The 138,460-nt window shown below is 43.8% G+C and overlaps 18 protein-coding genes and 1 pseudogene across 24 annotated transcripts; 9 read left to right on the forward strand and 10 right to left on the reverse strand.

Annotated features, from left to right (window-relative positions):
- The first annotated feature begins 2,074 nt into the window (after nucleotides 1-2,074).
- On the forward strand, nucleotides 2,075-3,529 carry LOC133910264 (uncharacterized). Its single transcript, XM_062352778.1, has 2 exons — nucleotides 2,075-2,370; nucleotides 2,462-3,529. Exons 1-2 carry the CDS (start codon nucleotides 2,151-2,153, stop codon nucleotides 3,202-3,204), a joined length of 963 nt encoding a protein of 320 aa, XP_062208762.1. The 5' UTR covers nucleotides 2,075-2,150; the 3' UTR covers nucleotides 3,205-3,529.
- Nucleotides 3,530-4,220: 691 nt separating this feature from the next.
- Nucleotides 4,221-15,521, forward strand: LOC133908343 (BTB/POZ domain-containing protein FBL11-like). Its single transcript, XM_062350327.1, has 29 exons — nucleotides 4,221-4,478; nucleotides 4,563-4,613; nucleotides 4,699-4,825; nucleotides 5,210-5,345; nucleotides 5,442-5,491; nucleotides 5,737-5,825; nucleotides 5,914-6,016; nucleotides 6,159-6,195; nucleotides 6,325-6,470; nucleotides 6,887-7,430; nucleotides 7,540-7,806; nucleotides 7,984-8,129; nucleotides 9,976-10,314; nucleotides 10,395-10,635; nucleotides 10,711-10,766; nucleotides 11,117-11,197; nucleotides 11,675-11,719; nucleotides 11,804-11,872; nucleotides 11,952-12,119; nucleotides 12,720-13,050; nucleotides 13,182-13,261; nucleotides 13,376-13,444; nucleotides 13,548-13,629; nucleotides 13,719-13,813; nucleotides 13,913-13,987; nucleotides 14,267-14,629; nucleotides 14,732-14,807; nucleotides 14,906-15,069; nucleotides 15,192-15,521. Exons 1-29 carry the CDS (start codon nucleotides 4,282-4,284, stop codon nucleotides 15,300-15,302), a joined length of 4,338 nt encoding a protein of 1,445 aa, XP_062206311.1. The 5' UTR covers nucleotides 4,221-4,281; the 3' UTR covers nucleotides 15,303-15,521.
- Nucleotides 15,522-24,620: 9,099 nt separating this feature from the next.
- On the reverse strand, nucleotides 24,621-28,196 carry LOC133909682 (UDP-D-apiose/UDP-D-xylose synthase). The gene is made up of 9 exons (XM_062352218.1): nucleotides 27,704-28,196; nucleotides 27,356-27,448; nucleotides 27,127-27,234; nucleotides 26,005-26,119; nucleotides 25,777-25,910; nucleotides 25,582-25,683; nucleotides 25,390-25,482; nucleotides 25,178-25,313; nucleotides 24,621-25,095 (listed from the first exon to the last, which is right to left on the reverse strand). Exons 1-9 carry the CDS (start codon nucleotides 27,989-27,991, stop codon nucleotides 24,980-24,982), a joined length of 1,185 nt encoding a protein of 394 aa, XP_062208202.1. The 5' UTR covers nucleotides 27,992-28,196; the 3' UTR covers nucleotides 24,621-24,979.
- An 8,692-nt stretch (nucleotides 28,197-36,888) lies between these two features.
- LOC133909683 (eukaryotic translation initiation factor 4E-1) lies at nucleotides 36,889-40,692 on the forward strand. Its single transcript, XM_062352219.1, has 5 exons — nucleotides 36,889-37,186; nucleotides 38,856-39,021; nucleotides 39,117-39,242; nucleotides 40,303-40,368; nucleotides 40,450-40,692. Exons 1-5 carry the CDS (start codon nucleotides 36,960-36,962, stop codon nucleotides 40,498-40,500), a joined length of 636 nt encoding a protein of 211 aa, XP_062208203.1. The 5' UTR covers nucleotides 36,889-36,959; the 3' UTR covers nucleotides 40,501-40,692.
- A 2,519-nt stretch (nucleotides 40,693-43,211) lies between these two features.
- Nucleotides 43,212-46,125, forward strand: LOC133909687 (transcription initiation factor IIA subunit 2-like). Its single transcript, XM_062352225.1, has 4 exons — nucleotides 43,212-43,446; nucleotides 43,764-43,895; nucleotides 43,973-44,023; nucleotides 45,756-46,125. The coding sequence occupies exons 2-4, from the start codon at nucleotides 43,767-43,769 to the stop codon at nucleotides 45,900-45,902; spliced, it is 327 nt and encodes a 108-aa protein (XP_062208209.1). The 5' UTR covers nucleotides 43,212-43,446; nucleotides 43,764-43,766; the 3' UTR covers nucleotides 45,903-46,125.
- Nucleotides 46,126-46,280: 155 nt separating this feature from the next.
- Nucleotides 46,281-50,074, reverse strand: LOC133909686 (DEAD-box ATP-dependent RNA helicase 58, chloroplastic). 2 transcript variants are annotated; one of them, XM_062352223.1, is made up of 10 exons: nucleotides 49,703-50,074; nucleotides 49,498-49,591; nucleotides 49,285-49,398; nucleotides 49,093-49,188; nucleotides 48,688-48,792; nucleotides 48,500-48,529; nucleotides 48,152-48,220; nucleotides 47,679-47,768; nucleotides 46,790-46,930; nucleotides 46,281-46,674 (listed from the first exon to the last, which is right to left on the reverse strand). In XM_062352223.1, exons 1-10 carry the CDS (start codon nucleotides 49,942-49,944, stop codon nucleotides 46,390-46,392), a joined length of 1,266 nt encoding a protein of 421 aa, XP_062208207.1. In that variant the 5' UTR covers nucleotides 49,945-50,074; the 3' UTR covers nucleotides 46,281-46,389. The 2 variants fall into 2 exon arrangements, with proteins under 2 accessions (XP_062208207.1, XP_062208206.1); XM_062352222.1 differs by having other exon boundaries at nucleotides 48,371-48,529; nucleotides 49,703-50,069.
- Nucleotides 50,075-50,444: 370 nt separating this feature from the next.
- On the reverse strand, nucleotides 50,445-54,946 carry LOC133909685 (pentatricopeptide repeat-containing protein At3g48250, chloroplastic-like). 2 transcript variants are annotated; one of them, XM_062352221.1, is made up of 2 exons: nucleotides 53,104-54,946; nucleotides 50,445-50,982 (listed from the first exon to the last, which is right to left on the reverse strand). In XM_062352221.1, the coding sequence occupies exon 1, from the start codon at nucleotides 54,875-54,877 to the stop codon at nucleotides 53,129-53,131; it is 1,749 nt and encodes a 582-aa protein (XP_062208205.1). In that variant the 5' UTR covers nucleotides 54,878-54,946; the 3' UTR covers nucleotides 50,445-50,982; nucleotides 53,104-53,128. The 2 variants fall into 2 exon arrangements, with proteins under 2 accessions (XP_062208205.1, XP_062208204.1); XM_062352220.1 differs by having other exon boundaries at nucleotides 53,093-54,946.
- A 152-nt stretch (nucleotides 54,947-55,098) lies between these two features.
- Nucleotides 55,099-56,328, forward strand: LOC133908345 (uncharacterized). Its single transcript, XM_062350330.1, has 2 exons — nucleotides 55,099-55,514; nucleotides 55,587-56,328. The coding sequence occupies exons 1-2, from the start codon at nucleotides 55,270-55,272 to the stop codon at nucleotides 56,326-56,328; spliced, it is 987 nt and encodes a 328-aa protein (XP_062206314.1). The 5' UTR covers nucleotides 55,099-55,269.
- A 571-nt stretch (nucleotides 56,329-56,899) lies between these two features.
- On the reverse strand, nucleotides 56,900-57,910 carry LOC133908346 (glutathione S-transferase T3-like). Its single transcript, XM_062350331.1, has 2 exons — nucleotides 57,500-57,910; nucleotides 56,900-57,427 (listed from the first exon to the last, which is right to left on the reverse strand). Exons 1-2 carry the CDS (start codon nucleotides 57,908-57,910, stop codon nucleotides 56,900-56,902), a joined length of 939 nt encoding a protein of 312 aa, XP_062206315.1.
- A 5,947-nt stretch (nucleotides 57,911-63,857) lies between these two features.
- On the forward strand, nucleotides 63,858-65,897 carry LOC133909689 (protein DEHYDRATION-INDUCED 19 homolog 5-like). 2 transcript variants are annotated; one of them, XM_062352228.1, is made up of 5 exons: nucleotides 63,858-64,096; nucleotides 64,600-64,709; nucleotides 65,173-65,250; nucleotides 65,335-65,600; nucleotides 65,678-65,897. In XM_062352228.1, the coding sequence occupies exons 1-5, from the start codon at nucleotides 63,997-63,999 to the stop codon at nucleotides 65,769-65,771; spliced, it is 648 nt and encodes a 215-aa protein (XP_062208212.1). In that variant the 5' UTR covers nucleotides 63,858-63,996; the 3' UTR covers nucleotides 65,772-65,897. The 2 variants fall into 2 exon arrangements, with proteins under 2 accessions (XP_062208212.1, XP_062208211.1); XM_062352227.1 differs by having other exon boundaries at nucleotides 63,860-64,096; nucleotides 64,597-64,709.
- A 247-nt stretch (nucleotides 65,898-66,144) lies between these two features.
- On the reverse strand, nucleotides 66,145-70,853 carry LOC133909688 (uncharacterized). Its single transcript, XM_062352226.1, has 15 exons — nucleotides 70,598-70,853; nucleotides 69,643-69,771; nucleotides 69,454-69,553; nucleotides 69,227-69,370; nucleotides 68,845-68,949; nucleotides 68,098-68,181; nucleotides 67,797-67,912; nucleotides 67,612-67,713; nucleotides 67,421-67,534; nucleotides 67,114-67,170; nucleotides 66,960-67,026; nucleotides 66,828-66,881; nucleotides 66,630-66,704; nucleotides 66,497-66,532; nucleotides 66,145-66,386 (listed from the first exon to the last, which is right to left on the reverse strand). The coding sequence occupies exons 2-15, from the start codon at nucleotides 69,669-69,671 to the stop codon at nucleotides 66,270-66,272; spliced, it is 1,200 nt and encodes a 399-aa protein (XP_062208210.1). The 5' UTR covers nucleotides 69,672-69,771; nucleotides 70,598-70,853; the 3' UTR covers nucleotides 66,145-66,269.
- A 1,448-nt stretch (nucleotides 70,854-72,301) lies between these two features.
- On the forward strand, nucleotides 72,302-73,556 carry LOC133908347 (cysteine protease XCP2-like; annotated as a pseudogene).
- Nucleotides 73,557-73,978: 422 nt separating this feature from the next.
- Nucleotides 73,979-76,384, forward strand: LOC133909690 (cytochrome b5-like). Its single transcript, XM_062352229.1, has 3 exons — nucleotides 73,979-74,231; nucleotides 75,803-75,869; nucleotides 75,961-76,384. The coding sequence occupies exons 1-3, from the start codon at nucleotides 74,151-74,153 to the stop codon at nucleotides 76,215-76,217; spliced, it is 405 nt and encodes a 134-aa protein (XP_062208213.1). The 5' UTR covers nucleotides 73,979-74,150; the 3' UTR covers nucleotides 76,218-76,384.
- A 4,496-nt stretch (nucleotides 76,385-80,880) lies between these two features.
- LOC133909691 (glycerol-3-phosphate dehydrogenase [NAD(+)]-like) lies at nucleotides 80,881-87,631 on the reverse strand. Of its 4 annotated transcripts, XM_062352230.1 has the most exons (12): nucleotides 84,720-84,883; nucleotides 83,616-84,609; nucleotides 83,187-83,263; nucleotides 83,019-83,091; nucleotides 82,514-82,731; nucleotides 82,324-82,431; nucleotides 81,984-82,047; nucleotides 81,860-81,897; nucleotides 81,654-81,774; nucleotides 81,529-81,583; nucleotides 81,310-81,358; nucleotides 80,881-81,244 (listed from the first exon to the last, which is right to left on the reverse strand). In XM_062352230.1, exons 2-12 carry the CDS (start codon nucleotides 83,725-83,727, stop codon nucleotides 81,062-81,064), a joined length of 1,098 nt encoding a protein of 365 aa, XP_062208214.1. In that variant the 5' UTR covers nucleotides 83,728-84,609; nucleotides 84,720-84,883; the 3' UTR covers nucleotides 80,881-81,061. The 4 variants fall into 4 exon arrangements, 1 of the variants encoding a protein (XP_062208214.1); XR_009908421.1 differs by lacking the exons at nucleotides 80,881-81,244; nucleotides 81,310-81,358; nucleotides 81,529-81,583; ... (5 more) ...; nucleotides 83,019-83,091; nucleotides 83,187-83,263 and adding an exon at nucleotides 87,490-87,631 and having other exon boundaries at nucleotides 83,724-84,609; nucleotides 84,720-87,414; XR_009908420.1 differs by lacking the exons at nucleotides 80,881-81,244; nucleotides 81,310-81,358; nucleotides 81,529-81,583; ... (5 more) ...; nucleotides 83,019-83,091; nucleotides 83,187-83,263 and having other exon boundaries at nucleotides 83,724-84,229; nucleotides 84,323-84,609; nucleotides 84,720-87,332.
- On the reverse strand, nucleotides 87,469-88,739 carry LOC133909693 (transcription factor PCL1-like). The gene has a single exon (XM_062352232.1). The coding sequence runs from the start codon at nucleotides 88,501-88,503 to the stop codon at nucleotides 87,706-87,708; it is 798 nt and encodes a 265-aa protein (XP_062208216.1). The 5' UTR covers nucleotides 88,504-88,739; the 3' UTR covers nucleotides 87,469-87,705.
- Nucleotides 88,740-90,093: 1,354 nt separating this feature from the next.
- Nucleotides 90,094-98,191, reverse strand: LOC133908348 (pumilio homolog 2-like). Its single transcript, XM_062350332.1, is given in 8 exon segments — nucleotides 90,094-90,284; nucleotides 90,389-90,563; nucleotides 90,737-90,943; nucleotides 91,641-91,751; nucleotides 91,843-92,052; nucleotides 97,738-97,845; nucleotides 97,924-97,983; nucleotides 98,099-98,191. Coding segments are annotated over 8 exon segments (1,002 nt in total). The 3' UTR covers nucleotides 90,094-90,246.
- Nucleotides 98,192-102,459: 4,268 nt separating this feature from the next.
- LOC133910265 (zinc transporter 1-like) lies at nucleotides 102,460-104,653 on the reverse strand. Its single transcript, XM_062352779.1, has 2 exons — nucleotides 103,941-104,653; nucleotides 102,460-103,078 (listed from the first exon to the last, which is right to left on the reverse strand). Exons 1-2 carry the CDS (start codon nucleotides 104,578-104,580, stop codon nucleotides 102,687-102,689), a joined length of 1,032 nt encoding a protein of 343 aa, XP_062208763.1. The 5' UTR covers nucleotides 104,581-104,653; the 3' UTR covers nucleotides 102,460-102,686.
- Nucleotides 104,654-110,003: 5,350 nt separating this feature from the next.
- LOC133910266 (small polypeptide ROTUNDIFOLIA LIKE 3-like) lies at nucleotides 110,004-110,947 on the reverse strand. The gene has a single exon (XM_062352780.1). It carries the CDS (start codon nucleotides 110,654-110,656, stop codon nucleotides 110,327-110,329), a length of 330 nt encoding a protein of 109 aa, XP_062208764.1. The 5' UTR covers nucleotides 110,657-110,947; the 3' UTR covers nucleotides 110,004-110,326.
- A 22,595-nt stretch (nucleotides 110,948-133,542) lies between these two features.
- LOC133908351 (proline-rich receptor-like protein kinase PERK2) lies at nucleotides 133,543-134,061 on the forward strand. The gene has a single exon (XM_062350335.1). It carries the CDS (start codon nucleotides 133,543-133,545, stop codon nucleotides 134,059-134,061), a length of 519 nt encoding a protein of 172 aa, XP_062206319.1.
- Nucleotides 134,062-138,460: the final 4,399 nt, after the last annotated feature.

Consider the following 138,460-nt stretch of genomic DNA (forward strand, 5'->3'; position numbering starts at 1 on the left):
TTGCACCATAGGACACATTTATGCTGATTAAGATTCTGTTGCGAATTTATATTTAGATATAAAATACTCTACCACAAACATTTCGGTATGGGGTCAAACTTGAGACAGATCCCCATCCCGAAGAGTTCACGGTAGAGTATTTTTTACATATGTGGATGGATTATTACTACCACTTCAAAACATGAACCGGTAATGATAGTTACTATTACTACCGATTTTGAAGCCGACAATGATAATCCATGATAATCACTATCGCTTATTCACTGCCGGTTCTAAAACCGGCAGTGATAGCATGTTCTGTAGTAGTGTAGCTCGGCAGATATAGGCTGTTGTATCTACTCATGCAAGTAGGTCCACTTATCAGTGTTACAAAATCATCTTCATACGAGTAAACAATCACAATCCTAACTCTTGTATTCACTCATGCGACCTCAGATTTGGTCAATCAATAGAAACTCTTACTTAGTCTGTTTAGATAGATACAACCAATCAAACACTTTTATTTTTAACAAATATAATTTCTCTCAGTCCACTTTCACTTAACCAAACTATATGATGCAGTTGTATGAAAACCTATCCAAAGAACAAACACACCCATAATGGCCGACAGTTAGGATGATGTCGACCAACCATTCTGATGTAGAGACCTTTTGCAATGCGCTCATGCAGATGGACCCACTTGTCAGTGTCACAAAATCATTTACATACGAGCAACCAATCACAATCTCAGCTATTGCATTCGCTCATATGACCTCAGATTTAGTCAACCAAATAGAAACTCAGCTCAACCTGTCCAAACAGATACAACCAACTAAAAACTCTCATTTTCAATACTCTTGCATACACTCAATCTACTTGCTCTCAGTCTACGTATATGGTTCATACGAACAACAAGACATATGAGCAAACCAATTGCAACCTATCGAAGTCCCTTCGTTCATGGACGAAATTGCGATAGGTTTACTTGCTAGAGTGTCATGCATGCATGCTGTTATGGTACTAGCATTCTTTCTTCACATCCTTCTTGTATCTCTTCTCAACAGGTTGAGATCGCGAATCATGCAACAGGCATCTAGGGGAAATGCTCTTCTCACCTAGGGATAGTAATGGGCTCCGCTTCCATGGTAAGCTATGGAAAATTCCCTTATTAGAAGATAGTACGAGAAAATTTGATCTCTGCGAATTTATATGAGTACGGAGAAGGAAAGGCGCTCCCGCTCCCCGCTATATATAAATGTACAAACATTACATTATGTATATCCTCGATATCACATATATATATATATATATATATATATATATATATAGTATTTATAAATGTACAAACATTACATTACGTATATCCCCGATATCACATATATACATATTTTTTTAGTATTTATAAATGTACAAATATAATATTACGTAGGAGAAATAATAAATTACTTTTTTTCCTAACCTACGATATTTAACTCATCTTGTATTAATTATCCTCGTATGCATCAATAAATTACTTATTTATACTAAAACACATCGTTAATATATAGAAATAATCAATCATGATTTAATTTTACATTTTTATATTCACAGAGATGAAGATAAAAAAACTTCTCTCAATAGTTAATTAGGGATAAGGATGGGGAAGCATTCCCCCGCGGGGACTCTCACCCGAAGGTGTGTGCATATGCACCGTTAGAAACGCCCTTCTCACCCGAAGGTTAATTGGTTAAACAACAGGCATGCATGCACTTCAAACTTCTTTTCTTACCACGTTTGCTAGCCTACTAGCCGGCCAGTTCTTCAGTGCACGCCACGCCAGGTCAACGAGTTGGGCATCTCGGCCGTCATCGCAAGCGCTCGTTGTTTATTAGGATAGATATATGTTAATTGCTTGTGCCATCTATTCACTCTACTGCATTATCAAGGGAAAGACATGCATTTGCTGAGCCGGGACTCAAGCTAGGCATCTGCAATGTCAATGTCAACGGCTCTCGATCGCTAGCATGCAGCCACACCTTCACCGGTGAGGGCCAACCCAGATGCCACATCCACATGCATGCATGCTGCATGCGTTATTATATAAGAAGATGCAGAGGTGAGTGTGAGCTCCACCACAGAACCCAGCAATTTTAAGGTAGGCCAGTCTGTTCCGAACAGAGATCAAGCAAGAGATGGCGACGATGTTGGGTTTGAGCTTGGTCATGGTGTGCTTGGCGGCGTTCGCCGTCGTGCAGTCCAGCTCGCAACCGGTGGTCGTGAGCTCGGCAAGCCGCAACACGGTCCAGAAGTGCACCAACACCAAGACGAATAGGACCACTTGCACGGCCACCTGCCCCAACCGATGCCCTCGCAAGTGCGTCGTCCAGTGCCCGGTCTGCAAGACGTTCTGTCGTGAGTACATGCATGCAAATTACTGCTACATGCACAGTTTTAGTACCTGCTACTCACTGCCCTATATATATATATATATGCATGCATGCAGTTTGTGACTTCTACCCCGGTGTGTCGTGCGGCGACCCGCGCTTCACCGGCGCTGACGGCAACAACTTCTACTTCCACGGCAAGAAGGACCAGGACTTCTGCATCGTCTCCGACGCCAACCTGCACATCAACGCCCACTTCATCGGCAAGCGCAATCCCGCCATGAACCGTGACTTCACCTGGATCCAGGCTCTCGGCATCCTCTTTGCCCACCACCGCCTCTCCGTCGGCGCCGTCAAGACAGCCAAGTGGAACGCGGCCGCCGACCATCTCAGCATCGCGTTCGACGACGAGGACGTTACCCTGCCCGCCTTTGTCGGTGCCAGGTGGGTGCCGGCCACCGTGCCGGCGCTGTCCATCACGAGGACGGCGCAGGTGAACACCGTCGTGGTTGAGCTCAAGGGCGCCTTCCGCATCATGGCCAATGTGGTGCCCATCACGGCGGAGGACTCGCGGATCCACAACTACGGCGTCACGGAGGATGACAGCCTCGCACACCTCGACCTCGGCTTCAAGTTCTACGACCTCACCGACGACGTGCACGGCGTCCTCGGCCAGACGTACCGCGCCGACTACGTCAACAAACTCGACGTCAGCTCCAAAATGCCGGTCATGGGCGGCGCGCCCAACTACCTGTCCTCCGACTTGTTCTCGACGGACTGTGCCGTCGCACGGTTTGGTGGCCGCGGCGGCGGCGCAGGCGTTGGAGGACCCGGCATTGCGATGGTCACCAACACGGAATAAGTCTAGATCGATCGATCATGCGGCTGGCATTTACGCAGGAATAATCCCCTATTACATACCATCAACATACTATACACTTGCATGTGTTGAATATTCATCGATGACGGTTTGATGAAACGAGAAATAAGGCGTACGTAAACCGATTGAGTTTATGATTGCGCACGTTCACTCCTTATGTATAAATGGTGTTGTTGTATTAACAGTGCACAAATTTACAAGCCCGGCCGAATGCACTCCAAATTGATTTAATTTGCACGAATGGTTTGGTATTATTTCTCACCTTCTGAATTTAAATAAGATCCAATTGTATTCGATCAGGGTTTTAAATTTTAAATAAGAATTTTATTTTTGAGATACCAACTTTGGTTCCAATCCATACCATCGAAATAGTTCTGTTCGATTAGAGTTGTGTTTGCTTGGATCCACTGTTGCTTTGGTTCAAGATTATTTCCTATCTTTGTTCATAGTTAGTCATTCTTGTCCATGACGATTAAACATATCGTTATGACCCAATGATCACATCCAATGGTCATTAATTATGTTTTGTTTACGATTAGGGGCCACCAAAAGTTGACTCGTTTTTTTTTTAATGAAAACTACCTGCTGTGCCCGCGCCCTGCTACGTGTAATACCGTGTGTTTTGCCTCTTTTTGGTGGAAGTAGAAGTCACTAAAATTTTAAACTTTTTAAATAGAACTAGATTGCAATAGGGTTAAGATTAAATTGAGTTGTGTGATTTGAATTCACTTCGATTAAAAACCTTCCGTAATATAGACTATGCATAAATACGTTCATGTTGTTTTCTGTTTTGTTTGAGTTTGCGTAAATAGATTCAAATTTAAATCTAGTTTCCCCTCTAATTCCTAAATCAATCTCTATTGAAATCCTGAATCCTAAAAGCACCTTGGGCCGAATCTCCCCGTCTGGGTCTAGCCCATCTCCTTCCCAGCGGCCCAAGTCAATCAGGCCGGCCTGCTTTCTCCTCTCTCTCTTCTCTCACCGACGGGTGGCCCCAGGGTCTCCCCTACCTCTCTCTCTCGCTCGTCCGCCTCACCAAGAGTTCGCCATGCGCTGCTGATGGACATGGCGTTCGCCGCCGACGGAGAAGATGCCGCCGCCGCCTACGAGGTGGTTCTGGAGATCACCGATACATCCTTTTCCGCCGCTGAGGGCGCTCCCTCCTCGCCTCGGCCGTCGCCGGTCTCCGTCTCCGACCTCGTCAGCCTCGACCCCCTCCCGTCCCCAACCGTAGCGGTTCGAGCCGACCGGCACAGGCAAGCGCGCGCGTTACCGCTCGATCTAATCCCTCGCTGATTCGTGCCTTTGGTCTAATCCCGTGGTGTGTAAATCGTAACCAGGTTAATCGAGAGCTCCTCCTACTTCCGCGCCCTCCTCGGCGGCAGCTTCAGGTCAGCAAAATCCCGTGCCCCCGAGCTCTTAAGCTACGAGTTAGCCGCAAGAGGGCAAAATTTCTCACGGACGCTGTGGGTGCAGTGAATCGGGTAGAGAGCATGTGCAGGTCGGCTGCAATTTGGAGGTTGCCATACAAGTCCTGCGCTATCTGTTTGAGCCTCCCGAGAGTTTCACCATCACACACGATAATTTTCTCCCGCTGTTGGAGGTATACATTCTTGAATACAGTACATGTGGTACAATGTACAGTCCTTTTTTTTTGTTCTTATCGGCATGCATACAATTGTTTATAGTTGAGTGATACTTTGAAGTTGTGGTTGATTACACAAGATAATCGCCTGGTCAAATAACTTACTTTTGATACATGTACCATGTTTTGGAAGTTTCGTGTGATGCGAATAGAAATTCCATGCATTACTGTCTATGCTGTCACCTCCATGAGCTTTTAACAGTAAACTTGTGCCGAGCAGAAAGCTGCTGGAGGTAGATGATCATTTAGATCATGCACATTGCTTAATTAAAGGCTTGTGCTATTGCCTTTGTTGTATGGACTGAGATGGTGGGTACTACCGTGACTTCATTTATTCTTCAGGGTGCTTTGTTTCTTGCTGTTGAGAACCTCCTACTGGAGTGTGAAAGTTGGTTCAGCACCATGAGCTCTCCAACGTCCTCCCCGTTAGCCCCATTGGATTTCATAATTGAAGTCTGGTACTTTGCTCAAGAGCATGGTGAGTGTCTTTGGTAATGGCATTCTCGCAGCTTCCTTTTGAACCAAATCTGGCTGACTCTTGAAACATGTTTGCTGGCTTTGGACATGATTGCAGGTGTCACTTTTCTTCAAGACAAATGCCAAGAATATCTAGCTCAGAATTTTGTAGGTACAATACACTGCATTACAATACTATGATACATTTGTCCATGCTATTTGAATAATTTATTTCCTTGCATGTATATGTTTTTTTCAGTTTGATATGCTCACGCATTATGAATTTCACAACATTTTAAAAAAAAAACTTTAGCAATTTGTGTACATTGTGTATAGTACTTCAATGAGCATCTCTGTGACATGAAATGTACTCAGAGTATCGTTACCGAATTACTGTTGTGTGAACCATGCAGGTACAGTTTATCTCCAGGAGGTCATTTAATAAGATACCTTATGATTTGTTATATTCAACCATTGAATGTCCACATCTGACGGTGGATAGGTTTGTCTTATCATTTTTCAGTGTTATTCCATAACTTGATTGCTATGATTCCCTCTAGGAAGGAAAATGATTTGCGGTCCTTGTCCAGTGAAAAACAATTGTGTGAAGCAATTTTATATTGGGTTTCAGAAAATACGAAACCCTGTGAAGACCCAAACCCTAACTCAGTAGAACTCTGCCTTCTTAACAAGGTATGCCATTTTATAACATATCCAGGTAATTATTAGCGTAAAATCCATGCTGCCTCCTTCCATATCTGCATTTGTATTAGTTTTTTTTAAGTATCTGGCTGCGTTGACTTATGTATCTCTTTTGTTTGAACTATATCTGCAGGTGAAGCTATGCCTTTTACCATTGGGATTTGTGACAGGTATAACTCCTTGATCAGTAATTTTAAGTGATAACACAAAGTTCTTATGTTTGTTCTTTGTCTAAGCTACACATCTTCCACACTTTTATTTTCTTGTATCAGTAATATGATGGAGAATCATATTTTTAGGTACAAAAAGACATTGGTTTGACTTTGGAAACAACGCTGTATGTGCGATTCTTAATTTGCTCAAGGACAGTTTGAAAACTCTATTGGATGCAATTGCCGATGGTAACTTGGGGACATATCGCATTCGAATTACAGAATATTCTAAGGTTTTCATTTGGTGACACTTCCTTGTCCTAATAGTCTAATATTGTCGTGATACATTTAAGCTGGCTAGAATTCATGACATTCGTGATTTTTCTTTTTGCTCTTGTTGCTTTGCGAAAACTATGCTATTTTTTAGTGAACAAAACCTAATGCAACCTCTTCGTGTATTTCTGTGCTTGAAATTTGAATGACTATCTCCTTATATAATTTGACCAAATGCTGGGAAAATAGTTAAGGTATATTATGAAAAGCTTTTGGTTGACTAGATCTTTATACAAGCTTCATGTGCCCCGAGATACTTTTGCTATGACAATTGGCTTGCTTATCTTGCTTCGCAAAATTAGCTTCTGGACTTTCATTTTCCAGAGCTGATCAAGCGCTTTGCATATTTTTCACGGATGAGGATTTTATTTTGCAGAAAATAGTGCTTTCAGGATGTCCCCAAATAACTACAGCATTCTTGTACATATCTGTGCTCCCTTCTGATCTGGATGCTGCATTTAAGAGAAGGATAGTAAGTTCATACACGCAGGTTGACCATCAAAGCTTTCTTCTTTATGGTGAACTAGAGAAAGCTGTTAAAACCTTGTCATTTAGGAACGTACACATGGTGGATCTTTCAAAATGTCCAAATGTTCATTTTGGTGCAACAATTGACTGGTTGAAGTTGGCATTTCCAGAATTAAGGATATTCAGGGCTTCATATTGTTTGTCATTTCGATTTGATGATTTGCTATATCTGTTACTGAGATGTCCATGGATTGATGAAATTGATCTGACTGTTGATACAAGCACTGTAACACCCAAACATTCAGTTATATCTTCTAGTTCTGAAGTCCTATGCAAAGTGAAACCAAATCCGAGAAGATATTGCATACAATGCTCATCATATGACAGCCAACTGAATTCAGTTTTCTCAAATATATCAAGATTGACATTGGAAGGCAGAAATGATATTAGTGGTAATAAAAGAATCTTGTGCTTATCATCTGTTGCTTCGCAGTTGTGCATATGGTTTTTGCCTTAACGGCAAGCTACTAACTTTGTTTTTTTTTTTGTGTGTGCATGCAGATGTGGACTTGTTGAAGATATCTGTGCTAAAAAGTTCTCTCTGCTATATAAACATTGGAAATTGCACCATGTTGACAGATGATGGTATTTCTACCCTACTGCTGAAGTGTAGAAAGGTCCATTCAATGGTTCTTTCTTGTACTTCTTTTGGAAATCAATCGATTCAAACGCTATGCACTTCCTGTCCTGACAGTACTGACCATGACTATGAGCATGCTCGTGTTATGGCATTTAATATGCAAGAATTACATCTGGATGGATGCAAAGGTAAAAATAATATCTTTTGTTTCATGTCTGAGCTTCGTGCACAACTGAGTAGATGATAACTTATTTAGGACAGCAGATGTACGATGATATACTTGTTTTATTCACTTTGGTTATAGTCGGCCTCCACTACAGCTGAATGGGTGTGATGGCTAATATAAATTTTATATCTATGTGTAGGTATTGACTGTGCTGCTTTGTCTCAGCTAATGAGCAGTCTAAATGCCACAAAGTTTCTGTGCTTAAGGGAGACATCACTTACAGATGGCGCTCTCCGCCAGTTTGCTGGCTCTTGTCTTGAGTATCTTGACATTTCGGAGACCGTGGTACGTTTTTCTGAATCATGGTTTTGTTCAATGCACCTGGTCACCTTCTTTGTCTGTTAGGTACTTTTCCTTTTCTTTTTGAGAAAATATTTATTATTCTAATTATGTAATCTTCTGTTTTGAGCTTCTAATGAATCAAACACTACATTGATTGACTGATGAAATGCTCAGATTGGAACTTTCACTGAGCTAAGAGATTATTGATTAATGAGGTTTTTATCACTGGTTTACCATAGAGTAATAAATACTGAACTGTGGAACATGTGTTGCTATCTATTAAGCTGATATCTCATTCTTCCAAAAGCTTGATATAAGTATATGCTTCTTAATTCTTTTTTTTTAACTAAAGGTAGGAGCACTGCCATTTCATGTAAAAACTAAAAAGTTGCCTCATATTAAGGGAAACAAGGCCAAACCATACATCGCTCAGTTAATTAGGAAAAACCGGGCTAAAACCACAAGCACATCAGGTAAACAACCTACCTAAACTAGACTCGGAGCACCGACAAATGCCCTAAACTGCAACATCTACCCAACCACCTGGCTATACTAGGCTTGGTGTGGGCAACGTTACCACCGGACTAACCAACGTAGGACCCCAACCGACGGCCACCAAACGTTGGGAAACCTCCAAGGCAATGCCTCCAAAGAGGACACGACGTCGAAAGGCTGCACCGTCGCCTGTCCGGAGAGCCGGAACTAGGTTTTCACCCAAAGAATCCCCATGGTCGGGGGGAAGCACCATGACAATGCCTCCAAGGGAGGAGAGTAGCACTTGAGGGCGTCGCCATCGCTGGCACCGGCTAAAAGCCGGGCAAGGCTTTCGCCCGGAGCCCCTCACTCCACTGGCCGCACATACAAAGCGCTCGCCGACTCCTCACAAACACAACGTCCTCGGAGCCACACGAAGCTACAAAGCTCTCCACGGGCCAGATCTGGGGAAGAGAGACAAATCTGGCAAGGGGAGGAGCCGATGCAGCGTCGAGAGGGACGGGGTGAGCACCGCGAGAAGATATCCGCCGCGTAGGCCACAACCACTAGGCACGCCAGCCAAGCCCTCATCCACGCCTCCACAGACCAAATCTGAGCCGCAGAAGGCTGGATCAGAAGGCTAGATCCAGCCGGGAGGGGACAGGAACATCGGAACCTGAAGTAGCGGCATGTTTGCGCAGGAAAGCCCCCGTGGGACATGGAGGTCCTCGTCGACGAAGAATAGGGAGACCGTGTCTGGAAAAAGATTGCCCGCGCCCATGACCCACAAGACGGGTATCTACTCGTCTTCTGCCATGACGAAAGAGCCGCCGTGGACATCGTCGCGGACTTCGACCGGAGCCGGGAGGGGCCTGTATCGTGTACCCTAGTTGCCATTGCGCAAATCCTACAGATCGATGGCAAGGCGCGCAGATCCGACCGCCACTGCAAGGATCCGGTTGCCCGCGCGCCAAACTTGCCGTCACCGCGCTCAGCGCACAGATGCCATCATCACCACGAGAGCCACCAGATCTAGGAGGGGAGAGGGAGAGGAGAAGGAGGGGAAGGATGCCGCGACGGGTGCCACTTGGCGCCACCAGCGATGGTAGCGGTTGCTGTGCCGAGCAAGCTGTCGAGATGTGGAGGCGGAGGTCAGGATCACCCCCGACTCGCCTCAGCGAGATGACTCGAGGGCCAGCATGTGACTCTCTTCGACCGTCACTGCTGCCTTTGATTAATTCTTAATTCTCTTGATGAACTTTTCTGCTGCTTTATTTGAATGCAAGAACCATCACCTCTGTACCTTGCTGCCACTATATAACCATCACCATGTTCCATTATGATGTATAGTGTTTTTTTGGCCATAAACTTGCAGGTTTCTATGGTATCATTAGCGCCAGTTGTACGAATAAATTCTAATTTGAAATGTCTGAAAACAGCTGGATGTCGTAATCTTCTGTTTGAACATGATGAGTTAGAACCCATGAGTGGTAACAAGTATGGGGATTTTCTTCAGGAGATAGCAAGTACTAGCAGTTTGGAGGATGTCGAAATGGGCTGGGGATTTTGCCCTATTCGTATTGAAGACATTATTCTTTCATTTAGTAAAGTAAGGAAGATGACAGTTGGCCTCGGCACAACGTTAGCAGAGAACATCCTATATGCTCTTCCTGAGATTTGCCCATTCCTCGAGTCTTTGGTTCTTAGGTTTCAGGTCTGCACCAATACTCATCTGTATGTTAAACCAAAATTTGTGCCTGTCACTCCTTTAATGAATTGGCAATCTACATCCAGGTGATATCTGATGGAGTTTTAAGAAATTTATTGGAATCAGCTATAAATCTTCAGGTGCTTTGCCTGAAGTATTGTCTTGGCCGTTTAACCTCATTTAGCTTTCAAACAAAGGCACCAGCATTAAGAGTATTGCGGCTCGAGTGGGTTACTCCCTGGATCACGAATAATGACTTGACAATCCTTACACAGAATTGTAATTTAGTTGAACTTTCGCTGTCAGGTTGCAAACTCCTTGACTCCAGTAAGTTTCATTTTCAAGTTCAATATATGGCTCCAACTTGTGAATTTGTCAATTTGAGCTTTTTTTTATCCACAGGCTCTCAAAAGATAATTTCGTCTGGGTGGCCAAACTTGACACTTTTACACCTTGAGGTATGCCCAAGGAAACTTTTATCTCAGGCATTTGAATTCTTGTTTATGTTTTAGTGCTTCATATTTAACTGGGATGTGCTCGGTGGGAGGGTAATAGGACTAACAAGATAGCCACTCCATTTTTTGTGCGTTGACATGTACATTTTTGTGTATTGACATATATTCTACAGTTGTATTTCATTTACTGCTGGATGATTCATATTGGTTGAAACTTGGTTTTGAGGTGTATTGGACTTTGAATGATATAATAGTATACTGTGCAAACTTTTGAAATTCTAATCTACAGCTGAAATAATTGGCATCCTGTCAACGCATATCATACGTATGTCCTGTTTCTTTATAATATGCAGGAATGTGGTCAGATAACACTTGATGGGGTTTCTTCTATTTTAAATTGTAAAGCTTTGGAAGATGTCCTACTACGGCACACAGTGAGTATGAAACACGTTGTAGCCAGGTTCTTTAGATAGATGATATGATCTAGTAACTCTTAAAGCATAAATGTTTGATATTATGTACATGTAAACAAATATTTTGAAGAACAAAGAATTTTGAAGTCAGAATCATATTAAAGGATGCAAGCGACTTAATACCTGTTACCCCAAGAGGGAATGGTGCCTGACTCGGCCACTGCCAAAACAAACATTTCACTGTGATATGCGAACTTGCAACTGTTTTCTGAGATGCACGCTACTGTGATTTTAAGCTCGCATTAAGCCCTGCTTCATGCTCCATTCACAACACTGCAAAATCTAACATACGCCGTGGATTCAAAATAGTGGTGATTGCCACCTTACTATGATGAATGTTGAGTGACTTGACAGTGTTTTTTTTCCTGCCAACAACTATCTCTGTTAAGAAGTTCAATGGTTATTGGTTAAGTAGCTTCTGAGACTTGAAAACTGCAGGGCAGAGGCATTGGAAGAGCCATCATAAATGATGCTATCAGAGAGGTATCTTCTCTTCTCTATTAGTATTCCTCTAGCCCTATCGGTTTTGAAAGCTTTAACTTTAACTAACTTTGATCTTTATTACAGTTACCTCTACTACGGAAGCTGGCTCTGGATCTTTGTGATGCCTCTGAAGAGGGTTATGATAACCCAAATGTGAGTACCGACAAGATTTCTAGAGAAGATTAACTTAATAAGATAGATGCTAACTAGAGTCTATACCGTTATTTTGTAGAATCCGGAGGGGAAGATGATGAGAACGGTAAGGATGAGTAGATGCAAGTCGTTGAGGTCTTGTTTCGAGCTCCCTAGAGAAGGGTCCTCAAAAGTGGTTCACAAAGACACTGTAGTGCTGGAATGGAGCAGCAGAAGGCTGACCACCACCATCGTGAAAGAAAGAGTGTGATAAACTTGGAGCGACCGCACTTGTTTTGTGTTCCAGTTCCTGAAGTGAAAGCAACTCCGACCGAGCAAGTCAAGCTCTTGAGAGAAATGAAATGGTGTAGGTCCCCCCAAGAGTAGGCCGTGTGGCTTATATGAATTCAGTATTATCTGGTTTTGGATGTGTGTCTGTGTGAAGCTATGATCGACTGACAAGTACGATGCACATGTCTAGTTCTGAATGCGTTGTCTGTGAAACGGTGGTCTATGATTTGTCGAAAAAGAAGGAAACGATGGTCTATTCACAGGTTTGGGACCAAACTGTGACACTTGCAGTTTTGTTGTAGCATTGTCAAGCTATGATCTACGGGCAAGTTCTGGTGTACTAATTATTTTCGGTTTCATTTAAAAAAGATTGTGAGGTCATATGAGCATATTTTGTTTTCCTTACATGAGGCCGATATTTTAGAATCAAAACAATTTTTTTAAGAGCCTGTAATGTAAAACAGCAGAGACAAATCCACGTCATCAATTAGGAAATACTACTATAACTAGCAGTAATAGTAATATAGACCAAGAACTGATGCCTCAATTAATTTTGAGCACTTTCTTCATGTGCTAGCTACTTAATTCAGCTAAGAACCGGAGTAGATCCGCCGCCTGTCTGTCGGAGATGGCCCACCTCGCCGCCTCCCCCTCTTCCGCCCCGCCGCTGCCTCCAAACCCTATCCCTGACGCCGGAGAGGAAGGCGCCACCCGCTCTCCGCCGCCGTCTGAGAGGGGGCGGGGGAAGGTGGTGGTGGTGATGGGCGCCACGGGCGCCGGCAAGTCGCGCCTCGCCGTCGACCTCGCGGGCCACTTCGCGGGAATCGAGGTGCTCAGCGCCGACTCCATGCAGGTCTACCGCGGCCTCGACGTCCTCACCAACAAGGTCCCCCTCCACGAGCAGAACGGTCTCTCCCGCTCCAACTCCCCAACCCCACCTCAAGTGTCCCGTCTCTCTCTCTCAATCTCTCATCCGTTTTTTGCCTGTCAAATTCTCACATCCGTTTGAGTTCAACAGCGTCGCTTTGCGTGTTTCCAGGTGTTCTTCATCATCTCCTTAGTGTAATTGATCCCTCCGTGGAGTTCACTTGCCGTGATTTCCGCGACCATGCCGTGCCAGTACGCCAATCCTGCCGCTGCTTCAAGTTTCAGTGTTCTCGCTGGTCATGTTCAGTGACTACCTGGTCAGACGACCTGTGAATTAATAGCTTGCGTGTTCCTGTTTTGCCACAGATTATACAAGATATATTGGATCGTGGTGGCCTCCCTGTTATTGTCGGCGGTACAAACTTCTATATCCAGGTTCATATATGATGCATGTTGATTTCAATACTTTTAAGGTTATCTTCTTTTAAATGTTTGCTGTACCTGATTCCCTGTCTTTTTGACCCATACAATATCTTAGGCTCTTGTTAGCCCATTCCTCTTTGATGACATGCCAGAAGATATGCAGGACTGCACTTTAAGTGATCACCTAGATGACACAGGTGAATAATCGAATCATATTAAATGTTTCTCATGTTTAGCGTGTGTAGCTCAGTGTTCAAACAGCATTTCACCCATCTACGCTAATCAGGCCTCGCCAATGATGATGGAGGCAGCGGGTATGAGCGTTTGAAGGGAATTGACCCTGTCGCGGCGCAAAGGATCCATCCAAACAACCATAGAAAAGTACTAATTTTCCTGACATCATACAAGTCGACCATCTTAGGTTTCTTTTGTACAGGTGTTCATTCACTTGTTTTGTGTTATTCTTATTCCATTCTGCAGATAAAACGCTACCTTGAGTTGTATGCGACCACAGGTGCCCTACCAAGCAATCTGTTCCAAGGAGAGGTCACAAAGGTGAGGATATTTTGCTATTTCTTTCATAGGTTCTTCATGTTTTCTGGCCAATGCTTTTATCAAATCTGTAGAAGTCCTTGTGAAATGTGTAATGCTTGTATTTCACATCGTCTTGCTCTCAGGTATACACATGTTCATTGTCCATTTTACGATATGAATGTGAAGTTGTGAACCATTACCTGCACTGACAACACACCTTTTTTTCTGTATGAGTATAGACTTCCTATGAATTCTATTTGTCCTAAGTCCTAACTGAGATCATTTGTTATGTCAGGACAGAATTGGGGTCGACCTACTCGCTCCAGATTTGACTGTTGTTTCTTGTGGGTAGATGCTGATCTTCAAGTTCTGGATAGTTATGTCAACCAAAGGGTCGATTGCATGATGGATGCTGGCTTGCTGGATGAAGTATGCAATATATATGATCCAGATGCTGTTTATACCCAAGGACTGCGGCAGGCCATTGGGGTTCGTGAATTTGATGAGTTTTTCAGATTATATTTAACAAGAAAAGAATCTGATGACAAAAGGTTGGCTTCTTCTACATCTATGTTAAATATGCATGACGATCAACTTAAGAGCTTGTTGGATGAAGCTGTTTCCCAACTAAAGGCAAACACACGCAGACTTGTTCGACGTCAAGTGAGCACTTTACATCCAGTGTATTTTTATGTCATTTTCTTTGATTAGAAGATTGTCTGAGCAGAAGTTGATACTTGACTCACGGTAAATATTTTTCCTTAGAGGAGGAGACTGCATCGGCTGAGTAAAGACTTTGGGTGGGATTTGCATCACATTGATGCAACAGAAGCATTTCATTGTAAGGCCATCTTTACTTATTGTTGCATAGTCAAATTCACAAGCCTTGTGTAGAGTTCTGGGTCGCATAATCTCTGATACTAGTACGCATTTTGCTAGGTACCACTGGCGACTCATGGCACAAGAAAGTTGTTGAACCTTGTGTGGATATTGTAAAAAGATTTTTATCTGACGGTGCAACTTGGACAAACAAAAATGCTTCAAATGGTACTGGAAATCCCGTCATCTCTTCAAGGGAGTTATGGACTCAATATGTTTGCGAGGTAATTGTGATTCTTTGGTTCTTTTCATAAAAAAACAAATACTGATACTCGGAGTATTTTTTTATTTTCCCGCCATGTGTTATTGACGAAGCATGAATCTGAATCTGAATCTTGTGTTGCAGGCATGCAACAACCGGGTACTTCGAGGGGCGCACGAGTGGGAGCAACACAAGCAGGGGCGAGGGCACCGGAAACGTGTACAGCGGTTGAAACAGAAGGGTCTAAGATGTTAATCTTGAAAGCCACAATTATTTATCATTGCAGTGCTCACAGTGGCCTTTTCTTCATTCTGTAACCAGTATTTGTTGTAATTGAGTAGGCGTTTTCTTCACTGTGGACGCCTAAACAACCAGTTTTGGAGTCGTTTTATCTGGTGGTTAGTCCCTTGAAGCAAACATATGCATGGCATTGGTATTAATATGAGCCTATGAGGATTTTCATCTTTTGAGATCGCCAATGAGGATTGATAGCTGAAATTTGATAAGGTATTTGTGTTTTACATTTACCTAGATTTTTTTTGTGTGTCGCCCGGTAGGGGGGAAAGAATCTCTCTATAACACGCTATGAAGTGAAGTTCCAATAAACCAGTACTAATAGTTTATCATTATGCAATTTGATTTTCCTAATGGGATATGTAATTTTCCTAATGGCAATGTGCGTTGGATTTGTGCTGATGACACGGATGAAGCATAGGCACCGACCTGACAATTGACGCCGGTAATTAAGGTAATAAGCCAGCAGCAATAATCTCCTCTCCATCAAATGCGTCTGTTAATTTCCGCGCAAGCACGCACGTTTTTCATTCGGAATTCCCCACGTGAGGAAAGGGCGCCGTAAGATTCGCGGGTCCTCTCCCTGTCTCCGGTTCACACCCACAACCCGAAGGAATCAGAATCCGTCTCGCGGCTGAATGGCGAAATTGATGCGTCCCGACCAAACCCGACAAGCTCCACACCTGACCTATCTATATCTATACCTTTATAAAAAACACGAGTTATAACATAACCAAATAATTTACACCATACATTACACACAATCTAATGATATATAGTTAAAAGATTCTCCTCATCGCCTGCCCTCGTTTTCCTTTCACGCGATTAAAAACTGATCACCGCTTCTCACGGTACCCCACCACGTGCTTGCGCCGCTCTCCTCCCCGTCCCCGCGCTGACGCCGCCTCCGCGATCCTTCTCGTGTCCACGCTGCTACCACCTCCGCCTCCGCATGCTGCATAACCGCTCGCCCGGCTTCATCCAACACCTCCTCTCCCTCCTTCCATCTCCTCACGCTACACGGTCTGGGGAGACCCGCCTTCGCGATCCCCGCGATCTTCCCCATCCCCATGCTGCCGCTGCCACAGCCACGCTCCTGCCTGTCCCCACGCCGCCGCCGTCGCGCTCCTGCCCATCCTCGCATTGTCGCCGCCGCCGCACTCCTGCCTGTCCCTGTGCTATCGTCGCCGCCTCCGCCTCCGCACGCCGCACGGCTGCTCACCCGACTTCGCCTAACACCTCCTCTCCCTCCTTCCATCTCCTCACACTGCACGGTCTAGGGAGGACCGCCGCTCGGCCACCCGACTGCACGCCTAACGGCCCACCAGTTCCAGGCCACCAACATGAGCAATGTGGTGAGAGTCGCCGTCATCTCTACTATGGTTTGTGCTTCTCCGTTTCTACTCCCTGAGTTCTTGTATGAATGTTTTTTCTTGTGCAACATTTGTTCATGGCAATTTGCTCCATGTCTCCATCCCAGACTGCAATTTACTTGATACGGAGCTGATGTGTCACACCCTTGATTTCTCAGAGAAAAAGAAATCCCTTCCTCTCTCCCTCTCCCTCTCTCTCCTCCCCCCCCCCCCACCATGACCAGACATCGCACTGCGCCGCGCCGCGCCGTGCCATTGAGTCGCCGTGCAAGCAGTCCTTGCGCCCTGCGCCTCCTCGCGCCCTGCGCTGCCCACCCCTCGCGCCCGTGCAACCGCCGTCGCCTATTTAAGGGGTGAACAGTGCGCTCATTTCACCCCTATCCGCACCACACCACCCTCTCCCTCACCTCTGTCGTCTCCCTCTCCACCTCTCCGGGTGTCGCCGCCACCGCCAGTGAGCTCCCCGCCGTTCTTCTCTCTCTCTTCCTCTTTTCTTCCCCCCAGTGGAGCGTACCTGGGCCTCCTTCGTCATCACTGGCCACCGCTTTTCGTCGACGGCCGCCGCTTTTCGTCGCGACTGAAGCCCTCGCTTCCTCACCGCCGGCCAGATCTGCCCATCGACCGGATCCTGCCGGCACCACCTCGGTCCGTCTGCCGGCAAGGCCCGTCGCCGACCTCTGCCATCGCGCTGTCGATGTGCCTGCCACTGCCCCATCGCCCCTCGCTCTCTCCCTCTCGTCGTCTCGCTCTCCCTGACGGAACTAGGCCGGCTCCCCCTCTCCCTCCTTTATTCCTCTCTCGCGGTCTCTAGCAGGTGGGCCCCACCTAGCCGAGCTGCTGAGCCGATTAAAAAAACCAGAATATTCTAGGAACATTCCTCCCTTTTCTTTTTTTCTGATTTTATCTCCCGGTAAAATTTTCGAAGCCCGTTTCTCCTTCGTCTTAACTTCGTTTTCAACGATTCTTCCACCGATATTCATCTAAATTCGAGATCTACCAAATCATATCAATTTCATAATTTTTGTAATTTATTTAGTTTTTATTTTAATCATTTGATTGATTGTGTGCGTTTTTATCGTTGTTGCGATTGTTAGAGGAAAGCGTGTTCGAGGAAGACCCCGAGGATCCGGAGTTTGAAGAAGGAACGACGAGGACTTCAACAAAGTCAAGTCCTACATGTTGGAATGCGGCCCATTTAAAGCCCATTCATGAGAATGCAAAGCAAGAAGGTTTAGTCCCGTATTGCCAGGTAAGGGGATGTAGACCAACTTAAATACTTGAGTTCTCTGGCCTCTTTGAAATAGAGAAAATAAGAAAGAGAGAGTATACTTTGCTATATTCACACGCACGCGCGCGCGCGTATTCGCGTATTTTTCGCGTGAATATCCGCGTGACTTGTGACTTGCGACGCGCGGCCGTGGCGTGGCGTGGCAGCACAAAATTGCAAGCCCTTTTGCTGCTCTCCCTTTTTAATTGTGATCAATGCCATAATCAACTGTTTTAATCACGATCAATGCCTTAACTCTGAGGGTTATTGGTCAGTTATGGAGGCTGCAATTGTGAAAACTTTATGAGAGAAAACGGCTCCAAGAGAGCAGCCATTTCCCTATAAATCCTGGAGACGTCCGGGCTTTTGGGACAGATCTCTCCGCTCCACATTTTCTTCTCCACCCATCCAGATCATTGTCCTGTGTGCTGTGCTGCCGGATCTTGCCGGCCCTTCTCCTTGCCGTGCACAAGGTTGAACGGTGAGCGGTATCTCCGAGCCTCTGCCGTCGTGAAGCCCGCACGAGGGACGGCAATAAGGTTTCTGGGCAGCGCACCTGCGCGACCGCTCGGCACTGCTTCATCTTCGATCTGCACGGCAGCAAATCGACACATCGTCAACTTCATCTCTTCATCAACCCGACTGTGAGTTCTTGATGAAACTGATGGATTTTTGGTACTGTTGCTTGCTGCTAGGATTAGAAGTATGTTCAAATTTTTTAGATCGTGAAATATGCCTTTGTATAAAATCTGGAATTAGATTTTTGCGCATATTACCAACACTACACCGTTGATTATATTGATCCTATGTTTTCAAATACAACTCGTAGAGCCATTGTTTCAAACAATAGGGATATGCATGATTAAGTTAATAGCTATGATTTTAAAGAATATGCTAGAATAGTTATGACCTAGCTTGTTTATGCCATGCCTTGATATTATTACCTTTATTCCATTGAAACCCTATAAGGTCCTTAACATTAACTATAATGATTGTTTGGATAAATGCTTGTTTACTAGTATGCTTAGGATTGCTTTGCTCAAAAGAAAGAACCCGATTATTTACATATGTTAATCATGTCTTTTCAAAAATGTGAAGTGTCGTGTGCTTAGTGTGTGTGCGTGTAAGACTTGTGTTCCTGGAAAACTCTAGAGTATTGTTAACGAGGGTGAGTAAGGTACCACACAAAGGTGGAAACTACCTTGGAGCAAGATTCACCTTTCTGGTGTTCTTGTTGTGAGACACTTGCCTCGGTCGTATAAGGACCGGTTCGCTGTGATATCCTACCTAGTATTCATTCGTACAACCACATGACCTTAATGGGCAGGACTTGACCTAACCCCTCCAACTTAGTTCGGTACCCACCCGGAGGCTGATAGTGGCAATGGGGACCATGAGAAGACTTGAGTGGTGCATAGCGTAAGGTCCGGCTGGTGATATTGTTAAGGCTATATCAGAGCTTTGGATTGTTAAGTGGTCCTTCTCGTGAATCTTCTAAGGCTCCTGGTATCTTAGTGTCGTATGGGTGGATATTGTGACTGCATTGTGAGGTTGTTGCTCCTCGTTATGACAGCTCCACCAGTTGCTAGGGTGGGAGCTTGTGCATATCTTGTGAGTAAAATATACAACATCTGCAGAGTGTTAAACCTATCTGGATAGCCGTGTTCTCGGTCAAGAACATGCTATGGTTCAATCACAACGATTAGCTTTTCGACGTGAGTACCTCTTGGTGTGTGTTTGGGCCAATGGTCTGCTCTGCTGCTTAAATCCTATGTGTTGTGTGTTTTGACCATTGTTATGCACTTTGCCTCTTCTATGCTTTGCTCTGCACTAAATGTCGAATCTTTCTACGCTTCCATATCTGGTGCTATAGATCTTTTCCAGATGCGACTTGTGTGTGAGGCAACGTAGTTCATCTTGAACTCTCTGGATCTCATTTAGCATGGCATCTTGGATCCTAACTGAATTTGCTAGATCTGAATACAATTGTTCAACGTCCAGTTCCGGATGCTTTTCTTTTGACATTATTGTTGTTCTTCTAAAGGGTGCTCCGAGGTGAGGCAATTTGATTTCAATTACAATTCATGTCCTATATTGCAAACAGTGTGAATAACAGCCATTTCTGAGAAGGGTGACGATAAATCAACATGAAACTTTTAGGTCATTTGAATTTTATAAATTTTGAGCGCCAGAGGTGGCCACTGTTTTCCCTTTATATAGAAAATCAGCTACCAATTGTGAATGTTGAAATTTGTGCAGTCAGGCCTTGCCCTTCTGTTGTTCCCTAAAACAAATGTGTGTATGCAACTTGAGAGTGTCCACTAAAAGCATTATGTTTTCCTTTTTTAGATGAAGGCTTTGATTAGTCTGCTGGGGAATTTTGCACTATGGGTGTCAATTTTCTTCCAAATATTCCTAACATTATCTTATACTTGACTTGTGCAAACTTATATTCGATATCGTTGAAAATGAAAGGTATCGTGCCCATTACACATAAAGGAATTCTCATACTGATTCCAAAAAGGAAAAGAATAGAACCAGAACCAGTAATATTTGCTCATTTGCCAATACAAAACTGACTACAGAAAAAGACAACCACAATTGTTCAATGTTCACAGTAGAGTGGTCTTCTCATATCACTCAGAAACTCATCAATAATAGATAATTTGATTGCAGAAGCAGAAAACTAGAAGTCTTCCTTTCCCTGCCCTAACAGGACACACAATCCATGCTCCAGAAATACTTACTATAGTCTGTGGCAAAGATATGATAAGCTTCAGTACCTTAATCTATAGTTCTGATCTCAACTTGAACTGACTGTTCAACAAAATGAGAACGCCTCAAGACACAATGGGTCACAAAATTTAAATGTACTTACAAACTTGCCAAGTCTGCAAATGTTGAGTTGTAGTTGACCTTTCTGACTTATTGAGACATGTATAGAAACACTAAGTTTTCAGCAGGAAGTTCAGAGAACCTGCAAAATTTTCAGAAGGAAGTTTTCTTACGGCTGTAAATAATCTGCACTTTATGGTGCTAATTAGCAAAGTACCAAGTCCCACAGTACATGCAGCACTTTATGGGTTCTAATTCGATTGTAGAATTTGCAGCATCGACGACTAGACGAGCCATTTTTTTTTCTTAAAGTAGAATCTCAAAATTGTTGTTGGTACTTTTTTCCCTTTCAGAGTTGCCGTTTCTTGTTGCCTTACTGCCGTGCAGCTCCCACTCCTAACAGACGGTAGGTAATGCCCTTACTTCTCTTTTTCAACCCTGCTGTTTTTAATCCCTATAGTACCTGAACCTGCACTCCTGGTGTTCTTTCTCGGGTGAATGCTCTGTAATGAGTTGTTGGTCCTCAGTGCTCTATCCTCTTTGCTGTTAATTATAAAGTTTAACTGGAGGTCTTCCTCGCATATTGCATCTTCGAAGCGAATTAGGGGGCGCACTCCATTCCAAGACCTCACCAACACATCCAGTGGTAATGTTTATCAACTTGTGTCAGTAAATGTCTCTTCTGATAGTTCCCAACTACATGTCTTTTTTATTTTTTAGATGGCATCAACGGATCAATTACATCCGGAGCGCAACAACAAATTGTAGATCTCAAAGAAAAAAAGAGGCAAAGGGAAAGGGAGCGGTATGCCCAAATGTCTACCGAGCAGAAAGAAATGTTACTAAAAAAGCGTCGTGAAGCCTGGCATTGAAAGAAGACTGTAGCTGTCCTTGCCAATGTCGAACAACAAGTAGATACTTTACATATAGGTATCACACAACTCATCGTTGTATGCAAGGTTAGACTTTACAGGTTCTATATCAGGGTATCAATTTTGGTCCACTATGTATGTAGGCACCCCGAACGTCCTCGAGCAGTTCTGCTCTCCTAATTGTATGGCAAAGTCATCGCTATTAGAGGGAGTCATCGGATGCAACAAGGAAAAAAAGTCACCTGAAGAAAGTACCGATTGGCTTCGTCGAAATGATAGCATCGAGAGGCAACATGTTCCTATTCTGAATCAAGACCAAGAAGATGTCGTGAACAATATTGAAGAAACCAATTCCCCTTGTCAATTACTAGGTACCTTATACAATTATTTATTTTACTTCCAAAAACCACATACTTCAGATATGATTAGTATTTCTACTACTTAATAATTAAATTTCAATATTTATTGTTTTCGATGAGTAGACTATGAAAAATCTCTCGGAGATATTACCAATGTATGCACCGATATGACAGATTTCACAACACTACCTAGCGTTGGTAAAAAAGGTAAAGGCATCAATTATCAATATTGGTTTTGTCTTTCTTCTTAATTAATGCCATATTTAATCAATGCTGCTCTACTTGCATTACTCAAATGACATCATTTATAAACAGGTCGTTTGTCAAGAAGTTTGCTTCCCATCACATTTGATATTGCGATTAGATCCTCACAGGAAAATGTCAATTTGTCGACACCAAATATTCACGAACAAGGAACACACGTACGCTATAAATCTTGCAAAAGCTCATGCTTCATACATGTTAATAGTATTGTTTTTTTTTAAATGAAGGACTAAAGGTATCACCTACCTCACAAATACACGATAATTCAACCCCTCGGGATCATCACTGATCAAGGGGAAGTGATCATGAGCGATACTCGTAGATGAGCAGTGAAAAGAAAGATGCCTACTTGAAAAAGAAACGTGAGTACTATCAGATGTTATGTTCTGGTCGTAATTTAACGTCAATACCTCGTCCTGCCAATACAATCTGCAATCAGTTTCCTATTAGCAATTCAACATCCATTGGTTATGACATCAAAACTCAAACATCTCCGGTGCCTATACAGAAAAAACACATAATTCCAATGCCTGAGCTATTGACTCACGAATATCGGGGGATCGAAGGAATCCGTAAGTGCAACTTCTCTACGAGACCAATGTTGACAGACGTCTGGATGAACAAAGAAGATGGCGTACTTATTGTCGCGGGGAGGCGCGAGAGGCCCCGGATGCATCTGAACGTGATGTTAGCATGCATGCATTTAGATTGTAGAAATGAACAGAGCAGTGGTCAGTAGGTCGGTCACCAAACTGGTGGAAGCTAGCTGCATCTGCATGCATGTATTTCGTGACCGAATACTACTATTCCTACCGCCCTTACTTTGAAGACGACATCGATCATCAAACAAAATAAAAACTGGGCACCTCTCTTCTCGATCGATCAGCTTGACTGCAGCATGTATATATATATATATATATATATATATGTGTGTAGGTCGATCGGATATGATGATGCAGGAGAAGAATGTTGGAAAGGGACGTCACGTACGCATCAGTGGATCGATCGATCGGTGTCAAAAATCTACCCCGCATGCAATTGCACGGGAATCCACACGTACTCCCACCACAGCAGAGAGCAGACCATCTCAGCGTGCATTGCGCTCCATCCCTTTCTCCCTACCGACGACAACCGTGACTTGTTCTTCCCTTTTAAGCATTTCTTTTTCTTGGTTAAAATTTCTTCGCTTTAGGTCGTTTTGCAGACCTTTCTTCTTCTGCCTCTGTAAACTAGCAGGTTCCTCTCCAAATTTAAACATCCCAGTTGCATATATATCTTTGCAAATGTTCCTAAACCCTTATGTTTTACAGTTAATAACTTTTACAATTTTGGCATGCATTGGTCGAAGAATATAATACACATCCGTGCTCAACACAAGAGAAGATATAAATTAGCTAAGGTAGATAAACATTTTCATCCTGTTATCGATTAAGGTTGCAACTTACAAGCAAGCCACCTCCTTTAATCTTCTCCTTTTCTTTTTCTCTTTTTTTTTCCTTTTCTATTTCTCTACTTTGTTTTTTTTTCAATTTTATCGTCTTATATATTTTCCCAGAAGTTGTTAACAAAACCAAAAGTAATCTTAGCTAAAATGATTAGTGAAAGAAATCATCATGATACGTCAAATGATACCATTTCTTTTCCCCTTAACCTTATCGTTTCCATTTTGATTTTGCCTCGTGGTTTTTTCTTCTTCTTCCCTACCATTGATTTGTTCATCCTTGTGTTGTGCTCTGTCTTCTGGGGCCAAAGAGGAACAAACTGATGTGCCAAAACCTGTACCGATGAAAACACTTTTAGTAGAGATTCTTCTTCTTCTTGTTCTTGCCAAACTTGCTAACTCTAGATTGCTTTTGGTTCTGATCGCTAGGCATTCATCGTCGGATTGGAGATGCGTTTTCCCCTTTTAGTAGAGTTGCTGTTAGATCATCTAGGTCCCGGTGTGGAGAGGTTGATTCATCTTCTTTGTTCCAACTGCTACCGATGACAATAAGTACGCCATCCAGGACCTATCTGGCTGATGCTTTTCAACAAGTATATATAGATGAAAACGATAAACTTTTCCATTCTGATCAGGAAACTTGCCTGCGAAATTAACACCCTCTCGCTCTCAGAAACTTCTGTCATGAAAAATGATAAGCCTCACCCAGCTCAGATCAAATTGGCAGGTGTACATAAAATCCTGACAAAAGGATATCAACTTACCAAAATCTTTAAATTTGGCAATGTCTCCCAGTGAAACCACCAGAGCTTACAGCTTCCACATCAGTCATACCGGTACCCTACTATGAATAAACTAAGCAGAGGAATTAAATTTACAAACCAAACTCACCCAGATTGAGCTCACAATCAATATAACTTCCAATATGTAATTTCATTGCGCAATCATCTACACTGAACAACAGCTCTCACCAATGAGACAATTCCGAAGAATGACACAGGAGGAGCAACCAAAGTACAATGGAATACATCAACTCTGCCACAGATATGGATAATCCCTTGCAGGGTTTCACAGAATGGAATCTAACAAGATCGAGATCTAGGGAGTAACTAGAGCCTCAAAATGATTAGTAGCGTATATGTATTACTCGACTTCCAAAAGATTATAACAGCTGTGACTGCACTCTGAACCAGCGTCGTCACCACCTTTGAATATGGAACATGTTATCTAACTCAACGCTGAAGCCTGTGACATTTGCCTTTTGATAGCTTCTTTGTATGTCTTGTGCTGATATGTCAACGTTGTCTCCAGCAAATCCTTAAGAGGGGTCTTTGGGTTCCAACCTACAGTTAATCAGCATTTGAACATTAGCCTGTACTTTGAAAAAACGACATAGCCAGAGCACATCATTGAACAAAGTAATACCTAGCTGTCTGTTGATTATAGTCATGTCAGGGATTCTCTTATCACTATCATCGTATCCTTCACCATAGAACTGATTCGAGCTCACGTCAATCATGGGTTCAGCCAATGGTGGCTCTCCTGAGACATTTGCATAGACCTGTACAAGAGGCCAATGGATGGCTTAGAACACAAACAAGTAATACAGATTATACTTGCCCCCATCAATGACATACCTCTGTCATCATTTGGGCCAATTCCCTAACAGTAACTTCATTGTTTGGATTCCCAACATTGAAGATGTGACCATTGGCTCGAGCAGGGTTTTCCTGTGATGATTGATAACAGAAAAACAGGAGTTCAGTCTCACTGAATCAGTAAATGCTAATGTACGAACAAGTACCCAAATATAAAAAGCAGTAACATACAATCATCAAATGAACAGCTTCGATGGCATCCTTAATGTAAACAAATGTTCTCTGAGACTGGCCTCCATCAACAAGCTTCAAGGGCTCTCGGCGGAGCAGATTCTGCAATACCATTGGTAGCATACATCTTCTGAGAAGAATGAACATGATGCAAAATTAAGGTAATCATCCTCAGCAAGGGACAAGTGCACATACGTTACTGAAGCAAGCCAAAACCCGAGGTACACCCTCACTAGGACCATCGACACCAGGAATAAAGTCCATTCTTGGTCCAATCCAATTGAAAGGTCTAACAATTGTGAACTCAAGGCCATTTTCTGCACCTTCAGCTGGTGGAAACTCAAAATGGCAATGGTTAGAATGAGAAGAAGTTAAGAGCATCAGCTCCCCAGTGACAAAAATGATACAAGCTACTGTACTAACCAAAAATAAGCCTCTCAATAAGTTGCTTTGCGCATGCATAGGACCATCGCTGTTTCACAATTGGACCAAAAATGCAGGGTGACTCATCTTCTTTCAGAACGTAAAATTCAGGTTCCTGTTTAAAAGATAGAGGGCACACAGACATCAGAAATGGACGAATATGACCAAAGGGAATACACATACAGAACATAGAATTCTGACACGCCTACAATTATAACTGGTATGTTGCCATTTTTTTAATGTTAGGTTGTTCTAATGCACTTAACTCACCACACAAAGATGGAAACTTCACAGTCCATCCTTTTATCCAACATTGTCGATGTATTACAACACTAATTAACAAGCACATGGCAAACAAATGAACACAGTAGCACCAACTAAAGCATCTTCCTAGAGTTAACCTGAGCGCAGTACCAAACAATGACAGAACTGAAGATAAAAATAACACACTAATATCCTGATAACCGCAAATAAGACCAAACTTTATTAGGAAAGTTATCAGAACCAAAACAAAATTGCCATTTAAGTAAACACTGACTCTTGAGGGATGCTGGTAGTTGACAATCCTTACATGCTGAAGCATCATTGACTAACTTATCGCATAGAAAATGCAATTGGAAAAGGATAGGTCCTTATCATGGTATGCTTTCTTAATCACTACACCAACTTGCAAAGCAATGTGCAGTGACAGTCATAGCTTGAAGCCTTGAACAATACTAATTTCCCAAAGGCAAAAGGAACCGTAAAACGTTGCAGGACAATCTACAAACATCAAGGGAAGAGCAACGTAAGAAAGACCCACACTGAGATATGCAGTCAAACCCTAATATTGCTCAAAAGTCAACACATTCTATAATCTTCACAAGAATTCAGCATGACAAGAGCATGCCCCAGCGCCAACCAACAACCTTTTTTCTAGCCCAACCTTAATACAAGGACCGTACTACAGGTACAGAATAATTATAGTTAAACATCTCAATTTAGCAACCTGCACCAGATAAGTTCCGCCCAATCTCCACCAACCAAAAAGGAAGTAATTCAACTTGAGGTATCACATTATCCACAACAATGGCATGCGCAGACAGACACTTGATACATGATGGAGAAGATATAATCAGTCACCTTGCGGAGAGGGTGGTCTTTGGGGAGGAAGCTGCCGATGGTCTTGCCGTAGACCTCGCACGTGGAGAAGTGGATCAGGCGCTTGTTGTTCTCCGAGCAGTACTTCACCTGCGCAACACGAAAGGCGTGAGACATTCGGTGATAGGAAATGTCTAAATCAAGGCGCGAAAAAAGGAAAAGCAAACTAGTGGAAAACAAGAGAGAGGGGGAGAGAGAGTTGGTATTGGACCACTGGGAGGGCGTCGATGAAGTTGCTGTAGATGGTGTCGAGAGGCCGCGTGTTGTAGTCCGCCGGCGTGCAGATCGCCGCCAAGTTTATCGTCTTCGCAGATCCGAACCCCAGCCGTACAGGAAAGCAAAGTAAAATTCGTCGTCAATAAGTTGCCAAAATTTCCAGAGGGAGTGCGATTTTTTTTCCTTTTGAAATGACAAATGCATAATTGACAGCGAAACGAACCCGACAAAATCTTCACAGATTCGAAATATGCACCCGGAAAAGGATGTAAACAACGGAAGCTAACTGAAAATCGGCGGCCAGAAGAAGAAGAGGGAAGAATGGGGGAGAGTGCGAGCGAACCAGATCCGCCATCTTGATGAGCCCCTCGAGCCTGGAGTCATTCTTGATGTTGAGGCGGTGGAATGAGATGCGTCCGGCGAGGTGCGGCGGCGCGGGGTCGACGAGGTGGCGGATCTTGTCGCAGTAGACGTCGACGGCGAGGACGACGTGGTGCGTCTCGGCCATGAGCTTCTCGCAGAGGTGGGAGCCGATGAAGCCGCCAGCGCCGATCATGCAGATGGTGAGAGGCGCGACGGGATTGCCGTCCAGATCCAGGCGGGACGGCGACGAAGACGAAGAGGACGACATGGTACCTCCTCCGGTGGAGCCGCGTCGCGTGGGTGGCTCTCCGGCGTGGGCTTGGGGTTACGAGGCGATGTCGGTGGCGGTGAGTGATGCGGCAGGCTATCTTTCTCTCTCCCTTTTTTTTTTTGAGAGGCTATTTATCAGTATTTATTGTAGGGAGGAGGAGGAGGAGGAGGAGGGAGGGAGCGTCTCGCCGGACCGGCGTACGAGACAACACGGGAGGGAAGGAAAGAAGGGTTTCTATTTTTATATTTTCTAATACTAATATTTAAAATAGTAGTTTGCTGTAGCTCTAAAAATATTGTTCACATTTTTTTTCATCTTATATTCTCTGTATAAAATAGTAGTTTTCTGTAGCGCTAAAAATCCTATAATTTTGTGCGTGTTATATAATCCATATGCAACCTATTTTAATTGGATTCATTAAAAAACTTGTGTAAAATTTAAATTAAAATTATAAAAAAGACTACTTCTATAATTTTGGATAATTGTTAGGGCCTCAAATAAATTTACAAAAATTTGAAAAATTCATTAATATTCTTGTTATGTGATGGACTAATTTCTAAAATTATTTGCAACACTAGATTATATGATCAAAAAGTGAGTTTTCTTATAATGCTCTATTTATATGCATTTTCATCATTTCATGTGATATTTTTCTTTTAATTCAATTTGAATTTATACATATACACCCCTTGTTTTTTATTAATAATTTGAGAAATATCATGTATTTAATGAGACATAGTCAAAACTCAGTGTACATCCTATAGAAGAAGTCACACTCTTTCAAAAATATCAACTACGGCTATACGGAGGCTGAGGCAATGAGACGCGCGGATGTTTAACAACCGAAAATGTTTATTGTGCAAATAGTTATCCAAACAGCATAACAAAGTGCTTCAATTATCGTATAGCCGAAAATGTTTATTGCGCAAATACTAATTTTGCGAACAATAATAGTTGTAAAGCACAATTATCATATAATCTGACACGGAGGTTACATACACCGATAAACATTTGTGAGGACCCATCCAAACAGTATTCAAATTAATCATCAGGCGGATTATTATTCATAATCCAACCTCGACGATTAACCCGAATACCATTCCGGCAGTCCCGGCAAGTGTTTTGTGCCCAATGATCGGAACACATGCCTCCAACATAGGGCATCACAACACAGCTTAATAAAGAGCAAGTAATAAACATTTATATTACAAAAATTAAGCATGCAACTGATTTCAACAGTTTACAACAAAAGCGAGCTAGGAGGAGACAAAACCCCTCAACTCCTAACCAACAAAAAAATCTACGCAGCGGAAGAAAATAAATTATACAACAAAAAGATATGGAACCACATGCCCTTAGGCTCCATATCAAGAACACCGAGTTCGGAGTAGAATGTGCTACTCCTGCCCGCCACCCTGATCGGCAGGCACAAAGTAGCCAAACACCGCATCTTCCTCGCCGACCTGTAAACCTGCATCAACTTAAGGGCAGCACCCTAAGTACAAAGGTACTCGCAAGTCTTACACAATATGGGTATATAATATCCCGACTCCAAGGATTATGCATTGAGCTGTTAGCAAGAGTAGACCACAAGGTTAAGTAAAACATACGTGGTGAGCAACCTAGACATATGTGTGAGCAACTAACTTAACCAACATATATGAAACTACTCTGCAACTACCAACTGATCATATGAAACTGAAACCACATTAGTATCAATGTATAACAAGTACCATCTCGACCACCTCCCACATATTCGAACCACAACCACATCTCCGAACCATACAACCGAATCAACCACGAGAACTCTACGACCGGGTCCAACTGAAACAATAGCATGCTCATGACCGAGAGCGCGGCATTTCGAAATATTTATACACCCTGCAGGGGGATACTCCTGGACCCACACGACTCAGGGACCATACGGCTTGTGCCACCCGCTAAAGTGCACACAAGGGGGTACCCGTGTCAACCTTTCCCAACCAGCCCCAACCGTGTGCGACATGCAACGCTCGGCGTGGCGGTACCAGAACTACTCTCGGAGCAAACTAGTACCGCTTACAAGCCCGCCCGCTAACACAGTCGTTGTTCAGGCCCCACAAAGCCACAGCTGCGAAGGTATTCGGCTCGCCTTACCATTAGATCGGCATGTGGTGAGTAAGGTAAGTGCTAAAGCCAACTACCCCGACGATCAGCCTTAAATGATGCAAGCGGCCTACGGTGTCCGGGTTCCCTTCCCGAACTACCCCCGGACTTTCCTTGAGGGCAGATGACACCCCTAACACCGCCCACATCTCGTCTCATACTCACCACTCGATCAACCAACATCATCGACCCAACATTGTAATCATTGTGAAGGTAATTAACCTACAGCTCGCGAACGATGGGACGTTCCACCGCTCGACTTCTACCGAGGACCTATGCATTGCTAAGCACCTCGTATTACTTTTAAGTTAGACCTTAATATGATTAAACCCAGGCTACAAGGATATGGATCAACAATACATCAAGGTAGAGACAATGCAATTCAACATAGGATCTACCCAACATTGACTTCCTATACATGCAAACCTATACATAAGCATAATTTATCAATATTTAGACTCCATTCAATACAACCGACAGGGTTCAATATGATATATGCTTGCCTTGATGCACTGGTTCATAAAGGTGCGGCGCGTCGGGATCGACCTCGGCCTCCGGGATCGATGGATCGACGTTCTCTAAAATGGATCAACGTGTGCAATGCAATGAGTATGAATGTAGTGCAAATACATGCCACAATATGCATATAATGGATGAAAATATTTTTTCTAGATAGAACAAGTCATAAGGAAACTAGCAAAATTGGATTCATCAATTTTGGACTTATGATGAATTAACGGTGAATTAATGAAGCTTTAACCCAATTAATTAATCTCAGAAATTTAATTCATTATTTCATGGCTGGAGATATTTTTAATAGGTAGAGTAGGTTATTATGAAACCAACAAAATTTGTTTCATAATTTTTTGGAGCTACAGAGAATTTATTATGAATTTTACAAGTTTCAGCAAGCAGCAAATGTGTTGTCTGGGTGTACAGCGGTCAGACCGAGGGTCACTGGCGGTCAGACCGCCAAGACTCACGGTTAGACCGCCGGAAACGCGGTCAGACCGCCCCAGTAAAGAGAGTTTTGGCCCCTGGCGATCTGACCGGCCTGGGGTGGCGGTCAGACCGCTGGGAGTCGCCGGGGGCACTTGGGGAGCTCACCGGCGACGATTCCGGCAACAGTTGGAGTGTGGACTTGGACCTAGAGCATCACATTGACTCCCTCTACCGCATAGGACAACATGCATATGCCGAAATCTACAAAAACTCGGCTATTGCTTCTAATTCATCAAGAACTCATGAACTTCACAATCCTAGCTCAAAATGCGAAATCCAACCATCCAAAAGGCGGATTCTTGCCATGGGAGTTTAGGGAACTCACCCAAATTCCTTTACCAAGGTTGTAGACTGTCGATTGAAGGAGGAAACGGAGGGAAAAGCTCGGGAGACGAAGAAATCCGGTGTTCTTCACATTTCAACCCTAACACCAAAAGACACCAAATCCGGCTCAAATCCTTCGGAAATGAGCAAACAAATTGGAGGAATGGAATGCTTGTGAGCTTGTGATCGCAATGGTACCACATGCATACCTTGATTCGGCTCCTAAAGTGCGGATTTGAGGGAGAAAGGAGAGAGGAAGTGAGAGGGTGAGAGAGGGAGGGAGCTCCCTGTGCTGCACGGTGAGAGGGAGCACGGGAGAGAGAGTGAGGGGAGAGAGAGAGCAGGTGGGCTGCTGCCCACATGAGAGAGAGGGTGGGTGAGGAGTGGGTCCACATGTGGGGCCCACAGGTAAGTGAAAAGGGTTTATTTTTGCTGCGAAATCAATCATTTTCTCTACCGAATTTCTTTCTCTCATCCAAATGATTTCAAACGAATTGCATTAGTATCACAAAATGAATTACACAAAATTAAACATAATACTTAAGAAGTATAATTATGCTTAATTATGTGATTATGGAATTTGGGACGTGACAACATTGCATGGGATATAGGGTTTATTGTCGCTATGCGAATGGACCCTAACCATAAAGAGATGACGACAACAAACTTTGGCATGTACGGTACGTCTAAAGACTAACCTAATAGTTTGTCGCTACTAAACGTAACATGCATTAGGGAATGAAAATAGGTCGGGTTAAAATGGATGTTCTCTACTAATTACACCTAGATATCTGTAGAGATTCCTTGTGAAAGTTGTTGCTTGATGTGGTCATTTCATTATGCAAAAGTTCAACAAGGAGTTTTAGAATTTTAGAGCAACATAAGATCATTGTTTCGTATAGAGAAGATAGTAAGGAAAAATAGAGCTATAAACAGTACTTTTGGCACAATCAAGGTGTGTATATGTTTGAATTCAAATTGAATTAACAAGAGTATCACATGAAATGATAAAAATACATATAAATATAGTATTACAAAGGAACTCATTTTTTTCACTATATAACCTAGGGCTGCAAATAATTTTAGAAATTAGTCCATCATATAAGAAGAATATTAGTGAATTTTTCCAAATTTTTGGAATGTATTTGAGGGCCTAATAATTGTTTGAATTTATAAAAATAGTCTTTTTAGAGAAATTTATTTAAATTCTACATAGTTTTTTTGGGTAAATCCAATTAAAACGGGTTGCACACGGAATATGAAACACGTACAAAAATTCTAAAATTTTTGGAGCAACAGAATATTACTATTTTGTACAGAGAATATGGGACATGAAAACTGAGAGGTGAGAAGTACTCGACGCGGGGTACTGTTCATCTAAGCAGTAATCGCCCTCTGAGGAGGCGGTAAGACTACCAGCCTCATCATAGGGTAGTTAGCACCCAAACTACCATGGAACGATATGCGGATTGTTTACCACCCTTTGAGGAGGCGGTAAGGGTCTAAAAACGCCCTTTCAGAGGGCGGTAGGGTACTATTTATGTAAATATTTTCATTAGTGATCTATTTATTTAAATATTAATGTTAAAAATATATATAAAAACTCAAAGGAAGGCATAATCGACCCACCGACTCGGTCCCAATTTGGCCCAACCGCCCAACTCACATGTTTCCTTCCTCTTCTCTCTCTATGTGCCAGCTCGTTGGCAGCGACCTAACGGAGAACAATAAGCTCAAACAAGCAGAAACGGTACAGAGTGAGTAAGCTGGAGTATATAACCGGTCTTGTAATACATCAGACAAGTAAGAAATGAAAAAGTAAAAATTACCTACCTCTGTTTCCCCTTTCGTAAGTTCTTCTTCCTCTATCTGCTGAGAGATGGACCTCGCGCCCTGGTGATCAAAACCGGTGACAACGAGTGTGACACTCTCCTCTTTACAGAGCAGAGCAGAGACCCGACCTAAGGCTAACTCTAGCAGTGTCCTCAAAATGCTATGCCGTCGCTCCCCAAATCACTATGCTGCTCGATGTCGCCCCCGTAAGCGGCTCCAGCGAAGGCGGTTTCTACCGCTACAGTGAAGCGGACAGAAGGTGGAGGCTGCAACACTGTTCACAAAGAGTGTATGTGGATCCGAAGAGAGGAGGAAAGTAATGAAAGGTAGAAAATAGAGTAGCTGTTGGAAATGAAAAAAATAGAAGATGTTATAATAGTATTAGGAGATGCTATAATGTGTTATAGGGACCGAATTTTTAGAGTATCTGCTGGAGATGGCTTAAACCCCAAAACCTCACCGCATTCGCCATGGTCGACCACAAACGACACTTCCCAATAGTCAACCTACTTCCCCTTGAAGACGTGCACCGGCCACGGGCAACCCTTATTCGCGCACTTTACATTATATTCCTTCTTACTTGACTTGACAACATAAAACTGTCGTTGAAGCGAGGTCGCCCATTGAGCCACATCATCCTTCATGGTCTGACTGGTAGGATACCTTGCACCTTAGGTCACCTCATTCTGCATATACTCCGAGGGCACCTGATTCCTCTTATTCACCATAAGGTTATTGAAGTTTGGATTATTCCAGTCCGTGGGAACCGGAGCATCATGCTCATCAGAGAGATGTCATACTCAGGAATTTCATCAGCCTGAAAATCATCCTACTTCATCTGTTCAATTAGAGAAGGGATTCATTCCCCCTCGTCTGCCTCACCGGTCGGTTCAGTCAGATAATCCAATGAATAAGCACCATCCGGATCAACATCTTTATCATACTCTTTCTCATCACCCTCCTCCTCTATCTGCCCTCTACCATGCATCTTCTCAGCTGCCTTCTTATTCTTCTATTGCACAAGCAATATAGGAGGCCAACCTTTGTGCACAACATCCTACTCTGAAACGGTTGCCCATAATGCTAATGGTTACCTCTTGAACCTCGAGGTCTATTTTGAAACCCAGCATCAACCAAACATACAAGTGTTCGACACTTTTAGGCATTGGTCTAGATATACCCTTGTCCATTGACTTAAATACGGACAGTACTACCCCTTCTTTACTATATAAGATTTCATTGTCCTCGTAAAAAATCTTAAACTGCCACATATCCGATATACCTGACAAACATCGACAAAAACTATGACATTATTGCGATATAATAGAAAGAATCATGTTAAACTACATCTACAATGCAAAATTCATTACAAACGTAACTTAACATGTAATCTATACTGGAATAACATATTCCTGATTCACTACATCAAACACATCTAAATTCTATATCTATCATATCAATTATGACTACACTATGTCTAAATTCTATATCTAATATCTAATATATGTCTAAATATTACATCTAATTACTAAAACATACGTATAAACATAATCTAATTGCTGAACTATACCTAACTCTAATTCTAAAACTAGATCTACATTTTAACCTACTTTTAGTGACTATCCTACCATATTTGTAAAATAAAACCTAAATCTAACATCTAACCTATGTTAAAACCTAGCAATAGTTACTATACTACTGTGTTTGTTAAAAAAAAGGGAAAAATTACCTCTTTTTTTTTCAATAAGCCTTCATCGCACAAATCTCCCCCCCCCCCTTCTCCTCTTCTCTCGGCTGAATGAGAATGAGATGATATACTAACGTCGGCAGGACCGACAACGCCAGTTTAAATACTAAAAGATCTCATCCGCTAAATGGACGAGACCTTTTGGGTAGGCTTGCGTGGAGTCGCATCCAAGAAAGTCTCACCTATTCAACAGGTGAGATCAAGTTTTTGCCCGCTGAACGGACGAGACCTTCCTCTATTTGGTTATTAAATTCGCTGACAGCTGTCGGTGACATGGCAACCAGGGGTCCCCGAGTCCCGAGGCCAGGACAGCAGAGTGTCACGTGGCACCCTCCCTTAGGGATTATCTCCCCGAGGTCCGAGAAGACCAAGTTCCGGGAGAGGGTGCTCAGGGTCATGAACAATGGTCCTCGAGTACCCGAGTCCCCCGATGACCCGAGAAGGCCGAGTTCCGGGAGAGGGTACTCGGGGTCATGAACAGTGGTCCCCGAGCACCCGAGTTCCCCGATGACAAGAGAAGTCAGTTCCGGAATAGAGTGCTTGGAGCTGTGAACAGTGGCCCCCGAGCACCCAAGTTCCCCGAGGACCCGAGCAGTCAAGTTTCGGAGAGAGAGTGCTCGGGGCCGTGAACAGTGATCCTCGAGCACCCGAGTTCCCTGAGGACCAAGAGAGGGTATATCCGGGAGAGAGTGCTCGGGGCTGTGAACAGTAGTCCCCGAGCACTCATAGTTCCCCAAGGGTCTGAGAAGTCCTTCGCCTATGGTCCTCATAGGGGCTTAGCGGTGAGGTATCAACTGGTGAGAGGCCCGATGCTGCATTTAAGAGGGTGTGCGGCCTGTCACTTCCAACCACTCCCCCTATGCTTGCTGTCAGTCCCTGCCACGGTCTGGTAAGGAGGCGTGAGGACATTTAATGCGCGGGTCCTATCGCGCGTCATCCGGCGCGCCTCGGGATAACGTCGCAGGGCTCGAGGCGCGATGCCTGCCACCTTGCTGTGTCAGACTCGCTCTGACCGGGCGGGCACGCGGGGCTGCTCGGTGGCTGTCCGGCGGGCCCTCCCCGCTGCCCCCGCTGAAAAGCGGAATGATGACGATGAAGACCAGACGGAGGCGCATTTTCAACCCTTCCTGTCACCTCAAGAAGCAGCCCATGATGGTTGCTTTCCATTTATAGCACCTTGAAACTTACGCCAATATTTGCTGGGCACGCCACCCGCCCCGTCGGGTATAAAAGAGGGGCGGGCTCCTCGGAGAAAAGAGGACGAAGACAGAGTGACAGAGCCTGAAGAACACATCGGACGGAGATCGGTCAGGGCACATCCGATGAACTCCGGACGACGACGACGAAAGAAGCACGAAGCTTTAGACTTAGACAAATATTCTTGTAACACAGTTGATCCTCAGAGAGACATTCTCAGAGCATTTATAGCATACACACAGGAGTAGGGTGTTACGCTCAGTGCGGTCCGAACCTGTCTAAAAATCCCCTGAGTATTTACTTCTTCCTGCATCCGATCATTCTACTCCACATGCATCTCATTTACTCCTATTTTCACCTACGAAGCGGGTTCAGAATCATCTCCCCAGCCGAATCTCAAAGGGGTCCCTCCGGATCCCCGCTTGAGAAGTTCACCCTCCGACAACAGCCGAGACCCATAAAGTCTTATCCGTTCAATGGCGAGACTTTATTCTTGCTCGTTGAACGCGCGACGATAAGATAGGGCTAATTATTTTTCAAACGGACATATAATCTTGAAATATTTGAAAAAATATAAAAAATTCTCAATTAGACCAACCTGTAGTAGCCCAGCAGCTATAAAGCCCAGTCTTCGAGCCCAGCCCGTTTCCTTCCTCTCCTCTTTCCGGAGCAGAGCAGAGACCCGGCTTTAACCCCCAAAACCTCGCCGCATCCGCCATGGCCGAGGACACCGAGACGAGGCCGCCGTCCGCGGGCTCGCGGGGCCGCGCGCCGGAGGACCACGACAGGGAGGAGGGCGAGATCGCTGACTCCTCCTCCTCCCACGCGCTTGACCACGCCTGGACCTTCTGGTTCGACAACCCCCAGGCCAAGGCCAAGCAGGCCGCCTGGGGGAGCTCCATTCGACCCATCCACACCTTCTCCACCGTAGAGGACTTTTGGGGGTTCGTTCCTTTGCCTTCCCCTCCCTCCCTCCCTTTATTACCCGCCCGATTGCCGATCCGATTGGATCGCTTGTTACGCTTTTCGCCATAGTCCTGCTATATAATAGGAGCCATGTTTAGTGTAAAGGTTCGTGGATCTCGGGTGTCTAAACTTATATGTGCTACTTTCTGTTTGTATTGAATGGATATTAAGACATTGGGGGTTACGATCTTGGCAATTGTCTTGGTATATTATATTAGCCGCGCGCAGCTAGAATGAGTTTATAACTAGGTTTCACGTGGGTGGGTGACTTATTGATAGCTATCGTTGCAAGTAAAATGCAAGGCATCTTTGGTTTCGTTTGCATCAATCTTGATCAAGTGTCAAATCAACTGAAGATGGTGGTCCAAATAATTGATTTCATATTTTTTAAATTACTTTCTGCTTATGGTTACTTAGTTAGTTTCAGGGATGGACCCAGGATGAAATATGAGTAGGGGCACACTATTACAGTAGGAGAGTTTAGCCTAAATTTTTTGCTTAGTATGTGCATTTTAGTTGACCTCAGTGGGGGCATCAATGGTGAGGATTTGTAAACTACCATTGCATGTTAGATTTTGGGTGAGGACCTATGTCCCTGCTCGTGTCCAATTGGATTCGCCGCTGCTTAGTTTGTTTAAACCGCCAGCATTAGTTTCTATAATCGGGAAAATTTTCTGGTTACTGCCTAACTGTTCTTCTTGAGTTGATTATTTACTTATGAGGAGATGAATTGATTAATTCCTTGATGAGATAAATGGTGTATTAACTTTATAGCTTTCGGTGCCTTGCGAGACATATGTTTGAACCGTTTTCAAGAATAATATTTCATCTGTACTGGTTGATTATTTACATAGATTTTTTTGAGGAGATAAATGCTGTCTTTTTTTGTAAGTCATGAGTCCTTGTTGAAAGTGTTAGTAGTTGCTCTAGGAAATTAGGCATTTAGAGATGATTCAACAAGCACAAAAGGGCTCTTCTGTTAGGATATTGCCTGTCGTCCCTTTACAATTTCTTGCTATTTGTATCTCTATGACATTACTCTTTACTTTTACATGTTTTTCCTACTATATTGGAGATATTATCCTTCTCTCTTGTCATATTAGATGCAGTTGTTGATTGATTATGTAGTTTTTAACTTTCATTGACGTGCATGAGCTGTTTGTTGGGTAGCATGGTATGGTACCCCATTCTTAACAGCCTGTTCCCCAGTTCTAGCTGTTTGTCTTTGTTCACCAGGGTTGATTGTTGGTATGCAAATGCAAGCCGTATAAAGTCTAAAGCTGATATTAAGTGAAAGTGAGACCACTTCATGGCTCTAGTTTTATTATTAATCTGAGCCTCATGCAAAACTTCAACGTATATCTCTTCAGACTTCAGAGGTTTGATTTGATCCACTGAGCTGAGCTTGGTAGGGCATCGACTCTTGTGGTTGAGTAGCAGATGTCAAAAATTGTGTTTTAACTTGACACCCCTCCCCCCCCCCCTTTTCTTGATAAGTGCTCCTGGTCTATTTTCCTGATGGAGTGATGGGTTGAGGAATCTGCTGATCTTCTGTCTGATGCTTGCTTCATTCCTTTATATCCTCTTCCAACTTTATTTATTTATATATTCCACAAGAGTAAAGTAACGAATTCTGTGTTTTTTCAGCCTTTACAATAATATTCATCACCCTAGCAAGTTGGTTACTGGAGCTGACTTCCATTGCTTCAAGAACAAGATTGAGCCAAAATGGGAGGACCCTATTTGTGCTAATGGCGGTAAATGGACCATCAGCTGTGGCAGAGGAAAATCTGACACAATGTGGCTCCACACTGTAAGCATTTTTGCATTGGAGAAGATAAATTTGTTTTGCACATTTATCCTTCTTATAGCCCCCACCTTATTTCCCCCCCTATGTTTTTCGTTTAGCTGTTGGCAATGATTGGTGAACAATTCGATTATGGTGATGAAATTTGTGGAGCAGTTGTCAGTGTGCGAGGGAAGCAGGAAAGAATAGCTATCTGGACCAAAGATGCTGCTAATGAAGCTGCTCAGGTATGAGTGCTGTAGTGACTTCCCTATCTAAAAAACTTGTACAACAACTTGTTTCTTTCCTTGTAACCATCATGCTTTTCTGATAATTTACAATATCATGATGAATACAAATGATTATGTCTGAATATTCACATATTAATATGTATCTTATCGCTGTAACCTTGCACCGTGGAACCCCTTACAACATGTGCTCGTGCCAAATGTAATTTTCTACTAAGGGAAGGTTGTCAGTTTATATATGATATTCTAGAGGGCATGGCATATTTTAAAGATTTATATAATGAAGGGTTGTTATTAATCTCCAAGTGTCATGTCCTGGTGATGAGAACAGAGAGGATAACTTTGAGGTTGCTGACCTCTCCTTGGCCGGCTTCCTTCCACGTGGCTTTGGAGCTGTGGCTTTAGTAGGGATATGAGAGTAGAGAATAGGTATAGGATGGTCGATTGTTCTTTATTGCTTGCTAATAGATGACAAGGGCAGTCACCTATATAGCGGGTCAATGTCCAAACTAATTCAGTCTCTAGACGAACGCAATCTGAACTGCACCCTAATATATGCTTATTTTATGGCATTTAGACATTAGTAATTCCTTTTCCTTCCAAATTGCAAGTGTGTTAGTACTTAGTGGTACAATTTCCATCAGTGCCAGGGTCTGAAATCGCTGCTGTCACTTTCCAGTTACTGCTGGCAACTGGAAATCCGATGGGTTTGGGGAGCGGAAAAAACACCAGTGGGAGTATGCTATTTAATATGTTTTTTTTTTGTTAATTTGAACTCTAGTTGTTATTGGATGTTGTTGGAAATTGAAAATTGTTGAAAGTCTGAAAGAGAAATGAAGGGAACATTATTTTGGGATTATATTCCAGTAATTGGCCACTTCCATGCTCCCGGCCAAGGTCCAGGAATCGTTGAGAACCGTTTTTGTAAACCCTGACCACTAGTAAAGTGTTTTTTGTTTGTGAATTGTTTGCATCCTCAACATTATTAACATCGATTCTGTGTAGCTCCGAATTAGTTAGGCCAAACTTGCTGAACATATTCCCTCTTTTTTTTTATCAGATAAGCATTGGGAAGCAGTGGAAGGAGTTTCTGGATTACAAGGACTCCATTGGATTCATTGTTCATGTGAGTAGTGCTTAAGTCCGCCTTTCTTCTCAATGTCCGGGGTAAGGTGTACCGTTTCTCAATTGATTATTTTTGTTGTAGGACGATGCAAAAAAGGCGGACAAAGGCCCTAAGAACTGTTACACAGTTTGATCCTGATACTCGGACCCCTGAGAGTAGCAGGTCCACATGACATGTAGGATGGTTTTATTCGATGCAGTAGTATCTTGCAGAGTTTTAATGCTACTGGTGAATGTTATTTGTTGCTATGAATTGTATAAACATAACCTAATATGTTGCATCTATTTCTGTACTCGATAAGTCACTTGAGGTTTTCTTTTATCACTGTTCTGGTTTTGCTATGTTTCAGAGAAGCACATTTTCTTGTCGTTGTTTAGTTGTGCTTAAAACTGAAGGACGGGGTGCATTTGTAAGCTTTGATCTGCTGCACGGGAGTCCGATTGATATGGTGGTAGCATTAAGGACATGCTTGCCAATAAAAAAGATGCGAACCAAGGCAACTTGTGTAGGTTTCAACTTTGTATTGTAGAGACCCAGAAGATCTGAATCAGATGAGAGCATGATGCCTGGCATCAATCATCCTCTTGGGGATTGTGGCCTATCCAAACAGGGCAAGCACCACGGCGGCCAAGGCGATGGACAGGCAGTTGATTACGGGGTCACCTCGACGTAGGCGTCGTGATCCCAGCGTTTTTTTTTTTTAATCCTGGAGAGACTCTTGTCCTTCTCGGCCTCCTCTTTGAACATCTCGTACATTTTCTGCATAAGTTGCACTTTGCAGTTCCTGGCACTGGCAGCTCACAGTGCGTAGCATTAATTCATCCTGATTAATTTGATTTGATACGTGTATTATCTTGCCAATTGATTGGGCAGTGAGTTTGGTGTGCCCAAAAAAAGAAAAGGAATTACGGGAGGAACGTGAGAGTTTCGACTAATTATGTTATGTTTTGTTCCCCTGATGAATGAATGCTCACGGGAAGATGAGCCATATATAGGAATAGGATAGCTAATTAAAGTCTCGGAGATTTTAGTCTAACTGCTTCATATCTCTTGCAGATTTTAGTTTAACTAGCTAGCGTCTGTGTGTTGCATCGGAAGCACAAACTATACACAGCGTAATATCAAAGTTACGAGTCAAACTGGCAAATATTATTTCGTGTTCAGTTACATGTGGAAAAGCTACAGGAGTTGCCGACTATTTTAGCAGGTGTGCGTGGCAAGCGGCTCAGAAGCGTATTGGATATAAGTGTTTGTTCACATGCAAATGTGAGCAGGCTACGGTAGAGTCAGGTGGCTGGTGCTGTCCAGGCCAGCTCGACTGCTGTGTGCAGCAGTTCAGGCGGGACTAATGTGAGGATTCGTCTAAATAGTATTCTAATTAATTATTAGGAGGATTATTATTCATAATTATAAATTCCATAATTAACCAGAATATTATCTCGATAGTCTCGGCATGTGTTTTATGTCCAATATTGAAACACGTGTCTTTCCAATATAAGTCATATCAATAAAGCTTAAGAAAAAACGAGTAATTAAAATTATCTTACAAGCTTTTAGGCAAACATCATTTACAATACTTTATGGAGATACTACGTAGCGGAAAGTAAAACTAATAACAACAAAGCTAGGTGAAGTTGTACGCTCATAGGCTCCACCCCAAAGCACGCCATTTAGAGTAGGATGTACTACTCATACCCGTCACCAACATCGACAGACGTGAAGTAGTCAAACACCGTATCTTTCTCACCGATAGAACCTGAAAAAACAATATGAGTACGAAGGTACTCGCAAGACTTAATTCATATAGATCACATATAAACAGCTCGACTTCAAGGATTATGCATTGAACCAATAGCAAGAAAAAAATCCACAAAGGTTAAGTAAATTTTGTATGCAACCGTAACATAGACTCTATGGTGAGCGCTAGCCATTAGCCCGGCCGAGGGCATCAACGGGACCAGCACGGGCACACAGACACGACAGCGTGACTCATGGCCAACAAGACCAGTAGGAAGGTGGCCAGCGGTGACTCACAAAGGCGGCGGCGACTTGGTTGCCGCGGAAAGCCGTGTCGGCGACAGACAGCAAGGGAAAACGCACGCGCACTAGACTCCACAGGGGTGGGGAAGCTCACCACGTCTTGGTTGGACCGGAGAAGCGGCAGCCCCGCGGGTCAACGATGAACAGCGAAAGGAAAGACGCAAGCGCATAGGAAGACGTCACGGGCGTGCGAAATCCGACCGGGAGGAGTGGGGTCTTGGAGAGATTAGGTCGGTGAAGTGTCGCACGATCCCTTCCTTAGCTCCTCGTGGCTTAGGCTCGAGGAAGCTCATCGGGGCGCATAGGATTTGGGCCGGCAACCACTGTGTCGTGCGCTGCGCTCTGTTATAGAGATTTCTCAATTTAGGATTGCCCTGTTCAAGTATTTTCTCCGTTTTTCAATATTTGTCATTTTTGACCAAACAAGCATACTAAGATAGTACTAAATTTAAATAAGAAATAACAAAAATACACTTAAGAACTAACTCAAACATTCTAGAACCCACCGTAAATTGGTGGTAAGAGATACTATTTTATAATGATAAAATTAAAACTACGTCTTAAAAAATATAAAGTGATAAATATTTAAAAATAAATAAAATAGTTAAAAATAACCGGTATTGAAAAGCGGTGGAAGTATAATATGTTTGTTACCCATCTTCTCCATAAAAGAAGAGAAAAAGGACCAGACCTTGGTGGTTGTCCTTCCTAGTCTCCTTCTGTGATGGAGGGGCAGAATCGGGAATTCGCACCGACGTAGAGTAGCGAAGCCCCAATTGTGTCTCCCTCTGCATCTGCTCCCGGGTGGGTGGATATATAAGGGAGGAAGCATCCCCAATTCATATTCTCCCCTATCCCTTCTCCATCCGTATATATATAAGCAACCAGATTTCGAATTCCTCCTCCCCCTCCTCCTCATCAGGAGGATCCCTTCCCTCCCTCCTTCCACAAGTCTCCGTGCTCGGCATCCAGGTTTCAGATCCCAAGGGGCCCGCCCGTTCCTTCGTCCGCGATCCGTCCTGACCCGATCCAGAAGGGGTAAGAGGCTCTTACGGTTCGATTCCTGTCTTTTTGGCCACGACGCTGCTGACCGCCGCGGACTTTTAGTTAGGGTTTGTTTTCGCCGTCATACGAATGGTGATTGCGAGGTTTAGCTGCGCCGGGGAAAATTTGATCGTTTAATTTGTAGCCAAAATGAGCAGTAATACGTACGTACTATTTTGTACATGCGCAATGCGCACCGGAGGTCTCATCTTGGTTGTGCCCTAATGATCCTGATTACAATTCTCCGTGAGCATTGATGTCATAGTCTGAAACATTTCTTCGTGGTCTTCTGAATTCTGACGCCGTTGCAGGGGATGGCCACCTTCGAGCTGTACCGGAGGTCCACCATCGGCACTTGCCTCACTGAGACGCTGGACGACCTGGTCACCAGCGGGGCGGTGAGCCCTGAGCTCGCCATTCAAGTCCTTGTGCAGTTCGACAAGGTTTGGCAATAGGAGTCTTCATCGCTATGGATCCTTGTGATTTGCTGCTTGCTCTGATCCTTCTCTTCTTGTTTTAGTCGATGACTGAGGCACTGGAGGCTCACGTGAAGAGCAAGGTTAACATCAAGGTTTGCCCTTTCTATTGATTGATGTCACTGCCTTTCCCCCTTTGGGTGCTGTGTATTTTGCTGCTACTGCTAAGATTTTATCGGTGCCGTGTACTTTTGGAGAGGATGTTGAGATTCCTTTTCGTTACGTGCCAATGTAGCTGTAATGAATCTAATGATACAATATTGTTAATTATTAGCCATTTCAACAATGTTTTTGCCAAACGAACATCTTTTACTTGATGATGTTATAACACACATATAAGATCAAAGTAGACAACTGAATTTTCTGTTTAATGGTTGTATGCACTACTATGTGTCTCAACTTGTACTTAGTTTTGCACACAATTTAGTTATGCACTGCAAATTTATTCGATTCATCTGTTGTTCAAATCTGGTATAGGAAAAAGATGGGTCCCAAATACTGTTCTCTCTCCATATGTGGATTGTGTTTAATTATGCAATGCTATACAAAATGAGGAAGCACTTAAGTTAATGGTTTACTTTTATCGTTTTATGCACAGCATGACATGCAACCTCAACACATTGCTCTGTTATGTGTTGAACTGTTGCTCTTATTTGCCCTTGCATTAGTGACATCTGTGCTAGCTGTTGAATTTAGCATGTATTTAGTCATTCTCTGCTTCAACCGCTCATGTTTGCTAGATGCGTATCACAGGAATGTTACTATGTTATACCATAAGCTAGTTGTCAACTGCTATGCTCACAGAATGTTCAAGGATGCTTTAATAGACTTAATATCACCATTATCATCATAACGAACTCCTAACATTGAAATTTATGTTTTGTCCATCTGTGCACACTGCCTCTATTATGTCATAAAAAAAGTACGTGTAGTGCAGTCTGCGAATCAAGTTAGTGTGGCATGTCATTTTTCTAAGCCACTACAGTGCACTGTTCTTGTATGAGCAGGTTCCTTTTTTTTGTGTGTGAAAACAACCTCAACTTGGTTAATATCAATATTTGGGATTTGGTTGAACCTTCTGCGGACTAATAACTGGACTCGAAAATAACTGCAAGATTGAATTTTGCTTCCCTACTTTAACATATGGTAATTTCGCACATGTTTTTTCTTTTCAAAGTGCTATGTGTACATGAAAATTCCAGGTAGCTTCCTGTTCAGTTTTCCCTTCCAATTTGTTAAAAGGCACCCTCTTAGAAATGCCGGCTGCCATTGCAAACTTAAAGAGATCTTTCAACTATAAACATAGTTGTTATTGATATGAGCTCTGGTATTCCTTCTCTGTGTTCAAATCATGAAAGAACTTGGAAGCAAAAAGGCCTTTTTGTATCCTTCTTTGTTGAAGGTGATATTGTACATGCCAGTAGCTTCACATAATGAACTCTTGCTGTTATTTCACTCAACTTGAGAATATTACCCTGCAAGGACTAGCACTTCTGTTCCGACCTCATGCCCTTATGCACAGTATTTCGGTTAGAGGTTGTATGCCTTGCACATTTACTATGCTTGCCTGCCGTGAGTTCAGTGTACATGCTTCCTGCTGACGTTTGATAATTTGACACCCTGCAATCTGTAAGTTGGGGCATATCTAGTGAAAGGCTTAAAAGTTAAAAAATCTGTGAAAATCAGGTGTGGAAGTTCTCAAAGTGTCTTTTAAATCTCTAGTTCAGACTGGTAGCATCCCGGTGTAGCTCTTTTCATCTCTTTTGTTATTGGCATTTGAAACCTTACCAGACGAGATCTGTAATGGCTTTCCTTGTCGCTTTACAGGGCCATCTGCACACCTACAGGTTCTGCGACAACGTCTGGACTTTCATCCTAACTGACGCAACATTCAAGAGTGAGGAGATTTCAGAAACACTCAGCAAGGTGAAGATCGTGGCCTGCGATTCCAAATTGCTGCAGCCTCAAGCATAACTTGCCAGCCTCCTCCGCGTCCCTCCCCGTCCAGTTTTACTCAGTTCATGCTAGACCCGGCGCCGCCCAAACTTTACCATGTTTTCTTGGTTCATGCGAATTTGTCCTCTCCAAAAGTTCGTGTGAATCTGAACAATCGACCGTGGTACCAGACTAAAGTATCATGGCTGTGAACTTGTCATCCATACTGTTTATGGATGGTTTCACTCTTTTCTGTTGAGAATTTTGCATAAATGACCAGACGAAGTGTGGAATTCGACAGGGATGCTTCAGTTTTGGTTTAGGTAACCAATAGATAATATCAGCTATTTTTAATAATCTTCAATCCAATGAACTAAATTAGAAGGTTGTATTTGGATCAAGTTGTTTTTCAAGATGTTAGCCACAAAGTCAGAACCAACTTTGTTACAGTTCAAGATCGTTTCGTCAGAATATTCAGAAAGCTGGATATGGAACAGTAAAACAAGGAGAAAAACTAGTATTTACATCACAAGTCAGAAGTGAACATGGACTCGAGGGGCAGCTCTTCACAGTGGAACTTGAGCTCATTCTGAAATCTCTGTAACACGAATTGCTCATCCTCTGTTATGACGGTTGTCACACCGCATTCCAACTTGGAGAATGGTTCTCTCCCAGTTCTTCCAGCACGATGCAGATAGTCGGTCGCCGTCTTAGGAAGGTCAAAATTGTATATGTGGCTGGTTTGAGGAAGGTCAAACCCTCTGCTTGCTATGTCCGTTGATACTAGCAGGAAACCTCTTCCCTTAACTTCCTGCAGAGGAAGAGTACATGTAAATGTAGAAATACCATAGTCAAACGTGAAGGTTCTTCAATTAGCAAAATGAAGATGCCAGAGTACTTCAGACAAGGAGCTCAGAGGCACTAACAGAGAATGAGGCAGCTCGAGCATTAAAATTCATATCTTCTTCCAACAGAAGCACCTCTAGGCTTCCCTTGTATGTACTTCTCAGGAACTCAACAACAATGGTGGTTGAAGGAGGATTGCCAGCCTTCTTTGATCTCTCAGTCTAAAAGAATAGGTTGCAAAGTTAAGAAACAGAATGCAAATGTGATGTTGATACATAACTCGGGTTGAGTAAGATTTATTCATCATCAAGACAAGTGCTCAGGACTTGTTGAGTGACAGATATTTTTTAACAATCCAGACTTGTTACTCAAAACCTTCAAAGAATACCAAGTTTTGAAAAATTGGAGCAACATAGATGGCACGCAGACAAATTTTCAAGAAATATAAAGGTATAATAGGATGCTATGCTTATGAACTGGGCATTGATCATAGAACAACAATAATGGAAACAGAGAGCATGATGAAATTGCGGATAATCATACTGAATTTGGTGGATCCTGCACCAAACAATGCCAATATGTCATTACTGGAACCAGTTTGGGGTTTAAAGTTTAAATGATGGCTGGGATCTTGTTTTCGCAGAAGTCATTTTAATTGAATTGTTGCCAGTCATTGGTAAGTGAAGAAACTTGAATGGCTCTCAAGTCATCACATATGTGTTCAAGAGTTCAAGTTGCCTACTTGTGCATAGTACTATAGCACATACTGCAGCACGCATCATTCTATAACATAATTATCATTCCATACCACTAGGTACAGACTGGGAAATGCTCGAGCACTCGCTTGGCCAGTTGGCCCCTCTACTGAGTAAGCAACCCAGAAAATGGATGACACAATTTCCCATGATCCCAGAGCAACATTATAATCAACGAGGCATGGCATAAAAACAATTTCATGTACACCAGTACCTGTTCAGCAACAAATATTATTCCCGACTTTGGTGCATCCCTCTCAAGCAAGGATAGTAAAACATGCAGCCCTTCCTTCTTACTGCAGATCTGCACATTGATTGTGTTGTTATAATCACCATGAATCAGATTGAGGTCGAAAAGAAATCTCAAGAGCAAGGAGGTTGGTTGTGCATGGTGCACCAAGCTGGCCAGTAGGAACTAATTGTGGTTGTGGAAAAGAAACATGTAAAATTCCTAGCTGGGGAGAGGCTACTTCTATATCCACGGGGTTAATTGAAGATTCAAAGATGTGGCGAGGACAAAATTTGATGTATTCACAACGATTGATGAGCTTGTAGTGGGCATGCCTGTGGATAAGTGCCTATGGATTGTGGGAGGAAATGGGGCAGAAAATTGAAAGGTATCGAGCAGAATACAAGTGAGAAAATCTAAGATGCAAGGTCATTAGAAAAAGAATTTGATAGGCTCACCAGGTATTTGTGACGTAGATGCGAAGGCATGGGCTGTACAGGATTTACATGAACGTGAACCACATCACCCTGCACCAAGGTACGACAGAATATGTGAAGAAACACTAGCCTTGAAGTCCAAAAGTTCCAGCAGTTCAGATAATAATGAGAATGTACATTCAAGACATGTAGATGAAAATGTCCAACAGTAGATCATTTTTTTATAGAAGTTAGTACAACCTTGGTCCACTTATGTTGTATGCAGTCATGCATGAAGCGGTTGTGCTGAGGAATGGATGCGCTAGCGAATATGGTCTGGCGACTGGAAGCTGCTGAGTAAGAAGTTAATATCTTACGAAGAGAGCTTACTTGCTTCGATGATCCAAAAATAAAATCAACCTATCAAAATGACAAAGATTGTACATCGGTTAATCTCCTCAAAAAGTTCAGCAAAATGACATAGCATGACCATTTGACAAATATATAGACACTGCATCAACTGACCAAGAAAACACCGCAACTAATTCTACGACTGATGAATACAACAATTGTCTCACCTCATCAATAACTAACACTCTCATAGATTGAAGGCTGAAAGCACGCTTTTCAACCATCTGACACAAGCTTGCAACAGTAGCTACAATTATTGCAGGGGGCTCTGCCTGGAAATATACCAATATCGTTAGCAGGGAGCCAGGGACACAGCACAACAGAGAAGTGGAAAGTTTAAAAAACACTACTCTCAACGTGTCGGGGACAAGCCAATTCCCATGCTATATCATAAGGGCTTCGATACCATAATTGCCAGTGAAATGTAATCACAAAACAAAAGGAAAGGGCCCTGAAATACTGGAAGGAGATCTGAACCTAACCATTTAATGGCCATTTTGTACCAAAATGTTCTTCTAACTAATTAAGCATCCACAAAAGACACAAATACAGCAAAAGATGGAGAGTATTACCTTCACCCAGCTCTTTTGCCTCCTCAGCATTCCACCATCAAGCAAAGCCATGACGGTGCAGGCCTTCGCTGCGAGCATTCTAGCAACCTTGGTAACCTTCGAGCAGCAAAATTACAGAAGCAACCCAGTCAGACAGAATGCACTGGACAAGGGACGCAGCAAGCAAATTCCATGGCCAGAGGCAGCTATCACCTGTATGCCGAGCTCCCTAGTCGGGACAACAACCAGCGCTTGCACGGAGGACCTACCGAAGTCGATGGCGGAGAACACAGACAAGAGATAGGCCAGCGTCTTCCCGGAGCCTGTCTACAATCAATTCTCAATTGTAAACTGAGATGACAGCAGCATCTCACAACACGAGCTCTTGGAAACAAATCAGTAACACAAGATTGAGGAGAGGACCACCTGCGCATGGAGAATGCAATCCTGGCCGGACAGAAGAACGGGAAGGGATTGCTCCTGCACCTCGGTAGGCACGACATATCCAACCTCCTCTGCCCTGCAAGCCGAGATTCGGCACACGACGCCAATGAGCTAATTACAGATTGCTGCTTCCACTGAGATGAGCAAGAAACCAATTCAAAGCAACGCTTGTGTCGTTGGGGTTTACCTCTGGAGGACGTGGTCCGGGACGCGGCCCCCGCAGACCTCGCGGAGGGTGGCGGCAGCGACGGCGACGGCGCGATGGTGGCGGAGGCGGAAGCGGAAGCGCGGAGTGAACGGGGCGAGATGGCTACTGGGGCTACGGTTGAAGGTGGTAGTGGGGAGCGGAGGTGACCCCTCTCCAGCGACGTGACACGACAGTGCGTAGCCGGAGGGGAAGGCCGCCGCCATGGCTGCCGCGACGGCCATGATAGCGAGCAATCAACCCCTCCCCTTATCCAACAGCGAGCAGATGATAACTGTAGGATGAAGCGGTGACGTTGCTGCTCTGCTTGGAAGCACGCCGGCGGATGTTGTTCGTTTCCAGCTCGATTTCTTGTTTTCAATTTTTTTAAACGCTTCCAATTCGATTTCTTTAAAATCCTTGTATTCAGTTTTTTTAATCTTCTGTTTCTTTTTCCTCAGAATGAAAAGGGGGTTAACTGACTGTCAGACCTAATGCATTTGTTGATTACATATCAAGAGAGAGAACAGCGAGTTGTGCAAGTCCGACATCAGATATATGTTTCGAGCAACATACTATAGTAAACAGCTGAAATCTCTGGAAATGTAAGACGAAAGCATTACTCAGACTTCTCTGAGACAACCAGAAAAACATGCCAATGGAAGTAGAATCCTGCCAAGGCTCCAATCAAAGAATATAGCCTCCCAAAAAGAGACCCAAAAAAAAAAACGATGAGCAAAATACAAAAAACACGAGTTCTCTCAGAGTCTGCTCTCCGAGAACTTGCAGTTAAAGACTCAACTTTGATAGTGCCAAACAAAACAATGTTCTCTGTGCTGAACCTTTTTTCCTAATGTATGATTGAAATTTCTGACACGCTGATAACACTACCAGCAAAAGATTTTAACCCAGAGTACAAACGCTTGTCGAACCGTCTAACTTTGGCAATTTAGGCATCAAGCCCGACATGACAAGTAAATACCCTTGTTTATTGAAATCTGGCTTCCAGCAGCTTCGGTCAGAATAAAGCTACACTAAGATGCCCACGCGATAAATACTCTGCAGATATTGTTAGTGCACGAGGGAAGCAGCATCTTCAAAAGAGAAACCACTGGAGTATATCACCGCTTCCTGTTACCAATCTACATCATGCCAAACTCCGTCAAACCTGGAGGGCTGGACTTCACTGATACAATCTATCCAGCGAGTCTTGAAGTTTCTATTAGGCATTATCTTTCACATGCTTCTTCGATCGTGCTGGAAATCCGTCTAGGTGAGCAACTCTGCAAATACACGAAAAGCAGCGGTTAGGTTCCTTTGCTGTCCAAAGATGTTATTCTGCACGTCAAAAGATGATTAACACCCGAAAAGCATCCGATTATTCGCTCCAAAAGAGAGAGCATATAAAGAGATTCGTATGCAAATGAATGGGAATAACTTTTCATGGAGAAATATGGTGCATCAATAGTGTAGCGCTTGCAGCATCTACATGATGGATATACTGTTCAGATTCAAAAAACAAGCTAGCAATATATGAATTATAAGGTTTTAAATGCACACGCATGCCTAAGAAACAAAGCTTTCTAAGTTTTTTTTCCAGGAAAAAGACCGTGTTGTGGTCTTGAATGTTTGATCTAGTAACACAAATCAAACTTCCAGTGGTTAAGGATGAAGTATTATTAACTGGAACATTCAATCACATATTCACATGGAAAAAGAAATAAAAAGCATATAGCATGCTTTTCTTACTATTCGCATTTAACAAAAAACTCTAATCTATAACTGGTTATGTCAGCAAGGCAGCATACGAATGTAGTTCTAAAAATCCTAAACTACCTTAAGAGCTTACCTTAGAATCAAACCTAAGTCAAACCATAGCTAGCCAAAGCAGATGAACAGCTAAAGAGATTACAGTGAAGTCCTGTGATGCCTAACAAGTTTGAATGAAGAAAGAGAACAAGGAAAACACGATAGATTCGCTCAAATTTGTCAAAAGAAGAGAATAGGATGCTGGCTTATCCTTTCAAAGTATAAATCCTTGGGCCTATAAAAGAGGACAGGAAAACGATGGTAGCTGGCAACCAATTAAGCAATTCACACCCTTCTTGCATTACCTCAATACCAGGTAGCAAGGAGCCAAAGACCAATGTCTCACACAGTGAAATTTCAGGATACCCAAGCCAATGCTATGAAGGAAGCAGCAGCACCAGGAACAAATGAGAAGTTTGGGGGTGGCCGCAGGATGAAGGATGACAAAAATAAGGATGTGGATACAGTAGCTTCAGAGTTCATCAAGCTCAAGCACAGGGCTTGGGCACTCCAGAAGAGCACAACCATGTATCCAGCTTCTTCTTAAAAGTGACATGGTTCAAGAAGCCAGCATTATCTACTTATGCTTTGTCTCTATAGGTCCTACTTTGAATAAGAGATGCCGCTTGGAGCTTTGGATATTTGCCGAGTCATGTTACCATGGCGCTGTTGCAATATGAACAAGAAGTAATGTAAATATGTGGCGCTATTATTTACAAGACGAATGCATGGAGTACTTTTATATATGATACTGGTGGTATTATAATTCTGTAGATTCACTTATTTCTACTTAGCATACTAACATGTAAAGCAATACATATTCTTTGACATATTCTTCTACTTATTAGTCATTTTAACGATCATTTAAGACGGGAATAAATTATGAAATAGCATAACGGAACATCATTCCTAAACTAATCCTGATAATGTAAACTTAAAGATGTTAAATCAACTAGGCGTCTTCCCCAAACTAAATCAACAGGGTGTTATTGCAACATATCAGTGTATAACACGCTATAGGAACTTCAAGTTCTTATTTTTCCCGGGAAGAGTCATGAATCCCCAACTAAATCCAATCATCATTGGGGTCATATAGCACCTCCCTAGGCTCTGGACATGTGGATCTATAACTCCACAGTATGTTTTTTTGAGTAAAATTGTCAGTTCAAGATATAGCATAGATAATAGAGTTCCGTGTAGATATACTAGCCACTAAAAAGGAAAAAAGCTACCTGCGCAGCAAACATTTTTTTCTCAAGGTACACAAGCAACACTGCTGGTAGCTACAATCCTATAATCTCATTAGCGGAAGCATTTGCTTAACAGAGCTTCGGAAAAAGAGAATGGTCCAGAGTTTACACAGCATAACAACTTAGTGCTCAAAATGTGAATACAAGTGCTTTGGTTCATTTGGCTAATTTATGGGAAAAGCCATCTGCAGAGTTGCAATGGTACTAGCAACACTTAAAATAAAGAAACATCATCTAACTATTATCATCACATCAAACTATAAATATCATTTATTGTATGCAATACCAAGGCTACTGAACAACAGCTAGCTAGTATGCAAAGCTAAGGGTTCACCATAATATCACCAGCCATTGCTTGCTTGCGTTCCAGTCAAGAAGCACTCTCAACTTTTATTGATTCAAACAGCTTGGTTATATCGTGATGCTTGCGGATATGGATTGGGCATTTGTACAGTAAATCTTGAGCTTCAGAATATCTCCCCTCTGCAAAGAATGACTTGAAAACATACAGGTAGGCTGTAGGCGACGGATAGTTATTCACTGTCAAGGCCTTGAGAAACTCCCTTGCATCTTCAAACGTCCCGTACTTGGCGATGTGAGGAGGGAATGGGTCTGCAAAAGGTGGGAACTTGCGGGCTTTCATTGATCTCAGAAGGCGCAGTGCCTCCTCAAGTTTCTTTACCCTCAGCAACTCACCGATTACATGTTTGTAAGTGCCTTGCCAAGCTCCCAAATGAGCCTTGTCCACCATCTCAACAAACAAAGTGTAAGCAGCATCAACCTTGTCATGGCTACACAGACCTTTCACTATCACATCCAGCAAATTGGCATCTGCGTCCAAGTTCTTCTCAATCATCTCTGTCAAGTACTGCAGAGCTTTTTCCACATCCCCAGCCTCACAGTGCCCTTGGATAAACATGGTCCAAGTCTTTAAATCTGGGACACACCCTTCAGCCTCCATTTCATCGAACACTTTGCGAGCATCATCCAACTTGTTGGCCTTGCAAAGCCCAAACACCAATTGGCTATATGTAATATTGTCTGGCCGGTGGCCTTCAGCTTTCATCCTTTGCACAATCTCTGCAGCCTCATCAAACCTCCCATTACTCGTCAGTGCCCTATGGATCCCATCGAACAACTCCTTCGTCTTGAATTCCCACACGGCCTCAAACTTCCTCACAACCCGATTGACAAGCTCAAGGTCTGGTGATGGCCCCAGCGAGATGCGTCTGATGATCACCGGCCCATCCTTCTGTGACGGCTTGAAAGGACCATCCATCATGAGCTCATAGAGCTCCACAGCCTCCCTGAGCATGTGCCGCTTCTGGAAGTTCCTGGACAGCTTCACATAAGTGTCGATATCCACGTGCATCTCGCCGGCCTTCATTTCCTCGATCAGCTCCCAGAACTCCCGGACCGACTCCTCCCGGCCGAGCACCCTCGCCATGGCATTGTACGCCACTGACCCGTGCTTGTACCCCTTGTGACGCCCAGCCCACCGGAAGAAGGAGAGAGCCTTGATCGGATAGTCCCTCAACTCCCGTAGCACCCTGGCCACGGCGGTCTCCGTGAGCGGCAGATCGATGCCCTCCAGTTTGCTATCAAGCTCCGCGCTACTCTCGGAGCCGTCGAGACAGCGGACGGCCTCGGCGGCGGTGGAGATGGGGTTACCGCCCTTGGCCTCATTCTGGGCCTTGGTGTAGTGCGCGGTGAGGGAGGCGTAGTCGGCGGTGAGGCTCGCCTTCTTGAAAGAAGCGAGGGCGGCGAGGTAGGTACCCTGGTCGACGGAGTGGCCGGCGTCCTGCATGTCGCGGAGGAAGGGCCAGAAGTGGGACTGGGCGGAGGCGGGGTCGGAGGCGAGGGTGCGGAGCATGAGGTTGTATGCGGCGCAGCCGACGGGGTGGCCGGCTGCGGCGGAACGGCGGAAAATGGCGAGCGCGAGGGAGGGGTCCTTGGAGAGGCTGCTGATATTATAGAGCACGGATTCTGGGGTCGGGGTGTTGGGCACGGGCACGGGCGGCGGCGAGTGAGCGGCGGCGGGTGTGGTACTGTTGGTGGTGGAGAAGAGGCGGTGGCGGCGGAGGGAGAGGAGGCGGCGGAGGGAGGGAGGCGCTGCCATTGGTTCCTTCTCTCGCGTCTATGGCCTGGGTGGGAGGTAAGACCAACCCCAACGGTTTCCTTCCCTTCCCACTCTAAAATCCCTTCGCAGTAGGATTCTCTTCCCAAATTCATTCTCTTCAGGATTCTGCACTCCAACAGACTTTTAATATTTTAATATATTTGGTACCGAATCCGTATATTTACGATGAATGCGTTTATATGGCGTATGCAGTACGGGATTAGAGTGTTGATTGGGTAGACAGCTTGTGGTGGAAGGAAACGTTGGACTTTTCAAGCGGCTTGCAATGGAAGCTACTGAAGTGTGGCTTCGCAGGGAAGATTTGTACCACTACAAAAGGGCCGGCATGCTCATAGCGGACTCACACTAGTTCCTCGTTTTCCAAATACAAGATGAACTCCTCAGATTCGGAGGAAATGATGATGTTCTCCTCAGATTCGAGTGACGAAGAGGACGAGCTGCTTGTGCTGATTGCCATCGAGGAGGAAGAAGCAGGAGCTGCGCGTCGTAGCAGGCAGCGTGGGTCGATGCCCGGCCATGCGGTTATAGACCGGCAACACCGCGAAGGTGCTGCTAGGCTGTACAACGACTATTTCGCCGACAACCCTGTGTACGGCGATATCCTGTTTCGTCGGAGGTAAGTTCGATTTTGTAATGGAAGCCGTAACCTTCCTTGTGCACACTGAGTCATGTATGTTCACGCACCCAGGTTTCGTATGTCGCGGCGGTTGTTCTTGCGTATTGCGGCCGCTGTGGAGGAGCATGACACCTGGTTCAGCCAGAGAAGGGATGCAACGGGGAAGCTCGGGCTTAGCCCCTTGCAAAAAATGACAGCGGCCATACGGCAACTAGCATACGGAGTCAGTTCCGATGCAGTTGACGAGTACGTGCGGATAGGGGCGAGCACGGCGATGATGGCATTACGGAAATATGTGCAAGCTATTGTGGAGGTGTTCGGAGAAGAATATCTCCGGGCTCCCAATGAAACTGACACCGCCCGTCTCCTGGCAGAAGGCGATCGCCGTGGGTTTCCCGGGATGCTCGGGAGCATCGATTGCATGCATTGGGTATGGAAGAACTGTCCAAAAGCGTGGCATGGCGCGTACACAGGCCATACTCGCAAGCCTTCTATAGTTTTGGAGGTTGTTGCGTCGTATGACTTATGGATTTGGCATGCTTTTTTTGGCATGCCTGGGAGTCTTAACGATATAAACGTATTGTACCGCTCTAACTTATTTACTAGGCTTATCGATGGGAGTGCCCCACCTGTGTCGTACATCATAAATGGTAACAGGTACGACATGGGATACTACCTCGGCGATGGCATATACCCCGAATGGGCGACCATAGTGAAGGCAATTCCTGCTCCACGAGGCAACAAGAGCATCCATTTCTCCGCGATGCAAGCTGCTCTCCGCAAGGATGTCGAACGTGCATTTGGTGTGTTGTAAGCTAGGTTTGCTATTGTTCGCGGACCGGCTAGAGTATGGGATCAGTCTACATTGCACAATATCATGACCGCCTGCGTTATTATGCACAACATGATAATTGAGGACGAGCGTGGTACCGCTTCCCTAGTGCAGGTGTTCGACTTCATGGGGGAACCAACTCAAGTCCATCGAAGTGGTGACGAAGGTGTCCTGCATTATGTCGAAACAACTCAAGCTATCCGCAACCGTGTAGTGCACCGCCAATTGCGTGCTGACCTTGTGGAGCACCTTTGGAGTATTCATGGAGCACAGTAGAATTCAGAAATTATGTATTCCATAAGCTAGTTTCAAGCATGTAGTTTGGTTTTATGTTCCCAATAGGGTCATCGTTTCGCATGTACTTTGGTTTGTAATGCTACTACTACGAATCAATACATGAACCACTATTGCAGTCCTCAACGAAAGTTCTTGAATGTGACAAATATTGCAAACCAAAGGTAAATGTTCCAAACGTTGTACAGTAGCATCACACACACATGTCCATCCATATTACAGTCGAAATAACAAATGCTTGACTAGTTCACTACTGGAGCTACTCTCGGTCCTCCAGGAGCTTCCACCGCGCCATTATGTCTTCCTGGCGCTTCCTATAATACTCGCGCAGGGGTCCCGAAACGGTGTCCAAATCAACCTTCATAATTCTTTCGTCTTGGTCATTCATTCGGACAGTGGCTTGGAGCCGCATCACCTCCAGCTGTTCCTTCTTAAGTTCCACCATAACTTTCTTTGTTTCACTGATGTCCTGCAATTGTCTTTCATATGCTCCTCCGGACACAGTAGGAACTGAAGACTGAGACGGTGACTTGCGAGCTCGGGAAGCTTTGGCTTGGTCAAGGCCAATAGGTCGGGGAAGGTCCGTCGACGCGTTGGAAGCCGCATCATTTGGGACGTCGTTGCCTGCAGCTTGGCTGCACTGTGCTTCCGCAAGATCCAAGACCTTCTGCGCCTTTGCCGTTTCGTGAGCATGCCACTTTGGGTGCTCGGCCAGCAACACCCAACAGTGTGTGTACGCGAATGGTTTGCCCTCGATTGCTTTATATGCGGAGCACGCTCGAGCCATCTGCGAAGCATATAAATATAAGTCATGTTTGCCTATACATGCATGGACAATTTAACCGAAATGAAAAGTTACCTTGTCACGTTCGTTCGTGCCACTCGGGTTCAGCTGTAAGTGTAATGCACCGTAATGCACCGTAAATTTAGTGACGGCATCCATGATGAGCTTCATATGATTTATGAGCGCTTTCTCGGTCCTCGGCATCATGCTTTCTTTTTTGTAAGTGTTGAAGTACTTCGCGATACGGCCCCAATATGTCTCCCTTGACTGATCCGTGCCCACAACCGGATCTTGGCTCACGTTAAGCCACACCGACACTAACAACTCATCTTCCTTGTCTGTCCATTTTGTCCTATCAGTTTTCGCATCCACCTTCTTCTTCTTCCTCGAGGTGACCTTCTTCCTGCCCTTTTCATCGCTCCCGAGACTAAACTGGCCTAACTCCGACTGCCCTCCAAGACCAGCAGGCTGCGAGAACTGCGACATCTCCACTTGTGCAACGTCGGTTGACCCCCCTGGGTACCCATGTCTTCACCCCCCCAAGTCATACGGTCGAAACCGTCCTGCAGGATGCTCTCGTAAAAGGGATCCATTCGGCCCCTTGAAATAAGGTAAGTTTCAGTATCTATGATATAGATCACACTTCATACAGCAACAAGCAGCTATTTATGAACAAGCAGAAACATTGCTAAACATTGCTAAACATTAAGCATAGTACAGTCCCATTGGTAATAGCCCTGTCACTCAAAAATAGCAAACCGAACATTGCTGAACATTAAGCATAGTACATCAATACTTGAAGCACCAGAATGTACCCAATTCATGACCTTTCCAACACCTATGGCCTATTACTGAAACACTACTACCTAATCATGCCAATTTTTGTTGCACACCTGCATTACTGAAACACCTATGGCATATTACCAGAATATAACAGCTTTAACCGATGCATCTAGCAAATGTACCTAATCAAGGTTGCACACCTGCATGACCTGCATGACCAAGCTACAAAAATACCACACTATAGCCACTAAAGGCTACCTGCAGTCGGCCATTGTTTGTTCTTCATGAAACATAACACAAACATAGAGGGCATGTCCTCGGAAACAAAGTGATGTAGTATCCATGGACCAGTAGAAGAAATTAACATGCGAAGAACATTATTATTGCAATACTGATACATTACATAGTGGGGACAATATTGCTGATAGCGGTTCAGTTCATCACACAGGTTAAGCCGGCATCAAACAAGCTTTGTAGGGCTACCAACCAAAGTACTGGCACCAGACGCACATCGCAGAACACCACGACAACGAAAGACACCTATCTATCCTAACCGGCAGCCAGATTGCAGCCGCCAGGACCTATCGGACTCAACCGAACCGCAATCTTCACTACTGGAGCATAGCACCTCATCGGAGCTCCCTTCAGATTGGTCCGAGTCATCGCCGGCGAGGTTCAAGGAAGCCCATGCCTCTCCTTCCTCCCCAACGCTACTCCTGTCCTCCTCCTCGGTACGCACGGACAGAGAACACCGGCGCATGGCATCCTCCACCTAGAAGACTAGCTGACCCAAATCGGTGGCAATAGCATCGACTTGCAAAAGCGCCATGTTCAGATCGACAGCCGCTGGTGTGCTCTCGGGGCTCATGTTGTCGGATGCTACCTTCTTCAACGCGTCAGCCGCATCCTGGATTTGGTCTTGCATCAACGACACAAGCTTCGCCAGTGCCGCCGCGTCCATCTACATAGTTCACCACGACAATCCCATGAGGCCGATGACTCCCCTTCACCGTTGGCATCGTAAGTTCCCCCCGCCCCAGTACGGAAGTATTCCGCCCTCCCACCGCCATTGCCGCCAATGTGCGCAGCACAGGGCCTCCATCACCCACCCCGTCCGAGCTACCCCCTTGTCCGACAACGAAGCAATCGACCACCGCCGCCGTTCCCCCCTGTCCAACCATCGCTCCATGTACCGAAGGCGCCGCCTCCCCCCCCCTTCCTCCTTCCCCCGCCGCGCAAGGACCGATGACCCTCCAGACCTCAACAACAACCTGGAACCCAATCCATGGACCTACCCTTCCCCGGATCTACCACTCATATACGGCCAAGCTACTGTGGGCGTACCTGCTGTCGATTCGACGCTGCGCCGCCTGGCCGCCTCCGCCGACGTCGTCGCTCCCGTCCCCGCGCGGTCGACCTGCCCCCGTCGCCCAAGTCGCCGGCCCGCCGACCCTTGCGCCTCCGTCCTCCCGGCTCGTGCCGCCTCCGCTTCGCCTCTCCACGGCTTCCGCACCAGCGCGTGACGCCAACTGCCGGACCGTTGGCCGCTCTCCGTCTGCGCGACGGCGAGGGAACCTCTCTCCTTTCCCGTCCCACGCCGTGCCGGGAGGGGAATCGATTGGGCGTGCTCACCCGTTCCCGTCTCGGGCGTTTTCCCATCGCGAAGGGAACCCGTTGGGTTCGGTCTAAGCTTGGGTCTCCCAATTGAATTGGCCCCATTTGCAACAGAGAAATCTCTCACCCTAATTGATCTTTTTTATATTTTTTTAATACTTACAAAATTACATATCTATTTCAAAATTTAGCATGAATACACTATCGTCGTCCCATCATTAAACGAGAGCAAGGTTTCACCTCATAAATGGGTGACATCTTATGAGCCCCTCCTGTCAGAAATAAAAAATGGCATGACGTAACACGTCTCGCTCTGGGTGAGATCTTGCTTTTGTCCGCTGAACGAGCGAGATCCTCTCGCCCAATACTTGGGCGACAGTAAAGTATCGCCCAATGAACGGGATATACCTTGATGTGCTTTGATTCACTTTTGTTTGCGGCAGAATACACGTTCATGTTCCGTAATTTTTTTGTTGTTGTCAATTTGTCCCGTGCCATTAGGGAATATAAACAACATGATTGTAATATATAGTCTATTGGATGCAATGTTGGTGTTTTTCCTTTCCCGTCGCTTCCGGTCCTGTCTCACGCCTAATGTGCCCTCTCACGCTTTCTCTCCTTCATCATGCGGTTACACTCCTCCCTCACCTTCTGCTACTCCTCCTAAATGTGCTTGCGTGTAGCCTCCCTCCTCTCGTTAGCTTCCATCTTATTCTAATAAAAACAACATATGTAAACCAATATCTACAATATTACAATATTGATTAAAAACATGATCCAACATTTTTCTCCACATTGTAAAAAAAAGTCACTAGGTCGCTACATCTAAAACCTCTAAATCCTACATCTATTAACTAACTTCTATCTAAACTATGTCTAAATTAGACATCTAATACATAACCAATGTCTAAATACTACATCTAGTTACTAACATATGACTACAGACTAGATCTAATTGTTAAACTATGTCTAATCCTAATTATAATACTAGATTTTTTATAACCTACGTCTAAACCCTAGATCTAACATCTAACATATGTTAAAACATACCACTAGTTGCTATACTACCATATTTATATAAAAAAATGAAATAATTTTTTTTACCTTTTTTCTTCCACAAGGCTTCGCCTCCTCTTCTTCCTCCCTCTCGTCCCCTCTCCTACTCTCCTCCCTCTAAGTGCTCTCTCTCTGCCTCTCTCGGTTGGGCAACAACAAATGGAGTGGCTGAAGTCGCTCGTTGGCCACTAGGTCACCAGCCTTATTTAATTCGAGCCAGTTTAACCGTAGGGCCTATAAGTTGTCGTTTGTTGAATAGATGATACATTGCTATCGTACATACAGCGTACTGCGATAGCCTATTCATACCAATTTTTTAAACGGACATATAATTTTATATATATATATATATATATATATATATATATATATATATATTCTAACCAAATTCATCCTCACCTACTCTCTGGAAAAGAAACTATCTATGCTCAACAAAAATTCGCATCGCTGAAACAGTTGCAAGAAAATGGATAGTCGGCATAGCGAGGCCGTCCAGTTAGAGTTGGTAAGACCCAGCATCCAGCCAATGACAACAAAGGAAATCAGAGAGTCAAAAAAGGCAGATTGTTAGTGCACAAGACAAAGAACACCATCATGCATGATCTTATTCAGGAAAAGTAGGGAAGAACATGAACATTCCTTGGACCATGCATCATGCCCTAATTGGTCTATAACCCACTAAACAAAACCCATAATCGATGTTCCTGGTGTAGACCGACCCTTTGATTCTGAGGAAGAGACATACACTAAGAGAAAGGTGACAGCGATGTAGTGGAGAGAACTAACTGAGCTGACTCATCTCCAGATCACTTCATCGCCTGTTTGAAGCCATCTACGGCAAAAAAGGCACTTTTTCTCACAGCTTTTCTTTGCCGTCCTGTACAAAAAGATCTGGGCGTATGCAGTGATTCATTTCATCCGGCTCCAACACTTGTTGATTCTGGCAATGCACAAATTACTTCTACTGAAGATTGATGGGAAAACAGAACACCTGTTGAATGTAGATTGGCTCATTCAGTTTTCTTTTTCTTTTCTCAGACAAAGCAGCTCATTCAGTTTTGTCAGGGATACAAGCTCAAGCCTAAGACCAGTGGACAGAAGGATCTGATCAAATTCAGAACACTTTTTTTTTTTTGGCTCTGCTAGATATAGGGAAACTTGGCTCCGTAGCCACCCCTAATTACAGTAGCCAACCTAAGAGATGTAAGTAAAAGTATGTGGTTAAAAGAAGATATTGTTAAGCTTTTCTTAGTTAATAAAAAGGGAATGGTGTGTTAGGTCGAGGGGTTGGACAGATGTGTGATGGGAGAATCTATTTGGACAGCAATAGCATGACCTACTAAGTTGGTTCACTGCTTATAATAGTCGACGACAACACAAGTGAGTCCATCCACGCTCTCAGCTTTGTCATGACTGACTGGAGAACCTTTTCTGAAGGAGTAAACTCGAATTGCATTTGGATAGCTATGCCTCATTAAACTAAGTTTGTTGTGGATTTTGCACTTTGTTCATCGGGTCTGTTGTGTGATAAAATATGGTTCAATGTACAGATGGCAGGGATCTTGATGGAAAGAATATTACACTCTAACTCCATGTGCAAGCACAATTCTAGGATAGTTTGTTAGTTCTTTCGTCCTATCTTTGAGTAAAGACCAAGAAGTCCGATGAATGTCAGATTCTGCGGATATGATTACCTGAAATCTGAAAATTGTGATATGTGCATATCTACAGCAGAAAACCAATCTTGCCACTGAAAAATCAACCTAGATTCATTCGGATACAGATATGACTGTGGGATAGAATCAGAGGGCTGAACTGTGAGCCAGTAAATATGATATATACTCCTATTTGGGCAAATCGTTTTTGAGGCAAAGTTGAAGGTGCCCAGCAACTCGATGCACACAACTTTCAGTCTCTCTCAATGCAGGAGCACGATGAGGAAGAAAAGCAGCCGAGCCACTTTGAGTGCACACACATCGCTGTCTCCGGTTGAAGCGAGTGGCCACAACTTCTTCCTCCGAGGCCCACTGGTAGCTTTCGTCGCACTCACTTTCATGAGGAGATGATATGACTTCCACCAACCGGACATCAGGGTGTGTAGCTTTCAGCTGGTTCCGATTCCATTGCTGCCTGGAAAGATACTACTGCCAAGGCACTGCACTGCACCACTTTTATTATTATTGTTCAATTCCTCCGATGCAGAAAGGAGGCAGAGAATCATACGATTTTCTCTGTTTCTTTCTTTTCATGTTCACCATTCATTGATCTTGGAAAAACGAACAAAAATAATCAATCGAGCTTCGGTAGCTTTCAGAAGAGCTCGTGTGTTCGCAAGCCCCGATGATTTTGCCTATTTTTTATCGGAAAGTTTCCGTGCAAATCAAAGCAATGGTTTGACTTTGATGAAATAGGAGGGAACTCAACTGTGCAGTCATGTGGGAGACAATTGTAAGTACAACTCCTGTCGAGATGGCATGTGAAACCCAAGAATATATGCATGATCAACCAAAATAGATAATCTTTGGGTACAGCGTATGTGCGACATGTTATTACGCTGCTTGTAACTTTAAGTTCTACTTGTCTCTTAAGATGCCAACATTATTTATGCTGGTTCTTAACTTGTTGCAACACAGACTGTTAACGGCACAAACGTTTTTTGTCAGGCTAAAAGCAAAACCATTATTTGGTGACTCTATATTTTACCCATTTACGAATCAACTGTCTATTTCCTGATGAAATCTTAAAAGCTACTCCTGCCGTAGGAATAGCAGTTCCTTGCGCCTCATGCAGCCCTGAAAATTTCTCTTTGCTTTTCCTCATCTTGTCTTCTTTTGCATTCTTCCTGCCTTTCCTCTTGCTCCTTTTCTTAACTTTCGAGTCACCAATAATACAAAAAAAAGTTATGTGTTTATTTTATTTATGTGGCCAGAAAAGGCAGGACCCTTGCATTGAGAGCCATATATATAAGACACAAGAGGCTACGGAGCTCTGATCCAACTCTCTTCTCTCCACTCCCTTTGTGCTCTTCAGTTACACTTACACGTACTGCTCTTCTCCTTCTTGTTGAGGCAGTTAACTAGGAGAAGAGGACCAGCAGTGGAGTTGAGTTCAGCTGAGCAATGGAGGTTGAGGCTTGCTACAACTATGGCTTCCTCCCTGCAGGCAGCAGGCACCAACCACCATATGGACATGGGCCCCCTCCTCCCCATCCTACTGCAGGTCTGTCTTCTCATCCATGCATGCTTCTGGCACTTTTTTTATTTTTGTTCCTTCAGCTGTTGTTTAGTTTCTGAATGGTTCCTTTAATTTTTCTCTTCACTTTTTTTTGGAGTCCATTCATGCTTGTTCCCAAGAAAGAAACTACTTCTTTGATTCCTGAATTAGTATTTTTTCCTATGAACAGTCCAATCATCCTTGTTCACAGATTTCTCTTAACCTTTTTACATTTATTTTTTCTGTTACTTCTTCGTGGTGGTTTAGAACATTGTTTTGGTCTTGTCTTTGAGGAGGTTCATAGTGGGGTTTCTGTGTGTTATATTCTGTTTCATCAGATGCAACAAGAATTTTTGTAAGAGAAATAAGAAAATTTATTCTTGACGTAAAGGTAGCTGATCTCAAATTGGAATTTGTGTCCTTTATTTCTTTTTAAGGAATCATTTGAAAGAACAGAAAACTATCAGTTAAAAAATTGGCTTACTTACAGCCTGATGCAATTGCAGAAGATGGTGAGCTTTGGGATTACTTCCCTTGCCCTTTTTGTTACATCGAGGTTGAGGTGCCCTTCATCTGCAACCACCTTCAGGAGGAGCATTGCTTTGACACCAAAAATGCTGTAAGTCTCTCTGTGTTCCTTCTCTCCAAGCGCGCCTGTTTGTTGGGAGTATAATCAATTGCTCATGGTACAGATGCACTTCCAATCATGATACAGTTGGTAATCACTTCAGTATCTAGTATTTTATTTTTTACGTAACAGGGAATTCCTTTCTTGAGTCAGTTTTTGAATATCAGTGCAACCTGGAAAGTTTATCTTTGTTTGGCCATTTTTCTAAGATAAATTAAAGGAAGTGTTCTGGTAAGCTTTCCTATATATGCAAGTTTTCCAACCAGAAGTCCTGAAGCTATTAACGATGATAACAAAGTACTCGCCTTATGATTCCACCCTTTTTATCTATGTAATTTGAATGTTAAAATCTGACCGACAAGCTAGACAAAATAACCAATGTTCATTTTGTTCCTCATCATATAGCAAAGGATTCTTCGCAAAAAAGAATTTAATGATTCCTGGTGACCTTCAGGTTTGCCCAATCTGCGCCAACAATCTAGGGAAAGACATGGCAGCACATCTCAGAGTTCAACACGCGCATCTTCTCAAGGTACTTGTGCTCCTATTACTACTTCACATTCACAACGACCAATGGCACCATGCCCATGAACTGATTCACCATGATTCATGACAGAGGAGGAAGCCTTCCAGACCAAGCTCATGGTCTGCAGCTGCTAACAACTCGGCATTTGGGAAGGGAACCACATATGAAGTGAACTCTTACTTTGAAGAGCCCCAACAGCAACACTACAGGATGAGCAGCAACAGGCCATACCAAGATCCTGCACCTGACCCACTGCTCTCCCAGTTCATCTGCGGCGTCACGGAAACCGACGACGACGCTACTTCGGTTGATGCAAATACTGAGAATGGTATTGCAGCGATCCCAGATGATGAGAGGTAATTCAGATACCAATTGTTCAGTAGTAGCTCCCATGTGTCTTTTCATTGGACGCTGAGTGAGTATTGCTTCTCAGGTCGAGCAAGGCATCGGATTCGAAGCTGGGGCTGGAGGAGAGGTTGCAGAGGATCGAGTTTCTCACGGAGATACTCATGTCAATCATTCTTTAATGTGTTACCTAGGGTTTGCTTAGGCATCTTGAGCAAGTTGTGGGTGCAGATGTATCACTGTCACGTACGCAAAGCAGTTTCCTGCCTCGCATAAATACGATAGCCTTGGCTCTCATATATGAATGTTACACATTCTGGCCCAACCTTAGTCCATATGAATTGTCAGGATTGAAATAAAACTCTACATTAAGAAACATAAAGACTAGTCTGTTCCATTTGTGAGGAGCGTTTCCCAGATACAGCAAAAATTGGGAACATGCTTTGTGGTCAGAGTACATAATATAACACCGCAACAAACAGACCCTAGTAAGAACCGGTGAAAAGTGAGATACAACAGCCCAAGAGAAACACACAGGAAAGGGGTCAAAGAACGAAAAAAATAAATTATCATATATATAACATCTTGTATGATCTACATGTTACCACTATATCTAACTCTACTCAAAGGGCTACAAGAGAACAAAAAACGGTGAGTGGAATCAACATCAGAATTTTATCCTAGGAGACAAATGTTACGTTCGGAGGAGTGACACCCATCATCTCGTAATACGCTTTCTCAGCCTCCGCCATTCTTGTCTGGAAAATTCCCCATTCTTTCCGGCAACGCTCTCTTACCTACATAAACAGCACGATGATGAAATTCAGTGATAAACATTCAGCCTGAAGTCCTGAACACACTCCTACAAGGAAGATGAGATTATCTAAGAACGTTGTTGGATCCATACCCCTTCCCATGGTGCCCTTCCATGCTCCGACTGCCCCTGTGCATTTTCAGTATGGAAAAAGGTGGACATTAAGTGCAAATTCGGGCATTGCAGTAGGATCTGATTCTGAACAGTATGCTTCTTTTACTCTTACCTGGTTCCCAAGAGAAGGAACCACTTGGTGTACAATCCATTGGGAGTCGACAACACCGATTTTCTCATGAGCAGGCTGCAAAGAGTAAAAGCATTAATCGAAGACATGGACAAGATGGTCAAAAGTTACTGAAAGTGTTATTCCTTTTAGCGAATTACTGAAGAAGTGGTAGCAAGGACAATGCCGTGCACTGCATACCTCCACACATTTCCGGACAGCAAAATCGAGGCCCCATCCATGCACCAAGTCATTCTGTGGACAATAACAAGCATATATCAACCACGCGAAGTGGACAAGCAGAGGAGAGCAGATAATGAAAACATGTTATACCTGAATCATATGCCACACACATCTCCATGCATCTCTGGAGAAAACTGGAGCCATTATTTCAACAAACCTGAACACCAAACATACACAGTTAGCCCCTGTATACCGGGCAACCAGAGTAAGCAGACTCAGCTGCTATGGGGGCAAAACTACATACGCAGCGCACGGAGGAACGTGAGGATCAGAGCACCAGCCTTCTCTCTCCTCTGTATCCCTGTCAGATCCAATCCACCAAACAAATAGCTTCATAAGATTTATTTTTTCTTTTGTTTGGAAAATCAAGTTCTACATCTCAGCAAAGAGGCTGAGTATTTTTGTTGCCTTCGTATCAGTCTTCAAATTTTGGAACCTTGTGCAAAGCACATTTTGAGAAACAATGTATTGAGCATCACTAGGTATACACACTTCTAGAGGACAAAGCAAACAGCCCCTTGTAGATACAAACTAGAGTCCCCTCCACTTACTTGTGGACCTGACGATCCCCTCTTCTTTTGGTCATCTGCCATGTCAATCCCTTATCTGGCTCCAAACCAGGTTGTGAGATTTCTAGTTGATATTTCTTGACAAGTTTAATGTACCTGCAATGTAAATCATGTTAGCAAGTCATCTAAAAAACTGAACTGAAGAAATGGTTAACCGAAGCTCAAAAACTTACTCCTCTGCGTTAAAATGCTCAACTCCAAGGTCCTCATCCCAGATAAATATATACTCATAGGGTGCCACAATATCAGGGTGCAAGAATCTTTTGGCATACCACCTAGAGGTCATGATGATCAGTAAATTTTTAGAATCACCTTCCAAATTTAAACAAGTAAAGAATAATGAAGCATCAGAACACACCATTTTGCTTGTTTCCGGACGCTTACATGGCTAGCTCGCTTTGACCACTCAAATTCGTCCCATTCACTCACCCGGCCATCATAGTGAAACAATAGGATAGCAAAATTATCGGAAAACTGCAACAGCCAAAGGTCAAAACTATCAGGCAGTTTACCAAGTTATAATTCCATGATATGTAAATTTAAAGATAAATTTAAAGTTGACAAAAAGAAAGAAAACAGCAGTAGTCCTAACTAGACTATAGAACCAGGTATGTAAGAGTAATTTCAGATATATTAAATAGATTCTCTAAAAAAGATACCTTCTTGACTGCCCTATTTATGTTCTCTTTCTGTGAAACGCCAACAGTGAAAGTAACAAGGTATTTCGGCTTGAAGGGTAGGTCCTGCAAATTCAAATATCCGCATCAGTGAGAAACAGAGATACAGGTTACAAAACGTGAGTGGGAATTAATTCAAATGTTGAGGTTAACTTGGCAAAGCATCATGGCCAGGGTGCAGAAATTTAGATGGCAGTAATCAACTTTAACAAAAGATGAAGGGCAGAATGCAAAAACTGGAGTTAAAAATCAGTAAGAAATGAAGAATATAGAGAAAGATGGAAAATTTATATAAACTGAATACAGCAGCAGCAGCAGCAGCAAAGCCTTTTAGAGTCCCAAGCAAGTTGGGGTAGGCTAGAGAGGGAACCCAACAAAATCCAACAAAAAATAGGATTAATAAATAAAATAAACTGAATAGATAATAAGATATGAATTAACAGTGACAGTCAGATCTTCAGCATATGACAGCTTTCACCAGCAGTGTGAGAACAATAGCTATTGAAAGGATTGTGTAAGAGCAGCACACAGGCATAAGTATTTACAAGATGACACGGAACAAGCGTATGCTAATTCGTTGCAGACAATGAGAAGAGAAGAATACAGCACAACCTTGTTATTTAGCACGAATATACCATAACCTAGTGGGAAAAGGAAAGGAAGAAAAGGCATCCTAGAACCTGAAATACATCCGATATGATTACAAGCAGCGCGTACAAGAATAGTTACCTCATCTGGGTTTCCCCATAACCTGTGCTGATGAAAATCAGACTCTGATACAACAATACCGGGTGCTAGGCTCTCTGCACCCCTGGGGTTTGTTGGTACATAAATCTACAAAGTCATCAACCAAGATCATTTTTAGATTCAACAAATATACTAAAAAGCAAAGATTGCTCACAAAACAAAAATTAAGGTATAATTCTCAATGATACTGTAATTGCAAGGAAACAATGTATTCTAACGCAATAAATTTTTTTGAAGAACTAAAAGAGGTGACTTCTGGTGTATTTCCAACAAAACATATGGATATAGTAACAATGTACTTTGAGTGAGAAATGCAGAAACAAAGGTTCATATTGAGGAATCCTGCAAGTGCACAGCATCCTACCTTTGTGGTAGTGTTTGAACTTGGTTCAGAACTATTTCCCTTAGCATTCCTAGCAGCAGTCCAAGCATGATTAAGTATAGCTTGAGCTGCCAGTCCTGAGTTCTTGTCTTCTATATAGGAAACAATGCTAGTTGGAAAGTGAAGCTGCGAAATTTTCAAACAGTAATAGGTTAACTTGTTGAAATGGAATTGCATTGGTGTAGTATGCAAATAGACCATGCCCATACCTTTGTTATGCTAACTGTTGGGAATGAAATCCCAATAAAGAAACCGAACACCACCCCAACAATTGTAAGTACAATAAGCCTCATGCTTCCGTTAGATTGCCTAATTGTGTTGCATGGGTGCCAAGAGAAAGATGAAAACAAGGTACCACCGTGAGGAACAGGTGATAAGGAAAAGGGCAGCATGCAAACCTGCGTGCAACTATAGGAAGTTTGGCCATTATCGGAGATTGAGTCTTGTGAGTGGCAACTTCTACACATTGCTCAATGGGAGCATAATGTTGGTAGCTGGAGTCTCATATACACCAATGAAACGGCCACCTGAAAGACAGAGACATAGACATCAAAATTCAAAATATGCTCGCTGCAGTGGCATAAAAAGATATAATCACAAGGCACTGAAACAAAATTATATCAGGATTCTAGTAAATGGACAGACAGAAAGCTCCAATTAACATGTGTTATCTTCTCCTCACAAACTATAGACTTTCACAAATTATGGACTTTTGTAGATTTGGATTGTCATGTTATGGGTTCTGCAGGATTAATGGAAGGCCCTTGTGCGAAACAGATTTTGTGCATAGAACATTGAGGTTCCACATAGCCACGTGAAAGCAAAAGAAAAAAGCAATGCAGTACTAGTTGGTTATTGCCGTGTGTATTTGAACAAGTGTTGATGAGAGGACCCTGTACGACGCATTAGATGCAACATTCATTCATGGACTAAAGGGGAGGTTATGCTTGCGGAATATGTCAGGCTCTAAACTTGCAACCTACCAGCACGAATTGATTCCTGTTGCCTCGCCCTGGCCACACCGAAACGCCTAACCAACCAAAAGTAGGAAAAGGAAAACCTAAAATATGCTGTTGTCATCAAGGAACTTGATCCTCCCATGTGGATGCTCGATCCAATCTCACACCCGAACGAACGAAAAGCTCCCGGTCGGATTCGTCACCGCAAAAGAAAAAACTGTAAAAAGGTAAGTAAATTTACTAGATGGAACGCGTGAATGGGAACAGAGAGCAAAACGAAGCCCGCGCGACGTGAACGGAGATCGATAAGCCCTGAGCTCTCGAACGAACGGACATTTGGGAAATCCATTGAAAAGGCTAGCTGTGGGGATCTAGGGAGGCAGTGAGCCATTACCTGGAAGGGCGCGGCGACGGCGAAACCCTAGAGGGTAGAGGAATCCGGCGCGGCGGCCGTGGCGTGCGTGGAGGGGGTGGGGTGGGGGGTGGGGAGGAAGCCTGCCTACGCCACGCCACGGCACGCGTAGGAGGGGAGGGGAGGAGATGGAGATGGTCAGATGCGGGACGAGAGAAACGAAACCGACGAAAGGAAGCGAACCGCGGCGCGGCTTCAGCTCCGTTTCGTTTCGTTTCGTTTCGATGCCGTGGGCGGTGGCTGCAGATTGAAATGAAGTATATCTATCTAGACGTTGAGGACAGGCCCCGGGCAACTTTGTAAATGATATTCTCTCAATCTGCTGTTCTAAAATATCCCTTCACCTTAAAAAGAACTCTAATTTATCATTTTAAGGTCTTTTTCTTAAAATGGTCACTTAGCATTTTTTATTCTTACCGATGTGAAATAAATAAATAGGAATTGACTTTCTATTCTCAATCTCACTAAAGACTTAAGTACTTGGTCTCCCACATCTCACCAATCGTGCTCGCCACCTCCAACTCTGGTGCCCAGCAGCATGACTACCCCAACCTCCTCCCCTTTGCCTCCTTCTCGCTCTCCCTCTCTGTCCACACACCCTCACCCTGACCCCCTCCACCATCAACCTGTGCACTTAAATCTCCATGCTTGTCGTGTGCCTCCACCCCTCCTCCTCCCACCTCCTCGATCCTCTCCCCACTCTTGACCTCTACAACAGGACAGACCTCTCCGGCTCATTCCCATCCGACGCACCCGCTATCGCACCCTTGTCTGGTTCCGCGCCGACCTCCGCGCTCCATGACCACGAGCCTCTTCACGCCGTCGCAGGCCCTTCTCCTCCCTCCTCCTCCTCGTCTTCTTCTTCGACATGTAGGACTTCGGCAAGTCCCACTCGGGTTCAACTGCACCGGCCCATACCGCGCTAACTTCCTTTCCTACTAGACTCAATCACCGACCTGCGTCAGAGCCTCCACACGCGCGGGTCGGGAGGCCCAAGGTGTGATCCATCACTGTCTCCTGATGCCATTGCAGCATCGCCCAACTGCTTCCCTCATCTCGCTCTTCCCTCGCTACTACTGCTTCCCGCCGCGACTATGGACACCACCTTCCTCTGCATAGCTTGCCACCCTCTTCTTCTTCGTCTTTGGCAACTATTGACGTTTCATCTATCACCGTAAATCACCACCTCCTAACTTCATTCTTCTTCTTTTCTAGGGCAGGTTCCTTACATGCCACTGCAAAAGTGTGCCAATCGCGAAAATGACATCGCTTCTGTCTATAAAAAGAAAAATGAGACTATTTGTTCCAGAAAAGAAAATGGTTGTAGACTAACGTATGCATCTCACACCCACATGTCAATGGGACACCTTACATGTATGCAAATCTTCCTGATTTTCGTTCCAAGATATCATTACATGTCAAGTTGATCTCCATGTGCACTTGCTTCAGATGCATGCTTGCATTATTGCAGCTACTTCTTCAGAACTCACACACCACATTTTTCCTTAAGATTCAGACCAATGGTGCTTTGAAGCAAAGCCTCACAGACCAAACCCGAGATTCAACCTTAAAGCGCAGCACTCTGCACCACATTTTTTGCACTACCACCATCCATTATATTCTTCAGCGCAGCAGCGAACACTGTCCTCCTCAAGCTTGCTTGCAATAACTAAGCATTGATCGACCATGGCTTATGCTCCTATGAAGCTCTCCATTGTCCTCATCCTCCTCTCCTCGGCCTGGGTGCGTGCGTGGTTCGGCTCAGCGACTTCTCCATCGTGTGCTACTCGGAGGAGGACCTGTCCTCGCACCACAGGCTGATGAGAAGAAGCTGAGGTGGTTCGAGGTGCATGTTGAAGGACAAGCTGAAGCACATCGATGAGACCAATCGGAAGGTGAGCAACAGCTACTGGTTGGGGCTGAACGAGTTCGCTGACCTCACACACGAGGAGTTCAAGGCCACGTACCTCGGTGTCAGGGTCGACCTGCCGCCGAGGAGGAGCAGGGACTCCACGGGATTCAGGTACGAAGCCGTGGACGTGGCGGGTGGCCTGTGGATTGGAGGAAGAAGGGCGCGGTCACGGATGTCAAGAACCAGGGACAGTGTGGTAATTAAGCCTAAGCGCTAAGCCGCTAAGCAACGCATTATGCATGCAAAAACTGAACCAAACTGTTTGAAGAATAATGCATCAGACTGTCAGGCTGATTTGTGATTTGCATGCAAAAAAACAAAAACAAAATGCAGGGAAACCAGATCGTGACGGGAAACCTGACGGCGCTGTCGGAGCAGGAGCTGATCGACTGCGACACCGACGGGAACAACGGCTGCATGCAACGGGGTGCTGATGGACATCGCCAAGAACGGCGGCCTCCACACGGAGGAGGACTACCCCTACCTCATGGAGGAAGGCAGCTGCGAGCGCAAGAGGCTCAGTCATGCAATGGACTATATACATCTCAGATCACTCAACTTTCTGATCAGATGTTGGTATCAAATACTGTATAATTCATTGGACTGATCGAGATGAAGCAAGTGTTATTTGTTTTTCAGTCTGAGCACGATGTGGTGACGATTTCGGGGTACGAGGACGTGCCGAGGAACAACGAGCAGGCACTGCTGAAAGCGCTGGCGCACCAGCCTATGAGCATCGCCATTGAGGCTTCAGGCAGGAACTTCCAGTTCTACAGCGGGGTACTCACGTACGAGTCCTCCGTTCATCCATTGATGCTGCAGCATGCTTTGTTCACTTCTCTTTCGATGGTCCCTGCCGCACGGAGCTGGATCACGGGACGGTGGCCGGCAAGCGGGGCCACGACTACATCATCGTGAAGAACTCGTGGGGCCCGCTGTGGGGGTGAGAAGGGGTACATCCGGATGAGGAGGGGCACCGGCCTCTGCGGCATCACCAAGATGCCCTCCTACCCAACCAAGAACAACTAACTCCTCCTAAAGAATGAAAGAAACATTATTTTCTAAGATTGCTCCTGGGTCCTCCTGATTCATTATTTTCTAACATTAAATGAAGCCCAAATTTGCAGGTTGTACTGAAGTACAAGTACAGTACAGTACAGCACTGCAATTATCAGGAAGAATGCAATAATTTGCTCCTCTTTTTTTTGCTTAGGGACTGCCGAAACTAGCCTCAACAAAGTAGGAAAAAAATACTTACTTATTTTCATAGCACAGTAGATGCCAAGTCGGTAGGAGAGATTGAATCCTTTTAGGATGCAGCTGAGCTGATAGCAGCGAGTCCTTTCAAGAACGGCCACAGGGTTGGGCACGAGGTTATCTTACCTCACGCAATCCTCGTCCATGAGGTAGATACGGTTGGCGACGAGTCCTCCGGCTTCCTATACCCAATAGTCAATGACTCATGGGCCCCCACTTCCCCGTAACCCCACCTTGTCGTCGGCCATCTCGCTTCCCTTCGCCACCTCGTCGTCGGATCCACACAGCCACACAGGTGCAGCCGTAAACCCTCTCAGTTCTCACCTTACAGAGGAGTGGAGGTAAAGACACGGGAAGAGGAAGAAGATGTCGTCCAAGGTGTACACCCTCGAGGAGGTCGCCAAGCACAACACCAAGGACGACTGCTGGCTCATCATCGGCGGCAAGGTAAAAATTGTTTGTGCCTTCTCTTTTCCCTCCCTGTGGCCGCATTCCCACTTCCCAAGGATAGATCCCCTCCTCTTCTTGGTCCTCAAGATCCTTGTGGGCTGTGGCTGCGTTTTTCCTTTCTTTCCTGTGGTCGAATTTTAAAGAAAACTCCCAAGAATTACCTCCACGGGTTGCCCAGCCCTACTTTGTCTGGGTTTTCGAAGCTCACATCTTTATTTTTCCTGGGATCTGAAAACCCTCTTCTTTATGTATCTGATTCTGTGGAGGTACTCTCTAGTGCTTAGAGCTCGCCTAGATGGGGCTCAAAGATCTGTCAACAAATGATGGATCGGTCCGGTCGTACTATCCCTTCCATGTCTCATGTCTGGTAAAGGCAGCTTTTAATGGGCTTGATTAGCATATTCCTGTGAATGCTATGTTTGTTGATGGATCGGTTCAATTCATGCTTCAATCTCTCGTTACAATGTGATATCAGTTGTTATTGCTGGTGAAGTGCGCGATTATGTGGAAAGTTCTATATCAGTTGTTTCTTCTAAAGAACAAGGAAGCAGATCCAGGCCAGGGTGCAATTTGCCTCGGAACCCTGTGATTATGTGAATTCGATGATTCTGTTTCATCACAATACTTTAAACATTAAAACTCATTCAACTGCAAGTAATTTTTGTGGGAAAAAAATATCATTGTAGTAAAAATGGTAGCTTTACTCAGCTTCTTTGAACTGTCTCTCATATGGTGATCAAAATAACACAGCATACGGCAAAAAGAACTTCTGTTTCATCTAACTCATTCAGTTTAATATTGTGCAGGAACACTTAATAAACCAAATAAGCTTCATCTTCACTATTTTGGTATTAGGTTGGGTAGTGCTTTACTGTTTTATGCTCACTTCTCTCCTCACAACCTATTGTGCTCATAAGCTTTAATGAATTAAACATTTGATCAGGATGTTGCATCGTAGATGGTAGAAAATATACATCCAATCAACGAGCTTATACTAGCCTTACTTTTTGCTAGGTATGATGTTGTCCATATTGTCTGTACATGCACTTGAATGTTCTTTGGTAACCTATCACTCTCCTGGAGCCCATTTTTAAAAGTATTATCATGCGCCCTATAATACTTGGTGGTTTACTTCCAAAAACCATGCCTTTTATTACAACTGCAATGTTCTTGATATCATCTTTTATCACACAGGGATCGTAACTTAACTATAGTTCAGTATTCAAGATCCCTGATTGTACAAGGCCTAGCGAAATCAGTTTGATTTACATATCAATTTTAAGTTCAAGCAAATATAGAACCTTGCAGGATTTATCTCGTTCCTTAAAAACGATGGTTATTTACATACAATGAACGCTATGCTGTTATGTCATGAAGAAAGACATTCTGGCTGTTTGGGTCATTTCTCTATCTAGATGTGTGCCAGTCATGCTGCAAAGTCATGTGCTTTCTTTCAAGTTTCTAGTGTTGTTGTTTTTGTATCTACAAAGCTTATATGATGGAAAAAGTTTACCCTTTCCAGTTTCCACAAACAAAGTTTTATTAATCAATGTGTTATGTTTTCTTAGGTGTACAATGTGACCAACTTTTTGGAGGATCACCCAGGAGGCGATGATGTTCTGCTGTCTTCAACTGGTACAGTACCATCGCATACTTGTCAGGTGTCGTAAAATCGAGTATGTGTGATTTCTGCTCACAAGGTTACTTTGATATGGGAATTTTTCAGCCAAAGATGCTACTGACGACTTTAAAGATGTGGGCCACAGCACCACTGCTCGTGCAATGATGGACGAGTACTTAGTTGGTGAAATCGATGCGACCACAATACCCACTAAGGTGAAGTACACGCCCCCCAAGCAGCCACATTATAACCAAGATAAGACCCCCGAGTTCGTCATCAAGATCCTGCGGTTTTTGGTCCCCTTGGCAATATTAGGCTTGGCCGTCGCTGTAAGGATCTACACCAAGTCGGAATCCGCTTAGTACTGTTGTCAGTCTTTCAAAGATCACAACTGAATAAGTTAGTGAGGATTGCATATGTTATACGAGTATGGTCTATCATGAATTCAGAAATTTCAGTCTTTGTGGTCGTATGGTTACGGTCTATTGGTAAATGAGACTCAAATGAAATGGATGGATATTCGGTTCTATTTTCCTTATTCGTGAGGAATGTTGCGATTTATATTATTCTTGTTTGGTGCTGTTTGTTTCTGTGTTATCCCCTGTTCTGTGTGAGATATGTTTTGGGACATACTTCCGAAAGTAGCTTCAGTCTGAATAAGCTTGCGAAATCACATGTTTGCAATTATATGCTTCAACATCACAAGTATGCCCATGCAAGGAAATATGGAACAGAAGTTGGCTGAATTTTTTAACATCCAGAACAAATACAAGGGGCATGGGGCATAAACTTTACATGTTCATGGAGTCCGCATTCAGACTTTTAGTTCTTCTGAGATCCCAATATTTCTGTTTAGCCCCCAGATTAAATAAAGGATCTTTTAAAAAAATTCAAATAAGCACTTCTGAAATCCCAATTATTCTGTTTCCAACTGGGGGCTGAGGAAAAACTCGTCATTGAGCGGTGGAGCATTGCCTCCATGAAAATTGGCCTCAACCCACTTAACAAGGTACTGTAAGACGACACCAAAATCTGCCTTCCCTGCTGCGATCTGAATTAGCATGATTCTATCGCTGAATCCAGCAAAAAATAGTACCATACATGCGAGCATCATTGGTATCTATTACAAACAGCTATCAAGTACATCTCACTGATGAATTCAACAAACCAAAATTGTTCTTCATGGCACCTTCAAAGAATAACCTTCAGTTGCGACCTGAAATTGATTCTTGTCAGCATAGAAAAGAAGTATTTCAAAGCCGCATTAATACTAATACAATTGCACTTGTTCTAGGGAAAAGAAAGTCGACTAGGCCAATAAAATGAAGAGACCCCATCAGCATCAAACGGATTTCTTGCTAAGGAGTGAACTGCTGTCTAGCTGTCCTTTTGCTTCTCATGTTTGTCTTATGTGGGATGAAATCACCAACATCACTTTAGGACACAAGATGAAATGATATATATTTTCCTTATTCTGTCAGTTATGGTTTTGGCATTTTTCGCAACTACATTCCTGCCAAAGGCTACTGCAAATGTGTAAGTTATTGGCAGCAAAATATCAAGTCTATGTCCAGGAAATAGATAAATATCCCTGTCAAAACTAGATGAATTTCATCCAATACTAACTTATACAATACAGAAATGAAAAATACAGGAAACACATGATTTAGAAAAAAAAATATAAGAAGAACAAGAAAAAGAAAGCATAACTGACAAATAACTGCATAGCAGGCTACAATGGAAGGTCAAGGGTCCCATTTTTTTTAAGAACTCCAGTAAAGCAGCCACTTTATTAAGAAAAGGTATAGGACTGTACAACACCTAGAAGTGGGCAAGTCTCAGAGAGACAAAGGAGAAAAAAGACTAACAAATATTGTTAATCTATTGGGATAACTCAACGTGTAAGGTTCCCTTCATTTTGTGCAGCTGCAAGGGCACAGTGTCAATGAAATTGCTCTTCCATTCGTGAAAAGCCGGGTTGACTTGCTGAAAAGTCTTTGCGTTCCTTTGCTTCCAAACTTCCCAGGCTGCCATAGCAAAAACTTCCAAGAAGAAGTTATGATGAAAGGCCCTAGCTGCTTCTTCCAGCATTGCAAAGAAATCTGTTGATTGGTTCTAGGCAATACCAAGGGAGGATAAAAATTTGTCGCTGAAAGGGCAGGCAAAGAAGAGGTGGAAAGCCGCCTCTTCCATAATTAGAATACAGAGCACACAATTGTAATTGTTGTCCTGAATTCTCTGTCTTTTACTTTTAAGAATATTGTGAGTGTAATTCTGTCTCTGAAGAGAAGCCAAGTGAACACCCTTATCTTTTTTGGAGCACTTTGATTTCCAAATCCTGGTAATGGGGGCTGGAGGCGATATGGCCTTAAAAGGCAAAGCATAAAATCTACTTGATGTGTACTTGTCATTGCCTCAACAATAAATACAGCAATCCTTTTGCGTGCTCTGGCTTTGTACACTCTCCAGCTATAGTTGTAGGGTCAATAATTCTTGAAATGCTATTGTCGACAAGGGGGTGTGGAAGTTCCTGTGAAGCAAGCTTCGTTCTCTGTAGGTCTCTATAGACACATTTTTGTCTCTGGCAAACGAGTACAGATGAGGAAGCTGGTCTTTAAGGTAGTTGCCATCCCACACATCATGTCAGAGAAGAATGGTGGAGCCGTTCCCTGGATAGCCTAAAGTAACACCTCTGAAATGATCAGAAAAACTCATGATATCCCTCCACCAAAAAGATCATTTAGCCCTATAAGCATGAGGGACACGACCACTATTATAGTGAGTACTCCAGATCAGATTGACCCATGAAATGTCCAGCCTATTGTAGAATTTGTGCAGGTGCTTCATTAGGAGAGCATCGTTTTGCATAGTCAAGTTAATGGCCCCCAGTCCCCTTTTGTTTTGGGGGATACAAACATGTTTCCAAACAATAAGAGCCTTCCCTTTAGATGATCCATTGGGGTCCCTCCATAAACAATTCCTCCTGGCTATGTTAATTACATCAATTGTCTTCTTGGGCAACTTGAGGGTACACATGGCATAGGTCGGTAGGGATGGAAGAGCATAATTAACTAGAGTCAACCTGTCTGCAAGGCCAAGCAGAGAGGAGATAGCTGTGATTCTCCGCTCAATCCTGCTCATGATGGGGGTCGTATCCTCAAACTTCGGTCTAGTAGTACCCAAAGGTAGGCCGAGGTAAGTAAAAGGTAGAGAATTGATAGAGCAGCCAAAGACAACTGCCAAGAGCTCAGTCTTCTTAGCTGAAAAATTGATGGGGACCAAACAAGATTTGGCGAAGTTCACCTTGAGGCCAGAAGATTGCATATAGTTGTGCAAGATTCCTTTCAGGCAGAAAAGTTCTCTCTAATGAGCCTTCAAGATGATGATCACGTCATCAACATACTGGATAATAGAATACTCAATTGTATGAGGTAAATTCAGCGGCAAAGATAGAATGCCTTTGGCCTCATTGATTAAGCACCGGAGGAGGTCTACTGCTATGACAAAGAGCAAAGGGGAAAGATGATCACCCCGCCTTACACCTCTCTTACAGTAGAAGCTTTTACTAGGAACCCCGTTGAGGAGGATAGATGACAAGCCAAACGTCAGGATCACCTCAATCCAACCAATTCATTTCCTGTTGAAGCCTCAATTTTCCAATATTTTAAGGATCAACTTATGATCCACAATGTCAAAGGCCTTCTCAAAGTCCAGCTTAAGGATTATAATTTCTTCTATAGATTGGTGGCATTGATGTATGTATTCAAACATGCAGCCCAAGCAATCTTGGATAGCTCTCCCTTTGATGATATTGATTCTCATGGACCAAGTCAAGTATCGTGATCTGAAGCCTATTGGTCAGTAGTTTGGTGATGAGTTTGATGGCTGTGTTTAGTAGGTAGATAGGGCTGTAGTCATTGGCTATCACAGGATTATTGACTTTGGGGATCAAAGTGATGTGAGAGGTGTTTAAGGAGTGAAGCGAAAGAGTACCCTCCTCAAAGTTTTTAATCAGACCATAGAAATCCTCTTTGATGATGTGCCAACACTTCTTAAAGAACAACCCATTGAACCCATCAGGTCCAGGTGCCTTGTCAGGAGGGATTCTCCTGACTATTTCATCAATCTTAGATGTGAAGAAAAAACATGATAGTGAAGACAAGTCTTCTCTGGGGTGCATAAGAGAATCAAGATCAAAAACCAAATCAGTGTCATCAGAAACCCCCATTCTGTCTTTGTAAACTTGCCAGAGGACTGCAGCCTTCTGATTGTGATCAATGACAATTCTTCCCTCCTCAGTTTTCAGGCTTATGATAGTATTGATCCTATATCTCTCAGTGGTTGCGGCATGAAAGAATTTTGTTTCTTCATTCCCTAATTTGACCTATCTAATTGTGTATTTCTTCCTCCAATACTCATACTTTGCCTTGAGCATCTTTAAAATGTGGGCTTTGAGGATGTTCTTGAAATTAGTTTCTTGCACATAGAGTGCTCCTCTCTTCTATCTTGTCCATGACTTGAAGTGAATCATTGCTTTCTTTGAGAATTTTGTTTAAGTGGGAGATGGATTTGCTCCATTCCTTAGATTTCTTCTAAGCAGCTTCATTTTAGCCACCACTATGGACACATCCAACGGAGATCTCTAGAGTCACCTGTGCATAACGAGATACTAAAATATACTGATAATGTGAAGAGAGACAGGGGTCGACCAAACCTAACACGGGAAGAGTCCGTAAAGAGACTCGAGGGAATGAAATATCCCTAAAGAACTATCCACAGATAGAAGCATGTAAAAGTTAACAATCCACGTGCTATAACAATAGCTTATGCATCAGTTTTCTTATATTGTTATTACTTTATTTTTTACTATTACTAGTCCTTTATTATTATTATTATTTTCTCATCAACTTTTTAGTTGGATCTTGTGAATTTCATCTCTAATCTACCCCAATTTACTTAGGACAAATGCTTTGCTGTTGTTGATTATCATCCACTGATTTCTCATGAAGGTTAATAGGCATCCTATTTTCAACCAAATGGATACAATAGCACGGACTTATAAAACCATGCACTTAATAAGGTGACATGACTGAATCATCGTATTTGTATGCGAAAAAGATTCAGATATTCAGTATATCTCAACTTTCTTTGTTTATAACAAGTGATACTGAGAATTGTAGCAGTAGTCCAAATTGTAGTATCAAGCTCAGTAGCATGGAGTAGGACCACCGATGATGGAGAGGTTGGGCGTGTGCTCACTGTATTCAACTATTGATGTAGGAGGCAATTGTCCAATACAAATCTCATGTACTGTTGATAACAGAGGAAACAGCTCTTGCCACCCTCGATAAATTAAGACTTCATAAACTTCTCTTGCTGTGGACACTCCCTGTAATACTAACGAGATTAGATGCACCGAGAAGAATATGCACTAATCAGGAAATAATATACGACCTGAAGTTTTTGGCCATGCAACATCTCTGCCTCCAGCTCATCAAAAGATCTGTCAGAAAGAAGATGAGATGAAGTAGCAAAGATCTGGACATGGACAAGCTCTCTATTTTTTTAATATAGCTATGAACACCACCAGATTGTTTTTGGGATTCTCTTACAAAGAGCAAAAACGAACAATCCCTATATTAGAAAATGATATGTGCAGTTTAAAGAAGAAACCTTTTGCCACCGTTTCTTGCAAAGGCCTCAGCCACTCTTCTGTTTCTGCCACCAACTGTCATGGAACACTCACTATTCAGTATCAATGTGATCAATGGTTAATTGAGAACAATGAAGATACGTACGGCATGTAGTTATTAGGTCAGCCACACCACAGCTCTCAAAGAATGTGTTATCTCTGACTGAAGGAAACAGAAGCTTAGAGAATGCACACATTTCCCGCAAGCCAATCCTCATTATTGCAGCCTAGGGGGAAAGAGGCCATAAGTTTATACAATATGATGAAAATTATGTTCTTTGTTCAAAACATGTTCAATGGTCAAGTTGCAACCTTTGTATTATTTCCCATATCCAAGCCATCAACAAGGCCTGCAAGTTAAGTCTGTCATGTAAGCCGTTGAAATTTGAAAGAAAACAATGGATGTAACCATACAGAATACCGTTGCATGTAATACCTGCTGCAATGGCCACAATATTTTTCAGCGTTCCACATAGCTCTACTCCTTCAATATCTTCTACCTGAATATGAAGGGTAAGATTTGCAACTAAGAACTTCACTCAGTCTTCATTTTATATTCGATAATTTGTCTTATATGCTTCCATTTTTTTATGTTGTGCCCACCATTATGTTTCTTGCCACCTCTGAACATGTTCATAACTGATTACAAAAAAAAAAAATCAGCATTTACTAAGAAGATGGCAATCATATTCCCATACAACCCTATGTTGAGAGGGCCAGAATGTAGAGTTGTTCCCTATTTCATTTATTTATGAGGTTATAGTTGAAGAACTTACAACAGAAACTAGGAAGTATGGTGTGGTGAAAAGTTTGGCCCATCGGGTTGCCACTTCCTTATCTTTCCTATATCCAATTGTTGCTTCACTGAACTTCTCAACCGCAATCTGCATTTGAAATGTACAACCACTTATTTTTGCTTCTGAAGACTACACGAATTTTTGCACGGCAAGTTCGACAAATGCTTGCCTCATTTGCAATGTTAGCACCCATGAGAACACAACAATTGATTCCAAGTGTATCCGCAATTAATTTAGATATCATGCACGGTCCTTCCATCTTGACTTCCATGCCCTTGATGAGGGAGATAGCCTCAGCTCCTGGTCTTAGCTTGCCTACGAGCTTCTTACATATGCCCTCCGCAAATTGATGGGGAGTCGCAAAAACCAGCATATTCGCGTCTTTGACTGAGAAAACCAAATTAAAATTTTATTGATACTTATTTGATAACACACGAGCATTCTGATGTAAAGTTTCCTTGCCCTTTCTGAAATAGCACCAAATTGCCTATCAAAGCCAAAATTATTAAGCATATCTGTGAACACTAAATTTAATTGTGCTGGTTCGGCCTGCCTATCCCCCCCCCCCCCCCTAAAGTTTCCTTGATAGATCAATTGGAGCTGCATGTATTACTAGCATCCAAAAGTAATCATTCCTCCCAAAAATTATCAAAAGTGTGTAACATTGTGATTACCTGCACTCTCCAAGTCGGGATCAGCAATAACATTAGTTCCAAGCTTTATACCCGGTAAGTATTTGCAGTTCTCCTGCAACATGTGAGAATAACTTTAGAATCATTTACTATTTTACAAGCCATTAGTAGTTCCAGAAGTAAAATAAGCTAACAAGTTTCAACTCTTACATTTTCTTGATTAATGGACTCAGATAGCTTCTTGCCCGTTGGCAGTATTTCTTCAAACACCCACATCCTTACTTCATCTGCAAAAAAGATTCCCAAGAGTTAACACCAATAAGTACAAAAAAAGAACTCTGTGCCTTAATGGTAACTTGGCAACTATCACATTTTCAGTAGTTTTGCAGTTTGTACACCCTTACAGATATTCAGGTGGAATAATATAGACCATAAGGCCATGCATGTCTCTAAAGACCTTACATAAAGATATGACAGGGTGGGTGTAGGCAATCTTATCTAATATGGTTGAATGCTGCAAAGACACCAAGAATGAGAATCGAAATGGCGTGGCTGAAACAAAGACATGCATTACACACGGTACCTACATGTCAGCAATTCAAGAACACAATGCAACAGGGATACATGCTAGCTACCTACCATAGAAGGATGGCAATTTGGCGGTGTTGGAGGCGAGTAGGCGGGAGGCGACGCTGCCCCAGTTGCCGCTGCCAATGACGGCCACCCGGTACTTGGCGTGCCCGTTCTCCATCTCCGGCGGCGGTCCGGTTCACGGCGGCCGAAATGCAGATCAAGAAACCAAGTATCCAACCACAACCCGGCGGCCCAGCAAATCGAGCAAACCAAGAATGACGACAAGCACAAGAACAAGGACGGACCTAGTGCCCCACAGACAGCGGCGTATATATACAACAGATTGGGTCGGGGAAGAGAAGGAAAGGAGAAGAATGTCGCTAGCTTAGATAGGACGGAGGGGCGGGCATCCCCAAGAGTCGAATGCCTACCACTACCAGGCAATAGTCGCTGCCATTCCGTCCTTGGGACTGAAGAGACGAAAGAGACGGTGGCGCGGAGGATTCCTAGATCCCGTCTCGTCTCGGTGGTATCGAAGCAGGCAGTTTGCTGTCGCTCTGGCCCCCACTTGGCCCAAAACCAAAGGGCCCAAACCGCTTCACCCCCTTTGAAAAATCACAATCTTTTCCAGGTTCCAACCATGGTCGCTAGCTCCATCTGATTCATAAGTTGACATCCAACTGCATAGCATAATACATAACTAGGCCGTCAGGCAACATGCATGAACATCTAGCTTGCCTTCTTGACACATTTCCACCCTTTAATTTGCTTACTGGAGTAGCAAGTGAACTATTCGTTTCTTGGAGCGCCCACGGCCAGACAGGACATGGATTGTAACATCACGCCAACCGTTTTCCATTATTTTTTGAAACTGTACGGTAGGGGGAATCATTTTCCATTTTCAGTCTTGTTCTCGGCCTCTTTCATGGTTTACAACCAAAGCATTCGGTCTTGACGACGTGATTGCACGCTTCCTGTTGGTTACCTTTTGTTCTCTGGACTCCTCTTCCCACGGTCTAAGGAAGTGCGCCTGCTGAATTGCATCCAGACTAGTTATGATCTGCATAAATAATACAGTAACATCCATCGATCAAATAATAAATTTGACCACTGGAGAGTACAAAACTATTGTGGTCGGTGACAAAAGAGCATGGTTCTGGTGATATATACATGATTGCATCTGATTTGCTCCTTCAAATAATTATCAGCAGGTCAACACACTTATGGCTAAATTCTGAGTTAGCTTCCTTCACTACACATCGCCATCAAAGCTTCACCTTTCAGTCACCTCCAGTTAGCAAGCAAGACAATTTGGTTTGGATGGCATGTGTCTTGCACTCACAGCCTGCTTAGCTGGCCTGCATTCGGTCCTCAATACAGCTCCAAGCTGGTATCTTTACTATTCCTTTGCCTGTCATGGCCTCCCTGATCTCGGCAGCATTATCCCAGTGACCATCACCAGCAAAGACCTTTGATAACTGAACGTGAGCAGATGAGTCACGGGGATATAGCTCAATCAAGCGCTTATACACCCGCATCGCTATCTCAAGGTTGCCATGAATCAGGCAGGAACTGAGTAGAGCTCTGTATACCGACAAACCAGGCTTCATAGGCATATCATTGATCAAAGATTCAGCTTCTGAGAGATACCCAGCTCGACCAAGAAGATCAACCATACAAGCATAGTGCTCTAGTCTTGCTCCCTCAAGAAACCCCTTTTCTTTCATCAAATTGAGACATTCAAGACCTTTATCTACCAAGCCACCATGGCTGCAAGCTGTAAGCACCGACAAGAAGGTGGTATGGTCTGGCTGAACATTCAGCCTTCTCATCTGTTCAAACATGTCAACCACCTCTCTCCCGTACCCATGTTGGGCACATCCTGATAGAAGTGAGTTCCAAGAAATCAAGTCAGGTGCTTCCATCGAAGTGAAAACATCCTTAGATTCCAGAATCGCACCACGCCTAGCGTACATGGAAATGAGGCCGTTCTGGACATCAAGGTTCGAGCCATATCCAATCTTCAGAATAAGAGCGTGAACTTGCCTTCCCTGCAGCAATGATGACGAGCTCCCTACAGCCTTCAATACGCTGGCAAATGTGAAGACATCTGTGTCAGCGTCTTGCCTTCTCATCTCTGCAAACTGCTGAAAAGCCTCCTCACCTCTTCCCAGCCAGGAGAGCCCAGAGATGACAGAATTGAGCGACACCTGATCCAGGCATGAAACGGGCATCTGTACCCTCCTGAAATCTTCCAAACTATCAAACTTGGAGTACATGATGAGAAGAGTCGACAGGACATGTCGATTGCGCTCCAGCCCCTTCTTCAGCAGTGCACAGTGCACCTGCCTCCCATGATCAACATCGTCGGGACTCTCGAACGAGCTGAGAAGGCTGCTGTAAGTCATCACGTTTGGTGCTACTCCTGTCTGCTCCATTTCCCTGACCAACAACATGGCGTCATGGGACTTTCCGCTTACAGCGAACCCACCGAGCAGTGCCGTGAAAGTGGCCACGTTCTTATCTTCCATCTCCGCAAGAGCCTTCTGTGCCGCGCAGACATGATGGCATTTCGCGTACATATCCACCAAGGCAGTACCCACGACAACACTGGCAGAGACGCCACACCTGAGGCCAACTGAGTGTAGCATCGCGGCAACGTCCGCGTCCTCCAGCTTGGCACACGCGACCAGGACGCTGGACACGGCCGACGCCGTGGGTGCGACACCGTCGCGCAGCATGCGCGCGAACGCCCCCACGGCGAGGTCGGGAGCCCGGAGGGATTGCGCGTGGCCGTAGATGAGCGTGTTCCAGGTGACGGTGCTCCGGTGAGGCATTTGGTCGAACAGCTGCTGGGCTTCCTGGAGGCGGCGGGAGCGGCAATAGAGGCCGAGGAGGGCGGTGGTAACGAAGACGTTGGCCGCGAAAAATCCGAGCTTGGTGGCCGCCGCGTGGAACTGGTCGGCGGCGGACGGGCACGGCGGCTGGGCGGCGAGGAGCTGGAGGAAGGCGCGCGGGGTTCGCGCGTGGGCGTGGCGAAGCATGCCTGCCGAGGCGCGAGTCGTGCTCTGGGCCTCCGTGCGTTTCCTTTGTCTTGCTAGTCTCGAGGTTGCGTCCGTTGTGTCGCCCCGATGGAGTTCTCCAGAGGCCGGAGGAGCGATCGCCGCACCTTCTCCTCTCCCTTCGCTGTTTGATCTGGAATTCTCTGCTCATTTTTCATGATTTATTTGGCGCGGAGCAAAGAAATTGTGCGTGCAAGTATTGGATTATGCTGCCTAGGAGCCCGCCAGACGTCAGTTGTGAGTAGTGGAATATTATGATGCTAATTTCTTGCTAATAATAGTGTAATTGCTCTTGTGGAACCTCCCCCTCTTCCTACCGGTCCTCTGTGCTTGCTCTCTGATTGAAACAAATGTTCGTTGGTCTTCATCTCACTGCAGATCCTTCCTTCCTTCCTTCCTTCCTTCCAGTAGCAAGCCTCACTGGAACCCAGAGCTTAGGCTCCAGCTCAACCAGGTAAGAAAGTGTTGTCTGGGATCCCTGGCACTCTGAATTTTCCCCACCTTCAACAATGCTACCATCAACCTACATAAAAACTAACCATACTTATCAACACATTTGTTCTTGAAATTTCCAAGGAAAAACAACCCGTTGCCACAGTTTTTAACATATAGAGGAGAAACACGGAGCACGCCATGGGTGTCAGTTTCTTCTTCAAACGGGTGCAATTGGGGAGAGCATCCTATTCCTATCGTCGTGGGAAGGGAAGAGGCAACATCACCTCACCAAGTACAGGACAGGAGTAGTATTTCAGCAGAAATGAAGCGTGGCGGCTGCCATGACTTGACAGTTGACCCTGCGTCAGCTGCCAGTAAAAATGTACTTACTAGTGCTACTATGACTGATGATGCAACGGCGGTTGAAAAACTTTAGTTTTTACCTCATCCATACATGGTACAGAATCGCATGCTTAATTAGCTATGCCACACGCACCTCCAATTTGTTTCTTCTTCTTCTTCTTATCATCATCATCGCTACTCATGTATTATATATTTGCCGACACAGCTAATATTAGCTTAGTGGACGAACTGATGGACCCACCGGGGGAGTGGACGATTGAATGCATGAATTGTTACCGGCGGCGGCGGAGGGAGTGCTATTTGCCGCCGTGGCCGTGGTGGTACACCTGCGCCTGCTGCGAGTAGGAGGAGACGTGCCCGTGCCCGTACCCGTTCTGATGGTGGCCGTTGTTCATGGGCACCATCCCCACGGCGACGCCCATGGGGACGTGGTGGTACATGGCCGCGGCGGCGTAGGGCGTGCGCACCGGCACCTCGTGCACCAGGCTGTGGGGCACCGGCGTGGAGGCGAAGATGTGGTCGGAGGGGGACGGCGCCTCGTTGGACAGCCCCTGCATCCGCTTCACGTACAGCCGGTACTTCTGCAGGTGGCTCGCCACGTTCTCCCGCGTCAGCCCCTCCACGTTCATCAGCTGCATGATCGTCTTGGGCACCGCGTTCTTGATCCCCAGGTGCGCCACCACGTCCACGAACCGCTTGTGCAGCTGCGGCGTCCACACCAGCCGCGGCCGCTTCGAGCTGTTCGTTGCTGCCGAAGGCGTCGCTCCGCCCGCCGAAGAGTCCGCCTCGTCCGCCCTCGCCCCTGCCCCTGCCCCTGCCCCTGTCTGAAAGGCCGGGAACGAGCTCGACGACGACGACGACGCGCACCGCAGCCGGGACACCGTCGCCGCCGACGCGCGGTGCACGTCCAGCAGCGTGCGCCCAGGCTCCGGCGGGACGCGGAACGCCGCGGCGAGCCCCGGCGGGACCAGCGGCTGGGAGAGCGGGGTGAGCTCGTCGGCGCCCGGGAGGCCTGCCTCCCACTCCATAACCCGCTCGTCCTCGCCGCCGCCCAGCATGGCCAGCTCGTAATCGTCGGGAGCCTCCTGGCCCATCGATCCGCACCCTCCAAATCCGCTTCTCCTTCACTTGCTAATCCGACCCAGAATTAACCTGTCAGGAGACCATCGGAGGCGGTTCAATCGGATCTCCAGCTTTCTGCTGCGGCGGTGGGTGAGAGAGATATTTGTGTTGTGGGGGACAGGAGAGGAGAGGAGAGGAGAGGAGCTGACCTGAGCTGAGCTGAGCTGAGGAGGGAAGAAGAGAAGATAATTTAATGGCGGAAATGAGAATAAAGGGCAGCAAAAGCGCAGATCGGGATGAACATGAACGTCCACCCAGATATTTTCCATCGCCGCCGTCCGTTCCGACTCTTGTTTTCCGGGGCCCATTCGGCCCCAGATATTTCCTCGAGATTCGGGTACCACCAATCCGACGACCGTAGACGTCCTCTTCCTTTCCTTTCCTTTCCTTTCCTTTCCTTTCTTTTATGCGATTCCTGCATCTCCCTGCTTGGTCAAAAAGCGCCAAGCGAATCAACAATAGATTTCCACTAGATCTCTCTCTCTCTCTCTCTCTCTCTCTCTCTCTCTCTTTTCCTGCAATCAACACTATCCCAGGTAACAAGAAAGAACGAGATATCTATTATCCAACAAATAATAAACCCATGATTCTGTTATCAAAATTCTGCCGTCTCCCTACAATCACAAGCAGATGAAATTACACGGGATATGTGCACAAGATCGAAATCCGTTAGCAAAAATGCGAGAGGGTAGCAACAGCACTGTAGCAGTAAAATGATTAGCTCTACTAATTTTACTGTTTACGGCATCTGTCCATCCATCTACCATCAACAGCGATTTGACTTCACCATTGGAGTCCAACATTGGTAAACTACGCTGCCTAGTTTTGTAAGCACATCACAGTATAAAATATTAAATAGATTCAGGTTTTTACGAGAATCAGCAAGGGTATTTGGTTACAACAATATAACATTATCTTAAAAGAAACATTGAAGAACAGTAAAACCTATGCTCTTTCTGATAATTCAGGACATCGCAATAAAACTAATGACATATTTGATTCACATCTAAGATTAGTTAAGTACGGCTAAACCATAAATGTACTAAAGTTACTTAAAAAAAACTAAATGAACAACAAAGTATAACTTACCATAGTTATAATAATCAACTAAATAATTATCTAAAAATATATAACATAACTAACTTTAAGCGTGTTAAACTTAAACGCAAACTAAACAAACTCTAAAAAAGTGTGCACCCTGCTGCAAACATATATCATACAAACATACAGTTCAAAAGCTTCCTGAATCATCAAAGAAAGAAACAAGAGTTTCTTATCAATTTCTTCAAGTCGAAGATGCTAATGATGCAAGATCTACTTTGAAAAGGACAGAACAACCATTAAGAACGCAGGAAAAGCGAAACTGAGATTAATAGGTCCAGCTTCACTGAGAAACAGCTTAGCAAGCATCTGTGTTTATGTTACAACATGGCATTTTATCGACACACAACACAACATAAAGTACTACCGTCCTTAGTTTAAATAGTTAACAGCTCTCTTTCACTCTCTGTTTCTAAATTTGTACAGCAGAGCAACACGTGATTTGTATCACTTATGCTAGTTCCTCGGCTACAGAATGTACACTCAGCGCAAGCTAGCTCCTACTCTTCTATTTCCAACAATGAGGCCATAGCCTCACAAAGTTGTTTTAGATAGAAAAACATGATGGAGTGCAGACCTAGCCACTGTTAGCTGTACACTAGATTTCTTACTCTTCAGGCGGCACACGATGGTTGAAGTCCAAGTCGCTTTTCTGCACACAAAAGAGTGTCCATAAGTAACAGATAGCTATATGTAAATGGTATCCTAGTGGTACATAAAACACCACTTATGTCGAAGGTGGATAACAGGCCATACCTCCAGCTGCGACGAGCTTCTCCACACGAGCCACTGTATGCTTTCCGTAAGTGTATTTCTTCAGTGTGTTCAGATGAGCTTTTATCCTTGTGAGTATCATCTCTCTCTGCTGATCATCACAAGTCTCTAACACCTTCTGTACTACATAGTTTGCAAACTGGTCTTTCATCATCACCTTCACAGTACAAACAGAAGTAAAACACCACTTCAGTAACAGGCTAATAGCAATCTGCTTCACTGTGTTAAGAGACTGAATTAGGACCAACAGACCAATAATCCAAAGACACTGCAGAACTTAACCGAGTGTAAAAATAACTTAACATATCAAGAAACTTAAGGAACACAAACGTCAAGATGTTCATTTTCATCAGTGGTTCCAAGCATTTCACCTATCAGGATCTGGCGCTCCACAGAATTCCCAAAGGCTAAGCACTTCTCTACGACATTCGAAGCAAACTTCTGCTGGCTCATTTGTACAATTTGTCCAATCAGCTTCTCAATAATAGCACATCTGCAAAGTATTGACCAGCGGTTATTAAAGGAAGACAATACTCCCTGTGATTATGCCTACTTGTGTAACTTCCAAAATTACTAACTTCAACTTCAGCACATCCATATTTCAATCTTGACAAAGCATGTGATTACAGAACTACTCCCCAAAAGTTGATCAGCACAAGAACTCCACTGATTCAGCTTACATACTGCGCACCCAGAATGACCCATCACTATTTCTCAACTACCTTAATGTTTCGAAACGTTGATACAAAAAATTTGACCTGGGGTAGAAGGGAGAGGGGAGAGGAAAAACATATTCAACTGAATTGACTACTCCTGAACTCCTAGGTAAAACACAATCGAGTGCGGTCCAGATAAATAATTTTTTTTTGCATAAATTTCAACGCAGCCTGAACAAATTGTGCACAAAATGTATCTTCATCATGCCATGGTCACCCAAACATAAGGACCAGATGATCCCATCTCTTCAACAGTATTAGGAAATTAACATGTAATTGTTGAGCAATATTAGCTTTACTAGGCATAGCATATTGCTAGTGTTTTGCATTAAAAAGCAAAGACCATTATTTCAAGAAATTAATGGTCAATAGAACCCAGCTTTTAACAGGTGAATAATTGATGAGGTGGGGAGAAAATTCGACAGTTTGTTTGCAAGACAGATATAGTCAAAGGCTACTGACTGGGAGAAATACCACCATCAATAACAAACACTAGCAGCAATGCTGATGGCACTGACCTGCACAACATAGTTAATGTACTGGTCTTGAGCCAACAAGCAAACAGATTGGAGGATCTCATCCATCATTATCTGCTGAGTTTTAGGATCATCACAGTGCTCCAGTACCCTCTGCATCCGATGTATTTGAACAATAAGGTGAGTGGAAGTGCAAAATAATATCTATACACTTGAAAATATAGTTGTGCTAGTACAAGCTTACCTGTATGACCCTACAACCATACGGATGAGTAGATAGCATCACAACCTGGCCATAGAAGATTGAAACAATGAACTGGATAGCATGCTGTTGGATGCATTCAATGCATTTCTGAATAATGTGGTTCCCATTTTGATCGTGTACACAGCACATCACATGTCCATCAAGCTCAGCAACCATTTTAGTCTGCTGATCTAAATCAACTTCTATGGCCTGCATGAATATCATCCATGACATCAGTTAAATATTAATTCCCGCACGTGTGAGCCCTTCACGTGATATATACACATGTAAGGGCTTCCTATTTGTTGTCCATGCACACACATAGACGGATAAAACCAAGCATGCCTGTTGCCTGCAACCATCCAATATGCACTTAGATAAACAAAAATGTGTAAATCGAGACAACAACACAGAACAACATACTTATCACTAAAGGTTACACATAAGATGAATTTTGCAGTTGTGTGTTGTCACAGATTAGAGAGTTTTGCTGGTACAGACATAACTTGTTGTCTATCTGTTATCACTAGACATGAAGAAATTATCTAATTAAAGGCATCGATTTGCATATGTTAGAATGTATTGATGCAGTATTCGGCCAGGTGTACAGCTACGCAAAAATGATGCAGATAGCAGTGTTAGATTGTGATCCGAATTTTTATTGGTCATACAAGGGACATCTTCGGCCTATATTTCAGAACAGTTCGTATTAGACTTGAGTCGTATATGTCCACCCCTATAAATATATCTTGTAAGCTGCAAAGAGGGGAGAGAGACTTATTGTAATCCACTGCATGGTACATATCTCTGATATAGTGAAGATCGTCGATTGGCGCTCGTGGTTTTTTTTTCGTAAAGATTTTTCACGTAAAAATCGTGTCTCATGTTCAATTCTATCGTGTTTTATTCCTAACAAGTGGTACCAGAGCCGGATCAAATACACGGGAAACGAGAAAAAAATAAATCGGTTTCTTCCGACGTCTGATTCGATTTCGCCGAATTGATTTCGACATCGTAAAAGATCTTCATCGTTGACTGTTGCGCGCCGCCGCGTGACCCGTTGCGTATCGTGCGCTCCCTTCTTCCTGGCGCGTGGGATTTGTCATCGCCAAGCCCAATTCGTGCGCTCATTCGATCTTATCAGCCGGATTCGTAGCCGCCGATTTCGCCTAGCCGGATTCGTCTCCGTCCGATTCCTGTTCGCAGGCGAGGTCACCGCTCTACCACGCGTACAGAGGGAGGGCAGCTGTTTCGAGACGGTGAGATCATCTGTCCCACGTGCGTGTACTATCTCGGAGATAAAAAAAAGGATTTGCCCTTAAGTCTGCGTGTCCTGTCCCGAGAAGAAGAAAAGTAATTTCAAGCTAATTTTTGCTACACGCACACACAAGGTTTTACTAGGTTTTTAGTACTGTATATTGCTTCTCATTGATATTGCTTCGCGTACACACCTATGGCTTCTGTGAAATATGATATTCCGTTGCTAGATCGTAATATAAGGTTTTCTCTATAGAAGTAAAGATGCGGGCTATTCTTGCGCATACTGATCTGGATGATACGCTTGATAATTTTGGGAATAAGGATCAAAAGTCTTCATCCGATGAAGAAAAGAGAAATGGTCGTAAGGATTTATCACAAATTTATCTTCATTTATCTAACAATATTTTGCAGGACAAAACTGCTGCTGCTTTATGGCTAAAGCTGGAATTGATCTGCATGTCCAAGGATCTAACCAGTAAAATGCATCTGAAGATGAAGTTGTTCACGCACAAATTACAGGAGGGTGGTTCTGTGTTGAATCATCTTTTGGTCTTTAAGGAGATCGTTGCTGACTTACAGTCTATAGAGGTAAAATATGATGATGAGGATTTGAGTCTTATTCTTTTGTGCTCATTACCCAGTTCTTTTGCAAACTTCAGAGATACCATATTATACAGTCATGATACACTTACTTCGAAAGAAGTTTACGAGGCCTTGCATGCTAAGAAAAAGATGAAACAGATAGTGTCTACTGATGGCTCGATTTTCAATGGAGAAGGTTTGATTATGCGTGGCAGGACAAAGGAGAAGAATTCGTATAATAGCCAAAGATATAAAAGTTTGAACGGTTACAGGGGTCGTTCAAAGTTCAGAGGCAAAGAAAAATTCTGCAGGTATTGCAAAAAAAAATAATCATGACATATCTGAATGTTACAAGTTGAAGAATAAAGAAAAGTGGAAAGGTAAATCTAATGAAGAAGGTAAAGCATCTGTTGCTGCGTCCGATAATAGTTCTGATGGAGAGACACTCGTTGCTTTTACTGGATGTGCTAGTAGTGGTGATGAATGAATTATTGACTCTGCTGCGTCTTTTCATATATGCATACATAGAGATTAGTTCACCACTTATAATTCTGTTCAAGATGCTGGTTCTGTTAGGATGGGTGATGACAACCCACATTCAATTGTTAGAATTGGATCAATTATGATAAAGATGCATGATGGCATTGTTAGAACTTTGACAGATGTGAGGCACGTTCCAGGTATGAAAAGGAACCTTATTTCTTTGAGTACTCTTGATAATAAAGGGTATGATTGGTCAGGTGGAGATAGTATTTTGAAGGTGAAAAAAGGTTCCCTTATTGTAATGAAAGGTGATTTAAAGTCTGCCAATTTATATCATCTCCGAGGCACTACAATCACAGGTGATGCCGCTGTAAGTTCACATTCATTAGCAGATTCTGATGCTACTAATCTTTGGCATATGCGTCTTGGACATATGAGTGAACTTGGTTTGGCAGAATTAAGCAACAGAGGTATTCTTGATGGATATAGTATCGGCAAGCTAAAATTTTATGAGCATTGTATTTTTGGCAAGCATAAGGGGGTGAAATTCAACACTTCGGTTCATACAACAGAAGGTATTCTTGATTATGTGCATTCTGATTTATAGGGACCATCTCGTAGGTCTTCACTAGGTAGTTCTCGTTATATGTTAACTATTATTGATAATTACTCGAGAAGAGTTTGGCCTTATTTCTTGAAGCATAAATCAGAAGCATTTAAAATATTTAAAGAGTGGAAGGTTATGGTTGAAAGACAAACTGAAAAGAGGGTAAAGAAACTTCGCACCGATAATGGGATGGAATTTTGTTCTGATGAATTTGATTCATATTGTAAGTCTGAATGTATTGCGAGGCACTACACTGTTCCTGGTACTCCACAACAAAATAGTGTAGCTGAGCGTATGAACAGAACTATTATCTCGAGGGCCCGTTGCATGTTGTCTAATGCAAGTATGCATAGACGTTTTTGGGCTGAAGCCGCTTCCACTGCTTGCTATCTTATTAATCGATCACCCAATATTGCCATTGATAATAAAACTCTAATTGAGGTATGGTCTGGTTCTCAGGCTGATTATTCAGAATTGAGAGTTTTTGTTTGTCCTGCTTATGCTCACATTGATAATGGTAAATTAGAGCCTAAAGCTGTTAAGTGCATCTTTCTTGGTTATAAATATGGTGTTAAATGTTATAAATTGTGGAATCCTACAACACAAAAGGTAGTGGTTAACAGGAATGTTGTCTTTAATGAATCTGCTATGTTACCAAATGCTCCTGTTCAGAGTCAGCAGAGTTCTAGTGTGCATGTGGAGCATTTTATTAATGTAGAAAGTACACCAGATACCGTTGTCCAAGATACACCTATTGCTGAAAATTTATTTATTGATTATGATTCATCTAGTGCTCCACATTCTTCATCCGTTGTGCAGCCTACACACCATTCTATTGCAGTTGATAGGCTTAGAAGGCAAATTAATCCACCCAAGAGATTAATTGGAGAGTGTAATATTGTTGCTTATGCTTTGAGTTGTGTAGAAGAAGTTGAAGGTAATGTAGAACCTTCTAATTACAATGAGGCTATTACTTCTGCTGATTGCAATAATTGGATGACTGCAATGCAAGATGAGATGGAGTCACTTGAAAAGAATGGTACTTGAGAATTAGTCAAATTGCCAAAAGAAAAGAAGCATATTCGTTGCAAGTGGATTTTCAAAAGAAAGAAGGGTATTTCTCCTAATGAAGCAGCAAAGTATAAAGCAAGGTTGGTTGCTAAAGGCTATAGCCAGATTCCAGGATTGATTATAATGATGTCTTCTCCCCTGTTGTGAAACTTAGTTCTATTCGCACTTTACTTTGTAATGTTGCTATGCATGATTATAAACTTGAGTAATTAGATGTTAAAACTGCATTTTTACATAGGGAGTTAGATGAAGATATTTATATGGATCAATCTGAAGGTTTTGTTGTTCCTGGAAAAAAAGACTTTGTCTGTAAATTAAAGAAATCTCTTTATGGTTTGAAGCAGTCTCCTAGACAGTGGTACAAGAGGTTTGACTCCTTTATGCTCTCTAATGGCTTTAAGCGTTCTGATTATGATAGCTGTGTCTATTTCAAGATTGTTAATGGTTCAGCTATTTATTTGTTTCTCTATGTCGATGATATGTTGATTGCTGCAAAGGATGAATCAGAAATAGCCACAGTTAAGTAATGAATTTGAAATGAAGGATTTAGGTGCAGCAAAAAAAATTCTTAGCATGGAGATCATTAGAGACAGGAAAGCTCGCAAGTTATATCTTAGTCAGCAAGGTTATATTAAGAAGGTCCTTCATCGTTTCAATATGCATGATGTAAAACCAGTGAGTACTCCATTAGCTGCTCATTTCAAATTATCTTCAGCTCTATGTCTTGAGTCAGAGTTCGATATTGAGTACATGTCTAGAGTTCCATATTCTAGTGCAGTTGGTTCACTTATGTATGCCATGGTCTGCTCTCGTACTGATTTATCTCATGCACTGAGTGTTGTTAGTAGATTTATGGTTAATCCTGGCAAAGAACATTGGAAAGTTGTTCGATGGATTTTCAAATATCTGCGTGGTACTTCTAATGCTTGTTTGCAGTTTGGAAAATCTGAAGATGGACTTGTTGGTTATGTTGACTCAGATTATGCTGGTGATTTGGATAAGAGAAGATCTCTCACAGGTTATGTTTGCACCATTGGTGGTTGTGTTGTTAGTTGAAAAGCGTGTTTACAGGCTACTGTTGCTTTATCAACTACTGAAGCTGAATATATGGCTATTTCTGAAGCATGCAAAGAAGCTGTTTGGCTGAGAAGTTTGTATATTGAGCTTTGTGGAAATAATTCTTGCATTAATATATTCTGTGATAGTCATAGTGCTATTTGCCTTAGAAAGGATCAAATGTTTTATGAAAGAACAAAGCACATTGATGTGAGATATCATTATATTCGAGATGCTATTGCTCAAGGTGATATTAAAATATGCAAGATAAGCACTCATGATAATCCTGCTGATATGATGACAAAACCAGTTCCTGCTACTAAATTTGAGCTATGCTCAAGTTTAGTTGGTGTTACAGTTTGAGTTCTAAAGACTTTTGGCGTCGGTAATATTTATTATTGAAGGGAGTTCATTGATGATTCTTTATTTGCTACAAGATGGAATTCGTCTCAAGGTGGAGTTTGTTGGATTGTGATCCGAATTCTTGTTGAGCCATACGAGGGACGCCTTCGGCCCATATTTCGGAACGGTCTGTATTAGACTCGAGTCATATATGTCCACCCCTATAAATATATCTTGTAAGCTGCAAGGAGGAGAGAGAGACTCATTGTAATCCCTTGTATTGTACACATCCCTGATATAGTGAAGATCGCTGATTGACGCTCGTGTTTTTTTTCCCGCAAGGGTTTTCCACGTAAAAATCGTATCTCGTGTTCAATCCTATCGTGCTTTACTCCTAACAAGCAGCAATCTAGAAGCGTCATTTTAAGATGAAAATTAATTCATTATCAAATATTTTACTGTAGCAGAAATAAACATATTCAAGGGATCATCACCTTCTGTATAACTCGGCAACCATACATTTGAAGGCTAAGTGATAAGACACGCCCAATTAGTTGGTCAGACAATTCCTTTATCTGGGCTGTGCTCCCAAACTCAAAGAACTGTTCCAATGGTTATGGTTAGACAGGTAAAAAAGGAGTGCTCTATCTCATTGACAAACACTCATTGATCCCCCATACCTTCTAAACAATATAAGTCCCAAAGACATCAGTTATCAGTGTTGTAATATCATTACCCACCTGCACGTACGTACCAGGTTTAAAGCCTACTAGTGGCAAATTTTCTTTTGCAAAAAAATAAAAAACGTGTAGGGATATAAAGCATGGGAGTGCAACTGTTGCTGAAGACCCATACTTGCTGCCGCTCCCGAAGATCCATGAGCGAGTCCTCCCTTACAGGATGGCCTAAGCTGCTGCTTTCGAAGGGTTCATCCTTTCTTGAAGGCATGATAAGTACAGTACTGTAAAAGACAAATAGTTATGTGCACACACATGAAACCGAAGGTCCAGCAAAATTACAGCTATTCTTTATATTAGACTGATAATTATAGTATGGAAAGTAGAACATCGCACTGCCGGTAAGCTAAGAAATTCAGGACTGCGCCAAATATTTAGTATATGGAAACTTTGCAGCATGTTTTCTCCACTCAGTGATCTCCTAGATGAAGCGCCAAACCTTTAGTACATGGAAAACATAGACACACCACTACAGCTAGCGGCTCATATATAACAAAGAAGCATACACCGGTTTAGCACAAAATAAATAGAGTTGTAAGTCACATCATTCGGGTTAAGCAGTGACCGTGCATTAGCGAGTAGACTAACCACAAACCAATTTATCTAATCTATTAGAAGTCTTGCACCAAAAATCCAGAGATAACAATGTTCGTTAAATCCAGAGATAACATTAATGTTCGTTTAAGCAGTTGTAAGTCTCGCACTAACCTGCGGATTCTATATCGTAAGTCTTGCACTAGCCTACGGATTCTATGTTATGTACTTATATACTCTTTACTATCTGAGGAAAGATATTAAATCTTTCGATATAAATTCAATACAATATTACTCATATCTAATTTTAGTAATTAATTTAATTTTATGATAACATGTGTCGGAGGGTGAACTCCTATCGTTGGGATCCGGAGGGACCCCTTTTTAGATTCGGCCGGGAGTATGATTCTGAATATGTTTGCGAAAGAAATAAATGGGTGTAAATACGATGACAGGTGGGATGGAATGATCTAATGCAGAATGCAGTAAATGCACTGGAGGGATTTTTAGACAGGTTCGGACCGCACTGAGCGTAATACCCTACTCCTGTGTGGATGGTATAAATGCCCTGAGAATGTCCCTCAGGGATGTTGCCAGTTACAAGATTGTTTGTCTATCCTAAAGCTTCGTGCTCCTTGTTCTTTGGTGGTCTCAGGTTCTGCAAGAAAAAATAAACAAATTTTGGGATGCAACCCCCCTACCTGGCGCGCCAGCTATCGGAGGGTGAACTCCTATCGCTGGGATCCGGAGGAACCCCTTTTTGAGATTCGGCCGGGGGATGATTCTGAATATGTTTGTGGGAGAAATAAATGGGTGTAAATACGATGGCAGGTGGGATGGAATGATCTAATGCAGAATACAGTAAATGCACTGGAAGGATTTTTAGACGAGTTCGGGCCGCACTGAGCGTAATACCCTACTCCTGTGTGGATGCTATAAATGCCCTGAGAATGTCCCTCAGGGATGTTACCGGTTACAAGAATGTTTGTCTATTCTAGAGCTTCAGGCTCCTTGTTCTTCGGTGGCCTCAGCTTCTGTGCTTGTACTAAGGTGTTTTTCTGTCTTCGCTCTGGATTCTTCAGCCTCTGAGAATGTGTATCCGAGACCTCTCTAAAAACTTCTCTTTTGTCCGTGCCCGCCGGCTCTCTTAAATACTCGTCGACGGTAACGTGCCCCGAAAGGGAGGGCACGAGTTCCAAGGCACCATAAATGGAAAGGCAGTCATCATAGGTTGCTGCGCGAAGTGACGGGGGGTTGAAAACGCACCCCCGCCCTGTCTTGATCGTCATGATGGCGTTGGCAACGGGCGCCGTGGAGAGGGCCCACCGGGCAGCGACAGAGCAGCCCGGCGTGCCCGTCCGGTCTTGTTCGCCTGACACAGCAGGGTGGCAGGCGGGGTGTCTTGGGCCTTGCGATGCTATCCCGAGACGTGCCGGATGACGCGGGATGGGACCCGTGCATTAAATGTCCCCACGCCCTCCTGCCAGGATGTGGCAGGAACTGACACCGAGCGTGGCAGGAGCAGTTGGGGGTGACAGGCCACGCGCCCTCTTAAATGCAGCATCGGGCCTTTCACTGGCTGACACCTCACCGCTGGACCCCTGTGGGGGCCACCGACGAATGACTTCTTAGGTCGTCGGGGAACCGAGTGCTCGGGGGTCACTATTCACATCCTCGAGCACTCTCTCCCGAAAATGCCCTCTCTCGGTCCTCGGGGAACCGAGTGCTTGGGGGCCACTGTTCACGGCCCCGAGCACTCTCTCCCGGAATCGACTGTTCGATCCTCGAGGAACCAAGTGCTCGGGGGCCACTGTTCGTAGCTCCGAGCACTCTCTCCCGGAACTACCTTCCTTGGGTCCTCGGGGTACTCGGGTGCTCGGGGGGCCACTGTTCGCAGCCCCGAGCACACCCTTCCCGGTACTGGGTTTTTCTGGTCGTCGGGGGACTTGGGTGCTCAAGGGCCACTGTTCATGACCCCGAGCACTCTCTTCCCGGCACTTGGTCTGCAGATCATCAGGGAACTCGGGTACTTGGGGACTACTGTTCATGGCCCCGAGCACCCCCTCCCGGGACTTAGTCTTTTCGTATCTCGTGAAGATGATCCCCGCGGGAAGGCGCCACGTGGCAAACTGCTAGCCTGACCTCGGGATTCGGGGACCCCTGGTTCCTGATTCACCGACAACATGATATTAGTTACACGTCAAATTATATAGGATTATCAGGTTTGTTTTTTCAACGTCAGTGCACTCCCGTAGATTCGACAACATATCGCTGAGTTCATGATGTCTGAAGTCACCAACCCACATAACAAGTTACACTATAGAAACCCTATGTTGTGAGCTCTTTATGTAATATGAATTGATTGTAACTTTGTAACCTTTGCGATTTTGTGACAAATTAATTGAAACTTTTTGTGATTCTGTGATGAAGTGAGTTATTATATAAATGTGTTTGTCGATATGAATTTGGACGTATTATATTGTTGTTTGCAGGGAGAAGACAGTTGCCAAAACCTGGGTATGCTCCAGGATGCAGCTAGAAAACAGGACAAACCTGTAGAGCAATCTACACATAAGTGATGGGTAAAAAACTTTCTCACATATGTATTCACTTAAGTGACAGGTGAAAAGTTTACCGTCACTTATATCTTTTTCCCCAGCTTATGGAAGACGCAAATCAGTGATGGGTCACAGTTATACATGACTTGTCATCTGTGATCTCATACAGATCGTGGTCCGATACTAATGACGACTCATTAATAACGTGATCACATGAAGGTTATTATTGGTCATCGATGTTTTTTTTTTCAAGTAGTGACTCCCGCCTTCTCGGACGCAACATCCAAGAGCTTGGATCAATGGCATGGCCTCTGCGATGACGCTGGCCGCGGAGGTGCAGACGACGGGTGGAGGAGCGTGACCAAGAGGACGTTGCCACCACCGCGTGGCACGGAGACGGCGCATGCATGTGAGAGGGGTGGCTAGTGGAGAGAGGGACAATGGCGGTGGCAGCGTAGGAGCATGGGGATTGTGCGGGCTGGTGTGAGGGAAGGAGAGGGAATGGGTTGCAAGCCACACTACTCGGATCTTAATTATCCATAAAACTCAAAGAGCCTCGCATGGATGGCCAATGTGAAATCAACGTTTGTGGAAGGACTCAACTGATATTTTGTGCGGGTAGGATCCATCTGGGAGTTTATATTCGTCCAAGCCCAAATCGAACGGCTGTACAATCTTGAGATGACATGGAGAATACTTTTCATCCACATCCATCTTTTTTATACTAAATAAAAACCCAGCGGTTTGAGTAATTGAAATAAAAAAAAAAATCCAGCCCATGCCTGTCCCTCTACAGCATCGCAGGCTTAGAAATGAATCCAATAAGTAGTTCTGAACACAAGCTATTTCCTTATCAAAATCACATCATTTCGGCTAAGTCAAAATCCCAACATAAAGCACATGCCCAAACAAAAAATAGTTTATTAGATTTACATCAATCTCATTTAGCCATGAACCAAACATATAGATACACTGCTAGGTGGATGTAAACCAAAAGTAAAAAGTAATTTGTATCATCCTCCAAATAAATTTGGCAAAATAACTATCAAGAATAAATGTTGATTAGTTTCATTACTACTATAGAAGCAACATTTTTCTCTTCCTTGCCAATTTCTCCTCTCTATGTTATCTTTGATCAAAATAACACTAATTAAATTTAGTAGATTCATCAATTTTATGGATTCATGGTAGACGTGTATACTCGTGTACTCTAATCATAAGCTACTAGTAATATGAACCAGAGGATCTTAAAAGATACAGTAATATGACACACATGTTAACAAACCAAACCAATCAGCATCTGGCGGCTTTATTTATCTCAAATAGTATTCCGCACGACTATAGTTTCATAATTAATCACGCCCACATAGTATATAACAAGAATTCATGACCCAAAAAGATCGAACAATTTGAGATCACACACAACTGAAAATTCGACCAGGCCATACATGACAATAGCCATGACTGCAATGCAAGGCCATACATGACAATAGCCATTAATCCTAATGCATAGCCTTATTAGCAGGCAGGCAGACATCAACAAGCATGCAATGCAAGGAAGCATGAAATAATCCAAATAGGCCGGATGAGTCGATCCGTAAGTGGATGATGAGTCTAGTCCCAGATCATGACAATAGCCATGACTGCAACGCCGAGGAGCACGGCGAGGAACTTGAAGATGGGGCGGTCCACACGGGTGGGCTCCTGGGGGCGGTAGCCCTTGGCCATGAGGTGGTTGATGGCGACATAGACGAACACCCCCGTGGCGAACCCCATGGAGATAGCGTAAATCCAGTCCGCCACACGACCCTCTGCCGTGGCGTCGATGCCGATGCCGATGCCCACACCCACGGGGCTCGACGCCGCGAAAGCCAGCGAGTAGGCCACCGTCATCAGGAACGGCCGCTTCGGGACCATGCGCAACAGCGCGATGCCCATGGCCACAGCCGCGAAGATCTTGTGCAGCCCGATCGTCCACAGGTTCCGCCACGCGTCGCTCTTCGTTGCTGCAGTTTTTTCATCAATTTTCTTGCCATGCATGCATCTTATTAACCGTGCATTATTCACTCTAGAGCTGCACGTACGTCACCACTTGCATACATGATCGATAGGCGCTTGTAATTTAGGTGCCCGGAAACATACTGGTTAATTAATTTATTATCGACGCATAAAATGCGCAAAGTACTAGTTTCCTAAGGAAAAAGTTATCCTTCTTTTTAAAAAGAAAATCATGAGAAACAATTAATTAAAGTACAGAATTTGCTTTAGTGATGCATCTTGCAATGCTTGTGCCGGTAGTAGGAGTAGTAATTTGTGTTAGACTTCTGGACATTCAAAGTGCACAATGTTATGTGGTGCAGCTTAATGGACCGGAGATGAATTTCTTTCAAGAAAATAATTAATGCTCTTTAAGTGTAAAATTTTACTGATTGTACCAAAAGTGTACACACGAAACTCGAAATTCTAAGTAGCAGCTGCCAAATCAATTGTTTTGTACTGTGGGTTTTTTTCTTCTGAAAATCAAGAGCAGAAATAGGTAGTATCAATTAGGGAGGAGACTACATAATCGTGCATCTGTTCTTTAGATATATTTCTTGCAATTTGCATGGACAAATAGTAATCTCAAGTATATGAATAAAGGTATGACAAGCGATTCATTTCAGATAGTATTGAATTGCATAATGTTCACGCATAAAATGTGATGAAATGTTTCGTGAAAATATTTTCCCCGAGGCAGAAATGCGGCACTTGCCCGCTACTAGATAATAAGGGGTGCGTTGCAGCAGTGTAATTAATTGTGGAAGAAAATTTGCAGACACATCGATTGGAACTCTCTCTCTCTCTCTATATATATATATATACTTGTACCTGAGACGCCTATGGCGATCCCTTCGAAGACGGAGTGGAAGCAGAGCGCGACGATGAGCAGGATGGCGTCCTCGAAGGATGAGGTCCTCACGAACATCGGGTGGTGCGCCGCGTCAGCGCCGCCGCTGCCGTCCTCCTTGCTACGGCCCTGTCCAGATTCATCGGCCCCATCGACTCTGTCGCGGTTCCTGCGCGCGACAGCGACGATGACGCAGTCGGCGAGCATGGTGAGCAGGAAGCCGACGCAGGCGAGCATGTACGAGAATGGGTAGTGGCTCTTGGTGAGGCCCCTGAAGGTGGAGGTGGATCCGGCGAGGAAGTGCATGAGCGAGGTCCCAAGGAAGATGCCGGCGGCGAACTGCGTGCCGAGGAGGACGAAGGCCTCGTTCCAGCGGTAGAAGTAGGGGGACACGCCGCCGAGGAAGGTGAAGACCAACAGGATGACCAGGCACCACACCTTGACGGCGACCAGGCCCTTGGAACGCAGGTTGACCACCCATTGGACGGGCGGCGCCGGAGCGTCCTCGTGGCCGTCGTGGATGCCGCCATGGGCGCTTGCCTGGTGGAAGCACAGCAGAGTCAGAGAGAGGAGGAACAGGGTGCAAAGGAGCGCCGACGACGTCTTCCTCATGCTGATCATGGTGGTATGGTGGCTCTGGGCTAATCAAGTTCAATTCTTCCCGCATGCACAAGAGAAAGAGAGAGAGAGAAGCGTGAATGTATATATAATATTGTCGTCTCCTCTCCTCTCCTCTCTTCTCATCTTTTGGATAATATAAGATGCTTAATATAAAATGCTTCGATTATTGTTCAAGTCTGCTAAATGATAAAATAAGTATGCAGGGGAGATAAACTAGTACACAGTAGGTGACTGCAGACAGCAAGCACTGGAAACTGCTCTTGTTCATTCCCAGTTGTATGGCTACTCCTATGCAGTACAAGTGCTGACTTGGCGAGGGTTGTACTACAATCTCATGGAGATGTATGAATGGGATGCGTACGTACTTCCTCTTCCTCTTCCTCTTCCTCTTCCTCTCGTGGTATATATATCTTCAAATTAAGCACTAGTTTATTCGCCGACTACTTAGACTTTAGCGGTTCATGAGTTCAACCTCCCTCGAATAGACATAGACGTTTATGTTTTAATTAAATTTCTAGAAGAATGCCGAGTGAGGTTTGTAGTTGTACATGCATGCATGTTGTGTGTAGTACAAGAGCCATGTCAACTCCTGATGAATATATAAACAGGTCCCCCTGTTCCTCCATCACTTCGGTAGCGTTGGTAAATATGTAAGTTACATGGTCAGTTGGGCTCCGAATACTTCAAGCACGAACTCGTGGAGTGAATTCCATTCCGAAGTTGTTGGCCTTTTGCCCGGAGAAGAAAAGTCGCCTTCCATTCCATTCCGATTAGCAAATGGTGGCGAGGTGAGGTAATCCTGCATGCAATTGCACACACTAGTCTTGCTGCAAAAATGACCTGACCCAATCCTGACACACTGGTCACTGAAGCCCATTCTTTTTTCCTTTTTCTGTGCTCCTCCTTGGATCCTCTCCTTCCTACCTACTCCTACTATATATCTATCCCGCAAGGAGCACGGGGACTATGAATAGCAAAACATGACAAGTATCGGTTTGCAACAAATCGTATTTATAATTTTCTGCCGGTAACCCCGCTGGTTACTAATTCAGATTCTGTTATTTTTCCAACACAACAAATTAAAAAGAATGGCTACTATATAGAGCCCCAAATCAACCAAAAAAATTCTCGAAATACCATGCATGGGGCCTCGTTGTACAGGAGATGAGTAGAGCGAGAATGTTTAATTTGATCAATATAGATATTCATGAATAGCAAGAGGCGCGGGCCCAACACAAAACAACTCAATGTGGAGTGGAGCCGGCCCTTTTGGGTGGATTTGATTCGAACTAAAGCAAACTTACCGCGCAGCTGGACCGGGCATGTATTATGCGATGCGTGCTTTAACTGTAGATTAATAGCAATATAGATCGACAATGCTTGCATGATTGATCAGAAAAACAGTTAAAGTCAGATGGGAATAGATGTGCATGGCAGCTAGCTACTAGTAACAAAAGATTTTTTTTTCTTTTTGCGAAAACTAAGCAAAGATTATTTGTTGATAGACGCATATCTCAGTTTAACCTGCATGTTTGCATATATAATCGATGAAATGAATTTCAGGCATATATATACATACAAATTTAAAAGTGATGCTCTTGCATTGATTGCAAGCAGACGTACGGGTGCTGATCCATCTGTACATGCTGAGAACTCGATGTGAGAGATCGATACCCAGGTGGAGTGAGCGAGGGATCGTGGGGATATAATAATGATATATATATATCGATCCATCGTATGGATCATTAGCTACAGAAATTAAGTGCCTGGCTAATAATTCCATGTGCGTATGATGGCAATATTGCACGCACGGTAGTACAATATAATCACACGCTGTACTTGTTCAAGCTAGCTAGCTTTTATTGATTTGAATTTCTGTCTGTCTCGAGCTCCCCACCACCAACTCCGTCCACCGCTCGCCTGTGACACCGGTATCGCCGCACCGTCAAGCAGTTGCTTACCTCTGGTTCGGTCATCATCCTCAGCCTCCCTCAAAATCTGTCACCTCAACCATCTCATCGTAAAAACCCACCTCTAATTTCCATGGCCGTTGTATTCATACGGGCTCCTGAAATCTCTCCGTGTACTTAGGAGGCGTGAGCTAATTAGGCTCTGTTTGTTTTAGATGTAAAAGCTAGATTGTGATTAAAATTTAAAAGTTGAAATAAACAGTTGGATTGTAAAAGTTGGATTATGATTATAATCTAAAAGCTAAAACAAACCTGTTTATAAAAACTGGATTGTTACAATCTAACATTCAGATTATAACAATCTAGCAATCTGTTTTCCACCAAATTGTAACAATACATAATCCAATTTTTACCATCTAAATTTTACAATCTAGCTTTTTACAATACACAATCTACAGATTATTTTGCACAATCTCCAGCTGAAACAAACAAATCTTTCAACTAGCGTGAATGTATGGCGGCCTCGATCCATCAGCAAGAGACACGTACGTACGTACTCGATCTGTCCATGATCTGATGCTCGTGGTCGATAGACGATAGATGGACGGTGTCGTCATGTCGATCGATCATATCGATGCATGATCAGATAAGTAGACAAGAGGAGGTACGTAGTGATCGATCGATCGCGTAGTTGCCCATCAGTCAGCTAGCTAGGTGGCCAATGCAATGCAAGCTACCCCGTCGATACATCGGCCGGCCCGGCCTCAACGGCTCAGCCTCACATGGGCTGTTATTGTACGATACGTTCTCTACAAAACATACAATTCAATTCGAGCATGCAGGCAGCTCCGATCCGTCGTCGTCTTGTTATCTGGAGTAGCTTCTCACTTCTCCGTTTTGCATGCGATGCGATCGATGCAGTTAACAGACACCTGTAGATGAACATTAGAATCTATTTACAGTCATCCTATGCGTATCACTATAACAACTTTGACGGAAAAAAAAATAGAACCAAATAAGAGAGCATCGAAATAAGTAACTCTTCAAATTAATTATTTAGAGGTAACAGAATTCAAAATCTATTTTTATACACTTATATATAAATTTAATACCTCTAGTAATAAGAAGAATAACTTATTAAGGTGGAAAATTCAATCTTTAAAAAAATTACAATCAAAAATGAAAAATTCGCAACAAAACGGGAGAGCCAATAGAGCAAAATTAGAATGAGATGCACATCGTAGTAAACATGTACTTAATTTCTTGTAAAAATCAATTTTCTTTCATGACCAGTGATGCCTTCACGATTTAGCTTCGTCTCAACGCAAGTTTCGCGATAATACCACGTGTCCTCCATTATTCCATGGTTTTAAGGTCAAACTGTGAAACCGTCTAACACGCTTCTCAAAGCGTGACTTGCCGTCACTTGCTTTCACCTCAAGCAAGCATCTCGATATCGACATGTGTACTTTGTTTTGCGATCTTGATCGTCAGCAAATCTCTCCCGCTCCTAATCCTTCATACTGCGTTGTCACTTACATCAGTATACCCTTCGCTTGACTTTGTCAACATACCGTTTTCATCATTTTTTCTATACTTTGCTTGACCTCCACATGCACAATTAGAATTATCCTTGACTTTGTCTGGCCTTCTCGATCATTCGGTATCAAACAGTCTGTTTGGCATCGATCTTCCCACCGTTAGTCGCTAAGTTACATCTATCACCTACACAACATGAGACAAGCAAACACATATCCCAACTCTATCTTCAATTAGCTGAAAATTAGAATTATCAGTTCAAAGCACATCTCAGAGAAAATATGAATGCCAGATGTCCCGACATGTACACCATCTGAGCGTCAGACAATATAGCGTGTACAAATCATCAGACTGGCCAACTTTCGACCCTCTCTGCAAGAAACAGTCCGACACACGTTCTGTTCACACAATCACCTGACCATCCAGCAAGTAGCATTCACCCCAGAGCTATTCTACAGTCTCTTTGCAGGAAAAGCTTCAACGATCTCTCTAGCGTTCATACCCAACATCGCTGTACCATCCGACGCATGTTAATCTACCAGAGCCGATTTGCAACCTTTCTACAAGAAATACTTCAATATTCACAATGCCGATCGTCGGACTATCCGGCGTACACTTTGTATTTCACTCTAGTTTGAAATGCTCCAACATGTATACTATCTGAGTGCAGTATTATCCAGTGAGATCAAAATCTCAGACATCGGACTATCTGGCGTGTCTAATTTTTTTAGACTCAGAGACAAGCACATTAACTCCATTTCTTATATAAATTTAGTTAGTCATGATTATAATTGCAGTACATAAATATATTTATACAATCCCACAAATCAACCAGCTAAATTCAATCTTATCAATCGCTCATCACATATAAATTAAAATATATTTTAATTTATTTTGTCAGAATCCGTATCAGAATGCATGCATGCATGCTGCGCGCCTAGGCTTTGATTGTTCGGTCGGTCAGTTTCATTTGGTACAAATCGATAGAGCCATGGATGCACGATATATAAGTGTGTGCCCAAATAACCATCGCTAACTAATCAGCTACTGCAAGATACTTAATTAGTACTCTATCCGTTTCGTAATATTTGTCCACACCCATCAATACATACAAACTAAAAAATACTAAAATCAAGTGAAAAAATATAGTAAGATGATCATATTATCTCTAATCAATGTAATGATGAGAGCAAGTAACTCACTAACGTTAAAAGTAAATATATACATGCACTTAAGAACGTAGCAGAAAAATAGACTATAAAGCATCCTTAGTTACCGCAATAAATATATAATTTGAGATAGATACTACGAGATCATAAATAGATATTATGAAATAGAGGAAGTACAAAGTACTAATCAGTCATGATTACCAGCAAGAGATATGGAAATGGCCGGTCGGTCGCACATGCATGCGTGCGGTGCAGATGTGACTGATGGATGCTGCCATGCATGCATCGGTTGGCTAATAGCCAGGTGAGAAAGTAAATTCTATAGAGTTTTGTTTAAAAAGATTTTTATGAGATTTTATTATTCAATAAATGAGTGAGTGATCAAGTGCACCGAGTGGGACGACGACATTTGGTCTACGCAGCGAGCGCACACATGGGATGGGCCGGCGATGGCAAATTGCTCTGCTTCTTGCATGCCTTCTTGAGGAATCAGGATGGTCGCGCCGGCCGGGGACCATGCATGCATCCACAATGCTGCTGCAAACACAACGTGCGTCTACATCTACTAGTCAATTGACGACGCTCCACTTCTTCTAGCAAGGACCAGTATCGATTACATTTCTATATTGGTCCAAAACATTTCTCCTGCATGCTGATCCATACAGTCTTTGCTCCGGCCGGTCAAATGCAAAAGGAACACAATTAACAAGAACCAGCTTGCTTGTTTGCTTTCTACTCCCTTTAATTGCCATGTAATCAGGGGAACAATAATAAATAATCACTGATTAGAGTAACATTCAGAATCTTCTCCCTCAAAAACAGCATGCAGCACAATCAAAGAGCCCCAGCTCCAAAAATGGGGATACATAGAAGGGGGAAAAAGAAGAAGAGATGTAGCTTCCCCTGCTCAAATGCTCAGATCAGCTCGATCCCTTACTTCTCGCCTCCCCTTATACTTATGTACATACACAGATTAATAAAAGCAAGAAACAAATTAGGAAGCAAAGAACAATGCAAGGAGATGAATGGATTGAGGTGGAGAGAGACTCAGCTAGCTAGCTCCATCTTATAGCTACATGGACGGGCGGATCATGGTCTCATGGATGCCCGGGCCGGCGGCCGGTGTGGCTAGTAGTCGCGCCAGCAGACGAGCATGGAGACGCAGCGGCGGACGATGTAGAAGCGCGCTCGGTGCTCCTTCACCGTCTCCACGCACTTCTTGGACAGCCGCGCTGACGACCCTTGCTGCCCCTGCCCCTGCCCTTGTCCTTGAGAGCTGCTGCTGCTGCTGCTGCTACTGCCGGTGGCGGCGCCTGTCCTGGTGTTGCACACGCTGGCCGAGTAGCTCCGGCTGAGCACGGTGGCGCTGCTGCTGCTGCTCCCGGCGCCGTCCATGATGTGTGCCCTGCCGGATCTGCTCCGCCCCTTCTTGGACAGCTTCCACCTCTCGTCCTCCATCCTGTACTGTACCTGCTATATTGATCTACCTTGGCACGGGTGTCTCTCCTCTGCCCTCTGGTGAAAATGTGGCTAGATTTATGGAGCTGGACTGCCAGAGCGGGCCAGCGAGATGGAGGAGTGAAACGGAGAATGAGATGGGGAGCAGAGCAAGAGAGGATTGGAGGAAGTGGTGGTGATAGCGGAGCAGAGCAGAGCAGAGAGCAGATGGTGTGCAGTGACTGCAGACAGATGGGTCCTCCTTGTCTCCTCTCTCTCTCTCTCTCAGCTCGGCCTCGTCTCCTCCATTCCCCACGCTGCAAACTACGATACGGCTTGGTGGACGGCTACTGACTGGATCACAAATACTGCGCTGCGATGAATGCATCGATGCAGCTCTGTTCCCTTCTGTTTTGCCCCTGTTGCTCTGGCAGGCAGACTGGCACGCGCGCGGGACCGGCAGGCCGGGCCGCTGGATCCGAGCAACTGTGTGCGTGCGCGGTGATCTCGAGGCGAAAAAAAGGACTAGCAATTGCAGCCTTTGTTATTTTACTTTTGGGGCTGGCAGGCGCAGGACTGACTGCACCAAGAGCCAAGCTACTCTACTCTACGCCTACGGTGGTACGCTACACACCAGTCCAGTCCAGCTACGGAGCTACGTACCTACCCGCTGCACGCGGCATGTCCGGCCCCGCATGAGCAACGGCAATGCATGACGTACGCCATTCTCACTGTTAATTTCCTCTTAACCAGTTCATTGTTGAAAGCAACGAGTCCATTTCACACACCAAAACTGCAAAACCAAAGCAAACATGCCAACCTACTCTTTCTTCTCCCTCCCTCGCACCGCCATGGCGCCATGCATCCACACCACCGCAGCTCTCCAAGCAGGGTGCCGTCTGTGCGTGCATTGCCTCCGGGACCCCGGGGTGTCTATATATGCATTAGTTTGCTGAATATTTTGTCAAATATATGTACTAGTAGATTATGTGTTCAGTGTAGAGTTTTAATTTGGAGTGTCTATACATGCATTAGTTTGCTGAATATTTTGTCAAATATGTGTACTAATAGATTATGTGTTTAATTACAACTCCCACTCGGAGGCACCTCTAAGTTTCTTTGTGGCTGTGGGGTGTGGGTCTTTTTTATAGAAAAAATTAGAGTTGTAATTAACGGTACATGATGGAGTCGGTATCAAACTTCTTAACCTAGCGTCTCATAAATACGAGAGTAGGACTATTGTTGTAACCAAAATGATATAGCGACATGCTGATAAGGGGAGGCAACAGTTCCGTCGAGATCCCGGAGTTGCCAGTGTTGCAACTATGAGCAGAAGCGTATATAGTTATATGCTCTAATAATATAGGTTTTGGTTGAACCTCTTTAATAAACAGTGTTATAGTGCTCGAGGCAGTGCCACTTTGTCTTCCCTGCTATCGGCGAGTCACGACTCTTCAAGTGGAGTATGTTATAGTGGATCGATCCAACAATGGTACACGAGCGAGGTGGATCTCAGCATTATATATATAGGATATGTTTGATAGAATTTCAGCTCTAAGAATTTTTGGAGCGAGTCATCTCTAGCTCCAGAAATATTTAGAGTTGAAGATATAGATAGATTGAGAGTCTTTGATTAAGACATATTATTTTGATTTTAGCAAAAAATAGATATCTAAACTATTTAATTTTATTATATAAATTTTAAATTATATATGGATCTCAAAGCTAGAGCTTACCAAACATAATCACGATATAAACCAGGGGTGGAGTGGACGAACCACGGAGAGAAAGAGAAGGTGACTAGACTCAAAGTGGATCTATGTCAGCGCCGCTCAAAACAAAAACACATTTGAATCGGCACAGGGGAAGGAGTAATTTGACCGATTTGATACTCGAGGGGTGGGGGTAAGATTATGTCTGTTTTTGCAATTTAGGGATGGAAATTACACTCTGGCAGTTGTTCAGGGTACAAAATGGACTTCTTCTTTGCTGAAATCATGGTTGCGCCGCTAAAAAGATACGATGGCGATTTCTACGTCACATCATGCATGGGCCAACATTATTAAGGAACTAACCGAGGAAAAAATAAGCGTACTTTTAACATTATTGAGGGAGCTGAATTGATCGGAATGATAATGTATTTTAATTTTATTCCAAAGGTCAGAGACCATATATAGCTAGCTGGATTGGACATTGAGAGCTTCCATGAAACGTGCATCGATCTTCTGTGCATGTATGAAATTTGAACAAGAGAAAAATGTCCGTTCATGGCCCATCCTGCTAGCTAGTCGGTCCATGTAATGTATGTATCGCACTGCTGCGGGCAACCGGAACAGAAAATTGGTACTATAACGTACTCTCTCTATATATACACATTATATATATATATTATGTGTCAAAACATAACTGTTATTCATGTTGCACCTGACCCACTCAGCGAGCTCGCTTCTCCCCTCACGTGTCAGCCAACTCGACCCGCGGATATGGGCTATCGTTTGAAACCGCCCGCTTTTTATTTTTTCCCATTTCGCTCTCACTGACTCCATCGCCCTCACCATCATCGGACTGTTTTTCGCTCGTCGCCGTCGCAAGTCGTCGCCTAACTCATCGCGCTACCGTATCCTCGTCGCCCTCTTCGTCTCCCATCGGATCTAGTCCTCGCAAATTGGGATTCGACGGTGGGAATTCACACGGGTTCGTGGGATTCCGTGGCGGAAGTTAGCGTCGTGGGCGACGTCGTCTTCTCCACCATCGGCGCCACCGTTGTCGCCACGCACCGGTGCTTCTCATCAACCTCATCAACCGGAGAAGGCACCCGCAACCCCTGATGTTTTCATTTGTTGCAATTTTGATTCAAGACCTGTGATTTTTTGGGTGATGGTATTTAATGTTGGTATTCGATGTTTTTTGCCCGATTAATGATAGATTTTGTGCGATATTTGATGGCTATTTGCGAAATCGATGTGGGGTTGTGATGCAAAACTAGAGGCAGTTGCATTTTGATATGTTAGCGCATGTCGTCGATGCGGTTCAACACCAGGCGAAGGCGCTCATCTTCTACGGGGCCGCCTCCCAGGTCGGCCTGTGGGGTTCCGCCGGTGTCTCGGGCAGCATGAGACGGTCATAGGGGCTGACATCGATGTAGACCCAGTTCCGACGCCAGTCCTCCCATTTGCTGCGTAGCACTTGCGGAATGTAGAGTTCGCCGAGCCTGTCCCGCAGGCAGAAATTGCAGCAGTCGGCGACATCCACCTCAGAGGACCCCTTCTTCTTCCCGGCTGCTCGCAGGACGAAGAAGTGTTGGAACAGGGCCACCGATGATGACACTCCCACGAACATCTCGCAAAAGTGCACGAAGATGGCCAGGATCACCACCGAGTTTGGACTTAGATGGATGAGCTGGACACCGAATGTATCCAGCACTTGGAGGAAGAAGGTCGAGCAGGGCGGCACCAGCCCGGCGGTGACGAACGATACAAAGATGACGATCCGCTTCGATCGACGCGTGGAGGGCGGAAAGCTCACTGGCGTCACCACCGACGCCTCCCACTGGCCGGTGGGCACCATCAGCTTGCGGATTTTCTCCGCGCCCTCCTCGTTCACAATGTGTGACTGCGGTAGCACACTGTCGGAGCTCGACTTGTCCCGGTGGCTGCTTCCTGCCCTCGGCATCTTTGGGGGTGGGGAGTGTGCTAGAAGGGATGAGAAAGAGGGTGCGCTGCGGGCCGAAAGGAGGGCAAGAGCTCCTGAGTACAAGGAAGAAGAAGACAGAGGTGGTGATCGCAAAAATGGCGTAAGGGGCAACGGTTCACTCCCCCTCCCTTTTTTATATCCTGGGGATTTCAAACGGCGCTTTCCACGGCGCATTCTGCAAAGCGCATTCCCTCGATCGACGTGGGTGCCAGGCGAATCTCCCTTGATCCGTGCGGTTGCCAGGTGCACTATCCTCGATCCGCGCGGTTGCCACGCATGCCTCCCGCCTCGTTATCACACTCCTCGGGAGTCGGAAGGACACGCGTCCTTTCGGTTCCCTGCCTGGGCTGTACCAAAAGCCTGGGACAGAAAGATCAGCGCCTGAGAACAGGCCACGTGGCACCGATGCCGGGATCGGCCTCGATGAAAACGAGGGCCCCATCCGCAGTCTCTGGGCCAACGCCTACCAATAGGCCCAGGGGCTGCTGTCGGTGACATGGGAACTAGGGGTCCCCGAGTCCCGAGGCTAGGACAGCAGAGTGCCATGTGGCGCCCTCCCTCGGGGATTATCTCCCTGAGGTCCGAGAAGACCAAGTTCCGGAAGAGGGTGCTCGGGGCCATGAAAAGTGGTCCCCGAGTACCCGAGTTCCCCGATGACCCGAGAAGGCCAAGTTCCGGGAGAGAGTGCTCGGGACCACAAACAGTGGTCCCTGAGCACCCGAGTTCCCCGATAACAAGAGAAGTCACGGTTCTAGAAGAGGGTGCTCGGAGCCATGAACAGTGGGCCCCGAGCACCCGAGTTCCCCGATGACAAGAGAAGTCACAGTTCCGGGAGAGGACGCTCGGGGCCATGAACAGTGGTCCCCGGGTACCCGAGTTCCCCGAGGACCCGAGCAGACACAGTTCCGGGAGAGGGTGCTCGGGGCCATGAACAGTGGTCCCCGAGTACCCGAGTTCCTCGAGGACCAAGAAAGGGCATATCCGGGAGAGAGTGCTCAGGGCCATAAACAATAATCACCGAGCACTCACAGTTCCCCGAGAACCTAAGAAGTCCTTCGCCGGTGGTCCCCATAGGGGCTCGGCGGTGAGGTGTTAATTGGTGAGAGGTCCGATGCTGCATTTAAGAGGGCGGGTGGCCTGTCACTTCCAACCACTCCCCCACACCTGCTGTCAGTCTCTGCCACAGCTTGGCAGGGAGGTGTGGGGACATTTAATGTGCGGGTCCTATCGCGCGTCATCCGGCGCATCTCGGGATAACGACGCAGGGCACGCGGGGTGCTCGGTGGCTGCCCGAGCGGGCCCTCCCCACTGCACCCGCTGAAAAGCGGAATGATAACGACAGGACCGGACGGGGGCACATTTTCAACTCTCCTCGTAACATCAAGCTGCAGCCCATGATGGTTGCTTTCCATTTATGGCGTCTTGGAACTCGCGCCATCCTTTCTGAGACGCTACCCGCCCTGACAGGGTATAAAAGAGGGGCGGGCTCCCCGGAGAAGAGAAACTCTGGATTGATAGACCGAACTGAGAAGATCGAGACACACAAAAAGACAACGGCTTCTTCAAGACCGAGACAAGCTCACGAAGCTCTAGTTTTAGACAAACATCCTTATAACACAAGAGATCCTCAAAGAGGCATTCCTTGAGTATTTATGGCATACACACAGGAGTAGGGTATTACGTCCGAACCTGTCTAAAATCCCCTGAGCATTTATTTCCTCCTGCATCTGATCATTCAACCCATCTGCATCTCATTTACTCCCATTTATTTCATGTACGAGGTAAATTCAGAATCATCCCCCCGGCCGAATCTCAAATGGGTCCTTCCGGATCCCCGCTTGTGGAGTTCATGCTCCGACAGTGTTATTGACGAATTTGGGGGCAAATTTTTTTGTATGAGCATGCACGAAGCATTTAGTAAGAAGAGAGATCTCAGTGCAATTGTTTTTTAGTTGTATATGAATTTTTTGAATTGAGTTACTAATGTTAGCTGTTGTTGATGTATGTGATCTGTTTGAGTCGTGATGGATTTTAACTCTAGTTGCGACATACTATGTGATGATTGGTATTTTAACATGTGATTTATTTTTTTCTCTTGCTGTTATTTTATTATGCGTGCATGTATTAATTTGACATCTTATCTGGTGTATTAACCTAACTAGCTACTATATTTGTTTGTTGTTATTTGTATGGTGATTATGATATGGTAACTGATATGAGACAGATGTAGTAATCGGTGTGTTATAAGTGTAGCTACCACTACGTCAGAAAACATCAAAGGAGACAAGTTATTAGTGATGGCTATTCAGTACGTATCACTAATGCACTATTAATGATTGATTAAATGATGACCCGTCACTGATGTGTAGCTCGGGTTGGAACTTGGCCAAGATCTGTCACTAATGAGGGATCATTGGTGACGGCGAAGGAACAACCTATCACTAAAGATAGTAGTGACGGGTCATCTCAAAACCTATTACTAATAATGGAGTCATTAATGATGTTTAGAGAGCACACTCATTAGTAACTAAGTGAATTAGTAGATTGTAACTTAGGTGTAATCAACATAGCATGTCGTAACACACAGGGGGACCTGGTAACTAATTGTAACAAGTGAGTGTTCGAAACAGTAACCAGTAAGAATAGTAATTGCAATTGATCCAAGTTTTTCGGCAACAAGTGTAATCAGTCAAAACTACCATATGCACGCAATTGTAACGCATCACGAGAGACCTTGTAACGAATTGCAACCAGTGAATATTATCAATAGTAACTGGAAAGCGCTAGAGATCGCAATCGGAGACTTACATAGACGTATGTCTTATCCACCGTTAGTGTCACCATGTCACTTGGAGAAATTGCAATTGGGGCGCCATTTGCAATTTGTGGAGTAGAGGATCCATGGATTGGAGGCGGTACCGATGTGATCAGCATAGCGGAAGCTATCGCTGATCTTGCTGGATATGTGGTCATCGGTGTTGTAGCAATTGCGATCGGTGATGTATCTGGTGGAGAGCCCCGAAATCGATCAAATCCAGGGGAATCGGTGGTGTTGTGCATGTGGAGTCGTAAAACCCGCCACGGTTCGAGTTGCGGTGCCATAGTTGCGACAGCGTGGCATCGAATTCGGTGGATTCCGGTGGCCGCTAGGGTGAAATCGTCGCTTCGCGGAGAACCTATCTGGACGTCCATGGGTAGGTTTTTGGAGGGATCGGGATCGAGGCATCTGGACCATGCTTTTTGTAGGGAGCTACGGGGTGGAAGCCTGATTGGAGTCGGTTGCTGGCTCTGGGCGTGGGAGGAAGGTGGGCTCAGGTCGTAGCCGCACAGGATCAGTGGGGCACGGTCAGGGATGGCGCGCGGGATCGGTTGGGCGTGATCGGGGGAGGAGTCGGGCCTCTAGTCTGGTGCCGCGGCGCAGCGGAAGTCTAATCTGAGCCTAGCAAAATTATCTTTCTGAAAAATTACTAAAAAAAGTGTATATACCATGCACACGTATGGGACGGACATTACATCCAAGCTACACTCCCAAAGGCAGAAGACTAGCTAATCAATAAGGATTAAAAATCTTGGGTACCGTCGATTGTTAAGATCCATGACGGATCTCGCTTGCTGCAGGGCCGGGCTAGCTAGCACAGCAGTGTAGTGTGTAGTGCCAAGGACTGGACACCGTACCGGAAATGCACGAATCCGGGTAGCTAGCACAGCAGTGTAGGGCCAGAGCAAGCATTGCAGCAGTAGCTAGCGATCGACAAGCTGCCCAGGTGCTCTGCAAGATGACGATAGGCCTGGGCCTGGGCCAGTTAAGTGAGTAGCTGCAGCTTGCCCAGCACCCGGCCAGCAGCTACGACGACCAAGAGGAGAGGTGGTAGGGATCCGGAGGTGGAAGATTGGCTTCCATCTTCTCCTTTGGGTTGCCTGCCTGCTTTGAAATCGTAAGGTGAGTTGCATCTTCACCTGTGTGTGGGCTGACTGCTGTTACACTTCTTATCTTTTTGGGATCCACCGTCGCCGGCCAGCGGCCCAAATAGATCACCGACACTTGGCGTGCATTATCAGTGCACATTAATTCCAATTCTTATGTCTTTTTGCCATGATACATCGAATAAGGCCATAATAGCCAAATATCAGTTATTGAACATACTGACAGAACTATCCTTCACTCATCCTAGCTTCCCTTCTGTTCTAATAAAAGCTGCAAATATGTCATCCTGCAATCTATCAATTTGACTTAGTTTTTTAACAGTACACCTATCAAGCTGCTATTACTTATCAGAAAACTAATATAAGAAAATATGTAAACTACTTGTAAATTGACAAGCTAGCTATCGATGATCTCATCCATAACAGAGGCTAGTTACACATCAAATCGCTTCTAGCAAAATTGTCTTGTTGAGCACCAAGAAATATAAACTTTTGTAGTTTCCATAAATACATGATCAGATGGTCCTATGACACTGCAAGATTATTATATCTGAAATAGTTTCAGAAAAAATATTCACCAATTGGACATAATCTGTTACATTGATTCACAAAGAAACATTGCCAGTTGCAATAAAAAAACATTGTCAGCAACTATAGGGCAACCAAAAATCAAAGGATGGCACTAGAACATACATTCATCTCTAACTGTTCTTTACGTGTTCGTCATTCCTTCAGAGACATATCACCATCCAAAACGGTGGTTCACTATCCATCCACTAACTATAGAACCTCTGCTATTCCACTTTGATAATAGCATCCCAACAACTCCACCTAACTAATGAATAAAGTAAGATGCCCGTATGCTACAACAGTTCCAAAATATTACAACTGATGTCAATTGTTATTGCAGCACATATTCCCTTAAGAATGATGGCTCAAAGCAAAATTTTCACTTACTCTCCCCTATTAAAACTGTAGTACATTTAAAAAACATAAATATCTTCTATAAATCTAGAGAAAAATTGCTGACCTAGGCTACAAAATAAGAGTTTATGTCCTGAACAAAAGGAGACATACGACCATCTCCACAACACCGCCAGCTTTCTTAATGAAATTAGTTTTGTAACTTACGAGGAGGATTGAGTCGAGCCGACGAGAGATCGCTTTTGAGGTTATCTGGTTTTTTATTAGATGATAGTTTTTTATAATTTTTCATTAGGTGAGAGTGAGAATGAATGTGCAAAGGCGACTCATAAGTTAACTCTGTTTTATATAGTAGATAATAGATATATATATCTAGTGTAGGATGAAGTTAGAGCTGGTTGGGGGACGTAGATGAGTTGGCCAAGCAGCACTCAACGCATGATCGATCTTACTAGGTGCGACACGAGCGTGCTAGACGCACACGGGACTCTCATACTAACGGATGACTTAAAGCAGCGCAGCTTGATAACCCTAAATCAGATATGCAGGCCACTCATACATATACATGTCCTTTCTTTTCTTTTCTTTTTTGACTAGTGTGTGTATCATCAGATATTATACATGCCGCATGAGTCAGCAAGTTATTTGCACGATCGCGCGGCTGTACCACTAGCCCGTCAGGACTACTGCGACTTTAGGTTGCTGTACTAGTGCACTGTGTGGTCCACATGTTAGTGCGTCACCGGCTAACATTTCGGAGCAACAGTAGCTAATTCATTTGGTTACAAGCTAGCTACGACAGTGGACCAAGGTTAATTTAACTACTCGATATATCACTGTTGTATTTAACTACTCCATATATCACTGTTGTTTCAAGCTAGCTAGCTACGAAGTAGTACATAATAATTGACTTGATACTACAAAACTATGTATATATATTAGCTCATTATCATCTGTTGCTAATAGGCCGATAATGACGAGACATCACTGTCAGTTCAAAAATCATGTGAAAAGAATAAGTGAATGTGATTTATGAATCAGCCAGCACTGATGCTTCACTGCCGCGTGAGACATCAGTCAGCAGTGATACCTTAACTATTACTACCAGTTTCAGCTATGATCCGATAGTGATAGTTCATCAAGTATTACCATCGGTTCGTGTTTTGAACTGGCAATGATAATGGGTATCACTGCCAGTTCGTGTGATGAGCCAACAGTGATAATATATGATAATTTATCTTAAAAAATTCATAACCTTTTCATATAAAATTGGATCGGAAAATTTTTTACATAAAAATTATAGCTCTCGATGAGATCTACAACTTTGTAGTTGAAAACTTTTTAATTTAAGATTATTTAAATATCCAAATAATCTTAACAAAGTTTCAATCTCGGTCGATGACACCTCATCTTAAAAAATTCATAACATTTTTCATACAAAGTCAGATGAAGACACACTTTATATGGAAATTATAGCTCTCGATAATATCTACAACTTTGTAGTTGATCATTTTTTTATTTGAAGCCACTGAGATACACAAATAAATGTCTAAAACTAGTACAGAGGGAGCCACATATCTAACCACAAACTTTTGACCTAGCATTAGTGTGAAACATAGTATGAATAATTATAAAAGATACACACATGGCCACAAAGTTAAAAACTGCAAATTTAAAGATTTTTATCGTGAGTTTGGTAATTCGGATTGATGAAACGTCTGCGAATACTAACTTTCAGACGTAGCACTATGTCTTAAAAAACTTCATGCAAATTAGAGAAGATCAATTTTTATCAAAAGCTACAAAGGCCTCGTCAAGGGTCTTTTGAGCCTTTTTTTAGGGTCAAGAAAGGTAAAGTTCTAAATACATGTAATTCTTTCGGATACGCCTCCTCATTAGCTTCGAAAGTAGAGGTCGAACGTTAAAATAGAACTTCATATGCAAAAATTATGATTGTTTTACTGAACACTGTACGGATTAGACATTTTTTTTTCATACAGAGTCGGATGGAAACAAACTTTATATTAATATTATAGAACTCGATGAGATGTATAACTTTGTAGTTGATAACCTTTTCATTTATAATTATTTAGATGTGCAAATAGTCATTCAAACATTCGATCAGAAGAGATCAAGAGGAATTATTTTGCTATTGTACTCAAGAACGAATGAGATGTGATATAGTAAGAGAGATCACGTGCGTGGAGCTTTTGATCGAGGCCATGAATTCAAGTCTTGAAACTTGCATGAAAAAATAACGAGTGAGCAGTAATCGGTACTCGAGCTTCTGATCGAGAGCGGGTGAGTAATAGTCGATCGGGTGCCTCTAGCTAAAAAAATGCTTTTTTGGCCACACACACGTTGAATCAGGGACCGACAATCATTGCTAGCTGAAGCTTTCAGCCGACAGTGATTAGGGCTGGACGAAAAGCTCGAAACTCGCGAGCGAGCTTAACTCGTGTCTGACTCCGCTCAGATTGATAAGGCTCGTTCCAAAATCTAAAGAGCAAAGCCAGAGTTTTAGCTCATTTAGATAACGAGCCAGCTCGTGAGCTAAACGAGTCAAGGCTATCGTCTGCATCATATCGGTTCTTTTCACGGTGGTTATCAGTTTGTTATTTGATCATCTTAATCTTTGATGGAGTGGCTCCTTCCCAACCTCTTTTTTCTTCTCCCATCGATCATTCCTTCAGGCTTTGCATATATAGACGAATATGTTGGAAACATTGTTTTATATTTTTTGGAGAAATGTTTTATTCCAATAACAGAACATATATAGGTGGATCTGTCTGCTGTGCTGCATGTGGTTTGAAAAACATTCAAAAGAGATTCAGCTTACAATAATTATACCTCTAATTAAACCATGCAAAAAGTGCTATACTTGTAGATATCATTACTATTGTTGTATGATTTTATCAATGTATTCTTAAGTGGATATTTATATTTTTTTCATCCTATTAACGAGCTGCTCCCTTAAAAAAAGTAACGAGCTGCTCGCGAGCCAAACGAGCTGAGCCGAGCTGGCTTTTCTGCTCATTATATTAAACTAGCCAAACGAGTCAAGCCCAAATGAACTGAGCTCAAATGAGTTGAGCCCAAACGAGCCAAGCTGGCTCGTTATCCAGCCCTAGCAGTGATAACTAATTGTCACTGCCTGCTGAAGCCTTCAGCTGATAGTAATAACCTCTTTATTATCGATCTACAGACCAGCAATGATAATCTAGGACTATCACTCCCTGTTGCTCACTGCCAACTTCAAAATCAATAGAGAAGAGGATTTTAGAAACGGTAATGTTAAGGCTTTATGTAGAAGTGACTACATGTATATTTACTAGCTAGCATATACCTACCCTGACTAATTTCACTACTCCTACTCTCTCTCTTACTTAGCGAGTCATATATATACACACACGATAAGTTTATTCTGCGTCTAGGCACAAAATAGACTTACAATGCGCCACTACGGCCACCGAGCCAACTTCTTCCCGTGCAGCCTCAGTTACAACTCAAAAAACTGTCAGTTGCAACCCGCTAAGAAGATCAGTTACAACCACATACTCGTCCACCCCACCCACAAGAGCATGCACGCGGGAGATTTTTTGTTGATTCGAATAGTTAAAATGCAATATTTCTAGAACCACATATCCGATGTTCGATCCGTTTGAAGCATATTGTTGAAAAAAATACGCTTAACAAAATAAGATCCATGAAGGCTATATTTTAATGAAATTTTAGGATCGTGAGAACAGTTACTACCGGGATAGTACACCGGTTACGATCAAAAGGCATGACAATTCAACATCAAAGGCAGTGCAGTTGCAACTTGTAAGGCAGTGTAGTTATTACCAACATATTATACTAGTTACTACCAGGATAGTACACTAGTTACGATCAAAAGGCAATGCAGTTGCAACATCAAAGGCAAGGCAGTTGCAACGTGCAAGACAGTGTAGTTACTACCAACATAGTATATCAGTTACTACCGGGATAGTAAACCGGTTACGATCAAAACATTCAGAATTTTGAACACATTTAGGCAGGGCAGTTGCAATATCAAAAGGTAGGGTAGTTGCAACATATAAGGCAGTATAGTTACTACCAACACTGGATACCAGTTACTACAAACACAATATATCAGTTGCTATCGACACAATATACCGGTTACTACAAACACAATATATCAGTTACTATTAACACAATGTACCAGTTACTATAAACACAATATACCAATTACCAGTAACTATAGTATAGTACAAAGAGCAACTAGTGACTTACATGGACGTAACTCCTGGCTCGGTCGGGAGCGCGCGAGAGGGAGGAAGGCTCGGTCAGGGACGCGCGGGGAGAAACGGGCTCCCTGAGTGGCTAGACGCAATGTGAACTGCAGTTACGACTAGGCATATAATATAAGTGTGTGTGTATATATATATATGACTCACTGGCTTCGACGATGTAAGCTAGCTTGAGTTTGTTTACCTGGAATAAACTCAGAAATCAAGAGATCGATCCATGTTATGAGAAGTGAGAACGCTAGCTGATAAGCAAGCATCTGCATTCGGCCGGCGGGGTTGATCCATGAGTGGCTAGCTCCGCTCGTCAGATCTATCGATACTGGCCGGCCGGCCGGTTCCATCCGTACGTCATTAATCTATCTAGTCCCATGCATCTCTCTGCTAGCCCTTGATCTCCAATGCAGCATCATCAAGATTCCCACACACATACATGAACGCTGATGCATGGTACGCACTGTGTGAATCTTGATGATGCCACACTAGAAATCACCGACTTGCCATGGCCCCGGATCCGGCGGAGACGACGATCCCACAAGCAAGTGACTGGGGATTATCGATCTATGGGAGATAGATAGACGATCGATATGCTCGACAAGTAGCTAGGTTGTGACTTGTAGCTGGAGCTAGCAGCACACACACTCTCAATGCAAGCCTGAACTGAACAAAGTAATGGCGAGAAAGAAAAGGCCATCTATCTAGCTATCTATCGAGAGGGTGGCATATATAAGCTAGCTATAGCAATAGCGAAGCAAGCTGGGCAGGGCTATGGGCATATTTGGTTTAGTTTTTCTAAATTTCTACTTTGTAGAAGTCAAAAACTGAACCAAGCAGCTTAGGTATAAGCTGTCTTTTGAAAAGCTAATTTTTATGAAAATAAACTAAAAGTTTAGAAGCTATTTGTTGTAAGTTTTTATGACTTTTAATATGTTAAGAAGCTAAAAATTTATTATACTATAATAATAAAAAATAAAAAAATCCAGCCTAACCAAACAGGCACCATGGTTGACTCGCAGCTGCCTGTGGCTGTTGCACAAACTTGACTCGCAGATGGACACGTACAGTACTAGTCCATGGTCGCAAGCAATTAACATGACCCGGTCGTGCCCTGCCGGGAGGAACCATGCATCCAAATGTTATTACTAATCAATTAGCTAGCTAGGTTAGTTAATAAGTCGTCACTGAGCAGGTCCGGTCGGTGAAGCAAGCATATATATTATATTATATTATACACTGCGACGAATTGAACGTACTCCTACGTATATATTGTAAAGCAACCTTACCAACGTCATTCATGTGGAGTACGTAACGTATTGGTATGTAGTGATGAAGATATAGCTGGCTCCACAAGCAGCTAGCTACAGCAGTGGCGGTTACACATCCCATCGGATCGAATTGCTCAAAAGACACAAGAGACCGTTCGTCTACCAAAAACCCAAGATGCACTACTTACAAGCTAGCTAGAGATCGACCATTCACGAGGGATCGATCGGATCGGAGATGCTCGAGAAACCTTTCCCTCTGAGGAAACTAAACAAACTCGATCCCATCAATAATGTACTGCTACTGCAGTTGCATAGCTAGCTAGCGTCCTCAAGTACTTCCTTAAGAAACGGATCATGATATATATTTATACGCAATATATATATATATATATATAATGCTGCATCGTTGGAATGTAATGTTGATTACTAAGTAGCTAGCTAGGTTGATATATATCCTAAGTTGACCAAAAAATTAAGCTGGTCCGGCCCCTCACGGCTCAGCTAGCTAGCAATATCTGGTGACCCAATTCAAGGAGCATGCACGCAAGGAAAGGTGGGTGGAATTTTTATATTTTAGCTCTTTTTAAAACATTTTTCACAAATAGATTCTAAAAAAATGATGTCCAAAAATAGACCATTTGTACGGTGCCATAATATGTGGCGCCGTTGGTACACATCATAACGTATTAATATTTGACGCCGTTATACTCCACATAGGATGTGGCCTGGATTGGTTGAGATGACATGACAACTCACAACGCCAAATATTATGGCGTCGTAGTTAAATAGCACATCGCCATTACATTTAGTGCCGTGCTATGGAGTAAAGAATTTCAAAGTAAAGAGATTGTCAGGCGCAAATGTATTTCTGAGCATTGCAGCAGCCACTCAGCCAGCATGCATGGGCTTGCTTGCTTTCCGTTCTTTCTATTTCATCCATCAATCGGTCCGTGCATCCATACATATTTACTGTTTGCTTGCAGCAGTGTTGTGCCAATCGATCGCTAGCTCTTGCATTCATGGAATAGAATGCAACTAGATGTATGGAGAAGCGCATTGCAGTGTCATTGTGCATATATATAGGATTGCATGATCATATTTAACTTCATACAATGGCTAGCTGTTTCACTCGTATAGTAGGCTTGACACAAATTTAATTGATCCAAACTCAAGTACTTGAGAAGTAAATCATCTATAACTCAGCGATATAGATCATTATTTAACAATATATATTTGAAGATTTGACACTGAATCTTTCTATCAACACTTTTGTTTGGATCCTTCAAATAATCAATCAAATGTCTTCTTCAATCCTTAGATTCAGACACTGTCGATGTATTAGGTAAGCGGTGCCCTATCAAGGGGGACCACATCGCCATGTGGGGCCGGTAGTAGCTATCTTCAGAACTACGACCACACCACGCAACCAGAGCAGGGCTCGCGTGACCAACCCTTTGGTCGTAGTAAGTGACCCTACGATCAGCTCTCGCTTATTGCATGACAGGTACTCACATAACCTGTCAAATCTTATTTAATGCTATCCACTCAAGTGTGTTTTCCTTCCCCAAGCACTCGCTTTTGGCGGACATGATCGTGGAGTGGTGTGGTGTTGCAGTGACCCGTCCCGTAGCATTTAATAATGTTGGATGGGTTGGCCAGTGGATGTGATGGCGTTCGATGATGAGACAGGGCATGCAGGACGACCAGAGCAAGGTGGACGTGGTTACTCACCATCATAATGGGCTAGGATTAGTTAGGCCTTGTCAATTGTAGGTTTATCTTCCGGTTTGGCACGGCCCATTTGTATGTACACATTTTCCCTTGTATATAAAGGGATAATGACCCGGGTAGCAGGGAAGAGAGGACTACACAAAATACTCTGTAACAAGTTCACTCAGTTTATAAGGAAATACACAGGACGTAGGACTATTATCTCATATGAGGCTTGAACATGGATAACCCTGGTGTCCTTGAGTCCGTTCAAATCACACACAACCATAAGAAACGTAGATCTACTCGCCCATCGTTCGGTATATCCCGGATACATTATCAGGATCATCCCCTAATAGCCACTTCAACCTTTTCTCTTACTAGAGAAGACATAATCGAACCCAAGAACTCATGTTTAGCTACATGATGATCAATATTCTTAATCATCGGTCTTTCGATCGCAAATAATTTATATCTATTAACTTGATAACTAGATACTTATTATGTTAAGTCATTAGCTCTAAAATTATCATCTCTAGACACATGATTGATAGCAAAATCATACAAGATGGCAATGATGTGTAGACATTTACAAAGATAGATATTTAGTGATCTGTTGAAACATTGATAATTATCGAAAACTTGTTGCACAATTAATAACGAAACACCAAAAGCTTTTATATTATTTATACCCATGGAGCTCAAAATTTCTAACCCTAACAAGAGTGTTTCATATTCGGCTTGATTATTAGTACAAAAGTACTCCAAAGCGACATAGACCAAAGTATCCGTGCGTACCACTTCTACTTCATCGTGCACCCACTGAATCAAAAACTGATGCAAAGTAGAGGGGACACAACCATTTGCATGAATCTAATTCCATCCCAGAATAACACTATAATTATCTTGCACATCAACGATGAAGAAAGCAATACATAATATCTTGCTTTCAATGGTAAGTTTCATAGAAATAACATTTTGACCTCATTAGAATTACCCACGAACCCATTGAGCACCAAGTTAGTCTTCATTAATTATCATCATTTCTATCAAGCTTCTTAAAAATTGAATGTGACATCGAATTCACTGCAGCTCCAGCATCGACTAGCATCCTTGAGATCGTCTTCCCATTAATATGACCCTTCACATATAAAGGTTTCAAGTGTCGATCCATCTCCTTTGGCTTTTCAAAGAGAGCTTCCTTCAGTCCCAATTCCAATTATGCCACTTCATCTTCATCTATAGCACGAAACTTCAAAGGTAACATAAAAACCAACTGGGGTTACTTTATGCGAACCAACTGGATTTAGGGGTTATGTAATAGTGTGTGTACCCACATATATTGCTCTCTTTGTAAATAAATAAAGAAATACGTTGTGTGTGCAAATTGACATGAAAATTGATATGAACCGAAGCTGGGTTGGCGCTTACCAATGATACGATAGGTACCAATCAATATCTTGGACATGTGTGTATCTGTTGCTCTACTTCCTGTGTATTTATTATGAGTGTTTATTGTGAACTGCTTACAGATAAGTTCCTCCCCTTATAAATCAGGTTCTCCTCTCTTTATATTCTACAAAGAAGGAGGACTTACAAGTGGACCCAAAAATAGTAGACCCATCCCTCGCTAAATCTTTCACCCTTAGGCTATTATAACAGGCGGTACATGCACCCCTTTTGCTTTGATGATCCTGCCGAGCCTATCCCATCCATTGGACTCCTCCATGCTTACCTCACCTCGGTCAGCCGATCTGACCTGTCACATCACCGGTCTCGCACACGTGCATGTGAAGTAGTCTTACACGCCTACGAGCCCATACCGTAGTGTTTAATGCTATTGGATGGGACACGACACCTCTGCGCCGGCCAGGACCAATCCACCTGGGAGGAGTGCCTAGTGAAAGAAAAACACTTGAGTGAAAATCATTTAATGAGAATAGACTGGTTTCGTGAGTACTTATCCCGCGATCAGCGAAAGCTAATTATGGGATTTCCTTATGTAGTAAGAATCCTAGTCGTGAAGACGTAGACTGGTTGTCCGGTGGAACCCTGATCTTTCGTTGGTCGTGGGATTTCCTTATGTGGTAAGGATCCTAGTCGTGAAGGCACGAACTGGTCACGTGGTGAACCCTGATCCTTCGCTGGTCGCGAGATTTTCTTATATGGTAAGAATCCTGATCGTGAAGGTGCAAGCTTATCGCGCGGTAAAACTCTGGTTCGAAAAAAAATCTTCTATCAACTAATATTAGTTGATATGAGCCCTTCAAACAGGGACCCTATTCTACACCCGAAATCACTAGATTGTAACATTGACGCCCTAGCTATCATCGACTCGATCACGATCACAAGCTATGACTGCTGGGGTGTTGCGTGAGGGGCAAGAGACGTAGATAGATGGACAGATGGAATAGTGGATTGAGTAGCTTGTGTACGTACGTTGACCCAAGCAAGCAGTTACTACGTAATTCGATCGGCGTGGTGCGTATTTGCAGATCACAATCACGTTTGCTTGAAGCCTTTGCACACTGACACTGCAATGCGCTTCTCTGTATGTCTAGTGCATTCCATTCCATGTATGCAAGAGCTAGCGATGGATTGACACAACACTGCTACTGCTGCAACCAAACATGCAGTAAATATGTATAGATGCATGGACTGATTGATGGATGGAATACATAGAAAGGAAAGCAAGCCTATACATGCTGGCTGAATGGCTGCTGCAATGCTCAGAAATAAATTTGCGTCTGACAATCTCTTTACTATGAAATTCTTTACTCTATAGCGCACGACGTCAAACATCATGATATCATACTATTTAACTACAGTGTCATAATATTTGATACATGAGTTACCACGTCATCTCAACCGATACAGCCCACATACTATGTGTAATATAAATACACCAAATATCAAGGTGTTGTGACGTGTACCAACGGTGTCACGGATCATAGCGCCATACAAATGGTATATTTCTGAACATCATTTTCTTGAAGGTACATTATGTTTTCAAAAAGGGAAACAAAATTCCACGAAATTAAAGGTGGTGGGCAGCTAGCCGGATACCCAAACGTACGTCTACGTGGATGCACATGTAGCAGCCAGCTGGGATCCACAGGCATGAATAAGTTGCCTCGCAACTGACCTCAAGATCAGAGTACCGTCCATGATGCTATCGGATCGGATTGAGGAGAGTATGTAATCTATATATATTGCATGCATTCGTCACGTCGAGATCGATTATAAGTATATATATGATGATGGTGCAAGCTAAGTGAAATGGTTCGCCGGCCGGCCTCTCAAGTGTCATTCCTCTCTCTATGTTTGTCACTGTTGTTGCAACTAGTGTGCTAGTAACCTCAGTCCTTTTTTGGTTTATTCTAGTATTTGTTTTTTTAATAGTTGTAAACTTTGTTTAATTGGTTTTTAATATAAGCAGAGGTAATCTCCGGTAAAAAAAAATTGCAGTCATGCATGCACATGATAGCTAGTGGCGTAGATGTATCTATGGGCGATGGATTTCATGGCACAGGATCCCATGATCTGATCAGACGTCTGATCGATCGATCTACACTGCATGTGCCCACCCACCTGAAAATCACCACCACCCTGACCAGTGCAGATTGCTCGATCAGTAGCTAGCTCCTAGAGTTGCTAGCTGCGCGAGCATAGATATGACGATATGCGTCGTCGTTGTCCGAATAACCACCGCAGAATCTCCACTGATTTACCTGTCCTTTTCACCACTACCTGGCGCTTCTTTTTTTTTTTCTCTCGGTAACGGTGAAAGAGAAACAAAATTAAGTAAATAATGGTATTGTAATTTTGCATTCCGGAATATTCCAACTGTACTGCAGTACGTATTACGTTGTGCTTTGGGATCCATCATTGTGTCCTTGAAGAAGAAAGATCTCAACCATGCTTTTGCATACTGGAGTGCATATCCAGACTGCAGTGATTCTAAGCAACTAAAACGATACCATATATAAGATGCAGCAAACCTATTAATTGCATTATTTTTCATGCTAAGGAAACTTTAGATTATTGCCCCAATTAAATCTCATTGTGAATTAAGTTTTGCAAGTGTATATATATGTGTGTGTGTGTGTGTGTGTGTGTGTGTGTGTGTGTGTGTGTGTGTGTGTGTGTGTGTGTGTGTGTGTGTGTGTGTGTGTGTGTGTGTGTGTGTGTGTGTGTGTGTGTGTGTGTGTGTTCTTTTATCAGTTAATTATCTGATCATTCAGCAATATATATATAATTCGATGGTGGCCCTGGCCCCTACATCTGCTCATCTGTTTTTCATCTGAAGCCATGTTGCACCTGTGGGCTGCATGCTTGTAAATGCACAGACCTTTTTCTCGATCAGTTTCAGTAGCTAGCTAGTTGGGACTGAGCGGCACTTCAAATATACGAAAAGATTTATACTAGTAGTTTTCCAACATGGTGTCGGTGTGGTACTATTTACAGTTGTTGGTTCCGAACCAAAACATGCAGGAGGAACACGAGCAGAGGTGAGGTGCATGCAGCGCCAGTGGAGAGAGAGAGAGAGAAATTAAGTAAGGAATACTACTAACTATAAAGCCTGCACCCGTCAAATTGCCAGTGGACCGGCCCGTCCAATCCCATCCATCAGTCAATCGCGTGCGTCCATCCGTGTCCCTGTCAGTTTGTCATCTCCGGCTCATGAAAACACAGAAACTAGAGCATCTATCTATCGCTGCTCTCCTCTCCCTAAAGCATGCAGTTTGCTCTGCTTTCTTCACGAATACCGGCTATGCCAGTGATCTCTGGGCCACGTTTAGTTTAGTTTAGTAGCTGCATGCATGGATGGATGCGACGACAGCGCAAGAAACAAGGCAGAGCCCGAGGACGATCTTGTGGTCGTCAGCAAAACAAAACCGGAACGCCTCGATCGGGTCGACCACGTTGCATGCGTATCGGCATATATTGAGCTTTCTTGTGTTTGCATGCGTCTATCTCGCTCACATCAGTTTAATTGCTTGGCTCGATCATCCATTTGGGGCATCTATATACGCATGCACAGCATGACAACTATTCAGACACTGCATCTGCATGCACACGTACGATCGAGATAAGTCATCACTCGAAAATGCATGGTGAAAGGGAGACATGATCTGGAGCGAGCGAGCCGGAGAAGTAGCGTTTGTGTTTTCCTTCTTGTGGGGTGGGAAAAGGGAGACAGGATCATCACTACGTACCGTGCATCGATAATAGGAAAACCCGAAAATGCATGGTAAAGTGTGATGGACGAGAGCTCGTCTCGATAGAACGAACACTTGTGATGGATTGGTGGTGTACGTCTTGTTCCTTGAGACATGCATGCAGCAGGTACTAATAATCAAATAAAGAAATTCTCTTCGATCAGGTCTGGCAATTTGACCGGGAAGCGTAGGCGCGGGTATTCAGCTGCTTATTTACACAAGGAATCGATCCAAGGACTCCTCTCGCGATCCACTCCAACTAAAGTATACATCACTGGGTCGGGCTGCACGCGGTTTAATTTTCAGGCATGCATGTTACTGAGCTTCTGGAAGATATATAGGGCCTGGCGACCAGTAAGCATGCATGCAGAGTCGTTTGCAGAGCAGTGCAGAAATATATGGCGAGCAGAGCAGCCACCAACGGAGATACATCACCTAGCTCGCTTGCTCTCTGCTGCCTCTCTGTCCATGAGCCCTACCTAGCTGGGTCTCGCCTGATGATCCGGACGGGCTGCGCAGCCAGGTGTGGTCGCTCATGTCTGCATGGTGTCGGCCATGCAACGGCGAGTCCGATCTGATCGACCGATGGATGGATGGAGCTGTGCATGCAATGCTAGCCTGCATATGCACGTTACTAATAGTACGTACTGCAAAAGGCTGGCGAGCTCGTTACGCTGGTGCAGCGTACGTGGAGTACCACGTTGTTCTCTAACCGCAAATAGCCACGAGACACATCACACATACTCCCTCCGTCCAATAATACAAAGCATATTTTATTTTGACTAGTTCTTTAAAGTTAGATATTGATAATTGTTTTCTTATAAAGTATATAATTTACTGCTACAAAACTAATCGAAAGGAGCTCAAATTACTCTCTGAATTCGTAATATTCGAATAATCTCTGAACTTTAAAACTATTTATTTAATCCGCCAAACTTTAAATACCGGATCACATAATCTTATGAAATGATTTGCAATAGCAGTTTTGATGACATAGCTTCCACGTCACCTGTTTTTGTCACGTGGCTACTATGTCATCTCTCGCGCGCGTTTTGTAACCGAGTTAGCTTGGGCACTGGCGGAGCTCGTCGCATATGGTCTGAGTCATCCGGCCCAAGAGAGAGAACGATGGGAGGGAAAGAGAGGTCAGCGGGAGGGAGAGAAAGGCAAAGAGAGATCGACCGGAGGGAGGGAGGCAGATAGAGGCCGACTGGAGGGCGAGAGAGGCCAGCAGGAGAGGGGTGAGCCAGAAAAATATGACATGTGAGCCTGCTTGCCACATGTCCACTGCCATATCAGCAAAAATGGCATCGTGGGCTGCCACATCAGTGAAACCACCGTCACATTAGCAAAACTACCAAGAAAAACCACTTTAGTGAGTTATGTGATCCTGTATTTAAGTCCAAAGGGTTAAACAAAAGTTTTTAAAGTTCCGAAGGGGGTATCTGGACACTAGAAATAGTTCAGGGAGTAATTTAGAATATAAATCTAGTTGTATGATTTTTATACACTAAATATACTTTTAATTTAATTAATTATTGATCAAAAAATATATAATTTGTTTTTTTAAAATAAAACACGCATTGTATTTTTGAACGAGTGAGTACATAACAGATAACTATATACATATACACATATCTCTATCTCTACTACTTAAAAAATTCGTAGTGCATCGTATCTTCACGCTGTGTTTCGCTCCCCCCCCCCCCCCCCCACATTCCGCTCCCCTGCTCCTACTTCGCCCAGCCGCACCCCCAATCGCGCAACCTCACCCCTGACTTCTCTACCCCCCCTCCACAACGCGCGCCACCCCACCCCCCTCCTCCTCGCCATGATGACGAGCATGAGCCCCACCATCGTGTCCACCTCGGCCTCGCTGCATGCCTCCGCCCCCTCCCGATGTCGTCCCAGCCACCCTCATCCTCCGACCTGGCACCACCCGCCCTTCTCCTCCTCCTCCTCCTCCTCCTCCGCCGCCTCTAGAAGCTCCCCTCCCCTCGTGCGCCCAGCAGATGAACGCGCTACCCCAGCCTCCCTTTTCCTGGAACCACCATCACCCCATCCTTCCCTCGCCACTGAAGCTCCCCTCCCCCATCTCCCTTACTCCTTCCACGCCTCTTCCCGCTCTAACCCCCGCACCCACCCCCATCGCACTTGCCGCCACCGTTGAAGCTGTTACGCCTCCTGCCTCTGCGACCACCACGGCTGTGTCACCGCCGTCGGAGCTGAACGACAACTCCGATAGGAAGAAGTACGCACCACTCACCCAAGGCTGTGGACGAGTGATCGACCCTTCCTCGGCTTCTCCTCCAGCGCTGCCCATTAATTATGACGAGGCAATACAAAATTCGGAGAAAATTGCAGGAGGCAAAGAGCAGATCGGCTTCCTTTTCCAGTGATCGACCCCTCCCCGGTGGGTATTAGTCCCGCCCCAAATCCCCCCTGTCCCCAAATTTTCTTCTCGTTTTGGTGTCGGTTGGGTTGCCTAGAACCGCAGTTCGTTGGTCGCAAGTAGGGCTAGATAACAAGCCAACTCGGTTTGTTTGGCTCATTTAATATAACGAGCAAAAAAATCAGCTCGGTTCGACTCGTTTGGCTCGCGAGCAGCATGTTACTTTTTTTTTAAGGGAGCAGCTTGTTATTAGGATCAAAAGAATATAAACATCAACTAAAAATGCATCGATAAAATCATACAATAATAGTTATGATGTCTATAAGTATAGTACTTCTTTGTATAGTTTAATCAGAGATATAATTATTGTAAGCTGAATCCCTTCTGAAAGTTTTCAAACCCACATGCAGCTTAGCAGCAGACAGATTCACCTATATATATTCTGCTACTCAAACAAAATATTTCTCATAAAAACATATGAAATAACGTTCCCTACACACACACACACACACACACACACACACACACACACACACACACACACACACACATATATATATAGGAAAACTAGTATGTACTCCTGGGTGTATGTACTCCCACCTCTCATATACCACTTTTACATATGAGTTATACTTCTTTATCACTTTAAATATACTTCATTAGTAATTATAAGATACTACAATACAAATCCCACGAAAATTTTTATGAAATTCCATGATTTTTATCTTAATTTGCGTATATACTTCTTTTATGTATAAAAAAGAGTATATAACAAAAATGAAAGGCTAACATTGAATTTTTTTTCATACAACTCATATTGGAGTATCTTAGAATTAGTATTAGAGTATACTAAAAATGATAAAAGAGTATAAAGTGTTTGTTTAGGTGGTATATTGCATGTGGGAGTACATACTCCTAGGAGTATATACTCCTAGGAGTATATATATATATATATATATATATATATATAAAGCCTAATGAAATACTCAATAGGGAAAAAAATAAAATAAAAGCTACATTATAATTGGTTCGGCATGGAAAAAAACATTGAGGCATTGTCGACCTGCATCCCCCACAGTCACAACACCAAGACACAGTGAGCCTACCAGCCTAGTCGGAGCACAAGACGCGAGCGCATATACAGACACACAAACTCGCAGCAATGCACGAGATGTGGCCGTGTTCTGACGAAGAGCACCACGAGCTCACGCACCTGGAGGGCATTCCACTGCTCAGTGTCGCTGATGAGCGCCGATGACGCCATGGCTACCGCTGTGGCAAAGACACCAAACCAAATCAGCAATCACGGAACCAATGAAACGATCAGCGAAATTGGACGAACCACCAGATCGAACCTTGCGACCAACGGACTGCGGTTCAAGGTGACCCAACTGACACCAAAACAAGAAGAAGATTTGGGGACAGGGGGATTTGGGGTGCGATTAATACCCACCGGGGATGGGTCGGTCCCTGGAAAAGGAAGCGGATCTGCTCTTCGCCTCCTGCAATTTTCTCCGGATTTTGTATTGGCTCGTTACAATTAATGAGCAGCGCTAGAGGAGAAGCTGGGGAAGGGTCGATCGCTCTTCTGTGGTCTTGGATGTGTAGCGCGTATTTCTTCCTATCGGAGTTGCCGTTCGTCTCCGGTGGTGGCGACACAGCCGTGGCGGTCGTGGGACAGGATGTGCAGTAGCTTCAATAGGAGCGGAGAAGTGAAATGTGTTGGACAGCGGAACACAACATGATGATTCTATACACTATAGACTTTTTAATTAGTAATAAAAGGCGTAAAGAACGATGATTGGCACAGAAGTGGAAGCAAAGCGAAGGCGCGCGGCTCGGGCCACTCACAACAATGTGCCGCTGGAGGCCCAACCAAGTATAACGATGGGCCTCCATTAATCCACAATCGCAGTGGGCCCAAATATACGTGAGTGGTTGATCCATGAGCCCGGCACAATAAAATCTCATAGTGTTGCCGGGCCAGCCAAGAAAAAAAGAAACAAGACACCCACCGATGTGGTATGGTAATAATGTTTGTTTTCAGGCGCATATAGCATTGGTAGTAGGGATGTCAGTCGAGTGGGACCAAAACGGGTAGTGCTTCCTTATAATAATTATACCGGTTAGTTTTAGCTCGTCTGTAGTATATCTATAAATACCTGTGAGCGAAGAGCGGAGAATAAACCTATCGCCTACAGGCATACCGTTTACCCGTCCAACGTCCGTCTGTAAGTAGGAGGCAAAAAACATGGGCGCCTAAAGCAACTCACGATCGATCACCCAAAACCAAACTCCATCGTCCAACGAAGCCGTACGTAGAGGTGAAAGCATGTATATCTACAACAACGCCTACAAGGTGGAAACGCCGTCGTTTCATCCAGTGATGACCACAGAATAGCACTCAGTACTCAGTAACAGTCTGTGCTCACGCCGCCCATACATCTGAAGCTGATACTGAAAAAAGTTTAACTGACGGGTATCTACTGCAAGAGCTGTTAGTTAGTTATTTATCAGTTACCGACTGGGAGAAGATCGAATGCAAGCGCCAGCAGCTAGCAAAAGAAAATAATCCAGGTAACGTGTATCTGCGCGCGTGTCTCCTCCTCTCGCATGCATGCCATGTCGACTTGGAAGGCTCAGCTGCTACCATATTGAGCAGAATATTAGGCAGCGATGCATATGCATGCACTACTGGAGCAGAGCTAGCGGTTCACATGCATGCACGCAAGCAGCGTATATGCCACATGGATGTGTAATTGTCCTCCTGCCCTCCATTATGTGAAGCACATCTACCTATCGATCAATATGTATCAACAGCTAGCGTCCATTAATATATACATACTGTATTTTTATTATATATTTAGATGTGCTGTAGTTCACTGTTACGTTATCATTCAGTTACGATCTAAAAATAATATAGTTACTATTTATAAGATAGATCAGTTACTACAAATATATATGATCGTAACTCAGTACCTTCTCTAGTCATAATTATGTACTTTTTATCGTATGATCGTAACTTGTTCACCTCTGTTCACACCCTCAGTTACGATTCAAAAACAGTATAGTTGTGATCCACGAGATATGTTAGTTACTACAAATATATATAGTTATAACTTGGTACCTTCTCTAGTTATAATTATGCACTTTTGTCATGTGATTGTAACTTAACTATATATGTCGTCGTAACTAACTATTTTCTTAGTCGTAGCTGGGGTGACGTAACAGTAAACTTCAGTGTGTCTTGTAACTATACACTTTTTGTCATATGATCATAATTGAACTATCTGTGTTGTCGTAACTGACTATTTTTTTAATCGTAACTTGGGAGTGGTGCAAAGACGACTGCAGTAACAAGAGATGGCGCAACGTAGTTTATTGTTGCGGCTAAGTTTAGAATAGACTCACCGTATAAACATACACATATATATGTATGTATGTATGTATACACATATATAGGTATGCCTATATACATAGGTACATATATACATATGTATGCATGCATGTATATGTTACATATACATACACACATATGTACATACACACACGCATATGTACATATACATACATATGTGTGTGTATATACATACACACACATACATACATACATGCATACCTTGCTAGGTAGGTACGTACGTAGCTGTTTAATTTCGTGTGACATGTGACATGAGCAAACAAAATAAAGCCCTTGCATGAGCGAGCGAGCGAGCACGACGTCGTGCGTGGTCCTCAGTTTCCATGCATCTCATCTACTAGCGCTAGCGAGCTCCCTTTGGTCTTGCCCATACATGCATGGCTGCGTTGACCCTCAACGCCGCTGCTAGCTAGATCTCAGTTTGGATCACTATCTTCTTATGATTAGCCTAAAATTCCAGCGGCATTTGGTGGTCCGGCCGTAAATATTAATGGATCCCAAGAAACATATTATTCGTGTAGACGGATGCTGATCGATTTGCATGAAAGCTAAGTGAAATGAACTTAACCCAAATCGAATCTGGTAAAAAACTCAACTAACTAAACTACTGATCGATATATAAGAGTTAGTTTGTATATATATAAGAGTTAGGGACAAAACGCTGATGCTTGTTGACCTAGCTAGGTTTTGAACCTGAACCGGTCAATATCTAGATGATGCAGGATCGAGAGTCTAATTGATGCATGGCTCCTCCTGATACGAAACAGTGAAACTTAATAAATGTACTGCATGCATGGCGCCATGCATCGATCAAATTATGGATCTGAAATTAGTAAGCCGACACAAAAGAAAATCTATCGATGGTCCAAGTCCGATCCACGCATGTCTGGGTGCTGCAGAGAGAGAGCCAAGTTGGAGCTGACTCGCTGTTGCACGCATGCTCATCATGCATGGCAGCATTGCATGCTGCTGCGATCTCGATCGATCA

The sequence above is a fragment of the Phragmites australis genome, chromosome 2 (assembly GCF_958298935.1).
Source record: "Phragmites australis chromosome 2, lpPhrAust1.1, whole genome shotgun sequence".
In the NCBI taxonomy this organism is placed as follows: Eukaryota; Viridiplantae; Streptophyta; class Magnoliopsida; order Poales; family Poaceae; genus Phragmites; species Phragmites australis.

Coding starts and splice junctions, on each gene's coding strand:
- LOC133909683 (XM_062352219.1), top strand. CDS start 36,960: ATGGCCGAGGACACCGAGACGAGGCCGCCGTCCGCGGGCTCGCGGGGC. Junction 37,187..38,855: donor ACCGTAGAGGACTTTTGGGG/GTTCGTTCCTTT, acceptor GTGTTTTTTCAG/CCTTTACAATAATATTCATC. Junction 39,022..39,116: donor ACACAATGTGGCTCCACACT/GTAAGCATTTTT, acceptor TTTTTCGTTTAG/CTGTTGGCAATGATTGGTGA.
- LOC133908345 (XM_062350330.1), top strand. CDS start 55,270: ATGAACTCCTCAGATTCGGAGGAAATGATGATGTTCTCCTCAGATTCG. Junction 55,515..55,586: donor GATATCCTGTTTCGTCGGAG/GTAAGTTCGATT, acceptor TCACGCACCCAG/GTTTCGTATGTCGCGGCGGT.
- LOC133908343 (XM_062350327.1), top strand. CDS start 4,282: ATGGACATGGCGTTCGCCGCCGACGGAGAAGATGCCGCCGCCGCCTAC. Junction 6,471..6,886: donor GAATTACAGAATATTCTAAG/GTTTTCATTTGG, acceptor TTTATTTTGCAG/AAAATAGTGCTTTCAGGATG. Junction 13,630..13,718: donor TGATCACCTAGATGACACAG/GTGAATAATCGA, acceptor TACGCTAATCAG/GCCTCGCCAATGATGATGGA.
- LOC133909686 (XM_062352222.1), bottom strand. CDS start 49,944: ATGGCCGTCGCGGCAGCCATGGCGGCGGCCTTCCCCTCCGGCTACGCA. Junction 48,530..48,687: donor GAGTGTTAGTTATTGATGAG/GTGAGACAATTG, acceptor TCATTTTGATAG/GTTGATTTTATTTTTGGATC. Junction 46,675..46,789: donor CTCGAGCTGCCTCATTCTCT/GTTAGTGCCTCT, acceptor CTTCCTCTGCAG/GAAGTTAAGGGAAGAGGTTT.
- LOC133910264 (XM_062352778.1), top strand. CDS start 2,151: ATGGCGACGATGTTGGGTTTGAGCTTGGTCATGGTGTGCTTGGCGGCG. Junction 2,371..2,461: donor GGTCTGCAAGACGTTCTGTC/GTGAGTACATGC, acceptor GCATGCATGCAG/TTTGTGACTTCTACCCCGGT.
- LOC133909689 (XM_062352227.1), top strand. CDS start 63,997: ATGGAGGTTGAGGCTTGCTACAACTATGGCTTCCTCCCTGCAGGCAGC. Junction 65,251..65,334: donor AACACGCGCATCTTCTCAAG/GTACTTGTGCTC, acceptor GATTCATGACAG/AGGAGGAAGCCTTCCAGACC. Junction 65,601..65,677: donor GCGATCCCAGATGATGAGAG/GTAATTCAGATA, acceptor ATTGCTTCTCAG/GTCGAGCAAGGCATCGGATT.
- LOC133909691 (XM_062352230.1), bottom strand. CDS start 83,727: ATGGAGAACGGGCACGCCAAGTACCGGGTGGCCGTCATTGGCAGCGGC. Junction 81,775..81,859: donor ATATGGGAAATAATACAAAG/GTTGCAACTTGA, acceptor CTTTCCCCCTAG/GCTGCAATAATGAGGATTGG. Junction 81,359..81,528: donor GCAAGAAACGGTGGCAAAAG/GTTTCTTCTTTA, acceptor TCTTTCTGACAG/ATCTTTTGATGAGCTGGAGG.
- LOC133909687 (XM_062352225.1), top strand. CDS start 43,767: ATGGCCACCTTCGAGCTGTACCGGAGGTCCACCATCGGCACTTGCCTC. Junction 43,896..43,972: donor TCCTTGTGCAGTTCGACAAG/GTTTGGCAATAG, acceptor TTCTTGTTTTAG/TCGATGACTGAGGCACTGGA. Junction 44,024..45,755: donor AGAGCAAGGTTAACATCAAG/GTTTGCCCTTTC, acceptor GTCGCTTTACAG/GGCCATCTGCACACCTACAG.
- LOC133909685 (XM_062352221.1), bottom strand. CDS start 54,877: ATGGCAGCGCCTCCCTCCCTCCGCCGCCTCCTCTCCCTCCGCCGCCAC.
- LOC133909693 (XM_062352232.1), bottom strand. CDS start 88,503: ATGGGCCAGGAGGCTCCCGACGATTACGAGCTGGCCATGCTGGGCGGC.
- LOC133910265 (XM_062352779.1), bottom strand. CDS start 104,580: ATGATCAGCATGAGGAAGACGTCGTCGGCGCTCCTTTGCACCCTGTTC. Junction 103,079..103,940: donor GATCGCCATAGGCGTCTCAG/GTACAAGTATAT, acceptor AAAAAACTGCAG/CAACGAAGAGCGACGCGTGG.
- LOC133910266 (XM_062352780.1), bottom strand. CDS start 110,656: ATGGAGGACGAGAGGTGGAAGCTGTCCAAGAAGGGGCGGAGCAGATCC.
- LOC133909682 (XM_062352218.1), bottom strand. CDS start 27,991: ATGTCGTCCTCTTCGTCTTCGTCGCCGTCCCGCCTGGATCTGGACGGC. Junction 25,911..26,004: donor TATTGAGAGGCTTATTTTTG/GTTAGTACAGTA, acceptor AGTTTCCACCAG/CTGAAGGTGCAGAAAATGGC. Junction 25,684..25,776: donor TTTTGGCTTGCTTCAGTAAC/GTATGTGCACTT, acceptor ATGGTATTGCAG/AATCTGCTCCGCCGAGAGCC.
- LOC133909688 (XM_062352226.1), bottom strand. CDS start 69,671: ATGGCCAAACTTCCTATAGTTGCACGCAG. Junction 68,182..68,844: donor TATGGGGAAACCCAGATGAG/GTAACTATTCTT, acceptor TTGAATTTGCAG/GACCTACCCTTCAAGCCGAA. Junction 66,387..66,496: donor GAAGGGCACCATGGGAAGGG/GTATGGATCCAA, acceptor CTGTTTATGTAG/GTAAGAGAGCGTTGCCGGAA.
- LOC133908346 (XM_062350331.1), bottom strand. CDS start 57,910: ATGTCGCAGTTCTCGCAGCCTGCTGGTCTTGGAGGGCAGTCGGAGTTA. Junction 57,428..57,499: donor GCACGAACGAACGTGACAAG/GTAACTTTTCAT, acceptor TATGCTTCGCAG/ATGGCTCGAGCGTGCTCCGC.
- LOC133908351 (XM_062350335.1), top strand. CDS start 133,543: ATGCCTCCGCCCCCTCCCGATGTCGTCCCAGCCACCCTCATCCTCCGA.
- LOC133909690 (XM_062352229.1), top strand. CDS start 74,151: ATGTCGTCCAAGGTGTACACCCTCGAGGAGGTCGCCAAGCACAACACC. Junction 74,232..75,802: donor GGCTCATCATCGGCGGCAAG/GTAAAAATTGTT, acceptor ATGTTTTCTTAG/GTGTACAATGTGACCAACTT. Junction 75,870..75,960: donor TGTTCTGCTGTCTTCAACTG/GTACAGTACCAT, acceptor GGAATTTTTCAG/CCAAAGATGCTACTGACGAC.